The sequence below is a fragment of the Nycticebus coucang genome, chromosome 18, assembly GCF_027406575.1.
Source record: "Nycticebus coucang isolate mNycCou1 chromosome 18, mNycCou1.pri, whole genome shotgun sequence".
In the NCBI taxonomy this organism is placed as follows: Eukaryota; Metazoa; Chordata; class Mammalia; order Primates; family Lorisidae; genus Nycticebus; species Nycticebus coucang.
This window is the reverse complement of record NC_069797.1, coordinates 9,325,661-9,464,692: the sequence shown is the minus strand read 5'-3', so window position 1 is coordinate 9,464,692 and position 139,032 is coordinate 9,325,661. Positions and strand designations below refer to the sequence as shown.

The window sequence follows — 139,032 nt, the reverse complement described above, 5'->3', positions numbered from 1 at the left end:
TGAAATTTAATTTGTGATTATTTTACAATTGGTAAAACCATTTTTTATGTCATATTGAAAAAAATCTTAGCTGGGCGGTGCCTGTGGCTCAGTGAGTGGGACACCGGCCCCATATACAGAGGGTGGCAGGTTCCAACCTGGCCCTGGCTAAACTGCAACAGAAAATAGCCAGGTGTTGTGGCGGGTGCCTGTACTCTCAGCTCCTTGGGAGGCTGAGGCAAGAGAATCGCCTAAGCCCAAGAGCTGGAGGTTGCTGTGAGCTGTGATGCCACAGCACTCTACTAAGGGCGACAGAGTGAGACTCTGTCTCTAAAAGAAAAAAAATCTCTGCCTACCCCAAAGGTCATGAAGACTTTCTTCTAGAAATTTTAGTTTTAGCTTTCATATTATCCATCTCAAATCAATTTTGCATGTGGTGTGAGATAGAGATCAGGTTCAATTTTTCTCCCCATAGTGATGGCCAGTTGCTCAATCTCCATTTATTGAAAGATATTCCTCACTCTGTGCCAGTGCTCAGAGGTTAGGGCATCGGCCACATACACCAAGGTTGGTGGGTCTAAACCCGACTCAGGCCTGTAAATAAGGACAACTGCAACAAAAAGGTAGCCTGGCATTGTGGCAGGTGCCTGTAATTCAGCTACTTGGGAGGCTGGGGCAAGAGAATCACTGAAGTCCAAGTTTAGGGTGCTGTGAGCTGTGACACCATGGTACTTTACCAAGGGCAACATAGTGACATTCTGTCTCAAAAAGAAAGAAAGAAAGAAAGAAACATATTCCTTTCTCCCAGTAAGTTGCATTGTCACTTTTTTCAAAAATCAAGTGATCCATTACATGTGGGTCTAAGTCTCAACTTTCTATTCCTTTTTTTTTTGGAGACAGAGTTTCACTTTGTCACCCTTGGTAGAGTGCTGTGGCATCGTAGCTCATAGCAACCTCAAACTCTTGGGCTGAAGTGGTTCTCTTGCCTTAGCCTCCCAAGTAGCTGGGACTACAGGCGCCGGCCACAATACCCGGCTATTCTTAGAAACGAGGTCTCATTCTGGCTCAGGCTGGTCTAGAAACAGTGAATTCAGGCAATCCACCCATCTCAGCCTTGCAAGTGCTAGCATTACAGGCGTGAGCCACCACACCCAGCTCAACTTTCTATTTTGTTCTGTTGATTTACTTACCTATCCTTACACTAATACCACTTTGTTTTAACTACTTAGGTTAATTTCTCAATTTTGCAATCAGGCAGAGCGAGTTTTCCAACTTTGTTCTTCTTTGAGATTGTTTTGGCCCTTTTAAGTCATGTGGATTTCCATATCAAGTATAGAATCAGCTATTAATTTCTACAAAAAAAGTTTGCTGTAATAGCCCCTGTCAGCCATACTCCTATGATAACCTCTCACCTTCCTCCAATTTGGTAGCCTTAACCTCATTCCTTTACTGTTTAGTCTTAAATTATTACACCTCTAGGAGTTGGACTAATTAATATACTAATGTACTTTAGTTACTTCTTGGTTTTCCAGCTTCTTGATTGAGTAAAGGCAACTTCATTCCTAGAGTCAGAATGATTTATTTATTTATTTATTTATTTATTTTTTAGAGACAGAGTCTCTCTTTGTTGCTGTTGGTAGAGTGCTTTGGCACCACAGCTCACAGCAACCTCCAGATCTTGGGCTTAGGTGATTCTCTTGCCTCAGCACCCCAAGTAGCTGGGACTACAAGTGCCCGCCACAACATCCAGCTATATTTTTTGTTGCTGCAGTTTGGCCGGGGCTGGGTTCTAACCTGCCACTCTTGGTATATGGGGCCAGCGCCCTACTCACTGAGTCACAGGCGCCCCTTGAGTCAGAATGTTTCAGGCACATGCCTTTTTGATTGTCTTTGAGACTTTGGGGTTTTGCAATAAATATTCAATTGTTTTCACCATCTCACGCTAACTCAACAGTATAATGTCTTTAAAATAAAAGCCTAATTAATGTTTTCCATTTCTAAATTGAGCTAAGCCTTGCTTACTGAAGTGTTTTTACATAGATACACACTTCCATAACTACCACCCAGATCAAGTATACCATATACATTTCGGAATAGAGCCGTGGCGTCACAGCTCACAGCAACCTCCAACTCCTGGGCTTAGGCAATTCTCTTGCCTCAGCCTCCCAAGTAGCTGGGACTACAGGCACCCACCAACAACGCCCAGCTATTTTTTGTTGCGGTTTGGCTGGCGCCAAGTTGGAACCCGCTACCCTCGGTATATGGGGCTGGCACCCTACCCACTGAGCCACAGGCACCGCCCTAAAAGTGGTCATTTTTATACCTAGAGTAGTCCAATTCATAAAGACAGAAAGTAGGGCAGAAGACAGAAAGTGGCAGTTGCCTGTCGAGGTGGAGAATGAGCAATTGTTTAATGAGTATAGAATTTCTGTTTGGGAAGATGGAAAAAATTCTGGAGATGGATAGTTGTGATAGTTATACAAAAATGTTAATGTACTTAATGCCACTAAAATGTGCACTTAAAATGCTTAGAATGGTAAACTTTATGTATATTTTACCACAAATTAAAAAATGTATTCTAAGTAGGTATTTTTAGTTCTAGCTTAGGCCCCTAAAGCCTACCCCCAAAGCTCCCTGGTGACTCAGGATATGGAGAAATAGATCCAATATGTGATGTACTCATAGAAGGAGAACAGATGCAATGCTCAACTATAAAGGGAAAAAACAAAAAATCCTGGCAAATCTGTATAGGATTTTAAGCAAAGGGAATCTGAAAATGGTAGTGTGTTTGATTTACTTTTCTCTAAAGCACTGCTCTTTAAGTTCCCATTTTTGGAGACAGGACTGCTAGAAATGTAGAACATGAGAGTAGACTGGGTACCATGGCTCATGCCTGTAATCCCAGCACTCCGGGAGGCCGAGGCTGGTAGACTGCCCTGAGCTCATAGGTTCAAGAATAGCCTGAGCATGGGTGGCGCCTGTGGCTCAAAGGGGTACGGCACCAGCCCCATATGCCAGAGGTGGTGGGTTCAAACCCAGCCCTGTCCAGAAATTGCAAAAAAAAAAGAATAGCCTGAGCAATAGTAAGACCCTCTCTCAAAAAATAGCCAGGTGTTGTGGCAGGCGCCTGTAGTCCCAGCTACTTGGGAGGCTGAGGCAAGAGAATCGCCTAAGGCCAAGAGCTGGAGGTTGCTGTGAGCTGTGAAGCCATAGCACTCTACCGAGGGCGATAAACTGAGACTCTGTCATAATAAATAAAGAAAGAAAGAAAGAAAGAAAAAGAAAAAGAATATGAGAGTAAATAATGATACCCTTATCTGCAGATTTTCAGATTTGATTGTGATAAGGCTCCCTCCAGAGCTGCTGGAGTATGCAGAATCCTCAGCAACCACTAGGGGGGCAGGAACCCTGTGTCACCGGCAGCCAGGAGCCTGGACAAGAAGGTCATGAAATTAAGGGGCACCATTTGTACCCTTAAGCTTAAGAGGCTTGCAAGCTCCACCTGCAAGATACTCAGCTGCTTGCCAGCAGGAAATTAATTTCACAGAGGGTGGACTAGCAGAGGGTGGACTGTCCTTTTTTTTTTTTTTTGCTCATCAGTTTTCTTTTTCTTTTTTTTTTTGTAGAGACAGAGTCTCACTTTATGGCCCTCGGTAGAGTGCCGTGGCCTCACACAGCTCACAGCAACCTCCAACTCCTGGGCTTAAGCGATTCTCTTGTCTCAGCCTCCCGAGTAGCTGGGACTACAGGCGCCCGCCACAACGCCCGGCTATTGTTTGGTTGCAGTTTGGCCGGGGCCAGGTTTGAACCCGCCACCCTCGGTATATGGGGCTGGCACCTTACCAACTGAGCCACAGGCGCCGCCCATCAGTTTTCATTAGTGTTTCATTATGTGTATTATTTACTGTGTGGCCCAAGACAGCTCTTATTCTTCTGATGTGATCCAGAACAGAAAAAAAGGTTGGACACCCCTGGATAATCACTGTTAAGACTGTATACAAAGGAAATACCTGGCGAGGTGTAGTGGCTCACACCTGTAATCCCAGCACTCTGGGAGGCTGAGGCGGGGGGATTGCTTGAGCTCAGGAGTTTGAGAGCAGCCTGAGCAAGAGCAAGACTGCATCTCTACTAAAAGTAGAAAAATTTAACTAAGCATGGTGGCCCATGCCTATAGTCACAGCTATCCGGGAGGCTGTGTCAGGAAAATCACTTGAATCCAGGAGTTTTGAGGTTGCAGTGAGCTATGCTGATGCCACGGCATTCTAGCCTGGGCTTTACCAAGTGAAACTCTGTCTCAAAAAAAAAAAAAGAATCATTTTGGTTATACTAGGTCCTTTCCATTTACATATAGATTGTAGGATAAGCTTATCAATTTATATATGTATATAAAAAACTTGCCAGGATTTTGTAGGATTTTGACAGTGATTGCATTGAATCTGTAGATTAATTTGGGGAGAAGTACCATCTTAACAATATTGAGTATTTAAATTCATAAACATATCATGTCTCTCCACTTGGACATATTATGTATTTTTTACTCCTTATTCCAGCTCACTTGAAGACAAATAGATATGGTTTATTAGGTAGTCACAGAAGAAAAAAATCTTTTTTTTGGCAATTTTTTTGGCCAGGGCCAGGTTTGAACCAGCCACCTCCCGTATTTGGGGCCAATGCCCCTACTCTTTGAGCCACAGGCCACCCAAAAAAATATTTTCCTCTATCCATCTCAGGGCTTCCAGCTAGGGCCTGTAAATGAGATTAACCAAAGACAAATTAACAAGAGAAAAACAAGTACCTGCTTTGCACTAGTGCTTAGTAACAAAGATTCTTTGCTTGCCTAACTTGAGTCAGGTTTTCTGAATCTTCTGTTAGGCCCATCTGTGCACTTCCTTATAAAATTCAGTTTTAGCAAAAAACCCTGCTAAGTCAGTTTAGCAGAACCTACCACCCTTGATTCTGACCTGATTTCTATCCTCCACTGTCCCCCAGGTGGTGTCCAGTCACCCTGGCCTGTGTTCAGCAGCCAGGTAGGTTGTTTAGCCAGAATCTCCCTCAACCCACATATTTCCTCTTAATAATTTTCTACTCACTGAGCCCTCTGTGGGCCTCCCCCCATGCTGCTCCTTGGCTATAAATTCCCACTTGCCTGTGCAGTAATTGGAGTTGAGCCCACTCTCTCTTCCCCACTCTAAGACTCCACTGCAGTGGTCCTTACACCTATCACAGGCCGCTCGTGCAATGATCCCAAGTACGTGCCTCCGTCTTCCCTCCTGATTGGCTGGGAATCCCCAACGGTCACTCAGGCTCCTGAACCACTGCTCTGGAAAAATGTCCATTGAAGCTGTTAAGGACAGATTTTGATCCTCAAAATACAGTATACTCTGAAGCCGCGTTAGAGTCCCAGGCTTCTTTCGAAAGGTACTGGAGGGTCTGTCTGGAAGTCTTTTTCTCCTGGCTCCCTTTTCCCTGGTTTGCTGGGCTGGAAGTCCTGGTTCTCTGTGAGGCTTCTCTTTTCACTCTATTCTGTCAGTTCTCTTTATTGGCTCCTGCTTCTCCAGAGAGAACTTCTCTGTCATCTGTTTCTCAAACCCTTGCTGCTCATACACTGTGCCAGCTCCACCTTTCTCTTCCCACTCCAGCCCGTCGGTCATTTAGACTTTAGGTCCCTACTCCCCACTGGGGACTCTAGAGAGGTTCAAGGGTCCCTCAAAGGCAAGCACCTGATGCCAAAAAGAGGAAAACAAGGAACTACTTGGAAACTGGGCAAATGAAAAAACCTTAAAAATCTTTCTTCATGTTAGCGCCCATAGCACAGTGTGTAGGGTGCAGGCCACATACACTGAGGCTGGAGGGCTCGAACCCAGCCTGGGCCAGTTAAAACAACAATGACAACTGCAACAACAAAAAAATAGCCGGGCATTGTGGCAGGCACCTGTAGTCCCAGCTTCTTGAGAGTCTGAGGCAAGAGAATCACCTAAGCCCAAGAGCTGGAGGTTGCTGTGAGCTGTGACGCTACAGCACTCTACCCAGGGCAACAACTTGAGACTCTGTCTCCAAAAAAAAAAAAAGAAAATCTTTCTTCACAAATATTAGTATGGGGACGGCGCCTGTGGCTCAAAGGAGTAGGGTGCCCACCCCATATGCCGGAGGTGGCGGGTTCAAACCCAGCTCCGGCCAGAAACTGCAAAAACAAAACAAAACAAAACAGATATTGGTATAGGGCAGCACCCGTGGCTCAGTGAGTAGGGTGCTGGCCCCATATACCGAGGGTGGCGGGTTCGAACCTAGCCCTGACCAAACTGCAACAACAACAACAAAATATTGGTATAAAGCTTTGACTCTTTTTTTTTTCTTTGAGACAGAGCCTCAGCTGTCACCCTGGGTACAGTACCACGGTGTCATAGCTCACAGCAACCTCTGATTCCTGGGTTTAAGCAATTCTCTTGCCTCAGCCTCCCAAGTAGCTGGGACCACAGGAGCCCGCCACAACGCCCGGCTATTTTTTGGTTGTAGTTGTCATTGTTGTTTGGCAGGTCCGGCTGGATTCGAACCCTCGAGCTCTGGTGTATGTGGCTGGTGCCTTAGCCACTTGAGCTACAGGCGCCGAGCCATAAAGCTTTGACTCTTATTCAGTAGGTAAACTGAACTTGTCTCATTTTCATCAGAAACATGATATAGATGCAAATATAAAGTGGCAATAAAAAACCAGTGAGTTTGTATTACTGTTTCTCTGCCTCATGACTAAAATCAAAACAGTAACTGTGGATGACAAAGACTTAGGATGGCCATGGTTAAATATCTGTTGAGAGTTCATTATAACCAGCAATTGACAAGGAAATTTGATTATTTCTGTGGCATAAGACATTTTAATATAACCAAAATTATGACTGGTAATAGATTTCTAGGAATCTCATCTAATTTTTGGAATATTCATGCCAGTAACATACCCATAAATATAACTTAAAGAAGGTTAAGGCTGGGCGCAGTGGCTAACACCTGTAATCCTAGCACTCTGGGAGGCCAAGGCAGGTGGATTGACTGAGCTCACAGGTTCAAGACCAGCCTGAACAAGAGTATGACTCCATCTCTACTAAAAAATATAAAAATTGAGGGCTCAGTGTCCTTCGCACAGTGGTTATGGCACCAGCCACATACACTGAGGGTTGTGGATTCGAACCTGGCCCTGGCCAGCTAAAACAACTGCAACAAAAAAATGGCCGAGCGTTGTGTTGGGTGCCTGTAGTCCCAGCTACTTGGGAGGCTGAGGCAAGAGAATTGCTTAAGCCCAAGAGTTTGAGGTTGTTGTGAGCTGTGATGCAATAGCACTCTACAGAGGGCAACATAGTGAGACTCTGTGTCAAAAAAAGAAAGAAAGAAATAGAAAAACTGAGGCAAGAGGACAGCTTGAGCCCAAGAGTTGGAGGTTGCTGTGAGCTATGACACCATGGTGCTCTATGGAGGGAGACAGCTTGAGATTCTGTCTCAAAAAAAAAGAAAAAGGGAGGGTAATCAGTGGGACCACACCTACGTTGCATCTTACAAGGGTACTTGTGAAATTTACTAAATGTAGAATATAAATGTCTTAACACAATAACTAAGAAAATGCTGCAAAGGCAATGTTAACCAGTTTGATGAAAATATTTCAAATTGTGCATAAAACCAGCACATTGTATCCCATGATTGCATTAGTGTACACAGCTATGATTTAATAAAAAAAAAAGAAAGAAAGAAAGAAACCCCATGCCGGGCGGCACCTGTGGCTCAGTGAGCAGGGCGCCGGCCCCATATACTGAGGGTGGTGGGTTCAAACCCGGCACCGGCCAAACTGCAACAAAAAAATAGCTGGGCGTTGTGGCGGGCACCTGTCATATCAGCTACTTGGGAGGCTGAGGCAAGAGAATCGCCTATGCCCAGCAGTTGGACTCTGTCTCTACAAAAAAAAAAAAAAAAAAAAAAAAAAAGACCCAGAGGCCTGAGGGTCAATAAAAAAAAATAACAAAAAAAACCATCGTATCTTATTCCTTCTCCCACCTTCATCCCCAAGTGATGACTGATTTCCTTTCTATTTCAATGGTTTAGTTTTCATTTTCTAGAATTTGATATAGAATGAAATGATACAGTTTATACCCTTTCTTTGGTCTAGTTTCTTTCTCCCAGGATAATTATAATACTTTGAAATTCATCTGTGTTGTTACATGTATCAATATCAATAGCTCCTTTCATTTCATAGCTGAAGTTACATTCTACAGGCTATACTACAGTTCATATTCTTTCTTTTTTTTTTTTTTGAGACAGTTTCACTATGTCACCTTTGGTAGAGTGCCATAGCGTCACATCTCACAGCAACCTTAAGCGATTTTCTTGCCTCAGCCTCCCAACTAGCTGGAACTACAGGTGCCTGCCACAACACCTGGCTGTTTTATTGTTGTAGTTTCATTGTTACTCTAGCAGCTGGCCCAGGCCAGATTCTAACCTGCCAGGCCAACCTTGGTGTATGTAGCAGGCGCCCTAGCCCCTGAGCTACTGGCATCCAGCTTACAGTTCATTTTTTTATTCTATGGCCTTAGTAATTATGTAACTGACTGTACCTCTCTTTGTACTGGCTGGAGAAAAAAAACCCAAAAAAAACCTACTAATCCTCAAAACCCTCATCACATCTATGGCCCACATGTAGCAAAGGACGGGGTTCAAAACCAAATTTTGTACACTATTTGTACTTCTAACTTCCTCATCTATTTATCTTTCTTTTAATTTCATTTTGTTCTACACATTTAAGCCAGTCATCTTGTATCTTTTCTGGAACAAAGACCATGTACAAGTAAACAGTGTTGTTTTTATTTGATTTTATTAGTTCCTTCTTCCTACTTTCATTTTTGCTTGAGACAGAGTCTCCCTTTGTCACCCCCGATAGAGTACCATGGCGTCACAGCCCACAGAAACCTCAAACTCTTGGGCTTAAGCGACTCTCTTTCCTCAGCCTCCCAAGTAGCTGGGACTACAGGCGCCCACCACAATGCTCAGCTGTTTTTTTGTTTCAGTTGCCATGTCCGGGCCAGTTCAAACCTGCCAGCCTCAGTGCATGTGGCCAGCACCCTACCCACTGTGCTAGGGGCTCCGCCAGCCTGGCTATTTTTAGAGACCGGGTCTCGCTCTGGCTCAGGCTGGTCTCAAATCTGTGAGCTCAGGCAATCCACCTGCCTGGGCCTCCTAGACTGCTTGGATTATAGCAGTCTGACCCTCCCTCCTGCTTTCTTTAGGGATCTTATCTTTTCTTGACTTGATCTACTTATAGATGCTCATCACATCCTACTTGGACAAATGCCATGATCTCTTAAGTGCTTTAATCTACTCCTCCTTTTATTCACTGGCTATGATGTCACCAAGTTATTCTAAATTAGAAAACTGATAATGTCATCCCCATGCAAAACACAGGAAGAAGTCTAATGTCCTTCGTACAGCAAGGCAGGCCCTTCATTAGTCACTCATTCACCCAAGTATTTACTAAGTGCTGGTTGTGTACCAGGCACTGTGCTAGCTGCTGAGTGTGGAGATCCAGTGATAAATTAGATGGACATGGCCTATGCCCTCATGGGGCTTACATTCTAGTTGGAGAGAAGTAATTAAGCAATCAAAACTGTGGACTGGATAAACATGAAATTGGTATGAAAGAGATAACCAGGATGTTGTAACAGGAGCAGAGCTGGATTCGGAGAAGGTCTTGTAAGACCTATAATTTATTCTGCCTAAAACATGAAACAGAAATAGCCATGAAAAGAGTTCTAAGCAAAGGAAACAGCAAGTACAAAGGTGTGGAAATAGGAGAAAGCTTGGTCTTTCCTAAGAACTACAGATGACCAGCATAGCTAGAAGTCATAAGGCTGCTGGAGAGTTGAGCTCTATTGGTTCTTCAGCCTGCTTCCCAAACCACAGACCCACATCAGCCACCGTAAATTCCAGCCATGAACAGCCACCCAGTATTTCCTCAATACCCTTGCTGTCTCATTCTCCACCTGTTCCCTCCTGCCTGGACAATCCTAATTATCCTGTGATTGGGTTTCTAAACAATACCTTCTTTGAAACCTTCTGGTTCCCTTCCTGCCCTCCTCCAAGCTGCCACTGAAGTCTGTATGTTCCATTCCTTTTTAAATAGCTAACATTTATTGAGGGCTTTCTTTCTTTTTTTTTTTTTTTTAAGAGACAGAGTCTCACTTTGTTGCCTTCAGTAGAGTGCTGTAGCGTCACAGCTCACAGCAACCTCCAGCTCTTGGGCTTAGGCAATTCTCTTGCCTCAGCCTCCTGAGTAGCTGGGAATACAGGCGCTCACCACAACACCCGCTATTTTATTGTTGCAGTTTGACGGGGGCTGGGTTTAAACCTGCCACCCTCAGTATATGGGGCTGGCGCCCTACTCACTGAGCCACAGGCGCTGCCCTACTGAGAACTTTCTATGTCCAGGTACTGTTCTAAGAACTTTACCTGTATTAATCTGACCTTGAGACAAATTCATTTAATCCTCAAAAACTCTGTAAGTAGGCTCAGCACCTGTAGCTCACCAGCCACATACACCAGAGTTGGTGGGTTCGAATACAGTCCAGGCCTGTCAAATAACAATGACAACTACAACCAAAACATAGCCAGGTATTGTGGAGGGCACCTGTAGTCCCAGCTACTTGGGTGGCTGGACAAGAGAATTGCTTAAGCCCAAGAGTTACAGGTTGCTGTGAGCTGTGATGCCATGGCACTCTCCTGAGGGTGACAAAGACAGACTCTGTCTCAAAAAAAAAAAGACAAAAACAAAAACAAACTGTTAAGTGTTATTATATATATATATGTGTGTACACATTTTTTTTTTTTTTTTGAGATGGAGTCTTAAGTCTCAAGCTATCGCCCTGGGTAGAGTGCCATGGCATCAACAGCTCACAGCAACCTCAAACTCTTGGGCTTTAGCGATTTTCTTATCTCAGCCTCCCAAGTACTGGGACTACAGGTGCCTGCCACAACACCTGGCTATTTGTTGTTGTTGTTGCCATTGTTGTTCAGCAGGCCTGGATGGGTTTGAACCCACCAGCCCCGGTGTACGTGGCTGACACCCTACCCAATAAGCTATGGGTGCTGAGCCAGTATTATTACAATCTTTATCATGTAGACGAAGAAACTGAGACCCAGAGAAGTAATTCACACATAATTACACAAGGAGTAAATGGCAGAGCCAGAGTTTAAACCTAAACAATCTAGTTTACACTTGTACTTTACTAAACTCTTTTGCCTTTCAATATTGATAATAGTTAATATTTATTAAGCACTCACTATATGCCATGCTTTCTTGCTCTTGACATGAACTCATTGACTCTGCAATAATTCTTTGAGGTAGATACTTTTAGTCCTCACAATCACCTGCTTACTGGCACTAAGATCATGGCTCTTCTGGGTGGGGCCCATACCCTGTCTCAGTCATCAATCCTAATGTCTCCCACACCCAGAAGTTGCTCAAAGAATGCCTGCTAAATGAATGAATGACTGACATGGTATCTTTCTCTTGGCTCAGGATTCAAACTTCAAGAGTACACAGTACCTGGGAATAGTTAATAGGAGAGATTTTATGATAACAGGTTATAAACGTATTGTGGTAAACACACACCAATGAGAACAGATAATATAAAGGCTGATTTAATATGTCTAACATATTCACTACATTTCTTTCTTTTTTTTGAGACAGAGTCTGAATTTGTCACCCTTAGTTGAGTGCTAGGGCATCATAGCTCACAGAACCAGAGTGCTAGGATTACAGGTGTGAGTCACCGCGCCCAGCCTATTCACTACATTTCATATGTGCAATAAACAAATTCATCTATTTATCAGAGACTATATTATATATCAGATGATGTACTAACCAACTCCTATGATGACTAAATCAGGGCATATCAGCTCCTTTCAGGACTGCTCTCATAAGTCCAATCTCAGTCTAAATGCAACACAGTCAACAAAACTGACACATCAACTTCTGAACCACCTAAACCTTTTATCTAGGTATTCTTTCACTTGACAGAAAATATTAGACACATTATAGAATAGTTTAAAGTGCAATTTAAATCTCACAATTAGGCTGAGCACACTGTTAAATCACGATTTTGCAGAACCTTTGGTTTTGGACAGTTTATTTCTTCTTCTTCTTTTTTTTTTTTGCAGTTTCTGGCCAGGGTTGGATTTGAACCCACCATCTCTGGCATATGAGGCCGGTGCTCTACTCCTCTGAGCCACAGACACCACCCTTTCTTCTTTATTTTGGATTTGGGATAGGAGTATGGAGTATGCTGTAAATAAAAATACAAGCTAGTTATATGAAACCAGCACACTGTACCTCTTGATTGCACTAATGTACACAGCTGATTTAACAATAAAAAAAATAAATACAAAATACAAACTAGTGATTTGTCTTAGTAGTTTTAAGAAATTAAAGCAAACAAATTTAAGTTTTCTTGTATTGAAAATAACCTTTAATTGGGTGGCACCTGTGGCTCAGTGAGTAGAGTGCTGGCCCCATATACTGAGGGTGGTGGGTTCGAGCCTGGCCTTGGCCAAACTGCAACAAAAAATAGCCAGGTGTTGCAGCAGGTGCCTGTAGTCCCAGCTACTCGGGAGGCTGAGGCAAGAGAATCAATCACCTAAGCCAAGAGCTGGAGTGCTGTGACGCCATGGCACTCTAACAAGGGCGACAAAGTAAAAGTCTGTCTCTAAAAAAAAAAAGAAAGAAAGAAAATAAACTATGATTGTATGTTTTGTATTCCTAGAAGTAGGTTAACTGTGTTTTTAAATTGTTATAATTTCACACCTTTTTGAAATGTGCCCTACAAAATTTGTTTGGCTTAAACATCAAAGCTGTGACAATTTGTTCTTTGATGCGATTGTATCTCCAATTTCTAGTTCATGTAAGATTTCAATAAAACTCAAAAATCTATTCAAAAACTAAATAAACAAATCTCACAAAAAGTTCATGACCCGTTTATTTGTTTATTTATTTATTTATTTTGAGACAGAGTCTCACTTTGTCACCCTCGGTACAGTGCCGTGCCATCACAGCTCACAGCAACCTCAAACTCTTGGCCTTAAGTGATTTTCTTGCTCAGCCTCCCAAGCAGCTGGGACTAAAGGTGCCCACCAAAACATCCAGCTATTTTTAGAGACGAGGTCTTGCTCTGGGTCAGGCTGGTCTCAAACCTTTGAGCTCCGGCAATCCACCGGTCTCAGCCTCCCAAGTGCTGGGATTACAGGCAGGAGCCACGGTGCTGGGCTCATGATCCTTTTAAAAGCAAATTGGAAAGTAGTCAATGGTAATCAGAAAAAGACAGAAAACAATAAAATCATAGATTGGATAAGCATGAAATTCTTAGAAAAAAAGTAACCGGGGTGTTGCAATAACTTCTTGAGGCCTAAGGGAATGATGTAAAATCAATTTATTTATCCAAGCAAATAATAGCTATTACTGCTTAGTCAGTTCTAGATACCTAATACAACTTTCTAATAGCTTGGGACATTAGTTCAGCAAATCTCAGGCCCAAGTATCTCTCAACAGATGAATGGATAAAGATAATGTGGTAGGATGGCACCTGTCACTCAGTGGGTAAGGTGCCAGCCCCATATACCGAGGGTGGTGGGTTCAAACCCAGCCCCGGCCAAACTGCAACAACAACAACATAATGATAATAATTATAATAATGATAATGGTGGTGCCTGTGGCTCAGTGAGTAGGGCGCCGGCCCCATATACCGAGGGTGGCAGGTTCAAACCTGGCCCTGGCCAAACTGCAACAAAAAAATAGCCAGGTTTTGTGGCAGGGACCTGTAATCCCAGCTACTCAGGAGTCTGAGGCAAGAGGATCACCTAAGCCCAAGAGCTGGAGGTTGCTGTGAGCTGTGACTCCACAGGACTCTACTGAGGGTGACAAAGTGAGACTCTGTCTCTAAAAAAAAAAAGATAATGTGGTATATACATACAATGGAATAAGAGCCCCCAAAAGAAAGACATTCATTCTGTCACATGCTAAAGCATGGATGAACTTTGAGGACGTTATGCTAAATGAAATAAGCCAGTTGCAAACAGGACAAATACTATATGATTCTACTTAAAGTATTTAAAATAGTCAAACTCATAGAGATAGAACATAGAATAGAGGTTGCCAGGATCTTGGAAGCGGGGGCAAAGGAGAATCATTGTTCAATGTGTATCAAGTTTCATCTTTTTGTTTTTTGTTAGAGACAGAGTCTCACTTTATCGCCCTCAGTAGAGTGCCGTAGCGTCACAGCTCACAGCAACCTCCAGCTCTGGGTTTAGGCGATTCTCTTGCCTCAGCCTCCCAAGTAGCACACATCTGCCACAACGTCCGGCTATTTTTTTGTTGCAGTTTGGCTGGGGCCAGGTTCAAACTCACCACCCTTGGTACATGAGGCCTGCACCCTACTCACTGAGCCAATTGAACAAAAAGGAAAATCTCAGTTTATTCATTGAATAAACATCTATTGAGCACAGTGCCAAGCATTGTGCCAGATTACCAAATTCCTTATCTTAGAAAGTTCATTGTGCTATTCTGCAATGTTTACAAATTTCCTTTTACAATTTAGTGTTATTACTAGAAGTTCCATTTATAAACAAACCATTAAAAAATTCATCTTCATCAAGTACAACATACGCCTTCCTTCTAAAAACATTTTTCTGTGTTGAGGTTGCCAAATGACCTACTTTAGGAAAACATTTAACCAGGAGGTTGTATAACTAACTCAGTTCTGGCAACTGCTAGAAACTCCCAGTGAGGTCATCACGCCAGTCAAGAGACCTGCATTCTTCTCAATGTACTGATCAACACATATAACTCAGGAGGAGTTCCTGGTTAGGCTAACTAAAACGAGAATACGTATTTTGCTGGGAGGCTGAGGCAGGTGGATTGCCTGAGCTGGTAAGTTTGAGACCAGCCTGAGCAAGAGTGAGACACTATCTCCACTAAAAACAGAAAAATTGGCCAGGCATGATGGCACATGCTACTCAGGAGGCTGAGGCAAGAGAACTGCTTGAGCCCCAAGGGTTTGAGGTTGCTGTGACCCATGTCTCCACGGCACTTAAACCCAGGGCGACAGAGAAGAACACTGTCTCAAAAAAAAAAAAAGAAAAAAATTTGCCGGGCGCAGCGATTCACGTCTGTAATCCCAGCAACTGGGAGGCCAAGGTGGATGGATCGCCTGCGCTCAGAAGTCAAGACCAGCCTGAGCCAGGGAGAGACCTCGTTTCTAAAAACAGACAGGCGCCTGTAGTCCCAGCACTTGGGAGGCTGAGGCAAGAGAATGGTTCGCGCCCTACTTTGAGGTTGCTGTGAGCTGTGAAGCCACAGCACTCTACCCAGGGCGACAAAGACTCTGTCTCAAAAAAAAAAAGTCATACTTTGTAGACATTTTATAAACTACCTCAAAATCATTTGATTCACTTCTAAAATCATCTTAAAGAAGCTGTTTCTATCTGCTACACATTCAAGACAGTACACAATAGATCATAATTTTAGTTAATTTAACCTAAAGCTGTTTAGGTATTAAGTCATCCAATACACCTGCCTGCCTACCGACATAATTTATTTTTCAGACAGTTACTTTTCTTTTTTTTTAGAGACAGAGTCTCACTTTGTCGCCCTCGGTAGAGTGCTATGCTGTCACAGCTCACAGCAACCTCAATTCTTGGGCTCAAGCGATCCTTTTGCCTCAGCCTCCCCGTAGCTGGGACTACAGGTGTAGCCCGCCACAACGCCTGGCTAACCGACATAGTTTCTCAACGTTAAGTTCGGATATGTTGACATTTAATGACTAGTTTATCTAATTGTATTAATATGCACATTTCCAGGCTTCTGCCTTTGCTGCGGTGTTCAAGTCATTTTCATATTTATATAACCCCTGCCGACGACTCCCGAGGCCCAGTGATCCCGACACCCCCTCCTTACTTCCCTGGGGTTATATCCCCTGAGGGACGCCTGGCCAGGCCCGGCGTGCAGGAGACCAGTCGCGTGGCCAGCTGGTCCCCACCTTTCCTGTTGCTTATATTAACAAGGACGCCAACGTTAGTAGCGTTAGAAGCTTTCTTGCAGGTGAATTCCCCCTTTTCCAGGCGTATGTTCAGCTCCCTAATTCGCATTTTTTTTTCTACCAGCTTGGAGAAGCAGCAAAGAGGGAAAGGGATTTGCAGGTACTGTCGGAGGCGGAGGTAACCCCGGCCACCTGCCACCTCGAGGCGAGCCCAGGGCCGAGGGGCCTCCGCACCGGAGGAGGTACCATTTTGCAGCCCAGGTTGAGTATCCTCAGGCCGTTATGAGATTTGAGTAAGACAAAGCCACTACGGAGGCGTCATTAAAGCTCATAACCTTATGCTAAGAGCAAAAATAAAGCCCGGCCAGGGTGTGAAGGGCGCGCTCTTTTTAAACCCAGCGGAGGGGATTGTGCTTCAGAGTCGCTGCCGGGTGACGCGCCGCGCGGATCCTGAGCACTCCTAAACTTGGGCCGCACCGGCCTGCCAAAGAAACTCGCCGCGTGACCTCTTCTCTTCCCGGGCTATAGCCAGAAAACGCGGGACTTAAGGAACCCGAGCTTTGGAAGCGGGAGCAAAAGACCCCTCCTCCACCTTCAGCCGGAAATACTCCTCTTTTAGAAAAGCGCGCGTCTGTGGCGCATGCGCACTCAGTAACGTAGCAACGCCAGTGCTTAGCTACCCTAGCCTGAGCCTAGCAACAACGAGTCCGCTGCGTCCCGACCAATCATCACCAGCTTCGCCTTCACACGCTTCACCAATCAGCGCTCACGCTGCAAGGAAGTTTCCAGAGCTTTCGAGGACGGTCCCTTTAACTGGAATTCATCCGCCCGATAATTTTCCTAAAGGAGAAAAAAGAACGCTTACGGGAGAGGGAGGATAATTTTTAAGGATCCTTTCTTACAGCTGCGATAAATTTGGAGCGCAGCTGAAAACCCTAACTGGGTTGAGACGGTTGAGCGGAGAGAACTACTTTTAGTGGCGCACGGAGACGGCGGCTACGTAGCAGTAATAAGTCTGTAACAGACGTTGCATAAATTCCAGCTCCGCCGAACCGAAGCATTCAGTAACGACTGGATTTGTTGGTGGCTGTTTGTAGGCGTAAAGCGGTCGGACGTGATCGAACCTTTGTAGCGTCTTCGCGTTTGCTAACAGGTACTGGCCTGCGGCCTTCGAGACCTGGGGAGGCTGGTGAGGGGGCTTAAGTAAGGTGAAGCTGGCGGTTTCTTGGGTGCTGTGTGGGCCTCTGGGGGAGGGGAGGTGACGCGTCGCAGGGCGGCCTCCCGGAAGAGCGGGCCTGGTTTACCTGGGGGCGGCGGGCGCGCGCACCGCAGACGTCAACCGGCGCTTAACCGATGGTGATTCCATCGTGTTTACCTCAGAGAGGGGAGGTGGAAAAGAGGTAGTGTCTCAGCGCCTTTTATTTTGAATCCCAAGGTGGAGAATGTGTTTATTTTTTTAGGGGGAAGTACGTGTTTTGAGGGTTCGGCTTTTTTAGGTTATCTTTCTAGTTAGGGGAAATGAAGTGGGGGGGGATTTAAATATCGGGAACAGTTAGGGAAGAAAGGTCTAGATACTAGTTAAGAAAAGCATTTTTTGTTTTTTGAGAGTAGCGATGTTGCCCTTGATAGAGTGCCGTGGCGTCATAGCTCACAGCAGCCTCAAACTCTTGGGTTCAACGGATTTCTCCTGTCTCAGCCTCCTACCCAAGTAGCTAGGACTACAGGCGCCCGCCACAACGCCCGGCTATTTTTTCGGTTGTAGTTGTCATTGTATGGCAGGCCCGGGCCAGGTTGGAACCCGCCAACCTCGGCGTATGTGGCTGGGGCCGTAACCACTGTGGTACGAGCGGGGCTTGGCGCCCGGCTATTTTTTAAGGTGGGGCATCGCTCAGGCTGGTCTTGAACTCGTGAGCTCAATCCATCCGCTTCGGTCTCTCAGAGTGGTAGGGTAGCAGATGTGAGCCACCGCGCCCGGCCAAAAAGCATTTTTTCCCCCTTTAGAGAGTCTCAAGATGTGGTCCTCGGTTGAGTGTCCTAGCCTCACAGCTTACGGCGACCTCCAACTCTTGGGCTCAAGGGATTCCCTTGCCTCCGGCTCCCAAGTAGCTGGGTCTACAGGCCCCCGCCACAATGCCTGGCTATTTTTTGGTTGTAGTTGTCATTTTTGGCAGGCCCGGGGTGTATTCAAACCTGCCAGGTCCAGTGTATGTGGCTGGCGCCCTAGCTGCTGAGCTACAGGCATTGAGCCAGAAAGCATTTTTTTTTTCCCGTGACTGAAGTGAGTCTAGTAAATACAGAAGGAGGTTTGTGTGATGTCACTATGTTTTAAGGCGTTTTAGAAGAGAGTTAAGTCTTGAGTTTAATGAATTTATTAAAATTTTTTTCTTTCTTTGACACAGAGTCTCACTTGGTCACTATTGGTAGAGTGCTGTGGTGTCTTAGCTCACAGCAATCTCAAACTCCTGGGCTCAAGCAATCTTCTTGCCTCAGCCTCCCAAGTAGCTGGAACAGGCACCTAGCTATTTTTAGAGATGGGCTCAGGCTCAGGCTGGTCTCCAACCTGTGAGCTCAGGCACCTCAGCCTTCCAAGTGCTGGGATTACAAGCATAAGTCACTGTGGCCGGCGGAATTTAATAAGTGTTTAAAAAGTAAGATCTTGAAATGAGGTTCGGCGCCTTTAGCTCAGTGGCTAGGGTGCCCTAGCCAGCCACATACACCAGAGTTGGCGGGTTAGAATCCAGCCTGGGCCTGCAAAACAACAATGACAACTACAACCAAAAAATAGATGTTGTGGTGGGCACCTATAGTCCCAGTTACTTGGGAGGCTGAGGCAAGAGAATTGTTTAAGCCCAAGAGTGTTTATGCAGTTTTTGGCCGGGGCTGGGTTTGAACCCGCCACCTCCAGCTTATGGGGCTGGCACCCTACTCTGTTGAGCCACAGGCGCCGCCCCTGTTTTTTTTTTTTTTTTTGGTTTTCGAGACAAGCTTTTGCCGTGGCTACAGTGCCCCATGGCATCACAGCAACCTCAAACTCTTGGGCTTAAGCGATTCTCTTGCTTCAGCCTCCCAAGTAGCTGGGACTATAGGTGCCTGCCACAATGCCTGGCTATTTTTGTTGTTGTTGCAGTTGCTGGCGCCTTGCCAAGTGAGCTGTGGGCGTTGCCTAAGCCCAAGAGTTTGTGGTTGCTGTGAGCTATGATGCCATAGCACTCTACACAGGGCCACAAGGTGAGATTGTTTCAAAAAAAAAAAAAAAAAAAAAGAACTTGAGGTGATAATACAGTGATGTTTTATTTTTTAATTAGGTCAAAATGCAAATCTTTGTAAAGACCCTGACCGGCAAGACCATCACCCTGGAGGTGGAGCCCAGTGACACCATCGAGAATGTGAAGGCCAAGATCCAGGATAAAGAAGGGATCCCTCCCGACCAGCAGAGGCTCATCTTTGCAGGCAAGCAGCTAGAGGATGGTCGCACTCTTTCTGACTACAACATCCAGAAAGAGTCAACCCTCCACCTGGTCCTGCGCCTGAGGGGTGGTATGCAGATCTTTGTGAAGACCCTGACCGGCAAGACCATCACCCTGGAGGTGGAGCCCAGTGACACCATTGAGAATGTGAAGGCCAAGATCCAAGATAAAGAAGGGATCCCTCCTGACCAGCAGAGGCTCATCTTTGCAGGCAAGCAGCTTGAAGATGGTCGTACTCTTTCTGACTACAACATCCAGAAAGAGTCAACCCTCCACCTGGTCCTCCGTCTGAGAGGTGGCATGCAGATTTTCGTGAAGACCCTGACCGGCAAGACCATCACCTTGGAGGTGGAGCCCAGTGACACCATCGAGAATGTAAAGGCCAAGATCCAGGATAAAGAAGGGATCCCTCCTGACCAGCAGAGGCTCATCTTTGCAGGCAAGCAGCTTGAAGATGGTCGTACTCTTTCTGACTACAATATCCAGAAAGAGTCAACCCTCCACCTGGTCCTCCGTCTGAGGGGTGGCTGTTAATTCTTCAGTCTTACATTCACAGTGCCCAATGATGGCATTACTCTGCACTATAGCCATTTGCCCCAATTTAAGTTTGGAAATTACCAGTTTCAGTAATAGCTAAACCTGTTCAAAATGTTAATAAAGGTTTTGTTGCATGGTAACATTTGGTGTCTGTTATGAAATTCTGTAGTGATGTGGATAATTCTTAAAATGGTTAAAATCAAGTCAAGGGATTTAACTTTGAGATCAGTAATGTGGCCAAAATTAAATCATGTTAGGGCACACGGGTGTGCTGAGATGTGAGCTTTCTTTGCTCTAAGTCACAAGTTAGGACCCTGGTTTAATGGTGAACCCTCTTGGAAGTGAATTGAACTTTTTTTTTTTTTTTTTTTTTGAGATGAGTCTCACTATGTCAACCCTGGGTAGAGTGTGGTGGTGTTACAGCTTGCAGCAACCTCAAACTCTTGGGGGCCAAGGCAGAAGTGAATTATGAGGCTTTTTTTTTTTTTTTTTTACATGGAGGACACATGTACTTGATTAGACCTAAAGTAATGAATTTGTTAGACAATTTTAGTGGAGGCTGCTTGAATGGTGGTAAATGCATTCAATTCTTATAATTTCGTGACTATCTGGTGTGAATGTGCTTTACTGCTTCCTAGTGCATTGCGCCAAAGTATTTAACCTTAGGAGGTAAAAGAAACTATCTTGTTTCTTATGTTTAAATTGCTGAGCCAAGAAGCAGGTGGAACAGTGATCTCTTTGAAAGACTGGCTGAAAAACTACTTGAAAGTAATAAGGGTTAAAACAGTATTGATTGAAATTGCTTTTCTTTTTTTTTTGGAGACAGTCTTACTGTGTTGCCCTCACAGCTCACAGCAACCTCCAACTCTGGGACTTAAGTGATTCTCTTGACTCATCCTCACGAGTAGCTAGAACTTTAGTGAGTTTAGGTAGCAAATAAAAGTGGTTCCTCACGCAGCTGTTTAATGGCTGATGGTTTTATTTTACTGGGGAGAGACTGCAGTGACAAGATTTTTCTACTTCATACTTACTAAAAATACTTAATCTGACACAGGCAAGCAGTTCCTTACCTGCCATCCAATAAATATTGGACCATACATTAACAGTTTTTTTTTTGTTTTTTTGTGACAGTCTGAAGCTGTTGCCCTAGGTAGAGTGCTGTGACAACATCACAACTCACAGTAACCTCAAACTTGGGCTTAAGCAATTCTCTTTTTTTTTTTTTAGAGACAAGAGTCTCACCTTATCACCCTCGGTAGAGTTCTGTGACATCACAGCTCACAGCAACCTCCAACACCTGGGTTTAGGCAATTCTCTTGCCTCAGCCTCCCAAGTAGCTGGGACTACAGGTGCCTGCCACAACACCCGGCTATTTTTTTGTTGCAGTTTGGCTGGAGCTGGGTCTGTATACCACCACTCCGGTATATGGGGCCGGCGCCCTACTCACTGAGCCACAGCGCCACCCCAAGGGCTTAAGCAATTCTCTTGCCTCAGCCTCCCAAATAGCTGGGACTACTGGCGTCCAGTACAACGTCCCACTACTTTTCGGTTGTAGTTGTCACTGTTTGGCTGGCCCGGGCTGGATTTGAACCTGCCAGCTCTGGTGTATGTGTCCGGCACCCTAACCACTTGAGCTACAGGTGTCGAGCCAATGTTAACAGTTTTAATAGAGGAAACATTTGAGAGAGTAAGAAGGTATTATGGAAGCTCAAGGCCTTTTCCTCTACCACAATTTATAACATTTACAAATCCAGTAAACAAGATGGTTTTCGTCTGCAAGGAGTGTGGGAGCCCCCTCTGGTTTTCTCAAGTACTTTTAGTAAGGAAAAACTTACTGGTTTTAAGATTGGTACACAAATGAACTCTTGGTAAGGACCTAAAGTTTCTGGCAGGTAGTTACAGACTAGTTTGGTATGGAAGAATAACCCATGGGTATGTTAGGTACAGAAATTGGTCATAAAAATAGACTTTGATACTCCGAATGTTCCTAAGAGTGATTTGATGCATAAGACTTAGGAGAGTTTAGCTGCTTAAACAAATGCTGAGAAATCTTGTAGCATAAAATACTAACTGAAGTGCTTTAGGTTACATGGTAGGTTTACACTAGAGATAGCAGGAGTAAAATACAGCTAGAGGTGAAAACAATTCTTACTGTTTAAAAACAAAAGGGCAGGTGTGGTGGCTTACCTGCTAGGATGCCTGTAATCCTAGCACTCTGAGAGGCCAAGGCGGGTGGATTGCCTAAGCTCACAGGTTCAGAGACCAGTCTGAGCCAGAGCGAGACCCCCATCTCTTAAAAACAGCCAGGCGTTATGGAGGGCGCCTATAGTCCTACCTACTTGGGAGGCTGAGGCAAGAGAACACACTTGAGGGCAGTGCCTGTGGCTCAGTGAGTAGGGTGCCAGCCCCATATACCAAGGGTGGCAGGTTCAAACCTGGCTCTGGCCAAACTGCAATAAAATAGCCAGGCATTTGTGGCGGGTGCCTGTAGTCCCAGCTACTCTGGAGGATGAGAGAAGAGAATTGCCTAAGCCCAAGGGCTGGAGGTTGCTGTTAGCTGTGATGTCACAGCACTCTACCAAGGTACCAAGGGCGATAAAGTGGGACTCAGTCTCTTTGAAAAAAAAAAAAAAGGGTGGCGCCTGTGGCTCAGTGGGTAGGGTCCTAGCCAAACTGCAACAAAAAAATAGCCGGGTGTTGAAGCGGGTGCTTTTAGTCTTAAGCTACTCGGGAGGCTGAGGCAAGAGAATCACGTAAGCCCAAGAGCTGGAGGTTGCTGTGTGTGAGCTGTGATGCCAGGGCACTCTATCGAGGGCAATAAAGTGAGACCCTGTCTCTACAAAAAAAAAAAAAAAAAAATCACTTGAGCCCAAGAGTTGCTGTGATGCCAAGGTATTCCACCAAGGGTGACAAAGTGAGTATGTCTCAAGAAAAAAAAATGTATAATAAAAGAGAAGCTGGGTGGGTCTCAAGCCTGTAATCCTAGCACTCAGAGGCCAAGGCAGGTGGATTATTTGTGCTCACAGAGAATAGCTTGAGCCCAAGAGTTGGAGGTTGCTGTGAGCTATGATGCCAGAGTTCTCTACTGGGGGTGACAACGTGAGATTATCTTTAAAAAAAAAGAAAAATGACAGACATTTCTCCCTGTTCTTCAATCTGACCTGATGGGCTCACAGGTCTATAGTCCGGTGAATCCCTCAGAAAGGAAGTTCGAGTTATAGGCTGTCTAGTTCTATCTTGGAATTGCTTCTTCATAGGGATCCCATAAAGTGCTTATGGACCTTAGCGAATTAACTCTGCATACAAATCGGAATTTGAGCAAGGAAAAGGCTTTTAAAATACATGTTGTTGGGCGGCGCCTGTGGCTTAGTCGGTAAGGCGCCGGCCCCATATACCGAGGGTGGCAGGTTCAAACCCGGCCCCGGCTGAATTGCAACCCAAAAAATAGCCGGGCGTTGTGGCGGGCGCCTGTAGTCCCAGCTACTTGGGAGACTGAGGCAAGAGAATCACTTAAGCCCAGGAGTTGGAGGTTGCTGTGAGCTGTGTGATGCCACGGCATTCTACCCAGGGCCATAAGTGAGACTCTGTCTCTACAAAAAAAAAAAAATACATGTTGTTCTTCAACAAGCTATGCTATCAATTTTTGCAAGTGGGTTTGCCATTCTTGGCCTCAAACCTTGCTCTACACTGAATAGGTAGAGGCCAATTGTGGTGTATGGTCTGGGTTCACTTCTTTTGATTGCTGATGATGGGCCAGAATACCTTTCAGAAATGTGACTAAGAGGTGGAACTTGGCTTTGGGATGACCTAGAAAGAAAGGGGTAGGAGAGTTGATGGAGATAGTTCCTGTGTCTGAATCTAGAATAATTTTTTTTTTTGCAGTTTTGGCCGGGGCTGGGTTTGAACCCACCGCCTTCGGCATATGGGGCTGGTGCCCTACTCCTTTGAGCCACAGGTGCCACCCAAGAATCTAGAATAATTTTTAGTCCTATCATCTATTCAGCTTAATGTTCATTGTCCAGTTAGCTTGTCTAACTGCCAGGAACATAGGAACATAGTTTTTTTTTTGAGACAGTTTCTCTTTCTCATCCTCCGTAGAGTGCTGCATCATAGCAACCTCAAACTCTTGGGCTGAAGTGATTCTCTTGTCTCAGCCTCCCAAATAGACTACAGGTGCCAGCCACAACACCCAGCTATTTTTAGAGATGGGGGTGGGGGTGGTCTCATTCTTGCTCAGGCTGGGCTTGAACATGTGAGTTCAGGCAATCCACCCTCCTTGGCTTCCCAGAGTGCTAGGATTATAGGCGTGAGCCACTGCCCAGCCCTACCTGCAGAAATTTCTGATGTTGTTTCCAAACTGTGTCCTCCAAACATTACAATCACTGTAGAAAAGGATGTTTGGGTCACAAGGAGCTTGGGAAGCTTTCTGTTATCTCCCTCCTAAAGACTTATGTACAAAATCATGTTTAAGTCTCCAAGACTTAAGACTCTTGCAGTTTTTAGATGGGGCCGTGTTTGAACCTGTCACCTCCAGTATGTGGGGCCGGCGCCCTACTCCTTGAGCCACAGGGACCACCCCCCCCCCTTTTTATTTTTTGAGACAGAGTCTGTCACAGCTCACAGCAACCTCCAACTCCTGGGTTTAGGTGATTTTCTTGCCTCAGCTTCCCGAGTAGCTGGAACTACAGGCACCTACCACAACGCCCAGCTATTTTTTTGTTGCAGTTTGGCTGGGGCTGGGTTTGAACCCACCACCCTCGGTATATGGGGCCGGTGCCCTACTCACTGAGCCACAGGTGCTGCCCTTTTTTTTTTTTTTTTTTTTGAGACAGAGTCTCAAGCTGTCGCCCTGGGTAGAGTGCTATGGCATCACAGCTCACAGCAACCTCCAACTCCTGGGCTCAAGTGATTCTCCTGCCTCCGCCTCCCAAGTAGCTGGGACTACAGGCGCCTGCCACAATGCCCGGCTATTTTTTAGTTGCAGCCATCGTTGTTTGGTGGGTGTGGGCTGGATTCGAACCTGCCAGCTCAGGTGGATGTGGCTGGTGCCTTAGTGGCTTGAGCCACAGGTGCTGAGCCACCAGTGTATATTTTTATAGTTGGTGTTGTTTACTAGCTCCTTGAGCTGTACCCATACTTCCTGCCTGGAACTGGAGCTGGTATAGAAAGGCGCATGAAGCAAGCTCTGCCGCAGGGCAGTGTAGCGCCCACCAGCCTTGACCTGGACCCCACAGCAGGGACGGGTATGCACTAGTTGCTGCAAGTGGCTCTGCTGGACACAGCCCTACAAATCCTTGGACATGCCGCCTTCAGGAGTATAGGGAATACCCCGATTTCCAGAAATGTTTTGCTTACCCTGAGTCAGAGTGGAAAGGATGCTTCAGGACTTTCAGGGAGAAAAGGACCTTTAGGGCTTGTGTAAGAAAGAACTCACTCGTGAAGCCCCCATCATGCTGAGCAGCCTTTCTCAAGGACCTCACTCTCACTGCCAGTTAGCTGTGGGCCTCCGACCTGTTCTGACCCCCTCACTTCCGGAGAAGCAGCCCCCACAGGAGCTGTGTTTGTGAGGCTGGAGCCCGAGTATAACGTCCTGTCCTGTAGTAGCTGAAGTGGCCTGCTTTTTCTTTAACTGCCAATACTTTGATACAGACATTGCTATTGCCTTCCAGGCTGACCCACTCCTGTCTCTCTACACTAGGCTCTTCCTGGAAGCAGCCTGGCAGGGTTTACTCACACAATACGCTACACCCACTCCAGCCATGACCTTGAGAAGGGAGAAGGAACAGAGGCAGCCATGGAAGAGGCCAGGGCACTTAGAAAAATAGGGACCTGCAGAGACAAGGAAGGAGCGGCTAAAGGGGCCATAGTGGGTATGGGAACAGTCTGGAGAAGTGTGGACAGAGGAGTGTCTCACCCTCTTTAAGGCGGAGGCCACTGTGCTGCTAATGCCTGTGAGTCTCTTCTCCATCTGCAAAACCACAAAGCACTCAGGCTGGGGCTGCTCAAAAGCTGCCAGTAATGTTCTGATTTCCTCCAAGGGGCTGTTCTTCTGCAGCCTGACCTCATGCATCTAAAATAATTTACTTCTTTCACGTTCAGCTCTGTCCTCTCATATTTCAGTCTAGTGCAAGACAGTGTGGTCTTCAAACCGTGTCCCCTGGGCTCAGGTGAGTGGGAACTGAAACAGATCTTCTAATATGGAAATTTATAATGAAATAAGGGGCCCACACCTAAAGATATGCCACAAAGTAAGTATGACATTGGGCAGGCTCTCTTGGGTGACCCCAAACCATAGACTGTGAGGGGGAGACAGTAGAGATGCACTCCTTCTGTGAGTCATGCCTTGGGTAAGCCCAGAAGCAGGCAACTGTCGCCTCTTCCACTCTGGAAAGGTGCAGCCAAACAGCTCTGTACGGCCAGTGAGCTCCATCATCAGAGTCCAGGTCCAAAATACCTACTGAGTAAATGCATATGTTTTTGTAAGCCTTACCACCAAACCTCATATTTGCAGACATAGAATTGGTCTTTCTCACCCTGTCCAAAGTGTTCAAGTTACCCAGACAAATGTGCTTAGTCATGGAGGGAGACAGATAAATAAACAGACTTGTGTGACATGGCATGATAAATACAATGCCACGTCAGAGCCAAACAAGACACTGAATTAGCACAACTGCCGGCCTTTCCAGCAGAGAAAGGGGTGAAAAAACTCTTGGGATGATGGCGAAAGGTGTGCTGTTCTGACTGGGGAAGATACAATGGAGCAGTGGGGGTTCTGCGCCACTGCCTCAGAACAGACATTGCTGGCCTCCCCCACAGCTGCAATGACTCAGAGTCTCCTCTGGGCACACTCGCACTCAAATCAGGGCCACCAGACATCCTGTTTGTGGGATGCTGAGAAAAACAGATGGAGACTGACTGACTGCAGAAGTTGCCTACTTTCATCCTGCCCCTTTCATTCTAGGCTTTTTTTTTTTGTAGAGACAGAGTCTCACTTTATGGCATCCTGCCCCTTTCAAACACCCAGGCCTGGGGAGTGACATTTTTAGGGGAGAATCCTCCTAAGCAGAGAGGTGTGGAGAGCAGAGTGTGAAAACCTGCCTCGTGGGGTTGTTTCATGGAGGGAGGCGTGATTGCCTTTGTTTTTCCAGAGCCTATCTTTAGTGCTATCTGCCCTCTAATCCCTGAGTTTACTGAGATTTTTGGTTGCCTGACCAAACAGAAAATGACCACCAGGGAAATAAATTTTGAGCCCACAACTACAAGATATTTCAAGAACAACACTATTTCCAATGAAAAACTATTTTTTAATTTAATTATTTTTTTGAGAGAGTCTCACTTTGTCACCCTCAGTAGAGTGCTGTGATGTCACAGCTCACAGCAACCTCAAACTCTTGGGCTCAAGTGATTCTCTTGCTGCAGCCTCCTGAGTAGCTGGGACTACAGGTGCCCACCACAACACCCTGCTATTTTTAGAGATGGGGTCTCGGTCTTGCTCACTCAAACCCATGAGCTCAGGCAATCCACCCATCTCAGCCTCCCAGAGGGCTAGGATTAGAGGCATGAGCCACCATGCCTAGCCCTGTTTTTTGATTTTAATTATAATTTTTTTAAGGGTCAGGGTCTTTCTTACCCTGTTGCCCAGGCTGGAGTACGGTGGCATGATCAGAGCTCACTGCAGCTGCTAACGGCTGGGCTGAAGCGATCCTCCTACCTCAGCCTCCTAAGTTGCCATGCCTGGCTTCTAATGGAAATGTTTTTTAGAGACAAGAGTCTCCCTATTTTGCTCAGGCTGGTCTCGAAGAACTCCAGGCATCAAGTGATCCTCTCACCTGGCCTCTCAAAGTGCTGGGATGACAGCTGTGAGCCCCCATGCCTAGCCACAAAAGAAAACTATAAACTATATTATCTTCAGAACAAGAATTTAAAATTAGTCTAACCAACATGTGAAAAGATATAAGGAAGATATTAGAACTGTGAAAAGAACCTGAAAACGCTAAAAAGAACCAACAAGAAATGCTAAGTTGAAAATATAATCATTATACTAAAGAACACAAATGATTGAATAGACAGCAGAAGGGCTTTAGTTGAGGAGTGGATTAATGCACTGGAATTACAAAAACTTCCCAAAACGGAAGTAGAAAGAGCTAAGTGGGATGATATGTACCTACAGTCACAGCTTCTCAGGAGGCTGAGGCAGAAGGATCACTTGAGCCCCAAAGTTCGAGGCTACAAGAGAGCTGTTATTGTGCAGGGGTGACAGAGAGATTACCCATCGCTTTTACATAAATAATGTAAAAAGAAGAAATAACCCAAAGAAACAGGAAGTACAAAAGTTAAGAGACCTGAAAGAAGAAAGAAGTGAAAGGAGTCCTGGAGAGGGAGAGAAAAATGGAGAGGAGGAAATGTTTTAAAAATAATGGTTAGACTGGTCTGAGTGCAGCAGTGTTTACAATTAATTGCTCACAACCAATTAAAAGATTCCTTTGTTCCTTTTCCCACTGCATCACTTGACTAGCTTTAAAAAAATGGAGATAAATTTCTCAGAATTAGAAAAAAAGATGAAATGTGAACACAAAATTTGTACATAAATTATTCCTTATCAAATATGGGCTCTTGCTCACTGATTGCATGGCCTGTTTTCAAGATGGCTCCTCAGAAAGACAAGAAGCCTGGGAGGCCCACCTGGAAGTTTAATTGGTACTTTACTCATCCAGTAGAAGATAGAATTTCTTTTCTTTCTTTCTTTCTTTCTTTTTTTTTGAGACAGAGTCTCACTATGTCACCCTCATTAGAGTGCTGTGGCATCACAGCTCACAGCAACCTCTAACTCTTTTGGGCTCAAGTGATTCTCTTGCTTCAGCCTCCCAAGCAGCTGGGACCACAGGTGCCTGCCACAATGCCCGGCTATTTTTTTGTTGCAGTTGTCAGAGAAAAGACCACACGGCGGATTCAAAGTGTCCGAATGGAGTCTTTCATTTTAGCTGGCTGGCAGCTGTCTCCACAAGTCTCAGAGGGATCAGGGGAGAGCAGCCACAACCAGGTTTAATGCACAGATTTTATAAGTTGGATGACGCAGCAAGCAAGCGGCCAGACTCTACAACCAGAATGGCATGTACAGAAGCTGATTCCTGGCACTTGCGATTATTTGGTTAAGCAAAATAATAGCTAGATACAAAAACATTTTTAATATCAATGGGGTCAGCATGACCTTATCCTGCCTGTGTGTGTACCATGAAGTCAGTAAAGCCTTATCTTATGTGTTCCCAAGGCCTCATTCTTCCCTTCTTTGTTTCTTCTTGGGAAGGGGAAGATGGGGGGAGAACTCAGGAGCCTCATACAGGTATCAAGCCTCTTTTCCCACCTAAGCACCCCTTCAGTGGCATCAGCCTAGCTCACAGCAACCTCAAACTCCTGGGCTCAAATGAGCCTCCCTCCTGCCTCAGCTGGGACTACAGGTGCCTGCCACAACACCTGGCTATTTTTTTTCCCCATTTTTGGTATAGATAGGGCCTCATCCTTACTCAAGCTGGTCTCAAACTCCTGAGCTCAAGGGATCCTTCCACCTCACACCCAGCACACCCAGCTGAAAACAATGCCCTCTTAATTTTTTTTTGAAGATAGAATGTGTCAAAGAGGAGAGAGAAGGAAAAACTTATTGTTAGAAACACTGGGGAAATTTAAGAATACTAGAGACAAAGAAAACATTCTAAAAATTTCCAGAAAGAAAGAGACGATCACTAACAAAGGAACAAGAAGCTTATTGACACATTTTTCAGTATCGATACTGGATGCAAGAAGACAGCGGTGTGGTGTTTTGAAAATAATGGAAAAAAAAAAAAGACCTTAGAACTTAGACTTTTATATCCAGCCAGACTGTCATTTAAATGCAAAGTCATGATAAAAGTATTCCCAGGCACAAAAGCCTTCAGAAGGTTTGTGGCACAAAGATCCACATTAAAAACAGTTTATATTGGTTCTTAACCTTCCTTATGCTGTGACCCTTTAAGTTTCTCATGTTGTGGTGACCCCCAACCATAAAATTATTTTCCTTGCTATAATTTTCATAACTGTAATTTTGCCACTGTTATGAATTGTAATGTAAATATCTGATATGCAGGATGTATTTTCATGGGTCTAACAAAGTAGATAAATCAAAGAAGATAAAATTGAGGAGGTATTGCAAGAGAGCTATGAAAAAGTGATCTTACATCAAGGTAATCAGAACCTTATAATATTTATTGTTGTGTTAAAAATTGCTAAGACTAGGCCAGGCGCGGTGGCTAACGCCTGTAATTCCAGCACTCTGGGAGCCTGAGGCCAGTGGATTGCCTGGGCTCACAGGTTCAAGATCAGACTGAGCAAGAACGAGACACACTGCCCATCTCTAAAAATAGCTAGGCATTGTGGTGGGCACCTGTAGTCCAGCTACCTGGGAAGCTGAGACAAGAGAATCACTTGAGCCCAAGAGTTTGAGGTTTCTGTGAGCTGTGACGCCACGGCACTCTACCAAGGGTGAGAAAGTGAGGCTCTTGTATGAAAAAAAATTGCTAAGACTAAAGAAAATGAGGTGGAAAATTAAAGTCATAATTAACCTGGTTTCTACAAAAAATAGAAAATTAGCCAGGCGTGGTGGTGCACACCCATAGTCCTACCTACTTAGGAGGCTGAGGCAGGAGGATCACTTGAGCTGGGAATTTGAGGCTAGGCTGATGCCACTGCACTCCATCCTGAGTGAAAGAGTAAGATATTGTCTCAAAAAAAAGTCAGAATTAAAATGATTTTTATTTACATGGATTCAGAGATGGGTAGACATCAAGGTAGAGCCTTTGCACATCTGTAGATTAGAGATACAGAAATAGACTCAGAGCTCCCAGCTTACCACCACACAGCTATCCCTTGGTGGGAGGTCCTTTCTTTGCCAAGTCAGCTCTCTCGGTTTGAGGGAAATGATTTCCACTTCAGCCTTTAGAAAGGACCTTTCAACTGTTTCCTTTTCTGACCCTTTCCCTGCATTTCTTAGGCTGTCATGTGCTAGCCGGCTTGTTTAGAAGAGAGGCAGAGAGGTCCCTTCAGTTTTGGAGTGTATAGGGCCCTGAGAGCTACTGATCATCCAAAGGGTTGGGATGGTGAGAGAAGACACCTGAAAAGGGTGAGGGCTGGGAGAACAGATCTTCTCAAGGAGCCCACAAGGATATACCTGCAGGGTCCTCTCCATGGTAACTCTGCTCTTGGGAATTTGTAGACTTAACCTCCTGGAACTTGGAAATTTCCACTTCTGTGAAATTCTGTAATACAATGGGGGCTGGAACAGCATCTCCCGTTTGATTCAAACTGGCCAATGAAAAAGGTACCTATGAGTTGGAACTTTTTGACTGGAGATAAAAAGGGAAAGACCAAGCCAATCGGGGAGCGTAGTCATTTGGAATTTGTCTATGCTGTAAGCTCCTGGCCGGTGAATAAAGCCCTTCCTCTTATAAACATGGTGTTTGGGTGCTCTTTCTCTCTGCTGGACCTCATCTTCCTGCAACAATGGCACCCCTGTGGCAGGGCGGGGAGAAATGATTTGATTTCTGAACACAATCCCTCCCTTGGAAATACCCCTTTTCCTCTGCCCTTTTTTTTTTTGTTTGTTTGTTTTGAGACAGAGTCTCACGTTGCCACACTGGGTAGAGTGCTGTGGCATCATAGGTCACAGCAAGCTCCAACTCTTGGGCTCAAGTGATTCACTTGCCTCACTCTCCCAAGTAGCTGGGACTACAGATGCTGCCACAACACCCAGCTATTTTTATTTTTTTATTTTTATTTATTTATTTTTTGTATGAAAGGTTTTTATTGGCGAGGGAGGGATGCTGCAGAGCAGCACCAAGAAGGAGAGAAAAGGAGGCGGGGAAGAAAAGAGAGAGAGGGAAGGGAGAGGAGGAGAGAGGGGAGACCAAGAGAGACAGAAGAGAGAGGAGGGGAGAGAGAGAGAGCACACGTGCAAGAGAGAGCTGTATAGGTTTGGTTGGGGGAAGTCTTAGAATCCACCCAGCTATTTTTAGAGATGGACTCTCGCTCTAGCTCAGGCTAGTCTCCAACTCATGAGCTTGGACAATCTGCCCGCCTCCCAGAGTGCTGGGATTACAGGTGTGAGCCACCTCGCCCAGCCCCTTTTCCTTTTTCCTATTTGCACAGTGTTCAATTCAAAATAAAAATATAGAGATGAATCTCCATATTTAACATTTTACTTGAGAATCACAGAAGTGTAATTCAGGGCATCCACACAGACTGGGTGGTCTTTGGTATATCTGAAGAACAAAGAAAAGGTTGAGGGTTTTATTAGAAAGAGAAATGTTACCTTGTTTGAAAGAAAGCTCATTGGTAGTAGAGAAGCTTCTGGAAGCTGGCTACTCTGATAGTGAGTGACAGTAGTAAGTGAAACTAGTCAAAGTCACGACAGGTCATTTCAGCAGTTACTAGGTAAAATTGGTCTTAGGGTTACAGCAGGCTGTTTTAGCAGCTGGGCTTGTGGAAAATTCAATTCTTGGAGCAGATGCCATTTGCCCAGCCTTACTTTCTTTATTTTGTTTTATTTTTTTAATTTTTGAGACAGTCTCATTATATCGCTCTTGCTAGAGTGCTGTGGCATCACAGCTCACAGCAACCTGTAACTCTTGGGCTTAAGTGATTCTCTTGGCTCAGCCTCCCAAGTAGCTGGGATACAGGCACCTGCTACAATGCCCAGCTATTTTTTGTTGTAGTTGTCATTGTTGTTTGGCAGGCCTGGGCTGGGTTTGAATCAGCCCCAGGGCATGTGGCTGGCGCCCTAGCAGCTAGTTACAGGTGCCGAGCCTGTCCTGGCCTTTCAATTCTGATTTAACTGAGTGTTACAAGAAAGACCCAATTCATACCAGGGTGCAGCGGCTCACATCTGTAATTCTAGTACTCTGGGAGGCTGAGGCAGGGGGATCTCCTAAGCTCAGGAGCTCAATACCAGCCTGAACAAGAGTGAGGCCCCGTTGCTACTAAAAAATAGCCATGCATGTATTGTGGTGGGTACCTGTAGTCCCAGCTATTCAGGGGCTGAGGTAAGAGGATTGCTTGAGCCCAAGAGTTCAAGGTTGCTATGAGCTATGATGCCATAGCACTCTACTGAGGGTGAAAAAGTGAAACTCTGTCTCAAAGAAAAAAATCACGAAAGCCAAGCCTGGATGGACCCAACGTGCACCCAACAGCTACTATGGGGGACAGGGGAACCACACAACTTAAATGGACTGGTTTCATTTATATTTACAATCACAAAATGCAAAGGGATTCTGAACACTGCCCTGCAATTCCACTCCATTTCTCTAAGATGCGATATGCTATTTTTCTTTCTTCAATCTTCCCACACTGATTTGATGACCTTAACCTCACACTTCTTATTCTGGTTTGATGACCTTAACCTTGCACTTCTTTGAGAAAACAGAATTCATCAGATTTTCCTACCATTGGCCTGAAACCTGCCTCAATCTGGACCTGTCTTGTCTCCTTTTCTTCTGTTACGTGAACAGAGACTAATTAACTCCTCTACTTGGGCCATCTTCTCACCTTCTCAATGACGGTTTTTCTTGCAGGTATCAGGCACCCCCCCTTTAATGCATGACCAATTTCTCCCTGCCTCTTGGATCATTATGATCAGCATATAGATGAACTCTTTCCTGTAATCCTAGCACTCTGGGAGGCTGAGGCAGGTGAATTGCCTGCCTCACAGGTTCGAGACCAGCCTGAACAAGCATGAGACCCCGTCTCTAAAAAATAGCCAGTCCCGCTAGGCGCCTGTGGCTCAAGCACCTAAGGCGCCAGCCACATACACCTGAGCTGATGGGTTCGAATCCAGCCCAGACTCGCCAAACAACAATGACGGCTACAACCAAAAAAAATAGCTGGGTGCCGTGGTGGGCGCCTGTAGTCCTAGCTACTTGGGAGGCGGAGGCAGGAGAATCGCTTGAGCCCAGGAGTTGGAGGTTGCTGTGAGCTGTGATGCCACAGCACTCTACCCAGGGTGACAGCTTGAGGCTCTGTCTGAAAAAAAAAAAAAATAGCCAGTCCCAGCTACTCAGAGGCTGAGACAAGAGAATTGCTTGAGCCTAAGAGTTTGAGGTGAGTTACAACACCACAGCACTCTACTGAGGGCGACAGCGAGACTGTCTCAAAATAAATAAATAAATAAATAAATAAACGGACTCTTTCACGTGTCTTTGATTTTTTTTTTTTTTACGTGTCTTTGATTTTTAAAAGGCCCCTCCCCATCTTCCAGTTAGTTCCCATCTCCTTGCTTCCCTATATAAAGAGGCATCTCCAAACAATGCACTGCATACATTGTCTCAACTTTTTTTTTTTATTTACACTAATTTTTTTTTAATTTACATCCTTTTTAAGTGTACAGAGGTCAAAGGATTTTTGTTTTTATTCTTGGGATTTATTAAAGGTACAAAAAACCTGGTTAACACTGACTGCATTTGTTAGGTAAAGTCCCTCTTACAATTCTGTCCGGTCTCCAAGAGGTTTGTCACACCCGGTGACCCCCTAGCCCCCTCCGTCCTTCCCTCCACTTGCACCCCTTCCCCTACTCTGAGATCAAACAATTTTGACAGCCATCTACAAGCACGTGACCAGCACCACACTAGAGATACAGAGCATTTCCTTCATCCCACCATGTGCTCTGCTGCCCCTTTGCCCTCCCCTGGCCACCACCAGGGTTTCCTAACCATTCTTCTGATTTCTGCCCCTGCGCCTCTGCTGTTAAGAATGGAATCCTGTGCATCTGAGTGCCTGGCTTCTTTGCAGGTCTATTTCTTTCTTTTTTTTTGAGACAGAGTCTCATGATGTCCCCCTGGGTAGAGTGCTGCAGCATCACAGCTCACAGCAACCTCTAACTCTTGAGCTTAAGAGATTCTCTTGCCTTAGCCTCCCAAGTAGCTGGGACTACAGTGCCCACCACAATGCCCAACTATTTTTCTGTTGTGGTTGTCATTGTTGCTTAGCTGGCCTGGGCTGGGTTTGAACCTGCCAGCTTCGGTGTACATGGCTGGCACCATAACCACTGTGCTACAGGCGCTGAGGCTGGAGGTCTATTTCTTGTTTTTGCTGTAGCTCAGTCCTTGGTAGTGTCTAACCTCCTCCCAGACTCACAGATTTTTGTTTTTGTTATTTTTTTGTTTGAGGCAGAGTCTCACTCTGTTGCCCAGGTTAAAGTGCCTTGTTGGCGGCTTAGCTCACAGCAACCTCTAAGTCCTGAGTTCAAGCAATCCTCCTGCCTCAGCCTCTCAAGTAGCTGGGACTACAGGTGCCCATCCCAGGTGCTAGTTTTTTTTATTTTTAGTGTAGAGATGGAGTCTTGCTGTTGCTCAGTCTGGGCTCCATCTGACCAGGCCCAGACCCAAAGACTTCAAGGAAAATTTGTTGCCATTGCCAGGGGCTAGTGCCAGCCTGGAAAGGGGAGGATGGTCTGCATTCATGTTTTGAGTGGATGACACGTTGGCTAAAGAAGCAAACCCGGCCTTGGCCAAACTGCAACCAAAAAATAGCCGGGCGTTGTGGCGGGCGCCTGTAGTCCCAGCTGCTCGGGAGGCTGAGGCAAGAGAATCGCTTAAGCCCAAGAGTTGGAGGTTGCTGTGAGCCGGGTGATGTCATGGCACTCTACCGAGGGCAGTAAAGTGAGACTCTGTCTCTACAAAAAAAAAAAAAAAAAAAGAAGCAGGAGCTTGGAGTTCAGAGGAGACCTTAGGAACTCTGAGAAATGGCTCTCAAATTTAGACTTTATCCTGTAAGTAATGGAGAGAGATTTAGATTGTAGTATTAGACACGTCCCCCCCTCCAGACCTTTAGGGGACCTGGGGACCTGCCTCAATGGTAGAAAAGCCTGTCTCCCAAGAGAAAAGTTGTTGAACACATCCCTCCACAGCTGTAGACACACCTGGGGCCTAGGGAGCTAGAGAGAGAGTGGGGGAAGATTCCGCATCAGAGTTTTCTTTGTTTTCCTGCATATTCTCCTTTTGCCCCACTTATTTTTTTTCTGTTTACCTTCATGATAGAGGCTTTCCTCCAGTGCCTGGTACCAGCAAGCCACATGCATGTGGGGCTTGCCTGAGCATCCCCTAAATGTATTGTCTTGGTGCCCAAAGATTAGTAAACACATTTCCACCGAATGCCCCTTGGTCAGCAGAATCTCATCCTGGCTTGGCTGGTGTCTGTGCCTGGGTCCCCAGGGCACTATCATCTCAGCTCCTTGCTTTTTCCAGTGGTTGTCCTCTGTCTGGCACAGACACTGCCAGCAGCTCCTCCGCTTGGTCTCCTCTCTCAGTCTCTTTGTCTTTGTGGGTTTACACCCTTTTTATTCTTTTTTTTTTTTTTTTTTTTTGGAACAGAGTCTCAAGCTGTCACCCTTGGTAGAGTGCTATGGCATCACAGCTCACAGCAACCTCAAACTCTTGGGCTCAAGCGATTCTCTTGCCTCAGCCTCCCAAGTAGCTGGGACTACAGGTGCCAGAGCCTCCCCTTTTTATTCTTTTATCATCACTTTAAACGGACATAGGCAGGAAAACATTTTTAAACTGGAAGCCCAACCATACTGTGATATTTTATTTCTTTTTTAAAGACAAGCTAGAGACAAAATTAAAAACAGAAAAAGTTGGGCTGGGCACGGTGGCTCACGCCTGTGAGTCTGGGAGCCGAGGTTGGTGGATTGCTTGTGCTCACAGGTTTGAGACCAGCCTGAGCAAGATTGAGACCCTCTATATTCTTTTTTTTTTTTTTGGCCGGGGCTGGGTTTGAACCCGCCACTTCCAGCATATGGGACCGGTGCCCTACTCCTTGAGCCACAGGCGCCGCCAGATTGAGACCCTCTAAAAAATAGCCAGGCGTTGTGGCTGATGCTTGTAGTCCTAGCTACTCAGGAGACTGAGGCAAGAGAATCCCTTAAGCTCAAGAGTTAGAGGTTGCTATGAGCTGTGATGCTGCAGCACTCTACCTAGGGGGACATAGTGAGACTCTGTCTCAAAAAAAAGAAAAAAAAAAAAAAAAGAAATAGACCTGCAAAGAAGCCAGGCACACAGGTGCACAGGATTCCATTCTTAACAGCAGAGCCGCAGGGACAGAAATCAGAAGAATGGTTAGGAAACCCTGGTGGGGGCCAGGGGAGGGCAAAGGGGCAGCAGAGCACATGGTGGGATGAAGGAAATGCTCTGTATCTCTAGTGTGGTGCTGGTCATGTGCTTGTAGATGGCTGTCTAAATTGTTTGATCTCAGGGTTGGGGAAGGGGTGCAAGTGGAGGGAAGGACGGAGGGGGCTAGGGGGTCACCGGGTGTGACAAACCTCTTGGAGACCAGACAGAATTATAAGAGGGACTTTACCTAACAAATGCAGTCAGTGTTAACCAGGTTTTTTGTACCTTTAATAAATCCCAAGAATAAAAACAAAAATCCTTTGACCTCTGTACACTTAAAAAGGATGTAAATTAAAAAAAAATTAGAGTGTAAATTAAAAAAATTAAAAGGATGTCAATTCTGCCATAATAAACCTGACTTTTTAAAAAAGAGGAAGATGGGAAAGTCAAAGGAGAGAGTACTGTAGTCTAGTCTACAGGAATCAGCCTGACTGTGTTCCAATCCCACCGCCATCACTTGCCAACCGTGCGTCCTGCAGAGCCCCTTCTTGCCGGAAATGGAGATACCTCCCAGGATCGCCCAGGGTGCGGATCCCCTGAGCTCAGGAGTTCAAGACCAGCCTGAGCAAGAACAAGACCCTGTCTCTACTAAAAATAGAAAACCTAGCCGGGTGTGGCGGCTCACACCTGTGGTCCCAGCTACTCACAAGGCTGAGGCAAGAGTTTGAGGTTGCTGCGAGCAAGGACGTCGCCGCACTCTACTCACAGAGTGAGACTGTCTGAAAAAAAAAAAAAAAGAAAAAACTCCCTAAAGGGCCTAGCTCCGGAGGCTCAAGATCGCGCGGGCAGGTCCCAGGTTTGCCCCAGGGCCCCCCAACCCCTAAGGAGGTGCCACTGTGTCCCGCCGCCTGGTGGAGGGGAGGCCGAGTCCTCGGACCCTGACACCTTCACTGTTCTGTTCTATGACTCGGGAGGGCAGCGGGGCAGGGGAAGGGCGAGCGCAGCGCCCACGTCCCGTCTCCGCTCTGGGGACCGCTCGACCTGCCCTGGGCGGGACACCCGTCGCGTAGTAGGGCAAGGGAGCCTCGCCCGGTGGCGCAGAGGCCCTGGGGGTGTGCGGAGCTGGAATTGTGCAGAGGAGGAGGCAGAAGAGTTCGGGGAACCCCGGTAGGGGAGAAGGGGGCGCCGCCGCAGCGCGGTGGGCTGCGAGGCCGAGGCGCGGTGGGAGGATCCCCGAGTGGGCGCGGTGAGCGGCGAGACCAGGCGGGCTGGAGGAAGTTTCGGCTAGGCGCGGCCGCGAACCGGGGGCAGGAGGCTGCGGCGGCCACGCAGTGGGGGCACTCGCGTGGGGATGGGGTGCGGGCGCGGCTCAGTCCCTGAGGGAGGGAGTGGGGGTGCAGGGGCGCGGAGGTCGCCCCATCCCCAGCTGGGTCTCCGCGTCTCCTGGCTGCCTGGGTCTGACCCTGACGCATCCCTGGCCCGGACCCTCCTGCCAGGGCGCCGCGCTCTCTGCCTGTTGCCTCGGTCTGTAGGTCTCTCTGTTCTGACCGTCCGAAGACCCGGGTTTCCTTTCCCTGCCCCATTTTATTTTTGTCTGGATTTAGCTCCTTTCCCCCTTTGCTCTGTGCCCCCGATACGTCTTTTCTCCTGGGCTTTTCACTGGTAGAATCAGATGTCCATTTTGGGCAGGGACTCTGGGGAACGGGCCCATTTCTGGCCAGAGGTTCGGAAAATTTCCTACAGGGGTAGGGACTTGGGGCTGGTCTCCCGGATTTGGCCCGGGAGCTGGCTGGTCGTGGGAGAGGCCACACATCCGGACCGAGTGGGCTGTGAGTTCTGGGACTCCCTGGGGCCGTGTGCGGAGGGGCATCCCGCTTTCCTGAGAGCGGAAATTCTCCCAGGCCCGGCAGACTGTGCTCCGCTGGCTGGACTTTGGTCCCTGGCTTTAAAGAGGTCAGTGACCCTCGGGCGCTCTCTGAGAACCAGCTAGCATATTTTATCTCTTCTTGGCCTCAGTGTCCCTTGCTTCGGGAAGCCTGTGCAGCCTGCTAAGCTGGCTTTTTTCTCAGACACAAGCTCCTCTGGGAGGCTCCATCTGTTCAGTGGACGTGGCCCCAGCCCTGGCTCTGGCCCAAGTTTTGGGATGTCTACAAAGAAAAGCAAAGGCTGTAGGTCCAGGCCCTGGCTTCTCCACTTTCCCTCTTGCACCCTTCAAATATCTCATCTTTCCTTCCTCATAAGGTTAGAACATTTTCCACCCTCCAGACTCTAAAAGTCTCTCTCCCACCTCTATTTATTTATTTTGAGACATTGGAGTGCCCTAGTGTCACAGCTCACAGCAATCTCAGATTCCTAGGTTCAAGCCATCCTCTTGCCTCAGCCTCCTGTGTGGCTGGGACTACAGGAGCCCCCCACAATACCCAGCTAGTTTGCTGATTTATTTTTTTTTTTCTACTTTTAGTAGAGACGGGTTCTCACTCTTTCTCAGGCTGGTCTTGAACTCCTGAGCTCAGGTTATCCTCCCCCTCGACCTCCCAAAGTGCTAGATTATAGGCATGAGCCACCCTGCCCAGCAGTTCACCTCTTTTTAGAATTTGCATTAATTATGCACAGGTATCTCTTGCACGAGTTGGACTTTTCTTTTCTTTCTTTTTTTTTTTTTTTTTTTACAAGATATGCCATATTTGTTTTTTTAGTCAGTGGTAAATTTTTCAAATAGTACAAAGGATATACCTACAGTGAAAAGAAAATCGCCCTCTCATCCCTGATCCCTAGATTTTGTGATCTTTCTCTTATTTTTATTAAAAAACCATCTGAAAATAAATTCAAACAAAATAAATGAAATATTTATAAAAAGTTACAAGGTGAAATGAAGCAGAATAGGAAAGATGGGGCACCCAGGTTTCTTGAAGGAGACATTGATTACGTGGACATTGGACTGAGTGAAGCTTCTTGGGATTGAGGAAGTCTTGCTTCTCTGCTTGATTCATTTCCCACTAAACAGACAACTATTTTTCCCTGAACAGAAAAGACTTCTTTTTTTTTTTTTTTTTGAGATATGTTACCCTCATTAGAGTGCTGTATTGTCATAGCTCACAGCAACCTAAAACTCTTGGGCTTAAGAAATTCTCTTGCCTCAGCCTCCCAAGTAGCTGGGACTACAGATGCCTGCCACAACGCTGGCTATTTTTTTGTTGCAGTTGTCATTGTTGTTTAACAGGCCCCAGCTGGGTTCGAACCGACAAGCCTTGGTGTATGTGGCCGGTGCTCTAACCACTGAGCTATGGGCACCGAGCCAGGAAAGACTTTTTTTTTAGACAGAATCTCAAGCTGTCGCTCTGGGTAGAGTGCTGTGGTGTCACAGCTCACAGCAACCTCAAACTCTTAGGCTTAAGTGATTCTCTTGCCTCAGCCTCCCAAGTAGCTGGGACTACAGGCACCCATCACAATGCCCAGCTATTTTTTGGTTGTAGTTGCCATTGGTGTTTTAGCTGTCCCAGGCTGGGTTTGAACCCGCCAGCCTCCGTGTATGTGGCTGGCACTCTACCGACTGAGCTGTGGGCGCCACCCAGAAAAGACTTTTTTAAAAAAGATACAATTCACATGCAACTCACCAACTTAAAGTATGCAATTTGGTAGTCTGTAGTACCTTCACAGAGTTACACAGCCATTCTGACAATTGCATTTAGAGTATTTTATTTATTTATTTATAGACAGAGTCTCAAGTTGTCACCCTGGGTAGAATGCTGTGACATCATAGGTCACAGCAACCTCCAACTCGGGCTCAAGTGATCTTCTCGCCTCATTTTTTCTATTTTTAGTAGAGATGGGGTCTTTTTTTTTGCTCAGGCTGGTCTCGAACTTGTGAGCTTAAGCAATCCACCCCCCTCGGCCTCCCGGAGCGCTAGGATTACAGGTGTAAGCCACCGCACCTAGCTAGAATATTTTATCACCCCAAAAGGGAGTCGTCATTCCTCATTTCCTTCAAATCCCCCTGCCCATGGCAACCACTAATCTTACTTTCTGTATCCAGAGATTTCCCTATTTTAGATGTTTCATATAAATGGAATCATCAGATCGATTCTTGACCTTTTGGCTAAAATCAAGTGTAGTAATCCGTTCTTACCAGTTTAATATCTGATACGTACTTTATCATAACACTTAATGAAAATAAATAAATGGAATCAGGCAATATGTAATGTTCTGTGACTGGCTTTCTTTAGTCTAAATTTTCAGCTTTCTTTTCTATTGTAACATGTATCAATACTTCATTTCTTTTTTAGTGGCTGAATGATACAGGGTGCCATAAAGTTCGTGTAATTGCACAGGAACTTTATGGCTACCCTGTATTTTATTGCATGACTACATAGTATACACATTTTATACTATCCATATAATTTTATCTTTTTTTTTTTTTTTGTAGAGACAGAGTCTCACTGTACCACCCTCGGGTAGAGTACCATGACGGCACACGGCTCACAGCAACCTCTAACTCTTGGGCTTACGCAATTCTCTTGCCTCAGCCTCCCGAGCAGCTAGGACTACAGGCGCCCGCCACAACGCCCAGCTATTTTTTTTTGTTGTTGTTGCAGTTTGGCCAGCGCTGGCTTTGAACCCACCACACTCGGTATATGGGGCCGGCACCCTACTCACTGAGCCACAGGCGCCGCCCCATACTATTTTATCTTATCCATTTATCAGTCTACAGTCATTTGGGTTGTTTCCACCTGGTTATTATGAATGATGCTGCTGTAAACATTCATGTATAAGTGTTTATGTGGACATATGTTTCCATGTCTTTCATTTTTTATTTATATTCATTTATTTATTTGAGACTGTCTCAAGCTGTTGCCATGGCATCATAGCTCACAGCAACCTCCAACTCTTGGGCTCAAGTGATCCACTTGCCTCTTTTTTTCTATTTTTTTTTTTTAAAGGATTAGTGACTTTATTTCATGTGTTATAGTAGGTTTTTTTTTTTTTTTGTGGTTTTTGGCCGGGGCTGGGTTCGAACCGGCCACCTCCGGCATACGGGACCGGCACCCTACTCCTTGAGCCACAGGCGCCGTCCCTGTTTTTCTATTCTTAATAGAGATGGGGTCTTGCTTTTTGCTCAGGTGGTAGGTGGTCTCGAACTCGTGAACAATCCACCTGCCTTGGCCTCCCTGAATGGTAAGATTACAGGCGTGAGCCACTATGCTAGGCCCCGAGTCTTCTGAGTATATACCAAGGAATGGAATTGCTGGGTCATATAAGTAACTCCATGTTTAAACTTATGATGAATAGCCAAACTGTTTTCCAAAGTGCCTGTCCTGTTTTATAATTCCCCAGCAGTGTATGAGAGTTCCAGTTTCTCCATATCCTTACTAACCCCTGCTATTATCTGCCTTTTTGGTTATAGCCATCCTAGTGGTGTGAAGTGGAATCTCCTTGTGCTTATTTATTTATTTATTTATTTTTGAGGCAGAGTCTTACTGTGTCACCCTCGATAGAGTGCTGTGGTGTCATAGCTCACAGCAACCTCAAACTCTTGTGCTTAAGTGATTCTCTTGCCTCAGCCTCCCAAGTAGCTGGGACTACAGGCACCTGCCACAATTCCTGGCTATTTTTTTGTTGCAGTTGTCATTGTTGGTTAGCTGGCCCGGACCAGGCTTGAACCCCCTAGCCTCCATGCTGGCACCATAACCACTGTGTACGGGTGCTGAGCCCTCCTTGTGCTTTTGATTTACATTTCCCTGGTGGCTAATGATCCAAAGATTTCTGTAAGCTAAATTTGCAATTAGGGTTTTCTGCTCAGTTCTCCTTGTCACCTGATGTAGCGATGGCCCTGGAGGATTTGAGGGTGTCCAATTTTCACTTTTCCTCCAGCAGCACAGCATGCCCTTTGCCTTATGGTTAGCTACCCTGTCGTTCAAAGCCTTCTTGAGCACAAACATGTGTGGTAGGCACAGTGTTAGGTGCTGAAGAAACAGCAAAAAAGCAAGATCTAACCTCTTGGAGAACGTGGTGGATAAAGGTGTGGGTCTGGATTTGAGTCCTTGCTTTCTCACCTTCCTGCCATGTGGCCTGGACAAGGTACCTAAACTGGCATGCTCTCGGTTTCCTTGTCTATGAAGTAAGGTTGTTCTGAGAATTAAATGTAAACCACTCAACACAGTGCCTGGCACATAGTGAGTGCTCAATATTTATTATTGTTAAAGGTAAAGGCAGACAGTAAACATTATTACAATAACGGGTAATGGATTGTGGTGAGGGAAGTGCAAAGTGTTATAGGAACACATAGTGGGGACCCAGAGGAAGTGATGCTCAAATTGAGAGGTGATGCTTCCTCTCAATTATTGGCTAGAGCAAGGGCAGTGTGTGTTGTATGTGTGTGCATAGTGTCCCTGGCAGGTGCAGCAGGTATGTGTGGAGACTGAAACATGTTCAGCATGTCTAGTAGATGTATATGTGTTCCGCACTGTCTAGTAGAACTCTTTGTGTTGATAGAAAAGTTCTCTATCTGTGCTGTCCAATATGGTAGCTACTAGGCACATGTGACTTTTTTTGGGGGTGCAGAGTCTCACTATGTTACCCTCAATAGAGTGCCCTGGCGTCACAGCTCACAGCAACCTCTAAGTCTTGGGCTTAAGCGATTCTCTTGCCTCAGTGTCCCACATAGCTGGGACTACAGGCACCCACCACAACGCCTGGTTATTTTTTTTGTTGCAGTTGTCATTGTTGTTTGGCAGACCCGGGCTAGGTTCGAACACGCCAGCCCCCATGCATGTGGCTGGTGCCCTAGCAGCTGAGCTACAGGCGTCAAGCCAACACATGTGACTATTTAGAGTATTTGAAGTATGGCTAATGAGACAGTAGAAGTGAATGTTAAATGCAAACAGCCACGGTGGCCAGTGACTACCACACTGGACAGCAGAAGTCTAGAGTATAACATGCCCAACAGGGTTGCAAGGAGAGATGAAGACTGAGCCGGGAGAAGGTCATGGGACCGGGACCGCAGGCTAAGGGACAGAGTTTGCCTTTTATTTGAACTACTGTGAGAAGCCATAGAGATGGGGGTGGGGAAGACTTAAGTCAAGGAGTGAGGCAACCTGGTTTTCCTTTCCAGACCACTTCAGTTGCCCTAGGAGAATGAGTTATGAGGGTGGGGGTTATACACATAGGTTAGAGGGGGCTGCAGCTGCCACGGGGAGAGATGATTTTGGCTTAGACCAGGCAGAAAGACAAATTTGGAGTTAGAGGTGAGGGTAGGGTTGGGAATGGGGGAGAGGGAACCCTGGAGCTACTTGGATGGTGGCTGTGTCTCCCAACCTCAAAGTTGAGACCAGAGCAGAGAAGGGAGATGAGGTCTGATTCTCCTTATACTCCCTACTGACTGATGCTGGAAGCACCTCTAACTAGGAGAACTCAGGGACCCTGGGGTCAGGAGGCTGGGGGAAAGTCCCCTCAGACTGTGAGGTGGGGGGCATCTGCTGGGCTGAGCCTCTCCTCTCCGTGGGCCCGTCCACATCAGCTCTCGCCCCGTGACAGGTCAACCAGGACCCAGAAATGAGCCACCTGGTTGCTGAGACTCTGGCGAGCAGAGGGAGAGGAGGGGATAGATGTCAATGTAGTGGGACAAGACTCCCCCACCCACGCCGGCACCTCCCAGAGGCCCGGCCCGCTCCGAGTGCTGCCTCTGATTGCCCCACCCCCACCTGGGGCCTCGGTGGCCAGACCCGGGTGAAGTGGGGGTGGGGTGAGATTTCCAGGGGCGGGGCGTGTCTCCCCAGGGCAGGGTGTGGCCCGTGGTCCAGATGGTCAGTCTCTGGTGGCCAGCCTCTCCTGACCCGGGAGCATTAACCCCCCATGGGCCATGCCCGCCGGCAGGGTGGGCTGAGGGCGGCAGCACCAGGAGGTCACAACCCGGAGCTGGAGCCGGGTAGAAGGTTCCGGGGCTCCTCGGGCTGTCGGCGCCCGCCGCCCCTCCCGGCTTCACTTCCTCCCGCAGCGCAGAGACTAGCGGATCCCTGCATCCCGCAGCCGCCTGCGCCGCGCCCTGCCCCAGCCTGCCGGGTAAGTCGGTGGGAGACTCCGGGGCAATTCCGGGGCATGGGAGGGGCCGGACCCCCAAAGCCCGCAGGGGTGGCCCAGAGGGCTCTTCGCTTTTGCAGATTGTCGCCAGGTCTGTGTGGGGCTCTGCTCCCTCTATCTGCACCTCCACACCCCTTTCTGCCTTGCCAGGGTGGGTAGGGGGGTCCTAGGAGGTGGGGTAGGGGTTGGACAGACCTCTGGGGCTGCTGGAGCTTGGGACTGGCGGGCTGGGGCTGGCCAGGGAGGCAGAATGGATCAGAGGTTGGTTGGAGGCATAAGCCAAGTAAATGGTATTTGGAGGGAAAATACCCCCCCACCCCCACCTCTTACCGAATGTGGGAATAAAGGGTGGTGGGTCACAACTGCAAGTCCAGACCTTCAGGCAGGTCCCACCCTCCCCTGCTTCTGGGGAAAATACCCCACACTGGTTGCCGAGGCTGGGTGGCAGTGGGCCCAGGCCCTGCCTGTCTCCAGCGCCGCCACCTCCACTTTCCATGGCCCGCCTTGCTCTTCTCTGCTTCCTGACCCCTTCTCCCACCGTGCTGCGTCCCTACCCATAGCTTTTCCCCCCAGTGGAGGGCTCAGGGGCTCCCCGACCCTGACTGGGGCCCCACTTCTTGCCATGCTGCAGGCTGTGGTTTTAGTTTTCCTGTGAGGGTGAGATTGTGCTGTCAGCTGAGCTCCCTAGGGCATGCCTAGGGCCTGGGGTGGGTGGCAGGGACAGCTTGGACAGCTAGCTCCCCACTCTGGAGCCTCTAGAGACCCCGAGGCACAGAGCAGTGGCATTGGATACCCTCAGAGACAAGTCAGACTGAAAGACTCTGAGAACTGAAGGGGAACGTCATGGTGGTTGTAGACCTGGCTCTGCCAACAACTGGTGGCTCTGGGAAAGTCACTCCCCCTTTCTGAGGCTTGCCTTGTCAGGCTCAGATGCGGAGTTTGATGGACTAGTGGTTTTACCAGCACTGGAGAGCTGCTGTTCTGTGGGGAGAGGCTGAAAGACTGGCTTCATCCCAGCACCTACACCTTCAGTTGTTGTGAATATTGGCCTCTGGGCAAGATGTTGTGTAGATTAAGGGTTGTGTTGTTAATGCAAACGTTTGTTATCCTGGAACAGGGGTTATAACCCCTCAGATATCAAGAAGTCCCAGAGGAAATGTTGGGGACAGTCATGTTCTTCCTGTGGATGACATCAGAGAGATGCCATGTTGGGTTCCTGTTCCTCCCTGTTCCAGGACACGGGTCTGTCCCTCTGCCTCCTCAGTCTCTGCCCCCCCCCCCACCCAGCTCACTGCCCCTCCTGTGGGCCTGCGGTCCGACAGTGGATGATCTCCTTGCACGCAGCTTCTACACGTCCACTTCCTTTTGCAGCCCCAGACCTGCGGCTGAGAGGAAGAAGGGACCCTTGACATCCCCATCTCCACAGAGACTCCAGGCGGATCAAGCAGCCTCCTCCCTTCAGCATGACCTCACCCTCTGGCCCTCCAGCTTTCAGGCTGGAGACGTCAGATGGAAACCAAGAAGATGGTGCTGAGGTGGACAAAGGAAAGCCAGGCTTTGGGAGTGGGCCACCCCCCATGGAGTCACCATTCCAGGGCGAGGATCGGAACTTCTCACCTCAGATCAAAATGAACCTTAACTACCGAAAGCAAGCAGATGCCAGGTGAGGCAGAAGATGGGGCCAGGGTAGGGGGAGGCCCTCAGTTCTAGTAGAGCAACCTGGGTCCACCTCACCTGCCAGCCCAGCACCAGAGTCCCTTCCCCACAGCCTGCCACTCCTGTGCCGGACAGGCTGACCTCTGCTCTACTCTCTGGGGTTGCTCCTTTTGGAACCTTCCCCATTGGGCCTTATGCCCTTGGAGGTCATGTTCTTCTTTGTAGGGACACATTCTTCCAGCTCCAAGTACTCAATTGACCCTCAGACCTCATTTTTTCATGTCTTGACCCCTATTCCTGTCATGGTCGCTATTGGGGATGGTAGCAGGATCCACACCACATCCAGGGAGGGAGTCAAGGGTATCTGGAAATGTCCCTTGCACTTCTCAGTTCTCTCCCAAGGCTATATCTACCACTCAGGACAGGGGATGAGAACTCTGGGGACTGAGGGCAGTGGGCTTCTGCTTGGAGTCCCGTGCACTTTGGTTTCCTGTGGTCCTTCTTCCCGTTCTGACTATGTGAGCTCACCATCGCTGGGCGTCCTGCTCCCAGTCCTGCATCCCCCTACTGTGAGGCTGTTGGATCCTCATGGGCTAGGCAAGACTCCAGGGAAGCCCCTTTCTCCTTCCTCGTGCTTTGGGTACACCCACCAGCCTTGGCCTTGCAGGCTGGAGCCCGTTGCGTTCTGGGTGTGGGACGACTGTGGCAGCACCAGTGTGGGAGAGGATGCATGTGGAGTTTCTGGGGGGCAGTGCAGAATAGGCCCCTCAATGCACTTCCAGGCCTCGATCTGTGCCTTCATTAGGCTTCCCTATCCCATGACTATGATGTCACCCCGTAACAGGAAATGCTTTGTCCAAATGACCACTTCCCCAAGCTGGACTGCCACCCTCAGGGCTCACAAGTAAGCAGCAGAGCCTTCCCTCTTGGTCATGTTGTGGTCATGTGATGTGCTGGGTGGGTGATGTCATGTCTGCAGAGAGAAGTTGGCCTGCAAACTCCTAATGTTGCACGGAGGAGGCAGGGCTGGTGGTAATCAGCCTGGGATCGGGCTGTTGATCCCAATGGTCACCTTGTACACCAGAATCACCAACCCTGACTTGATTGTCCCTTTCTACAGGAGATTTTTTTTTTTTTTTTTGAAACAGAGTCTCATTATGTCGTATTCTGCTCCGTAGAGTGCCGTGGCATCACAGCTCACAGCAACCTCCAACTCTTGGCTTAAGTGATTCTCTTGCCTCAGCCTCCCAAGTACCTGGGACTACAAGTGCCTGCCACGACACCTGGCTATTTTGTTGTTGTAGTTGTTGTTGTTTTAGCAGGCCTGGACCAGTTTTGAACCCACCAGCCCCAGGCCAGCACTCTAACCACTGAGCATTGGGCGCATCTCTACAGGAGATGTTAACCCAAGGTCCTCAAACATCAAATAGCACCTCCCACCTTTGTTTGTCCCTTCCTAGCTGCTTGTCATGGTACCAAGAGTCCCAGAGGTGAGCTGGTCCCTGTGAATAGTGACACAGCCTAGGAAGGAGTGCTCCATGCCCTTCCCCCAGATTCTGATGAGCTACCAGACCACTTTTGGGGTCTTGGGAGAGATTCTTCAGAAGTGTGGCTTCTCAGTAAAGCTCGGGACAACCTCTAATATGTTTCGATGTTGGGCCCACATGATACTCTGACTGCCGTTGGGAAATCTCTTGCTGCCAAGCCTAGAATCTCTCTGGGGGTTCAGAGTCAGGATCTAGAGTTAGACAGTTCCCATGAAATCCCCAGTTCTGCAGTGTGACTTTGGGCAAGTTAGTGGAAAAAAGAGTGATTCCCGACCTATACAGCTGATGTGAGGATTAAGGTACAGACTCTTCTGAGGTCAATAGGCAGTTTCTGAAAGAAGGGAGCTTTTCTTCATTCTTTCTTCAACGCCAGTGGTGCATACAGCCACTATCATCGGCGGCGACCTTCCGCAGCCCTGTCCAGACCCATACCCAAACTCAAGAGCCACCATGAGTTGCATGTGCTGAAATAGGCCCTATGAGATAATGAGTTTGCTGAGAGGTGATGCATCATGGCATCTGGAAAACGATGAGCACTTGATACTGAAAAATCTGTGTGTTCCTGTGATGCCGGGATAAGGATGAAGCAGATTAGCTGATGGGCAGGCCCCTCCTCCTCCTCCTTTTGGGGCTCTGAGCACTCGGGGTCTCCTTGGTCTGCTGTGGGAGAGTACAGGCCCTCAGAAGGGCTTCAGTGGGGCTGCTGGATCTGAGGGGTGTACAGTGTTTCCTGGGCTCCCTGAAAGGGCTCCCTGGGATACAGGGCTTCCTCAGGGGACTGTGGCCCTTCTCTTCCATGATTCACAAACTGTATCCACCATAGCCAGCCAGACCCAAACCGCTTTGACCGTGACCGGCTCTTCAGCGTGGTCTCCAGGGGTGTTGCAGAGGATCTGGCTGGACTACCAGAATACCTGCGCCGGACCAGCAAGTTCCTCACTGACTCAGAGTACACAGGTAGACCCTGCCCTATGGGGCCCAGACCGTAGCATCCTGTGGGCTGGTAGTTGGGCTGGCTGGGTGGGCCTGTACCCTGCTTAGGACCTGAGGGCCAGCCCCTTGACCGCCTCTCACTTCCACTCCACTGGGCTCCCAGCTTCCTCTGCCACCCTCGACCCATGGCGAGGTGAAAGGATGCTCAAACACTGTTCTCTCATAACAGTGTTGTTGAGATACAATATATAATACATACACCGTACACTCCACATCTCAGAGCACTCTTCGCCCCAAATTTAAATATCTTTATTGTTTGGACTGATTAGAAAAATAACATATGCGCACTCTGCAAACAGTAGGAAATGTAGAAAGCATAAGGTAAAAGCAGTCATCCTTCTGGGCCCCTGTTAATAATTTGGGATGTATTTTTTACGAACTTTCTTTTTCTAATCTCAGGTTAATGTGGGGGCATAAACAACCAAATCATAATATTTGAATTTGTTAGGTGGAGTCCCTCTTATAGTTATGTCCTGCACCCAAAAGGTTTGCCATATACCCCTACAATTGTGCCCATTCAGTGGGAGGACCCCAAACACCATCTTTCCTTTTCTCCTCCCAACTTGAATTGAAATGAGTTTTTCTCCTATGTGGGTACAAATTAGATTGTCTGCTGGCTTCATGTGAGTATTGAGTACATTGGATATTTGCTTTTCCATTCTTGTGACACTTTAATGAGAAGAATGTGTTTCAGCTCCATCCAGGTTAATACAAAAGATGTGAAGTCACCATCTTTTTAATGGCTGAATAATATTCCATGCTGTGCACGTACCACAGGTTGTTAATCTATTACTGAGTTGATGGGCATTCAGGTTGTTTCTATGTCTTAGTGATTGTAAATTGAGCTTTGATAAATAATCTAGTGCATAAATGATTATTTTTCTTCTGAGTAGATATAGTAGCTTCAAAAAAAATGAAATATCTGGGCTGGGTGAGGTGGCTCAAGCCTGTAATCCTAATGCTCTGGGAGGCTGAGGTGGGTGGATTGCCTGAGCTCACAGGTTCGAGACCAGCCTGAGCCAGAGCAAGATCTCGCTTCTAAAAATAGATGGGGGCAGCACCTGTGGCTCAGTGGGAGGGTGCTTGCCCCATATACTGAGGGCAGCAGGTTCAAACCCGGCCCTGGCCAAACTGCAACAAAAAAATAGCCGGGCGTTGTGGCAGGCGCCTGTAATCCCAGCTACTCGGGAGGCTGAGTCAAGAGAATCACCTAAGCCCAGGAGTTGGAGGTTGCTGTGAGCTATGTGATGCCATGGCACTCTACCAAGGGCGACAGAGTGAGACTCTGTCTCTACAAAAATAAATAAATAAATAAATAAATAAATAAAATAGCCAGGTGTTGTGGTGGGTGCCTGTAGTCCCAGCTACTCAGGAGGCTGAGACAAGAGAATTGCTTGAGCCTGAGAGCTTGAGGTTGCTGTGAGCTATGATGCCACGGCACTCTACCAAGAGTGACAAGTGAGACTCTGTCTCAAAAAAAAAAAAAAAAAAGAAAAGATTAAATATCTAGGAATATACCTAACAAAAGAGGTGAAGGATCTCTACAAAAAATTATGAAACCCTAAGAAAAGAAATAACAGAAGACATTAACATGGGGCGGCGCCTGTGCCTCAGTGAGTAGGGTGCCTGCCCCATATACCCAGGGTGGCAGATTCGAACCTGGCCCCGGCCAACAAAAAATTAGCTGGGCATTGTGGCAGGCACCTGTAGTCCCAGCTGCTTGGGAGGCTGAGTCAAGAGAATCGCCTAAGCCCAGGAGTTGGAGGTTGCTGTGAGCTGTGTGATGCCACAGCACTCTACCGAGGGTGACAAAGTGAAACTCTGTCTCTAAAAAAAAAAAAACGGAAAAACAAAAACAAAACCAAACCAAACAAAAAAGAAATAGCAGAAGACATTAACAAAAGGAAGAGCATACTGTGCTCCTGGATGGGAAGAATCAATATTGTTAAAATGTCTATACTTTCCAAAGCAATCTATAGATTCAATGCAATCCCCGTTAAAATACCAATATCATTTCCCAACTTTGAAGATTTGGGAAAAATAGTTCTTCATTTTGTATGCAACCAGAAAAAACCCTGTTATAGTCAAGGCAATTCTTAATAAAAACAAGGCTAAAGGCATCACCCTACCAGACTTTAGGCCATATTACAAGTCTACAGTGATCAAAATAGCATGATTCGGGCACAAAAATAGAGACATAGACATTTGGAACCAAATAGAAAACAAGGAGATGAAACCAATGTCTTACAGCCATCTGATCTTTGACAAAGCAAACAAAAGCATATGCGGGGGGAAAGAATCCCTATTCAATAAAGGGTGCTGAGAGAACTGGATAACCACGTGTAAAAGGTTGAAACTTGACTCACACTTTTCACCACTTATAAAAATTGATACAAGATGGATAAAAGATTTAGATTTAAGGCATGAAATGATAAAAATCCTAGAAGAAAGTGTGGGAAAAATTCTTGAAGATGTCAGCCTAGGGAAAGATTTTATGAAGAAGACTTCTAGAGCATTGCAGCAACAACAAAAATTAACAAATGAGACTTAATTAAACTGAAAAGTTTCTGTACAACTAAGGACACAGCAATCAAAGCAAATAGACAACTTTCTGGATGGGAAAAGATATTTGCATATTATGTATTTGACAAAGGCTTGATAACTAGGATCTACAGAGAACTCAAATTAATTAAAAAAAAGAGCTAACAGTTTATCTCATCTGTCACCAGGTAAGAGAAATGAATAGAACCTTCTCTGAGGAAGACAGACAAATGGCTAGCAAACATGAAAAAATGCTCATTGTCACTAATCATCAGAGAAATGCAAATCAAAACCACCCGAGATATCACCTAACCCCAATGAGATTAGCCCACATCACAAAATCCAAAGTTGCAGATGTTGATGTGGACGTAGAGAGAGACTTTCTTAACACATTAGGAATATATTTACAGGCCAGGCGCAGTGGCTCATGCCTGTAATCCTAACACTCTGGGAGGCTGAGGCAGGTGGATTGCTTGGGCTTAGGAGTTCAAGACCAGCCTGAGCAAAAGCAAGAGTGAAACCTGGTCTCTAAAAAATACAAAAACTAGCCAGCCATCGGGGAGTCACTTGTAGTCCCAGCTACTTGGGAAGATGAGGCAAGAAAATTGCTTGTGCCCAAAAGATTGAGGTTGCTGTGAGCTATTATGACATCATGGCACTCTAGCCAGGGTGACAGAGTAAAACTCTGTCTCAAGAAAAAAAGAAAAAAAACAGAAGATATTTATGTTCATGAGATCTTGACACATAGTAATTTGCAGTGTGCTTTCCCCCATTTATGAATCTTGTACGCTTTTCATTAGTACATACTGTACTCAGTCACTGTAACAGCTGCAGAGGGAGGTTTCCATCATGTGGACTTACCTTAATTTAGTTAACCAGTTCCTCTTCAATGGCCATAAGGTTGTTTGTAGTTTTCGGCCTCTACTAGCTGTGTGCCAGGCCCTCTGTGTGCTAAGCATTTTGTTTATATTCCATTTAACCCTGGAATATTCTCTTTTTACAGTGAGGAACACTGAGGTTTAAGAGAGGCCAACTGACTTGCTGTCACTATTAAATAGGGGTGCCGCTTACAAATACAGTTTTAAATATTCTTGTATAGACACCATTGCATAAATGATGAATTGTGTCTTAGAAACATGGTTTCTAGGGCAGAATTGTGGTTATACCTGTTGATATTTTCTTAATTGTTGCCTGGAGCCTTAATATGTGGTTGTGCTCCCACCAGGAGTGAATATCCATCTTTTTTTATCCTCCCAGGAGTACTTTGGAGTCTAGGCTTGCTGTAGCCTCAATGCTCCAGGTCTGAGCACCACCGTGCCCCTTCCCCTCCACTTTCCCACAGAGGGCTCCACAGGGAAGACATGCCTGATGAAAGCTGTGCTGAATCTTCAGGATGGGGTCAACGCCTGCATCCTGCCACTGCTGCAGATCGACCGGGACTCAGGCAATCCACAGCCCTTGGTCAACACCCAGTGTACGGATGAGTACTATCAAGGCCACAGTGCCTTGCACATTGCCATAGAGAAGAGGAGCCTGCAGTGTGTGACGCTCCTAGTGGAGAATGGAGCTGATGTGCATGCTCGGGCCTGTGGCCAGTTCTTTCAGAAGGGCCAAGGGACTTGCTTCTATTTCGGTAAGTGAGGCTTTCTTGGGTAAATTGAGCCACGGGGGGTGGGTAAGGCCTCGTCCAAGGTCACATGGTTAGTGAGTGGCAGAGCTGGCACTTAACACCAGGTCTGTCTGACCCTGACACCCTACTTCTAACCACTGCACTTCCTGTAAAAGAAATTTGTTTTAAGAGATGTTTTATTATGGTATGGACATGGAGGCTCAGCATGCGCAGAGCCCTGACCCAGGGAGGAGAGCGGGCTGCTGGAGCTGGCCTGCGGCAACCAGGCAGAGTCAGAACAAAGGGGCAATGTGCCTAAAGAGAGCAAGAAGCAAGGCAGAAGGGGCCCTAGTTGGCTGGCCCCTGTTCCGATCCCTTAAATAGTAAAGAAGCTTGACCTGCTTGGAGGAGGCCTGACCTTCTGTCCAAGAAGCATGAGGAGGGCAGGTGGAAGCTGGAAGGCCTGAGGCCCAAGCTGCCTCATCGGCCCACAGGTGAACTGCCACTCTCTCTGGCTGCGTGCACCAAGCAGTGGGACGTGGTGAGCTACCTCCTGGAGAACCCACACCAGCCCGCCAGCCTGCAAGCCACTGACTCCCTGGGCAACACGGTCCTGCATGCTCTGGTGATGATCGCAGACAACTCTAAGGAGAACAGTGCTCTGGTGACCCACATGTACGACAGGCTCCTCCAAGCTGCGGCCCACCTCTGTCCTTCTGTGCAGCTTGAGGACATCCCCAACCTGCAGGGCCTTACGCCCCTGAAGCTGGCTGCCAAGGAGGGCAAAATTGAGGTAAGCAGCTATGTCTTCTCTCCCCTCTTCCTCCCCCTAGGGTGAGGAGGCAGTAGGTCTCACCCTAAGAGTTCTGCAGAAAGAGCCTTAGGTGGTGGTCTTGGTTACTCCATTTTTTTATGGGACACCCCTATTAGTGAGAAAAATCTCAGTATGCACCTTTAAAACATGTGTGTTGGGTGGTGCCTGTGGCTCAAGGAGTAGGGCACCGGCCCTATATCCTGGGGGTGGAGGGTTCAAACCCGGCCCTGGCCAAAACTGCAAAAAAAACCAAGTGTGTTAATATAATGTGTTATATTACATCACATTATGAAGCAAAGGGAACTTTTTTAAGCCGCTGGGGTTTCTTTATTAGGAGACGGTCTTTTTTTTTTTTTTTTAAATTGAGATAGCAAGTTACTATCATCTTTAGTAGAATGCTGTGGCGTCATAACTCACAGCAACCTCAAACTCTTGGGCTCAAGTGATCTTCTTACCTCAGCCTCCTGGCGCCTGCCACAATGACTGGCTATTTTTTAGAGATGGGGTCTAGCTCTTGTTCAGGCTGGTCTAGAACCTGTGAGCTCAGGTGATCCACCCACCTCGGCCTTCCAGAGTGGTAGGATTACAGGTGTGAGCCACTGGGGCTGGCCTTTCTTCCAAACTTTTGTATTTTCATTTTTGTTGCCTAAAACTTTGATTTAGCTGTGTTATTTTGGCAGAAAGAGTGAGCACTATGTGGCTCCATTTTTCTGAATGGCTTACTAGGTGTCTGATCCCTGAGGTCAGGTCTGGCTACAGCGACTTACAACCTGTGCCGTTACACAGTGCCATGCTTAGAAAGCTATGATAAAAATAAACATAGATAGAAGCTTTAATCCTTTTTTCTTGCCCTCCAAGTTTCCTGAGGTCTTCCTGGGGTGTGTGAACCTCACTTTGTTGTCTAGAGCAGGCGTCCTCAAACTGTGGCCCGCAGGCCACATGAAGTGGTGTGAATTGTATTTGTTCCCGTTTTGTTTTTTACTTCAAAATAAGGTATGTGCAGGGCGGCGCCTGTGGCTCAAGGAGTAGGGCACCGGTCCCATATGCCGGAGGTGGCGGGTTCAAACCCAACCCCGGCCAAAAACCACAAAAAAAAAAATAAATAAAAAAAATAAGGTATGTGCAGTGTGCATAGGAATTTATTCATAGTTTTTGTTTTTTTTTAAACTATAGTCCGGCCCTCCAACGGTCTGAGGGACAGTGAATTGACCCCCTGTTTAAAAAGTTCGAGGACGCCTGGTCTAGAGCCTCACCCTGCAGAGGAGGGGCTGATCGGCAGAGACACTCTCAATGATTGCTGAGGGGTGCCATGCGGAAGCCACCCTCCCCATCTGTACCTCTTTACCCCATTCCTTATTTGTGAAATCACATAATTTTTTAACCTGTTTGGGTTAGCCTTTCAAGGCTGTTGAGATCTCTGGACTCTGATCATAGAAGTACATGCACATGTATAGCTGGTGGCCTCCGACCCACAGGCTGGGGGTCTCTTTGCCACCTGAGCAGACCAGGAAAGAGGGCCATGGGGTGGAAGTGGGAAAGGAAGAGCCAGAGTGGCCAACAGGCTGGGGCGTATGTAGCTGGGTGGGTGTGAGAGTGTGCCCTGTGTCTGAGCACGTGACCCCCGTGGAGGGGGGTGAGTGCTGCAGCTCTGGCCCATAGTCACAAGCTGGGCGTTTCACAGTCTTGGCCCAGCATCAGTGTGGGGAGGGGCTGGCAAGCAATCTCAGGAGGCTGCCCTGCAGATTTTCAGGCACATCCTGCAGCGGGAGTTCTCAGGGCCGTGCCAGGCTCTTTCTCGAAAGTTCACCGAGTGGTGCTACGGGCCCGTCCGGGTGTCCCTGTACGACCTGGCCTCTGTGGACAGCTGGGAGGAGAATTCAGTGCTGGAGATCATCGCCTTTCACTGCAGGAGCCCGGTGAGCTCGCAGGGGTGTGTGTGAATGTGCTTGAAGGGCTTGGTAAGGTCCACAAATCGGAGCTACTGCTGGACCATACCTTATTCTGTGCCAGCGGGGCTGTGGCTGCATGTCCCACAGGTGTGGCCCTGCCCCTGGCTGCCAGGCCCATACTCAGTCGACACTGCAGGCCCTCCCAACACGGGGACCACCGGAAGGGACCCCTCAGCAACCACTGAGAGTGTCTCTGCCGATCAGCCCCTCCTCCGCAGGGTGAGGCTCTCCGTTACTGTGCAGCAGTGAGGGCTGTAGTGGGGTCATTAGAGAGTCCTGGGAGTGTGAGAGTCACTCCCCGTCCTTTCCCCTCCATTTCTCTGGGCCTTGCACTGACATGACATGGAGTGAATCTTCATCTGCACTTGCTGAATGTAGCATGGTTCTCCCCTTCCCACCCCAGCACCGGCACCGAATGGTGGTTTTGGAGCCCCTGAACAAGCTGCTGCAGGAGAAATGGGATCTGCTCATCCCCAGGTTCTTCTTCAACTTCCTGTGTTATCTGACCTACATGCTTGTCTTCACTGCTGTCGCCTACCACCAGCCTGCCCTGGAGAAGGCAAGGGCAGGGATGTGGGCACATCCTGGGGGAGGAAACAGCCACGGAGGAAGGGATGCCATTCCCCTTCTACAAAGGATAAAGCTGGGCTGAGGCTGCGGGAGTGATGCACCCACACTCTGAGGGAAGTCAGCGCCTTCCAGCTAGTGACAACAATATGAATACTCACTGAGTGCTCATGTATGTGAGAAAGGACCCTAAACACCCTAAATGAGCTGTTATCATCCTCAGTTGAGGGAAGGGAGGCACAGGGAGGCAAAGTAACTTATTCCAGGTCACACAGGCTGTGAGTGGTGGAGTCCGAGTTTGAACCCAGGCCCCGTAAGTGCACAAAGTGCCTCCCAGGAGACTGGAATCTGGGGGTCCCTCCCTGGAGCTTGCATTCCCTCTGCTGCTCTGAGTGGCCTCTCCACAGCTCAGCATGGGCCCTCAGATCTGGGAGAGTGAGCTGCTGGGTCTTACCTGAGTGTCTTCAGCAGGCCCTCCTCCCCGTGAAGGCCACAGCGGGAAACTCCGTGCTGCTGCTGGGCCACATCCTGATCCTGCTGGGGGGGATCTACCTCCTCCTGGGCCAGGTGAGGGCTCCCCCACTCTCTCCTCTGTGTCTGCCAGCTAACCCAGAGCAGACCTAGTCTTCTCCAGCAGACCTTAGGGCAAGTTAGCCGCAATCCCTTCATTGGCTGGGAAACTGGCTGCCATATCCAGTCCTCCCAGAGTAGCTGAGGGCCAGGGCTTCTGGCCTTGCCTTCTGAGCCCCGGGCACCTTCCATGCTGTGCTTTCTGGGATTGCTATGGGGCAGCAGACGGCTTTACTGATTCCTTGGCAGTTGAGGCTTTGCTCCCTCAGGTCCCTTGGCTGGCACTTTCCTCTCTTGGGGGTCACGAAAGGTCACAGGTAGGTGGGGCCCAGGTTCCTCCCGCAGTAGAGCTTCTTTAGGGGGAAATGCTGCAAGCCTGCAGGACACAGGCTGGGGACACAGACATTAGGGGCTTCTCAAAGTGGGCAGAACTTGGGCATGAAACCCAGGTTGGCTGGAGGACGGGGCTTCCTGGGAGGCGGGAGGTGGGAGGGAAAGGAGCTTGCCTCTTTGTATGCCATTTGTGACTTCTTCATTTTGATCCCTGGGGACCAGAAGGCCTCTGGCATTGTCTGTATGTCTGTGGGTAGGTAGGTGGCTGCTCTTTTTGGAAAGAGGGTCCAAAGCCGTGTCAGCTGTTGGAAGGATTCACAAGTCCTCCCAAAGCCAAAGCTGCTGCTTTAGCCCCCAAAGTGTTACTGGTCAGGCCTCCTCTATGGCCAGGCTAGCAAGCAGGGAGCATCTGGAGTGTGTGTGTGGCCCCAGGCCCCAAGGGGCAGCTGGGCAGCCTTTGTGAGAGTAAGTTTCTGTCTTTCTGTCTGTCTGCCCCCCCCCCTCCCGCCTGGTGTCTCTGTCCCTCTGTCCATCTGCCCCCTCCCCATGTCTCTGTCCCTCTTTCCGTCTGTCCTCCCTTTCCGCAGCTGTGGTACTTTTGGCGGCGCCGGCTGTTCATCTGGATCTCCTTCATGGATAGCTACTTTGAAATCCTCTTGTACGTGGGGTCTCACTCCTCCTCACTCCACAATCTCTAGGCCTGGGAGAGGCAGGTGTGGCAGAGGACCCCAGGCTGGCTTTAGAAGCAGAGTCAGGGAGTTCCAGCGAGTCAGGAGCTGCGTGCAGGCCAGTTCCTGGATTCCAGGCCGCCATGGCAGTGACGTTTACTGAGGCCTTGCTGCACACTGGGGGAGCCTGGACTCCCTTCACGTAGAGCCTCACTTAACCCCCGAAAGCACTCTCGGGTCCGGTGTGAGGATTATTATGCCCGTCTCATAGGAGAGGCAACTGAGGCCCAGAGAGGTTAAATACTTGCCCAGGACAGAGGTCAGGCCATTGATTAGGTCCAATCCCAGACAGATGCAAGACACCTCAAGCCACCTGACTGCGGGAGACGCAGTGGTGGTCAGTGTTGGGCAGTGGGGGCTGGGGGTATACTGCCAAGTGGCCTCAAAGCTGAGTCAGACTCTCCCCCCCTCCCCCCACAGCCTGCTCCAGGCCCTGCTCACAGTGCTATCCCAGGTGCTGTGTTTCCTGGCCATCGAGTGGTACCTGCCCCTGCTTGTGTCCTCTCTGGTGCTGGGCTGGCTGAACCTGCTTTACTACACCCGTGGCTTCCAACACACAGGCATCTACAGCGTCATGATCCAGAAGGTGAGAAAAGGGGGTGGCCCAGGGGGCTCCTTTTGGCCTCAGCAGGCAGGAGCTTCCTCTATAGCTGACCTGGGCAGAGGAGAGCATGCACGCATCTGCCTGTGTCACCGCCCACACACTTGCCATGTAAGTCTGGGTATGGGCATTTAGTCACCTGCTCCTAGTGCTCTGCACGTGCACGCACATGCACATGAGTGTGCAGGCATCCATGCGGGACACGTGCCTCTTTCTCCACTGGTGCAGAAAGGATGCACACAGCATGTGTGTCTGTGCCCTGGGAAGTGAGGGCAGATGTCTGAGTCTGCACTTGTGTGTGCATTCAGAAATGTTGAGGGAGTGTCCACTGTGGGCCAGGCCCTGCTCTGGGTCGTGGGAATACAACAGTGAACAAGACAGACAAACTCTCTCCCTCTTGAAGCTGATGTTCAATGGAAAAGAAAACAACTAGGAAGATATAGACTGCTCAGTTCTAGAAAGGAAATACACAGGACAGTGTGACGGAGAATATGTGGAGTGGGGAGTGCTTGAGATGGGATGGTCAAAGCAGGTCTCTCTGAAGAGGGAACATTTAAGTTGACACCTAAAAGAATGATTTGGGTGTCCAGAGTCAGGGAGGAAGCATTCTCAGCAAAGGGAACAGCACAGGCAAAGGCCATGGGCCAGAGCAAGCTTGTGGTGCCCAGGACAGAGCCAGGAGACTGGGGTGGCTGGAGTGGGACAGAGAGGGAGTGTGGAAGAGAGGAAGCTGGGAGGTAGGGAGGGGCAGGGGCTTTGTCCATGGGGAGAGATTTGGAGGCCCCCAGACGTTTTCTTTTAAATTGTGTGTATAGGGCGGTGCCTGTGGCTCAGTGAATAGGGCGCTGGCCCCATATACCGAAGGTGGCGAATTTGAACCCGGCCTCAGCCAAACTGCAACAAAAAAATAGCCGGGCGTTGTGGCGGGCACCTGTAGTCCCAGCTACTCAGGAGGCTGAGGCAAGAGAATTGCCTAAGCCCAAGAGCTGGAGGTTGCTGTGAGCTGTGATGCTACAGCACTCTACTGAGGGTGACAAAGTGAGACTCTGTCTCTAAAAAAATAGTAAAATAGAATAAAAAAATAAATTGTATGTACAATAGGCCAGGTGAGGTGGCTCATGTCTATAATTCTAGCCCTCTGGGAGGCCGAGACCTGCCTGAGCAAGAGCAAGACCCTGTCTTTACTAAAAACAGAAAAATTAAGTCTGGTGTGGTGGCAGGCACCTGTAGTCCCAGCTCCTTGGGAGGCTGGGGCAGGGGGATGCTTGTACCAGGAGTCAGAGGTTGCTGTGAGCTATGACACTATAGCATTCTACCAGGGCGACAGAGTGAGACTATGTCTCAAAAAAAGAAAAATTGTGGTAAAATAAAATTAACCATTTTAACTGTGTTAAAGTGTATGGTTCAGCAGTATTAAGTGCATTCACATTTTGTGTAACTGTTACCATCATCCATCTTCAGAACTTTTTCATCATTTCAAACTGAAACTTGATGCCCATTAAACACCTCGCCATTGTCTCCTGCCCCCAGCCTCCAGCAACCACTGTTTAACTTTAGCGTCTCACAACTCTAAGTATCTCATATAAGCAGAATCATATACTATTTGCCCTTCTGTGACTGGCTTATTTCACATGGCGAGGTTGATCCATGCTGTAGCACGTGTCAGAATTTCCTTCCTTTTTAAGGCTGAATGATATTCCACTGTATGATAAACCACATTTTGTGCCTCCATTTGTCTGTTGCTTCCACCTTTTGGCTATCGTGAATAACACTGCTATGAGTTCAGGTGTATAAATATTTGTTAGAGTTCTTGACTCCAATTCTTTTTGGTATATATATACCCAGAAGTGGGATTGTTGGATCACATGGGAATTCTATGTTTGTTTTTTTTTAGAGACAGGGGTGCAGTGGCTAGTCACAGGCACGATCATTGCACACTATATCCATGAACTCTTGGAGACAAGGAATCCTCCTGCCTCTGCCTCCTAAGTAGCTGGCATAATAGGTGCCTGCCACCACACCTGGCTAATTTTTCTATTTTTAGTAGAGATGGGGGACTTACTCTTGCTCAGGCTGGTCCCAGAGGGTTTAAAGCAGGGAAATTATATAATCTGAGATTTTTAAAAGACCCCTGTGTTTCGTGTGGCTCCATAGGGCTGGTTTATGCACGTGTGTGTGTGTGTGTGTATGGTGTACATGAAAATCATGCTTGGGCCAAGGCAGGGGTCTGGGGTCGTGCTGGGTGGTCTGGCTACCCACCCCGACTCCTGGGTGCATGTGGTATGTTCCAGGTCATCCTACGGGATCTGCTCCGCTTCCTTCTGGTCTACCTGGTCTTCCTTTTTGGCTTCGCTGTAGGTAAAGGCCTCCACCCCTGCCTGTCTCTGCGGGCCCTGTGTACCCTCAAGGCTGCTGGCTGGGCTCCCCAGGCTGAGGACCCCTCTCCGTCCATCTTGCAGCCCTAGTGAGCCTGAGCCGGGAGGCCCTGGGCCCCAGGCCCCCCGTAGGCCCCAATACCACGGAGGTGGCAGGGCAGCCTGGGGCGGGACAGGAGGATGAGGAGGGCGGTGAGGTCCCGTACCGGGGCATCCTGGACGCTTCCTTGGAGCTCTTCAAATTCACCATCGGCATGGGCGAGCTGGCCTTCCAGGAGCAGCTGCGCTTCCGCGGGGTGGTGCTGCTGCTGCTGCTGGCCTACGTGCTGCTCACCTACATCCTGCTGCTGAACATGCTCATTGCCCTCATGAGCGAGACCGTCAACAGGGTCACCAATGACAGCTGGAGCATCTGGAAGCTGCAGGTGAGAATCCCCTCCACCGCCAGGCACAGGGGTCAGAGAAGCTCACAGGTGTGAAGCGCTCAGGCTGGCACCCAGCACGCAGCAGGAGCTCAGTGCGCCCCCACCTGGCGGCATTATCACTGCTGTCATCAGGTTATTTCCTGAGTGCCCACTGCTGGTACAGCAGGGCACAGTTCTGGGTACTACACGCAGAGCAGGGACCGAGACAGAGTCCCTGCCTTCACAGTGTTCTCACTCTGTGTTCCCTGTATGTAAAATGGGGTCAGTTTGGTGGGGGAAGATGGCCACAATGTGAAGTTCTGGACTGGCCCTGCTGGGGCATTAGGGGGCAGAGTCACCTGGACCTGGGGCTTATATGATACCCACCTTCTCTCTAATGGGTGAGTCCAGGGCAGTTGGATTCTGCTGCTAATCCAGTGTTGGCCCTCAGGAAGCCCCTTATCCTCTCTGAGCCATGAAGTCCTCCCCTGCAAAGTGCACACATGTGGGGCAGAGAGGTGGTACCTTTGGTGTGGAGCCCTGGAGCCCGGGAGGATGTTAGAGCAGGCAGTTGTCAGGCACTTGTAACCTTCTCACTTCCCAAAAACCATGGGAGGAACATGTGGGGAGACAGTCTGCAAGTGGGGAAACTGAGACTCAGAGAGGGTAAGGGCCTGGAGTCAGATTTGAACTCACAGGCTCAGCTGACTTTGGGTTATACTGTAAAGTGCTGTGGCACATCATCTTGCTCCCTTGGCTCTGTGCACCTCTTCCTCCAGGCAGAGTCCCAGGCTGCTCTGTCTGATGCATCCTTTGTCCCCAGAAAGCCATCTCTGTCCTGGAGATGGAGAATGGCTATTGGTGGTGCAGGAGGAGGAAGCAGCGGGCAGGTGTGAGGCTGACGGTGGGCACCAGGCCAGATGGCAGCCCTGATGAGCGCTGGTGCTTCAGGTGAGTGAGGGGAGGGCAGGGCAGCCTGGGGCCCTTGCTAACCAGCAACCCCTGCTGTCAAGGCCAGCCTTACTGTCCTGAAAGCCAGGTCTGATGAGAAAGGCAGGGCTGAGGGGACTGTGCCCAGGCAGGTGGGGTCAAGGATCCTGGATCCTATAGGCTACAGCAGCCACTGTCTGTCTGGCCATCTGCCTGTCCCAGTGGCTTAAACTGAAGGTTCCTTACTGGTGATCCCTGACCCCTTGCCTGCCCTGAAATGTGGCACAGTGAGGAGGCCAAGAAGCCAGAGGCTTCTCTGTGAGCTAGCCCTGCCCTGGCTTCTCTCCTCCCCTACCCCATTTCTCCCAGCCTGATCTCCCAGCTACCACTGCGAGAACCAGCCCTTCTGTGCACAGTGGGGAAGGCTGGGGCACTGGGAAAGGAAATCTGGTGACAATTGCACAGCCTGAAACAGACACTTGTGAGGAAGCAGCCGAGCAGGGAGACAGGGAGTCTTAGGCCTGTGGAACGGCCCTGAAAGGGCCCCAGAACCCAAGAGCACAAAGGCACTCTGTGCTGAATTCCTCTTCTCTGGTTGCTCTGGGCAACCCTGGACTGCTGTGAACAGCTGGAAGGGATGGCTGCTCCTTCCTCCACCTGGAAACCTGGCCCTGGGCGCTGCAATCTTATAGCTGCAAAGATGGGGTTCCAGGTGGGGTGTGGCCCAGTGCCCTGCAGAGAAAGCCCACCTCCTTGCTGTCCCTGGGGCAAAGCAGGCTAGATCACTGTCTTCCCAGAACCTCAGGGCTACTCTTTCATCCTCAGGGTGGAGGAGGTGAACTGGGCTGCATGGGAGCAGACGCTGCCTACAGTGTGTGAGGAGCCATCAGGGGCAGGTGCACCTGGTGAGTAGCTGTGGTGGCTGGAGCCCCTGCCGTGTGTGGTGTGTGTGTGTGTGTGTGTGTGTGTCTGCTTGGCCACACAGCCTTGCAGTTTGGGGAAGGACCCAGGGGCTGCCCCCTAACATGGTGCTTCCTCCTGTCCTTTCCATCCTATGCCTTTGGTGGCTGGTTTTTAGGCAGTCACCGGGGAAATGCTCTGAGACTCTTAGTGCTCCCTGTAGCCCAGCCTTCGCCTCACTTGCACCCTGCACCTGTCCCAGTGGTTATTGCCAGTCTGTCCCAGCTAGGCTTGGGGTGACCTTGGGACCCCAGCAGCAAACATGTTAGGAAGGGCCCCTGCCGGGCCACAGCACAGGCAGCATCTCCCTGGGCCTCAGAGGTCCTGCCCTGTTGGAAGGCCAGCTTGCTGTCCTGGAGATGTCCCCCAGCCCTTCACATCCCTGGGGAAGCCATCCCTAGGCCCTCTCCACCTCTCAGCACCATTGTCCCCCTCCCCGCACCCTGTTCTAGTGTAGTGACAGCCCCTCCTAACCCCACTCTGCTGCCCCCATCAGGAGGATGCCTTTCTCCCACCCCCAGAGGTCTGTTCTGAGCATCAGCTCTCTGCGCAGCATACCCTTTCTTTCCAGAACCTTCAGTAGCTCCCACCTCATCTTCCATTGGCTCTCTTCCCCACTTTCTCCTCTCTCCTAATAAGTTTCATCTGCTTGGGCCTGTGTCCCCCACCCCCTACCAGCTTCCTGAGTCCCCTGTGACCCCTGATGTGGGGGTTCTTCTCTGACCTCCTCTGCCCCACAGCCTGCAGGGTTCCCAGGCTCCTGGGCCTGACTATGGCCCTCATGTATCCCTGGGTTTCGTTTCTCCCTTCTCTGTGTGTCTCTCTCCCTTCACTTCAACGCCAGGATTCTGAAAGTCCCTCTGTCCCTCATGTGGGCCAAGCATTCCACACCCCCATCCCACACCTCACTGCCTGCTGGCACCTCCACCCTGACATTCCCCAATGGGAATAGCCTTGGCCCCACCAGGTCACTGTGTAACCCCACCCCCTCCTCACCCTGGTGGGAGCCCCAAGACTGGCTCTCCCACCTGGAGCTGAGTGTGTGGACTTGTCTTTTCTGGAAGGGATGTGTGTGGACTTCCCTTCTCTGGCCACAAGTTCCTCTGTCCCACCCCTCACTTGTGCTTCCGCATCCAGCAGGGTGGCCCAGCCTGCGCCGCACCTTCAGACAAGTCCTTCTGCTCTAGGCTTACCCCACTCCAACCTGCTAAAGTGGATAAAAACTACACACAGCTCACGTGGCACAGTGCCTCCTACTGCCTGGAGGGCCACACTCCTGAGCGTGGAGGTCAGGGCCGACAGCCGTCACCCAGCCCGGTCCCCCACCTCTGTCTGCAGGGCAGCGGGGTCAGTCGGTCTGCAGTGCTTCTTGTTCTCTGCTTTCCTTGGCTCTTGTCTGTCGTGTGCCCCTCCTTCCCTCTGGGTGTCCAAACCCACCACCTCCCCTACGGGATGGGTCCTCTCTCTTCTGAGCTCCTTGAGCACCTAACTCACTTCCTTCCAGGTCTTCAGCATGTCTCAGGCATTCAGGTCTCTGACATACAAACCTGTCACCTCTGTGGACTTGAAACTCTCAGGACGGGGTGGGTGGCTCTTGACTGGCACCATGGGAGGGGTTCAGGAAATGCTCATGGAAGTAGGGGGAGCACAGGGAGTTGTGGGTCTCCAACATTATCAGTTATGCACAGGGCATGATGTACCCCTTCTATTTCTCTAGTGCCTGCCTCCTAGGGATACAATCAAGGGTCAAGCCACTGTGCTCCTTATTTATTTACAGGCATGACAAAAGGCCTCACCCTGGCTTCCCGACCTCAAGAGGCTGGTGCCTTGGAGGAGGACCATCTGCCCCTTCAGCTCCTCCAGTCCCACTGACTGCCTAGTCACAGCGGGAGTTGAGCAGGATGAACCAGGGGATTCCTCCAGCCACACCTGCTGGCTCTGGGGTCCCTGGGAATTTTGGTGACAAATATAAATTTCTTTTCCCAGCAAAGTCTTCTGGAAACATTATTTGAGCAAAGTCGCAGGGTCCCTTGGGCTGGTAGCCTTTGCATGTCTCTGTGTGTACACCTGTGTCTGGGGCTAGGCTGCTTCTGTCTTTGCCTGGGCACAGAGACCCTCGATCCTAGGACTGTCCTCTTCCTGGGTATAGGCAGCTGGTTGAAATGCTGTGCCCACTGTGGTGGTAGACCTGGGCAAATACAGCCACCAGAAACCCATTGCAAGATTCCAAAATGTCTCTCAAACCTAGGCTTCTTCAAGCTCTCTGGCTTAGTTCAGGCTCCGGACTATTTATTGCTTTCTCTCCCCATTGGGCTTCCTGCTCAATCCCACCCTCCAAGCCATTCTCTCAGGAGGGATCCTTTTTTTTTTTGAGACAGTCTCACTTTATTGCCCTCGGTAGAGGGCTGTGGCATCACAGCTTACCGCAACCTCCAATTCCTGGGCTTAGGCGATTCTCTTGCCTTAGCCTTCCGAGTAGCTAGGACTACAGGCACCTGCCATAACGCCCGGCTATTTTTGTTGCAATTTGGCGGGGGCCGGGATCGAACCCGCCACCCTCAGTATATGGGGCTGGTGCCCTACTCACTGAGCCACAGGTGCCGCCCAGGAGGGGTCCTCTTAAGACAAAGACAAACATGTCACCTCTATGCTCTGAAGACCTGAGAGGCTACCCACCCACTGAATGCACTAGCTGGTATCCCCAGGATATTGGTGCAAGCCCTCCACCGTTTGCCCAAGCATTTCTGGACATCTCTTCCACATATCCCTCTCCTCCCCCTTCTCCCCTTAACCTGTCACCAAATTCTTCATGAAGTTTGAGTAACCTCTTGTTTGACCACCACTTGTCTCTTCCTTGAAGCCTCCTCCCCCTAATTAAAATCTTATACTTCTTTCTGAGGCCAACTTAAAGAGTTTGACTGCTTTTCCAGTTTTCTGCAGTCAAAATGAATTGCTTTACTTTGGTATGACGTTTGTGTGCAAAACACATATGGGAGGATTTGTTACAGCTAACAAGGTTCATTGCCTGCTGCTCAAGAGGAAGCCAATATACTGAGATAGTGGGGGTCACAGCAAAGAGTTTATTATCTCAGGTGTTATGTGAAGAGATTAGAGAAATTTCTCAAATCTGTCTACCCAAGAATTTGGGAGAAAGGGATTTCAAAGATAGTTCAGCATGCAAAGAGCTAGGCAATTGGGTCTGCTGATTGGCTGGGGTTGGTGGAATCATAGAAGTGTAAAAATTGTCTTCTTGTGCTGAGTTAGTTCCTGGGAGCGGGGTGGGGAGACTGTCTGTAAGACCAGGTGAGTCAGTTCCTGGTCTGGGTGGGTCAGCTGGCCCACCAGAATGCAGGGCTTCTGAAAGACATCTCAAAAACTAGTCTTAAATGACACACTCCCTGGGTGTAGGACACAACTACAGCTCTAGACTTTAACCTTTTGTATGTAAACTATATAACCTAATGGTTTGTACCTTCATGCTAATCTGAAATAAAAAATTAAAGTATAAAAAAACCTAAAATTAGTTTCTTTGCACAGTGGCTCATGGTTGTAATCCTAGCACTTTGGGTGGATTGCTTGAACTCAGGAGTTCCAGACCAGCCTGAGCAAGAGCAATAGCCATCTCTACAAAAAATAGAAAAAAAAAATAGCCTGGTCTTGTGGTGGTTACCTGTAGTCCAGCTACTTGGGAGGCAGAGACAAGAGGATCACTGGAGCCCAACAGTTTGAGTTTGCTGTGAGATATGATGCCATGGCACTCTACCCAGGACACAGAGTGAGACTGTCTTAAAAAACGAAAAACATCCCTCCCTCCAAAAAAAAGTAAGGAGCAATGAAGCAAGCTAAGAATCTTTATGACCATCACCTATATGACTCCTGAGTAGTAGGCAATTATAAGTAGCAAACTAGGGAACATGGCTACTTACGTGTTTAATTATCAATCACTGTATGTTTGCAGAGTTCAGGCCCCTATTCCAGCTCCCACCTGGTGGCTCTTTATTGATATGAAGGGTAGTTTCAGACTGAATGTTTCTTAAGGAGACCTGAACGAGTTCATATACAGAAAGGAAAGCATAAGCAGACAGTTTTTTCCATCATAGGCGAGATAGAGCTATGGGTGGAGTCCCGTGGGAATCCGGAGGGGCTAGAGGGGTAGAGTTTGACTCCAGAGTGGGAGAAGATGGAAGTGGACCCAGACAAGAGGCCTGATGGGTCCTTAACGGTCATCCTAAAGAAAGTGATGAGGGTTGTCAGCGCGCAGGAGTTTGAGAGGCCCTGTGGACATTCTGAAAGCGTCGTAGGGAGAGACTAGCATTGCTTATTAGATTTGGAGCAGCTTCTATTTACGAATGCTTGCTTGTGCCAAGGCTCAGCAGTTTCAAATGTGTTACTTCCGCTGATCTTCAGATAAACCTCCTGGAGTGCAAGTATCTCCTTTTACCCCGAGAGCAATCCGAGGCTGACAAAGGATGAGTAATTTGATGAAAACCAACCAACCAGGCAGTGGCGGAGGCGGAACCCGAAACCCGCTTTCCGACCCGCGCTCTGGCCGCCGCACCGGCCCCTGCGCAGGCGCCCTGGAACGCTTCGAGGGCTGGTAGACCCAGAATTCCCGGGGCCGTGGAAGAGACCACAGGTCCAGTAGGAGGGGGAGCCCTTGAGTCTGCATTGTTAAATGGTCTGGAGTTCTCGCGAGGCTTTGCCTGCATTCCCCCCCCTGCTATGAAGAATGGAATATCCCGACTCTTTAAGTCGTTGGAGCCCCACACTCGTGCCCCTTTCACTGTACTTGAGAGGCCAGGGTGGGTTGTGGTTGCACCTGGGCTCGTAGCAGGTGGCGAGGGAGAAGAAAGAGCTAGAGCTTTCATCTTCGGAGGGGTGTTTCCGGGAAATTTAACTGGAGTGCGGGGGTAGGCTGGCGGCTGGTGGTCGGCGTCTCCCCGGCACCTGCGCTCACGTGGGCTTTGGGGCAGGCGCTGCGGCCTGGTGTTCCACCGTCTGGCGGGGCCGCGTGGGGCAGGACTCATGGTTTTCGTGTTTTTCCGGCAGGGCCACGATCCGTGAAGGCCGGGACCCGGTTACCGGGCCCTTCGTGGGAAGTGAGCAAGCTGGAGAACCGGGTGAGTAGGGGCTGCGTGCTGTATAGAGTACCTGGAGAGTGCTGCACGGGGTGGGACTGTAGTGGAACTAGAAGGGAGACTTGGGCGGCTGTCCTGATGATACTGGTAGTAGGAAGTGCCATCAGAAGCGATAACTGACGACGTTTATGCCTGTCTGACTACAGTTGCTGAAACCTCCGCAGTTTAATGGAACATTACTGCCGGAATCTGTCCTCAGTTTTTGGCCTTATTCCGTTTCAGATGCCATACTCCCTGCAGAGTGTTGAAGACAGCGTAATTATGAGGTAAGAGCTCAGTCTGGGCAGTGTTTAATATGTAACTAACGTTGAATGCATTGAAGTCAGCGTTTTTACAGTTGTTAGTTTTAACACGTGTGACCATTGCACGGTGTGAAGCAGCCATAGAACTGCGTCTAAACCAAAGTTACATGTGTATATGGAAACTATACTTCCTTAAAAAAAGTCTCCAGTGGTTATTTTTAGTGGTTCTAGATAATGGCCAGGTCTCTGGTTGTGGCAGTACTGGTGAATGGTGAGGCGTTTTGACTGCTCTGATGAAATCACTAATAGGAAGTGCCGTCAGAAGCGATAACTGACGATAACTATTCCTGTCTGACTGCAGTCAACAAGTCCTCACCAGTTGCTACTTCCAGGAATAAATTTGTCTGAACTGTGGCCTAATTGCTGTATTCATCCAGGTTGCAAATAAGGGAAGGATTACCAGCATGTTCGAATGCTGAGTACTGGAGCCAGGAGCATTGGCCTTCATGAGGTACGTTTTATTCTATGTTGAGATAGTGTTTTTATCCCATCCTTGAAACAGAAAAGTAGTCAAAACTTTGCATAAAAACAAATGCAGTAAGTGTAACCTGGTTTCTTGTATCCTCAATGAATCCCCAATAATAAAAATAATCTTCAGAGACTCTTGTTAGGATGGATTTAGATTTGTACGTTTGGAATGAGGCGCTCAGAAATATCTCCTGCTCAGCATCTGCAGTTTGTATTGTGTGTGGCTTCTCTTTTCCAGGTTTTGAAAACTGAGTGCTGCAGTGCATAGATTGAGCAGCCATAGCAGCTCAGGCAAAGCAGAAAAGGTAAGCCTTGATCTGACCCCCACAGTAGAATGAATAAACAGCTGATTTTGTTAATTGATTCGAAGAAAAGGATATCAAGTGATGAAATCACCCCAAATAGCTGGAATTACCGGCAGATTGTGTAGTGGTGAGCCTATGGTTTTCTGATGATACCTTTTCTTGTGCGAATGGCTGTTGGTTAGAGCAGGAAATAAAACTGAAATTTAGTTTCTTTGCAGGCTGCATCCCCAGAGGATAGATGTCAGTTTGTGAAGGACCAAGAGCTGCTATCAACTTGGATTCTGAAAACCTAACTGTTGAACATTTGGTGTAGAAGTATGCCTTGTGTATCAGGACATTCTCAACAAAGCTAAGAGATGTATTGGGCAACGGTTTTCTGTAACTGGCACATTTGGTATCATTCATTAAATTTTCTAGCATTGTCCCTTGCCAGCCTATCCAATAGGAGCTTATACAAATTGGTTGTTACGTTGGGAGTTAGTTCTTTAAAATGGAAATTGTTAGTTCCCCTTGAGTAATGTTTTCATTTAGTTACCATGAACTAATACCGTAATAAAGAATGGTCTTTGGTAATTGGTTGTTACAAATGTGTATTTGAAGAAAAAGTAAATTTGACTACTGCTGTCAGTTATTAGCAGTCCAGTTATAAGCACTCAAGCTTGTAAACTTCCTTACAGTCAAAACTCTTTGCTCTTAACAGTTTTAAACCTTAGAGGGCAACAATTCCAAAGCATTTAAGGCATGGACACAAAGGGTTCTAATCCCTGCTGCCTCTTGAGTACTGTCCCTTTGCATAGCTTTGTCCAATCTCCTTCACCATTTAAATTACTTTGTAGCCAAAACCCTTAACAGTATGCAAGGCCCCATCTTGCTGCCTGCCTGGCTTGAGGCCCATCAGGCAGTGCTTACTCATACTGTTTTCTGGTTCATGAATGACTGTTTCTCTGAAGAGACCTGGGACTAGGGGTTGTCTGTTTTTTCTAGGTGGGATTCTTTCAGCAGAAGTGATTGAGTAAGGGGATCAGGTAAGCTGAAAAATCTTTGCTCAATTAGGCTCTCCTGGGAGCTTCCAGGTGACTGATTTTGTTTGGGCCTGCTGAGAATGTGGATTCAACTTGGTGGGTTTTTAAGAGCCTTCTGTAGTAGGTTTTTAGAAATACTCTCAAAGAAAGGGTTGATGGCAAGTACCTTGGCCTTCACATGCCAGAGATACTGGATCCCACATGAAGGCCTGGCTGAATGGGCCTTCACGTGCATGCCTGTGCACAGGCACCTTGTGTGCCTTAGTCACTGCCACTTGGTGCTGATGTATTGAAGGATATAGTTGTGATAGGTAGCCCTCGGGGAAGGTGTGTAGAATCGTGGGGGAGGGGTGGGGACAGCACTCAGGGGAAGTAGAGGTTGAGACAAGTTCCATGGAGTCCAAGGCTCCATAAGGAAGGAGGTAGACCACTTCCTTTCAGTCCGTTAGCATACATGGAACTAGGCTTCTCCCCCTAGGTTTTTCAGCTAGGAGTTTTGGTAAAAATTGCATCCTCCTAGAGTGTGGTACCTTCAGCATTTGGCTGGAGTCACTCCCCTAGATAAAACAAGTGACCCAGAATGGGAACATCTGGGTTACTTTAGGGCCTCAGCTGTACTGGGGGAAAGCATTCTCATGAGCTCAACCTGCTGGCACTCAGCATACAATATGCCTGTTCCCATAAGCCTTCGGGGGGGGAGGCCAAGGGCTGACTTGGGAGGGGTGTCTGGAGCTTCGAGCCAGGGATGACTTCATAGGAGCCAAAACGCAGGTAGTGTGATTTATAGGGGGCAGATAGAGAGGAACAAGAAGTAAAAGGCCCCTTTCCCAGGTGCTGTGGCCTGCCTTTTGTGATAGGGTTGGCCAGGCCAATTTTGGCAATAGCCTGAGCCTCCTGACAGGAGCCCCTGGCCTGCCTTGACCATCTCTACCCCATGAGGGCTCCCTGGTAAGGCCCCTTCCATGTCATGTCTCTAATGCTGCTATAGTCTCCTTGACCTCATGGTGGTCTTTGGCCAAGGCCACAGGACCCCCTCCAGGGTCCTCCTGGTCCACTGTCCCTTCCCTGGCCTCTTCCCCACTGCCTGGGCCCTCGCCCAGCTCCAGGATAGTGGGTAGGTGTCCCTGCTTCGGGGACCGCTTGCGTAGGCTGAGCAGAAAGGGCTGGGGCAAAGAGAAGATGTCCACATTGTTGCCAAGGTCGATCCATGTGACATTGGGGAACTTGCTGGGGTCCTTAAGGGTGTCTGTGAGGTCCCGTAGCAGGGCCCGTGTCAGTCGGTTGCCGTTGAGTGCCAGTGTGGTGAGGCGGGGCAGGGTGCTGAGTGCTGGCAGCAGCTGCAGGACCATGTCGTCCGTGAGGCCTGTGAAGCCCAGCTCCACGCTGTCCACCTGTTCCCCACAGCGCTGCAGATAGCTGGTCACCCGTTCCAGGTCACGGGAGGTCAGTGGGATGCCTGACAGGTCCACCGTGTTGTCCGGAGGGCTCCCGGCCAGGACAGCCTTGAGGCTGAAGGGGAAAGAGGCAGGCAAAGTCAAGCACATGGTACAAGCCGCCTCAGAAGCAGCAGTGCTCTCTGCTTCTAGTGATCATTTTTATAAAACTTGCAGATCAGGGCGGCGCCTGTGGCTCAAAGGGATAGGGCGCCGGTCCCATATGCCAGAGGTGGTGGGTTCAAACCCAGCCCCGGCCAAAAAAAAACTTGCAGATAAAAATCAAGGGAGAATCCAGGGAGCTCCAGGCCCTTGGCACTACCCCACATCCTGGCTGGCCAGAACCCAAGTTCTGACTGCCCTTCCTGTATCCATAAGGGGTGTCTGTGTTTGCATCTTCACGTTTTTCCTTCCTATTCTGTGACCTTAAACTCTGCACCTGTTATTAACCTAAAAAATGGAGTTAGTGGGGTTGTTATGTGAAGTTAATATATGTAAAACAGAACAATGCCTTGTATAGGTAAGTGATGGACAAATAGTTGCTGCTGCTGCTATTTTTAATGGTTGAGCTCCCTGCTTCTACCACCCTTGGCTGGTAGCTGAGTTGCCCCAGGATTCGCACAAAGGATCTAGAGGCCCCATCTTTCCCACCATGTGGAGGGATCTGTAGGGTGAGCCCTGCAGGGGAGGGGACGGGGCATCCAGGCCTGGGGCTGAGTGTTCTCCGCCCATCCCTCTCCCTGCTAGCTGCCACCCTTGTCCTTTGTTCCCCTGCTTCTTGCCCTGGGTCAGAGCCCCAGGCTGCTCCAGCAGATGGTGTGTCCTTTCCACCAGCCCCTTCTGTTTGCTAGTGGTGCTGAGATGCTCATTCCCCACATTTCCAAGCGCCCTGGAAGGGGGTTCCCTCCTTGTTCAAACAGCACATGTTAACAGCAGCTCAAGAGTCAGCCTGGGCCTCCTGGCAAGGCAGGGTAGGTCCCTGTCCTTGGGATCTGAAGCAGTCCACAGTTTGCTCATTTTGCCTCTGACTGGGGTCCAGCCCCAGGGTGTTTGAAGGTAAAGCTTTCAAGGCATGACATTTAAGTCCTTGAACACTGCCTGGCATCTATTTAGCATGATTTAACTGTTGGCTGCTGGTATTGATGTTGTTAATAAAGCAGACCCAATACCCCAGGGAGACCGCCTGGTGACCAGCCCAGCCCCACCCATGCTAGTCAAACAGCAGCAGTGCTGTCTTCTGCCCCATTCATTTCTTTAACAAGTGTGTGTTAAGCTCCTACTGGGAGCCAGGCACTAGCATCACTGAACAGGGATGGACATCACAAGGGGCCCTGTCTGGATTGCTTTTAAGTGTGATGAGAAACCACCAGAGGGGAAGGAGACCTCATTTTCTTTTTTTTTTTTGGCCGGGGCTGGGTTTGAACCCGCCACTCCGGCATATGGGACTGGCGCCCTACCCGCTGAGCCACAGGCGCCGCCCAAGGAGACCTCATTTTCAATGGCTCCCAAAGGAAGAATGGCTTCACTGCCCATGTGTTGGGGGAGACAGAAGAGGCTCCTGATTACAGTTTCCACACCCCCGTCCTGCTCTATCCCCATATGTGGCCCTGCCCTCCCCCCAGGTGGAGCTCCTGCCGTGGCCAGCTCCATAAGAGCCTGCCAGGGGTCTCCTTCCCAGTGTTGCGGTAGCCAGAGTGGAAGGCGGTGCCAGAGCTTGCTCTTCTCCAAGAGGGAGCGGGACAGTTCTTCCTCCACCGCCTTTGGGACCGACAAGCGAAGCCAGCAATAGCATCAAGACCTTGCCAAAGAGTCTTCGAAGGCCAGGCACCCTGCCTGGGGTCATTTGCAAAAAAGGCAAGAGTGCTTCCTCCTCCAGGAAGCCTTCCAGGGTACCCTCTCTGTTTCTGATGGTACCTACCAGTTGTAGCTCACACGGTCTATGTCCTATGTGCCACCCTCCACCATCAATCTCAGGGACTATCAAACCCCCGAGAGTCCTTCCTGCTGTATGGACCAGAGACAGGGTTTTGATCTGGGCCCCCTGGGAACACCCAGAACTGGGGGTTCAGTTGGGAGTGCCCACTTTTAGCACACCAGATATTAGAAGCTGCTCACGCCTCCTTGCTTCCAGCCCCATTTAAGTGGGCCCATACTCCCCGGCTCCCACCCTACAGCCAGGGTGCCTCCTGCAGCTCCTCACGCCCACCTGGAATGCCCTCCTGGCTGTTCCTCTCACTGAGTCCTCCCTCTAAGTGTCCCTCTGGCTCTGCCCTTCTTCCAGCCCAGGGAGGGGCACCATGTGTCACACAGTCAGACTGGCATAGACGCACTGGGGATTGCAACTCACCAGGCCTGTGGCTTCCTCTTCACCAGCCCCCGGTGTCGCCTCCACTGGGAATGGGGGCTGAGGTGGTATGTCAGCTGGCGGCACAGCTTCTCCATGGCGCCTAGTGCATCGCCTTCCTGCAGAAGGGGGTAGGTCCTGAGTCGCTGGAGCAGCTGAGTAAATGCCCCTCAGACAGCAGTGGTTGCAACCAGTCTGTACAATGGTTTTAGGTTTTTTTCTTGTTGTTGCAGTTTTTGGCCAGACTGGGTTTGAACCCGCCACCTCTGGTATATGGGGCCAGCGCCCTACTCCTTGAGCCACAGGTGCTGCCCCAATGTTGTAGTTTTTGTGGATTAGTTGCTAGCACTAAGAAACGATTTATGTATCTAAGTCTTGATTTCAGGCAGTCCGACAACAGTTGGCAGGAGCTGAGTGCCCACTGACCCCTTGGCCAGGATCCACCCAGGATCTCCAAGGGCCATCCTGTTCATTTACTTGCTCAACAATTATTTGCTGAGCACTTACTAGGTGCCAGGCACTTATAGGAATCTGGGATATGGCCATGAATATCCTGGTTTTGTATTTCACGTGGTAAAGAGGAAAGTGTAATATTTTTACCTATTTCTCAAATGTGGGAAGATAAAAGAGTGAAGGGGGCAGGTCTTTCCCAGCCTAATCCATTCATCCATGTTACCCCTCTGGTCCATCATATTTGAGTTTGAGACTCTGGGCATTATGGGCTGAATTGTGTCCCCCACAAATTTATATGATGTCCTAACCCCTAATACCTCAGAATATGACTAATTGGAAACAAGGCCTTTAAAGAGGTGATCAAGGTAAAGTGAGGTCACAGGAGAGGCCTTGATCCAATATGACTGGTGTCCTTATAGGAAAAAATCAGGACAGACAAGTACAGAGGGAAAAATCACGTGAGGACACGGCTAGACGGTGGCCATCTACAAACCTAGGAGAGAACCTCAAAAGAAAGCAAACCTGCCAACGTTGGACTTCCGGCCTCCAGAAGTGTGAGACAATTAATGTCTGTTGTTTCAGCCACCCAGACTGTGGTATTTTGTTAGGGTGGCCCACCCAGACCAAGACACTGGGATAAAGGATGCAGCAGAAAGACCCTGGAGAGACTCCAACTCTGATGTCCCCAGGGAGGTCAGTCCAACAGGCCCTGCGCCAGAGCTGTGTGGGAGCAGGGGTGTGAATACCGTCTAGGGGGGTGGAGTGTGGGCCACGAGTGTACTTCTGCCAGACCATCCCATGCCATGGCCAAGGGTTAGCAAGAGCCAGGCAGAGACCCATGTGTGGCCAACAGCTCGGGTGAGGGGAGGGTCAACGCCCTGACCACACAGTGCGCACTCAGCAGGGTGCTTTGCTATGTGACTCCAGGATCCCTCTATTAATGGAGGAGCTGCGCAGAGTAGTGAAGAGCACACACCTGGGGCCAAACTGCATGGATTCCAGTTGGCTTTAGTCACAAAGTGTGGCCTTGGGCAAACACCTGACCTCTCTGTGTCTCTGATGGGCATCTGTGAGGGGATCTCACAAGAGTTTTTGTGAGGGTTTAAGTGAGTTATGACTTGTACTGTGCTTTGGTAGAGCCCAGCATGCAGCAAGCTCTCCAGGCTGGCTTGGTCAGCGAATACTGTGCTGCACCAGCACACTGAACTTGGGCAGGGGAAAGAAGGGAGATTACTCCGCTGAAACTTGAGCTGAGCTTTTAAGAGCAGGTGGGTTAGTGATTATTCTATGGAAACAGGAAACACAAGGCATCCCTGAGTGAAGAGGAAACAATCTGAGCAAGGGCTTGGGGGTCTTGGTTGAGACTTTGGGTAGAAGAGGGCTTCAGAGGAGAAGAGGGCAAAAAGGCAGGACAGGGGATGACCCACTCACGCAGGGCCATGATGAGTTGAGGGGCCTCTGGGACCCCCAGCTGGGGGTACCATTGGATTTATCAGGCAGGGGCTCCAGACAGGTCTGAGCTAAATGCATCCATCAGCAGCTGATGTGCACCCCTGGCCAGGGAATGAACCAAGGGGGATGTGGGGGCCACCAGACACATAGGAGTGAGAAAAGGAGAAAGAAGTAGAGCCTGGGCACCAAGGGGAAGGGTGGCCAGTGGGGTCAGATCCCCAAGGAGGCCACAGGGTCTCAGCCAGCACAGGCTCAGGGAGGGGCGGTTGTGGTGGGGGCCCAGGTGAGGGCTGACTTTGGAGGCCAAAGGGAGAATGGGAAGTGGCACCAGAGATGGCACACCTAGGGCCACAGTTCCCCACCTTGGAACTTTGCACACCAGGATCCTAAGACACTGATGCCCTGGCCACCTAAGTGATGGTGGGCAGCTCAGGTACAGGGATTTCTAAAAGTTCTTCAAGTGATTCCCTTGTGCAGCCACGGTGGAGAAGTGCTGCAGGCGGATTTGGGTGATCTGGCCAGCATCACTCCAGGAGCCCCCTACCCAAGGACAGAACGCTGCCAGCCTCCAAAGTTGAGAACTGAGCTCAGCTGACCCTCCTTCTAAAACCTCTTCCCAGAGTTTCCAAGATCCTGGTCAGGGGCCCTCCCTCTCCACCCTCTAGGCCAGGGCAGCTGAGCCTTGCAGGAAGGGAACAAAGAGGAAGAGGAAGCGTCAATGCCGCACTACAGCCACAGGGGGGCAGCCGCGCCAAGGCGCGGCTCGTGATGACTTAGCCGCTACCGTGGAGAATCGACCCCTCCCTGGCCAAACGGGGACAAAGACAGGCACACCTAACAGAGCTGACTTGAGACTAGGCGTGCGCCAGTGTTCTCACAGAAGTGAGAGTTCCCATCTGCTTGTCCAAACTGAATAAACAATAGCGTCCGGGACACAGTAAACATCTCTGTGCACTTGGGGCTCAGAACGTGACACCCCAAGTATGGCACCTTGGCATGCCGAGCACTGTGAGCAAAGGACATTGGAAGGACTTGGAACCAAGGTCCCTCTGTCCTTCTCCTGTCCTCTCGTGCCCCCCAGGATTCCTCTTTGCTTAGGAAGCTCATAGAAGCCAGAACCCCTCTCACCAAAGCCAGCCACAAAACTTAAAAAGGTCGCTCTCCCTCCCCCTGGAGTACTCTCCTTCCATGGGGGCTGCTCCATCCTGGGAACGAAGGGTAGCTGCACAGGCCAAGTGGAGTCTGAGCAGCCGCCCGCTGCTCCCCTCCCCATGTCTACACAGGCCCTTCCTCAGGTCACTTAGGGCTGATGGTGTCATCAGACCTGAGAATAAAAAGTTTTCCCTGGGTTTTGGATTTGGAGTCTTCTTTTCTCTCTCTCTCTCTGTCTCTCTCTTTTTTTTTTAGATACAGAATCTCACTCTGTTGCCCAGGCTGGAGTGCAGTGGTGGGATCCTAGCTTACTGCAGCTTTGAACTCCTGGGCTGGAGCCATCCTCTCACTTTAGCCTTCTAAGTAGCTGGGAGTACAGACAAATCACTATGCCTGGCTTTTTTTTTTTTTTTTTTCTTTTTTTGGTAGAGACAGAGTCTCACTTTTTCATCCTCAGTGGGGTGCCGTGTCACACAGCTCACAGCAACCTCCAACTTCCGGGCTTAGGCGATTCTCTTGCCTCAGCCTCCCGAGTAGCTGGGACTACAGGTGACCTTCACAAGGTCAGGCTATTTTTTTGTTGTTGCAGTTTGGCAGGGCCTGGGTTTGAACCCGCCACCCTTGGTATATGGGGCCGGCGCCCTAACCACTGAGCCACAGACGCCGCCCAATGCCTGGCTAATTTTTTTAAGAGACAGGGTCTTGTTGTGTTGCCTAGGCTGTTCTTGAACTTCAAGTGATTCTTTCACATCAGCCTCCCAAAGTGTCAGTATCATAGGTGTGAGGTACCATACCCAGCAGAGCTTCATTTCTGAAGGCTCCCACGTCACACAGAACTTTGATTAAATAAATCTGTTATGCATGTCTCTTGTTAAGTGTCAGCCGTGTCCCTTATAATGGGTGAAGAAGGGTGTCACAGCATTCTGCCCCTACAAACTCATTACAGTCCCGTACCTCACAAGAATCTCAGGGAGTAGGAGGTACTACTCACACTCCCACGTGGCATATGAAGGAACTGAGGCATACAGGAGTTAGCAGACTGGCACACAGTCTGTAAGAAGGAGTCGGGACCCACATCTCATCAGAGGCACGGAGGCTGCTGCTGTCTCCTAACCACCATCCCAGGTGTTCCCTGCGCTGAGAAAGCTTGTCTTGTCTTTGGCTTAGCTGAGCTCAAGGCGTTCTATCACCTACAACCAGAAAAGCCTTTAGCTCAACCACCTACTACTGACCCAGCTCCCTCCTGGGGGGAACAGGCCTGGCCCAGAGTGCAGGAGGAATAGGAGAAGGTGGGGCAGGGAGGAAAGGGAGTGTCCTTCCTGCAAGTTTGCAACACTGTATGGAGCAAGAGCTGCAACCCAGGCTGGAGCTCTGTGATACCAGCACTGCCTTGTCCTACGTGTCCAGGTGCCCTGTGCCCAGCACTGGCCAGGACTGCAGCCCTATGCTCTGGGAACTTTCTTCTCCTCTAAAGTGGTGCAGCTTAGCAGCCCTATTTATTTATTTATTTATTTATTTATTTATCTTTGAGACAGAGCCTCACTATTGCCCTGAGTAGAGTGTGGTGGCATCATAGCTCACAGTAACCTCAAACTCCTGGGCTCAAGTGATCCTCCTGCCTCAGTCTCCTGAGTAGCTGGGACTACCGGCATCTGCCACATCTGCTTGGCTAGTATTTTTCTATTTTTAGTAGAGACGGGGTCTCCCTCTTGCTCAGGCTGGTCTCAAACTCCTGAGCTCAGGGAATCTACCAACTTTGGCCCCCTGGAGTGCTGAGAATATAGCCATGAGCCACCGCACCTGGTCCTCCAGCAGCCCTCTTGTGTGACCAGACCCCCCTGCTGACTGGAACGACAGACCATCCCTTTCCCTGGAACCTGGACTTGATACTGAGCAAAACTCCTCCACGGCTAGAACCCTGACTAGTAAGCTGGGGGCACAGGCAGCCCTTCAGGGTGTAGAGTGGACAGGGAGGAAGGCCGGGTGGGCAGCCAGGAGGTGACACCACAGTACCGTTGGGGCTGATTCTCTTCGGGGCTTCAGCCAGTCTAAAGTCAGTGTGCTGTGGGTGGGGTGCAGTCAGGGAAACTTAGGACACTGCTGGGTCAAGTGTGGGGTGGGGCCTCTCCAGACCTGCCCAGTGACACTGCCAGGGCCTTGGGGAGGAATGAATGTGTTTGGGGGCTTCTCACGGACCCCCAGGGAAAGATGCTCCAGGTGACCTGCAGGCCTTCCCCAGCACCTGATACTGCTCCATCTCTGCACTGCCAGACAAGGTTGCCATCTGCCACCTTCACACCCCATGCACCCCAGAACTGCCCCGGGACCCCACCAAACACAGCCCTCCACTGCCTGCACTCAAAGGTGTCCCTTGTTAATTTCTAAATTATTTCCATCATCCACCTGTCCAATGCTGACTGCCCTGCTCACTTCACTGAGCACGAGGCACTGTTGCAGAGGTGGGGACCCTGTGCTGGTTTTCTCTGCTTACTCCTTCCCCATTGCCTGTTCCCTGCCCTTCCCTGTGCTCAAGAGGGCTGAGCTCTGGAGTTCCCTCCCTGCTTCAGCATGAGTCCTCACCCCCAGCATCCATCTCCTTCCACGCTGGATCAGGGATGGCCTGGGTGACACCAGAACCTACAGAATGGCAGCAGTGATGGTTTGTGACTTCTGAGATGAGGTCATAAATGTACTGCGGCTTCCCTCTTACCACCTGCTTTGGCACAAGTCAGCACAACAGCCATGATGCGAGGGGACTCAAGTGGTTCTACGGAGGGGCCCTTAGGACAAGGAAGGAGGCCTCCTGCCAACAACCCTATAATGTGCCATCTTGGAAGTGGACCTGCCACCCTCTGCCAAGCCTTCTGATACCTGCAGCCCTGACTGATGCCTCGAGAGACCCTAAGCTAGAACTACCAAGCTAAGCTGCCCTGAATGCCTGACCTACAGAGGCTGTAGGACACATGTCCTTTGCTTCTAGCCACTGAGTTTTGGGATAATTTGTTACATCATGACGAACACAGTGTGGCTCTGGACCCTGCATTCTCACCCTGCTCTGCCAGCAGGTCCCCCTGCTGCCCGCAGTGCAGCAACTTCCTGCTGCTTGGAGGCTTTGGTGTCTCAACGTTCTCTGCTGATTTCTTTTATCCTGCCCACAACCCTTTATTAACCCTTCTTAAAAATTCACAATGGAATGTGTCACTTGCTTTCTGCCTGGAGCAGGTTGCAATTGTGAAGGAAAGAGACATCACCATTGTGGTGGGGAAAGCAGAAAATAAATTAGCAATGTGGTTTCAGAGACCAGCAAGTAAAATGCAGAAATGAATGAGGAAATGAACAGGGCTCAGGTAGACCAGGAGGCCGACCCTAGGTAGGCTTGTTGAGGAAGGCCTCTTGTGAACTTTTAGGAAGGAAACTCAGAGGAAGGAGGGGGTGTCATGTAGTCAGGAGGGCAGCAAAGTCCCTAGGGCAGGAGACAGAGGCAGCTGTGTGGCTGCAGCAGAGCATGCAGGGCCATAATGGGAAAGATGAGACTGCCTTGCTTGTACAGAGACTGTGCTAAAAGATTTTCAGTGAGATGCATGTGATCCCACATACATGTTAGATGGCGTTCTCTGTACAATGCATACTACTAACAGCAGGCTGCACCTACCCTCAGCCTGGGGAATGCATAGCTTAGGGATCTCCCGCCCTTGCCTCATCCACAGCTAGGAGAGTTCTCCAGAAGAGCCATACCCCTGTCACACAGCCTCAGGCATTGGCAGGGACCCCCAGGCATCCAGCAGGGCTGGCCCCCACTAGCTAGCTTTGGAACTCCTGGGCAGGGACCAGACCATTACTCTCTAGGTCTCTGAGCCTGCAGGGCTCACAGCCCAGGGACCAGTCTTCCTGATAACTAGCCTGCTGGGTCTTTGCACACCACTCAGCACATGGCAGGTGCCCACCAAACGGTTAGCACCTTCTGGGCACTGTGTGCTCACATGTGCCAGGCACACACAAGAGCTTCTTGTGAACCATCTTATCTGATTCTCCAAACAGCTCGACAGGAGAGAGATTATTTTTATGTCCATTTTAGAGGTGAAGAGAACCAAGTCCAAGTAATTCAATGATTGGAGAAAGGTTACAATATGCCATGGGTCGAAATCATCTCCCCAGAATTCATATGTTGAAACCCTAATCCTCCAGGTGATGGTGTCAGGAGGTGGGCCTTTGGGGGGATTAGGTCATCAGGGTTGAGCCCTCATGATGGGATTAGTGCCCTTACAGGGGAGGCCAGGCCAAGGAGCTCCCTAACCTTTCTTTTATTTTTTGAGAGACAGAGTCTCACTTCGTTGCCCTCAGTAGAGTGCTGTGTTGTCACAGCTCACCGTAATCTCAAACACTTGGACTCAAGCAATTCTCTTGCTAAGGCTAACTTCTAAAGCTAACCTCTATGAGGTTGCTGTGAGCTGTGATGCGACAGCACTCTAATAAGGGCAACAAAGTGAGACTCTGTCTCAAAAAAAAAAAAAAAGCTGCTGGTGATTGAGGATGTTGATAGAAGGAAGAAAAAGGACAGAGAAGAGCTCAGTGTGGAGTTGCCTGGATTTCCCCTGACTTCCCTGGGCGGGGGGTGGGGTGGAGGGGTCCAGCTGCTCATCCCTGGGTAAGTCAGCCTGGCACCCCACAAGGCCCAGCCTAGGCCCCAGCTGGCAGGACAGGGGCAGAACCTCCCCTCCAGAAGGGGCTGAAGAGCAGTTTGGGTGCCCGGAGAGTCCTAGGGCTTTTCCTTCTGAAAAAGAAGGGGGATGCTGGGCAAGGTGGGTGGGATAGCCACCTTTTCTAGGCAGGAAATGAACATGACCCAGGGGGTGGGTCAACTTGGAGTTAAAGACAACTAACTGGGTGTAGTGGGGATTGAGGTAAACTAGGGAGCCCCATGCAGGCTGCTGTCTTCCTTGTATGGCTTCTTTGTGCACATAAGAAGTCTGCCTTTAGGAGGATACAGTTCTGCACCTTGGTCATGGTTTGGTGGGTGGAGAGAGGGTTGGGTTTTAATTATTCCCTGCTTCTCTCCAACCCCTACCTCTCTCTTTGTGCAGTGTATAACTGCATGTCTTTGTGCAGTGTACAACCTGAACAACTGTACATTGTGTACCTGGCCCTGAATAACAGAGATGGCTACTCAGCTGCAGCCCTGTAGGAATCAGGGCTTCATGTTGCCACAGCTTCTAGTTTTTTAAGGGCAGCTGAATAGAGGGATCAAGTGAAAAATCCTGTTTTTAAATGTTGGCAATGAATTCACCCTGTGGGCCAAACAAAACCCATCTGTGCTGATGGCACCAAGGGAGGGCACCTTGGGGCTGCTCTCTTGGCGCCTGCAGGAGGGGATTCTCTTGCTCAGAAAGGTGCCCACCTCATACCCCGGGAACTGGATTGCAGACCCCTACCGGCTTGGGGCAGTGGATGTAGCGTGCCAGGCTGATGATGAGGTCGTGAGTGATGGGGTCCACCAAGTTCCGGAAACTGGCATAGCGATACAGAACGTCATCCAGTGAGGTCGACTCCATGCCCAGGTCCTGCAAGAGCAGAGGGCGCCAGAGGTCAGGATGGCTGCTTCACTCACCTTGCCCAACACCCTGGGACAAGTGGGCACAGGCCAGTGGGTGCCCCTGCTGGTGGCTCAGCATCCCCCAGAAGCCTGAGGGGGCCTGGATGAGCCCTGCCTCTTTCTCTCTCTCTCTCTGAGCCAAGGAAAAGCAGGCTGGACATTCGCAGGCGCCACAGTCTATGCACCTCTCCGGTGACGTCACTGGCCCATTCCTCTCCATTTTCCCAGAGGATGAAGCCAAGGGTGGCCTGCCACAGCGTGAGTGGCTGCTTCCCCACTGGGGGCAAAATGTGGAACCAGCATGCATAGCAAAACTCCTCTGCCTTGTCACAGGATCGTTTATTGATAAAGAGCTGGGTTTTCAGCTTGGCACCTGTAGCACAGTGGTTACGGTGCCAGCCACATACACAGAGGCTGGCAGGTTTGAACAAGGCCCCAGGCCAGCTAAAACAACAATGACAACTGCAACAAAAAATAGCTGGGCATTGTGGCAGGCATCTGTAGTCCCAGCTACTTGGGAGGCTGAGGCAAGTGAATCGCTTAAGCCCAGGAATTTGAGGTTGCTATGAGCTGAGATGCCACAGCACTTTACTGAGGGCGACATAGTGAGACTCTTGTCTAAAAAAAAAAAGTTGTGCTTTCTTCCTGCTTCTGAAGTTATATTTACTTCTCCTTAGGCAGATGCAGCACAGTACCCCTCTGCCTTGGGAGCTTTTGAGTTGCAGGTCAGAGGAGGAGGTAGGTCCCAGCCCCAGTGGCCAGGAGGGAGGGGGGGAAATGTGTGGGTGACCATCTGAGTTGCTGCAGGGGCTTGCTTCTTGTTTTGTTGGGATATTCTGGTCTTTTCTAAACACCTTCCCCACGATTCTGAAACATCCCAAGAAGGTGGGACGTTCAACAAGATGGGATCTGTGCAGAACAAGTCCCCAGATACCGACTCCTCCAGCTGTCAGAATCTCAGGAAGGTGGGGATGGCCTAGGACCAGCCTGGGGCTGCCCTGCACAGATCCCCATCTGCTCTTATCCACCACGGGATGAGCTGGGCAGGAGGCAGGGGGAGGGCAGGGACTCGGCTCTGTGGCTTGGTGGCTGACATTTCTATAAGAAAATATAAAAAGGGTCTTTCCCACGTGGATCTGGAGGGGCCAGGGTGTCTCCTGGGGGCAGGCTCTCTGAGTCTCTGCACTGGTCAGGTCCAACCTGCACTGGTAGGGGCATTCTGCCTCCTGTCCCTTGTGACAGCTTCGTTGGTGCTGTGGTGAGGACAGGAGGGGCCGGTCTGGAGGGCTTTGTTTTCCACATGGCAGGAATGAACCTTGGAGGCAAACTGCCAGCCCCGCGCCAGGTTGTCTGGCTGCCAACATAATTACCAGGGACCTGGGTCTGGGGGCTCAGGGTCTGGCACAGCTGCAGTGGCAGGAAGCTTCTCAAGTGTTGGCCTAGAGCCTGGCCCCTTGTAAAACCAAGTGTCACACTAGCCTTAGACCTCTGGTCCTGCTCTGGCATCTTCAATCTCTCAGGCAGTGCTGTATCCTGAAGCAGATGACCTAATATCACTGAGCCTCAGTTTCCTCATCTGTCAGATGAGGACAGTGACTCCAGCGTCATGAGTAGATAAGAGAAACACCACCAAGTAACATATGTAAAGTATCTGGCAGGGAAGAGAGTCACCAAGAGTGGTTGCCCTGAGCCCACTTCACTTCCATTTCTTTATTTCTGCCCCCTTCACTGGGAAAGACCCCTCCCCTTATATAGTGGCTCTTAACTCCTTTTTGGATCAGAGACCAAATGTGCCAATGAGAATGTGTCAAGAGCCACGATCCTTTTTCCAAGAAAAACACAGGAGTGAGGGAAGGGTTCGGACCGTCCACACTGGTCGCATGGTCAGGAGGATGTGTGGGAGCCATGTGACCTGTGGAATTCTGGGACACAAACCATCACCCAGTAACATGCAGAATCTCAGGGCAGGAGGAGGCTGGGAAGGTGGGAAGGCCGAAAGTCAAAAGGGCTTGTGGTCTCGGGTCTCAGAGGCCTGCGTGGCCAAAAGAGCTGTGGCCTAGTGCCTGGCTCCCCAGCCGGACCTCGCTTACACCTTGAGGCTCCCCTTCCTGGGGCTAGAGAGGTAAGGAAGGAAGGAAGGAAGGCAGAAGACGACGGTGAAAACAGACACTGTCATTCCCATGACAGAGGCCAGAGGCTGCAGTTATTTTTCTTCTATGGGCTGTCTGCAAGCTAGGATCCTCCTCTGTGGCTGTCAACATCATGTCAGCCTCTTTCCCTCCCCTGCTTCCCCTGTGCATTCCCCCTGGCACCTAGTGGTCTTCCCCTTACAGCCATCCTTGCTCCTGGATGACCCTGGGAGAAAACGCTGGACACTGGGCCCGGCTGAAGCCCAGCTAACTGAAAGTCTGTGGCAAGGCCCCTCTCTCTGTGATCTCCTTCTCCCTCTGTGAAATGGCAGGTGAACCACACAGTAGTTTTTAAGTTGTATTCTAAGATTTTGGGGCTGACAGGTGGGGGCAGGGGTGGGCAGGAGAGGGGAGAGAGGGGCAGCAAGGCTGTGGGCTGTGGTGCTCAGAGGAGTGGCTCCTGGCTACAGACAGACACACAAAGGTAGTTCTGTTGTCAAAGAAAAGCCTGGACACCCTGCCTGGGTGACCTTTAGGGTTTCTCATGCTCCTGCCAGCCCCACTTCATCTTCCCAGCTTCCGCCACATTTCAAGGCCAGTCGAGGCTGACCTGTCTTGGAAGGACCAAGAAAACCCTAGATGCCAACCCAGAGGCTGTGGCAGGTCTGAGCAGATGCTGAATGTCCTTTCTCAGAGCCATGCTCCCACCATCCCCTCCTCTGGCCAGTCGCCCCAGGTGCCCGGCTTGCTGTGGCTGCCCTCTGTGTTTGTACCATCCTTCCTTGGGATGCGGGAGTGGGGAGAGGGGATCCCCCAGGCGGGCGCTCTGGGTCACTGTGAGTCATGGCCACCGCCCTCCCTGTGAATTCCAGCTGGGTGGGGCTCCCCAGTGTCCCAAGGCCAGGGCAGTGAAACCCAGACGGAACCTGGCCAAAGGCTGCTGCATGCTTTATTGCTTTATTTCTCTATCTCGAGCCTGCTTAGGTCCTCAGAAAGCTTGTGCTGTTTCAGGGCACTTCACAGTCCTGAGGACCTTGGCCATATCCAGGTGTCCTCTCCACATCCACTCCCAGTAAGCCAGTTTACTGGGGATGACTGTGTCCCCGCCCATGGGGGCAACTTACGGTACTGGGTGACAGAGAGGGAGCTCCCTGAACACTCAGGTGTCACAGAAGGCTGCAGCCTGGGCCATAGCCCCAGGAAGTGTTCCCTCTTTGCCCCTGTACATGGCCGCACAGACACTGCCCAACTCTGCCCGTCCGGCACTCCACTCTGCCCTGACTTCCAGGAAGAGATGGGGGGACAGGCATGTGAGACCCGCTGCCTGTGTGAGGAACCTGGGAGAATCAGATCCAGATGTGGCCCCTCCTGAGCACAGCCCTAGCCCAGCAGGGGCTGGTTTGCCGGCAGAGTTCCAAGCATTGAGGAAAAGCTCATCTTCCTCACTATGGGTTTGGGTTTCACCTCTAGGAACAGCCCCCAAATCCAGCTATTCAAGCTTCAGTCGTGTGGGACCCACTTCCTTGAGATGGTGCCTCCTGGAGAGGCTCATTGTAAGTGGGGCCAGAGATGAAAGGCCTGGGGTGGAGGGTACGGATTTCTAAAAAGCGAATAGAGATTCACATGGGCGGGGTTGGTTTAGAACATCATGTCTCAAAGTGTCTTCTGAAGACCTCGGGGAGGAGTCATTGAAGCCATTTTCGGCGCACAGCCACATTCTCTCCCCGCTGGCCCAGGGTGTGGATGACAGACCTACTTCAGCCAAAACAGCCTGTCACAAAGCGGGCATGTAGGCGCGGCACGTCCGAGAACCCGCTGTCTTCTAGGGTGTCACAAACATGGGAAACACGACCTTCCTCATTTTCTCCTTTGGAGAGTATAGTCATTTTGTAAAAATGTATTTCTTCCCCAGGTGAACTTACTAATTTTAAATGAATGAATAAAGATGTCCTTGTTTTAATTTCTCCCACAGTAAATAGCATTAGATATATGATACGACCCACGTAGAAAAAACGTCTTTGAGGGCCTCAGTAATTTTAAAGGTATTAAAGGGCTCCTGAAACCCAAAAAAGTTTGAGCCTTAGGGTGAGAATAATGTGGTGCCCTGGAGAAAGGGGCTGAGAGTGGGGTGCCAGGTTAGGAACTGGGGGCCCCCTGGGAAGGGTATAGCTTCCTCTGGACCTCTGCTCTGTCCCCCACACCCGACGCCTTACGAGGCTCTCCGTCAGCGCAGATACAGATTTGTGTGGTGGCACTGAGAGTCCAGAAGAGCCCCCGCCCACACTGGGATCTGGCAGAAGGAGACACATCCAACCCAAGGGAATGTGTGCACCAGCCCTGGGGAGCCAGAGCAGGGATACTGACTCAGTCCAGCATTTGAGAGGACAACTCAGGAAACAGACCCAGGATGGGGCTGGGGCTTCCCTGGGGAATTTTGGTGTTTGCCTGTGAGCCCCCCTTTTTAGTCTTCGTTGGTATAATGGGCATTTTAACTCCAGGTTACTACTCTCCTGACTCCATCAATGGTAACACCTGGCGTTTGGATTAGGGTTGCGGACTTATGTACAAAGTGTCGGCACTGAGGGTGCTGCTCACAGCCCCCCTCACTCCTTGAGGCTCCCTTCACTTTGTCCCTGCACAGCTGGGAAATGGCACCCAGTATGTTTCCCCCCAGAAGGAATTCGAGGAAGTTTCCTTTCTGAGCTTTGGCTTACCTGAAAATTCCCTCATGCTGATGTCACCCTTGAGGATAACCTGGCTCGGCAGAAACTCCCTGCAACATGCCATGGACGGCCTTGATGCCTGTGGCTTTCAGTCCTGCAGGGCTTCTGTTTCCTCTGATGCTTTTTCAAGAGCCTACTACTGGTGCTTGTGGGCTCTTTGCCTCTAACCACCTTATTGTGTCTCATGGAAAGCACCAGCACACTGTTCCCTTGAAAGACATCTCTCCAAGTCATCAAAGGACCACCCCATTCATGACACCCCCTTTGTCCCAAAATCCCTCCCCTCTATGTCTCCTGTTACACCTGTCCCTCACATTCTTTTTTTTTTTTTTTTTTTTTTGAGATAGAGCCTCAAGCTGTCACCCTGGGTAGAGTGCCATAGCATCACACCTCACAGCAACCTCCAACTCCTGGGCTCAAGCGATTCTCCTGCCCAGCCTCCCAAGTAGCTGGGACTGCAGGTGCCTGGCAGAACACCCAGCTGTTTTTTGGTTGTAGCTGTCATTGTTGTTTGTCAGGCCCGGGCTGGATTTGAACCTGCCAGCTCAGGTGTATGTGGCTGGCGCCTTAGCTGCTTGAGCCACAGGTGCTGAGCCATGTCCCTCACATTCTTCTCTCCCCCTGCAAACCCTCTTGGCACTCACCCCTGCTCTTCCTAACACAAATCAACTTGTTGGCTGATCCAAAAAGCCCCCCCACAAAAAAAATCCCAGAAAATAACAAGGGTTGGTGAGGATGTGGAACCTTAGTGCACTGCTGGTAGGAATTCAAAATGGTGCAGACACCATGGAAAATGGTACAGCAGTGGCTAAAAAAATTAAACACAGAATTATTATATAATCCAGCAATTCTACTTCTGGATATCTAAGCCAATAAACTGAAAGCAGGGACTCAAACAGACATTGTACCCCCATGTTTGTAATGGCATTATTCTCAATAGCCAAAAGGTGGAAGCAACAAACAGATGCACAGAACGTGGTCTATCCATACAGTGGAGTATCATTCAGCCTTAAAAAGGAAGGTGATTCTGACACGTGCTGCAACACAGAGGAACCCTGAGGGCTATGCTACGGGAAATGAGCCAGTACACACGGTACAACTCCACCCACGAGAGGCTCCGGGAGCAGTCAATTCATATAGATAGAAAGTAGAAATGGTGGGAGCAGACGGTGGGGATTATTATTTAATGGGTACAGAGTTTCAGTTTTGCAAGAGGAAAACAGTTCTGGAGGTTGGTAGTACAACAATGTGGATGTCCTCAATGCCATTGAACTGTACACTTAAAAATGTCTGAGACAGCAATTTTCTTTTTTTTATTTTGCAGTTTTTAGCCAGGGCCAGGTTTGAACCCACCACCTCCCGTATATGGAGCTCTACACCTTTGAGCCACAGGCACCGCCTTGAGACAGCAAATTTTATGTTATGTGTATTTTAGTAAAATTTTTTTGTTTTGTTTTGTTTTGAGACAGAATCTCACTATGTTGCCCTGGCTAGAGTGCTGTGGCATTACAGCTCACAGCAACCTCAAACTCTTGGGCTTAAGAGATTCTATTGCCCCAGCCTCCCAAGTAGCTGGGACTACAGGTGCCTACCACAATGCCCGGCTATTTTTTTTTTTTGTGTGTGTGTGTAGTTGTCATTGTTATTTGGCAGGCCCAGTTTGGATTCGAACCCACCTGCTCTGGTGTATGTGCCTGGCACCCTATCTGCCAAGCCTTTACTACAATTTTTTAAAAAAGGACCTGGGACCAGGCAGGCAAACATAGACACCTTCTTGAGATAGGAGGGAGCCGAGGAGTGTGTGGGTGCATCGGGCTGTTTTTTTCCACCCTCGCGTAATCTTTTACCACCAAGTGTCCAGTTGTGCATCTGTTTTCTCCGGATTTACCTTCAGTGTTGGGGGCTTTCCATCTGCAATTGCAGACCTTTGTTCAGCCTGGCTTTTCTTCAGGAAAACTAGTATCAACTCTGTTTTCTGTATTTATCTTTTTTTTAAGTCTTTGCGTGTGTATCACTTGTATTCATTTTTGAAGTCTTTGGACGTGTGTAACCCTCGGAGGGTCTGGAGTTCGCCTCCTCATCACCGATCTCACATTCACCAGCACCGTCTCCCCAGTCACTAGCATTTCATTTCCTTGCAATTTTCATTTTGCTCCTTAATCTCCCCTTTCATCTCATCCTATTGGTTTTCTTTTCCATCTCAGCTTGGCCTCTTTCAGTGGCCTTTCGTTCTTTTCCCACAAAGTTAATTTTTTTCTGGATCGTGCCAAAGCTCATTTTCAGAGGTTGGGATTCAGCTTCTAGAGTATTTATCCCGTGTCTAGGTTGTTTTCTCCCCTCTTTCTCTCTCCCTTGAAGAAGATGAGACCTAGTGAGAACCCCATCTATTGGCACATACGCCCCTGTCCTCACCGGTAGGAGCTGAACACACCTCTAAGCACTGGCTCGCTGAGGAGCCCAGCCACAGGCTGAGTCTTGGGTACTGCACTAATACCACTCTGACCTTGAGAAGGGACATCTTCTCCTGCCTCATGGCCTGGATCTCTGATGCACATAACAGCAGAGCCCGTGGAAATCTGCAGTGGAGTCTGTAGGCCGGGGGATATCCTGCCCGTGGCCAAGCCCACCAGCCACGCTTCTGAGACTGCCCTTCTGCCCTCCCTGCCTGGTGCTTTCCGGGAGTTCTATCTCTGAGTGATGCAGACAGAGGCAGAGGAGAGGGTGCAGGTAGGGGTGAGGGGAGGCAGCCCTGTTTCTATGCCCAAATCGTCACCTGTGCAGTCAGGGCCAGTTGGATGCTCAGATTGGTGAAGTCCTTGGCCTGAGGGAGAGAGCAGCTTCCTCCCTTTCTTTGGGAGGTCTCAGGTTCCTGAGGGGAAGCCTGGATCCTGTCATTCTTGGAGCAGTTCCCTGTGTCTGGCAGTGAGAGGAGGTGCCTGTCAGACTGTCCACCTGTCTTTGTTTACAGGGTTCCCCGTGTGCTGGTCTTTTTTTGTGCCTTCTTAGGTGTTTCAGGGGAAAGCTGGGGGAAGCCACAGAGCAGACTGCCAGGCAGCTCTATTTTAAACTCACCCCCCCACCTCCCTTTTAGACACATTTTAAACCCCATTCCCAGAAGGAAGGCCCCGTGGGAAATTAGCTGCATTTGTCTCTGTCCTCCAAGCATGACTCCACGGTTTCTGCAACAACGGAGCTGGGGACAGAGGCAGGCAGCAGGCTCTGAATATTAACCAGAAGAGGCCGACAGCTTCAGTATGGAGCCACCACAGCCCGAATGTGCAAAGCTGCTTAATGAGGTTGTAATCAAACACAGCCTGGCAGAAGGAAATTAGAGTCCAGAGGGCAGGCAGGGAGGGAACAGCTGTCCCCCTCCTGGCTCTGGAACATCCTCAGTTCCCAAGGGAGGGACCCACGGTGGTGGTGGTGGTGGGGGGGGAATACCAGGCCTGAGTTGGGGGCCTAGACTCCATCCCTTCCTTGTGACATTCTGGCTTGCCTTCCAGGGGACTCCCAGGGGAAGGAAGAAAAATGTCAGGTGCTGTTAGGAAAACACAGCACCAGGAAGCCTCCAGAGAGAGAAGCTGGGACACCTCAGAGTTAAGGAGCCAGGTGCAGATTAGACTCGCTTCTCCAGGAAGACAAAGGTCTTTTTGGAGGAAGCAGAGTCATCAAGTGCCGTGGGGAAGCATCTCTCTTTCTGCCTCCAAATCAGATGCACACACTGATCACAGCAAATAGATACAGGACGCAGAGGGCTGAATGGTGGCCTCCAAAAGACACGCGCACACCCCTGTCCCTGGAAACCTTGAATGCGACCTCATTTGGAAGAAGGGTGTTTGCAGATGTGACTAGTTAAGGATCTGGAGATGAGATCATTCTGGTTTATCTAAGTGGGGCCTAAATCCAAAGCAGGTTCCTTAGAGGACACACAGAAAAGATTGACCCAGGTAAGGTCAAGGCAGAGATGTGGCCACCACCAGCAGTGAAGTGGGGAAAGAACGACGTCTCCCCTGGAGCCCCTGGAAAGGGCGCAGTGCTGCCGGCACCCTGATTTTAGACTTCTGGACTCCAGAACTATGAGCGAATAAATTTCTGTTGTAGTCATTTGTTACAGCAGCCTCAAGAAACTGATACACAGGATGGGGACAGAGGTGGCATTTTCTGAACAGGGCACATCAGGAAAAAGGGAGAAAAGATCAAGGCAATAAAAAGTATTTTAAAACAAAAAAAAAAAATGAAAATGAGGGTGAAGGGAATGCTGACGTGTGCCACAGTGAGGATGAATCTTGAGGACATCATGCTAAGTGAAGTAAGCCGGTCCCCAAAGGACAAAGACTGTACCATCCCACTCATCTGGAGGACCCTACTCGTTCAACGTGGTCAAATCCATAAAGACAGAATGTGGAATGGTGGGTGGTTCCCAGAGGCTGAGGAGGGGTGAATGGGGAATAAGTGTTTAATGGGTGCAAAGTTTCAGTTTTGTATAACCACCACCACCTTCCATCTCTAGAACCCTTTCATCAAAGAGGGGAGGCAGCCCTGTTTCTGTGCCCTTTCATCAAAGGGTTCTAGAGATGGAAGGTGGTGGTGGTTATACAACAACATGAATGTGCTTAATGCCACTGATTTGCACACCTAACCACAGTGGTAAGTTCTATGTTACGTATATTTTACCATAATAAAAAACTGTGGTGAGTGCAGTCATTGGAAATATTTAAGTAGAGGAGAGAGACTCATCAGTGGGCCCTGCCACAGCAGGGATTCTGAACCATGAGGGAAACCAAGGATCTCGCTCTGACTCCCTGAGACTTGGGTCGCTGGTGCAGCCTAGGATTCCAGATCCTGTCATTCAAGAGCAGGCTGCTGAACAGCGGGTGGGGCCCTCATGGGAAGAACAAGGAGAGAACTCAAGTAATAAAACAGACCTAATAGAGCGATGGAGCCATGGTGATGGGGTGGGATGAAGGCTGGAGAAAGAGGAAACAAGTCACTTTTACCAGAAGACACGGGCTGGGACCCCTGGAGGGGCCACTTGGAGTGCAAAAGCAACCGTATCTGGAGTGGGATCATTTCCTCAGTCACAGTGACAAGGCATCTTTAGCCCACAAAGGGTTAGAATGAAACAAGGAGATGGTGTAGGAAATCAAGTTCAAACACACTTAGGCATCTATAAATTTGGTATTCCACACACCAGTGATGTTCAAGAGAATTAGACCCATCAGAGTGTCTAAGAGACTGGCCTTCCCATTCCAATTTGAAGTGGGTAATTGTGTAATTGATTTTAAGCTTATGATTTTAAGCAGAACACAGAAAGAGGATTTGGCCAAGTTTCTAACACTTTTGAAATGTTTCAGAGAACTTAATAGTCACCATATTTATAAGCTTAACTTACTCAATTTTAAGAAATGTTTAGGAACCTGGGAAAGTCCTGCTTGTTTTAGGATGGGTATTTATCAACTTAAGAAAACAGGATATCTCTAAATTTATAAAATCACCTCAAGATATTTAAAGAAATTTAATTTCTGAAGTTATAAACTCTGCAGAGTTGAACATGATCATTTAAATTGACCAGATTAGTGACCAGAATAATGAAACCGGTGCATTCAACTTAAAAGCTTAAGGAACCACTAGGTTTACATTTTTCCACATATATATATTTAAAATTTTGTGTGAGAGAGGGTCTTGCTCTGTCACCTAGGCTAGCGTGCAGAGGCATCACAGCTCATTGCAACCTCAAATTCCTGGGTTCAGGTGATCATCCTGCCTCAGCTTCCCAAGTAGCTGGGAATACATGTGTGCACCGTTATGCCTGGCTAATTTTTCTATTTTTTTGTAGAGATGGGGGTCTTACTCAAGCTGGTTTGAATGCCCAGGCCTCAAGTAATCCGCCTGCCCCAGCCTTCCAAAGCCCACTTCAATATATATAAAATGGGAAAATCAAGTACTTGTAAATTGTGTGTGTGTGTGTGTACCCTCAGAGCAGCAAGGATAGGACTAGGCAGATGACGGAAGCCTGCAGGGTCTGGGGTGGGGTGCAGGGGCACGTCTGGAGAAGGAGGACTATTAGGTTGAGAGTCAAAGGCACACACTTCTCAGGTTCGGAAGACACCAAAGCAAAGCAAATCAGTGAAATAAAAGCAACCACCACTCTCTCCCTCCCTCTACTCACCAGTGGCTGGGCACAATGGCTCACACGTGTAATCCCAGCACTCTGGGAGGCCAAGGAGGGTAGATTGCTTGAGCTCAGAAGTCTGAGACCAACCTGAGCAAGAGAGAGACCTCATCTCTATTAAAAATAGAAACATAAGATTGCCAGGTATGGTGGTGGGTGTGTGTAGTCCCAGCTACCTGGGAGGCAAGAGGATCACTCGAACCCAGGAGCTTGAAGTTGCTGTGGCTATGATCCCACAGCACCCTACCCAGGGCGAGAGAGTCAGATTCTCTCTCGAACAAACAACAAAAATAAAACCTACTCAAGAAGCACAGGAGCCCTACCTGGAGGTGAGGCCTCCTCCCCCTCCTACTGAAGCCAAGCTCCTGGGCCCCAGTCTTGGAGGCTGCCCCCACCTGCACAGGCCCATGAGCCTGGCACCCAGGGAGGTGCCTATTAGCACCCGGTGTCGCCACCAGGGTGGTGCTGGGGAGGGCTGCTCTGCAGGGGTCTAAGCCAGGAAACTGAGGTTTTGCTCAGCCTGGCTAAGGAGTGAGGGGCAAACAGTGGGGCTCCCTCCTGTCCCTCCAAGGCCATAGCCCCCGCAGGTTTCTGAAACCAGGCCCCCTGGCAGGCTGTCTCTCCTCAATAGTGACAAGTGTTGCTGCTGGGTCTGCCCTGCCCAGCGGGATTTAGCAGACTGGGCAGCTTTGCTCAGCAAGGGGCTTCAGGACTGCTGTGTTGTTTGTTTTAACTTGGAAGTCTTTAAAAAACAACCTCTGGGCTCGGCACCTATGGCTCAAGTGGCTAAGGCACCAGCCACATATACCTGAGCTGGCGGGTTCGAATCCAGCCAGGGCCTGCCAAACAACAATGACAGCTGCAACCAAAAAATAGCCAGGCGTTGTGGCGGGTGCCTGTAGTCCCAGCTACTTGGGAGGCGGTGGCAGGAGACTCGCTTGAGCCCAGGAGTTGGAGGTTGCTGTGAGCTGTGATGTCACGGCACTCTACCCAGGGTGACAGCTTGAGGCCCTGTCTCAAAAAAACCCCAAAAACCAAAAAACAAAAAAAAAAAACAACCTCTGCATGAAACAGACCTCTGGATACAGATGTCCTGGCTATGCTAAATGTAATTTAATTAAAATCGAAGAAACTGCAGTAGCAACAAATAAAACCCGAAGGATGCTTTCTCTTTAGAAAAATCTCAAGTGAGCCGGGAGGCCTGTTGAGCTGCACAGAGGGGTTGGTCCACCTCCCAGAAGTCACAGCTCCCTCCAGACATGGCTCAGGACCTAATCCCAGTCCTGGTAACTCGCCCCCTACACACCACAGCTTCTGCACCTACAAAGGAGAGGGCTGCACCGCTCCTTCCTGCAGGGACAGGGAGTGGGAGAGAGCAGCAGAAGTGCTGGGACCGAACAGGTTTGGAACACAATGAATTCAACAAATAACTACTTCCTTTCTCCTGTTAGACATTTCAGCTGCAGTGCATTGTAGATCTCCGAAAGGGTGGCGACATTTGCAGCATTTCTCAAACTTATTTCCCAAGCCCCTCCCCCAGCTTCTCCAGAGCATCTTGTGGGACTGGGATTCTGCAGAAAGTCTTGGGCCAGATGGTCCTGGAGGTCCAAAGGCTCCCACATTCCATGAATTCTCGGCAGTTTGTCATCCACCCCAGCACCCTCCTAATCTCTCTGCTTGGGAAATAATCTGAATCAGTTGTTTATACCTCTGGTGAATGCACTTAAGCCCACTTGTCCCTCTCTGCAATAAATTTCACCCCAATTTAAATGAAAGGTTTGGCCCATCATCAGAAGATTTGTAAGTAATGGCAAAGAGTCTGTGGAATGACTTCCTAGAGGTGCCTTCTGGCTCCCTAACATGCTGCTTTCCAAGTAGGGGACATGTCACGGGAGCAGCCCATTTCTTGGAGTGAGAAGTTGAGGGCTGTAGGGCTGTGTCATACAGAGAGCACAGAAGGGCCCCCAAGCCCCCAGATGTTTCTAACTGTCTCTCCTGGCCACCAGCCCTTGCAACTTAAGTGCAGCATATTAGTCAGGGTTCTCCAGAGAAAAACAGCCAATAAGAAACTTGTGTGTGTGGGCGGCGCCTGTGGCTCAGTGGGTAGGGCACCGGGCCCCATATACCAAGGCTGGCAGGTTCGAATCCGGCCCCAGCCAGCTAAAACAGCAATGACAACTGCAACAAAAAATAGCCAGGCGTTGTGGCGGGTACCTGTAGTCCCAGCCGCTTGGGAGGCTGAGGCAAGAGAATGGCTTAAGGCCAGGAGTTGGAGGTTGCTGTGAGCTATGATGCTACAGCACTCTACAAAGGGCCACAAAGTGAGACTCTGTCGAAAGAAAGAAAGAAAGAAAGAAGAAAGAAAGAAAGAAAGAAAGAAAGAAAGAAAGAAAGAAAGAAAGAAAGAAAGAAAGAAAGAAAGAAAGAAAGAAAGAAAGAAAGAAAGAAAGAAAGAAAATTGTGTGTGCATGGGGGGTAGGGAGCAGTAATTGATTTATTTTAAGAAATTGACTTACATGATTGTGGGGGCTGGCAAGTCTGAAATTTTGGGGGCAGGCTGGGAGACTGGGGACCCAAGGAAGAGATGACATTGCTGTCTGGAGTCCGAAGGCAGAATTCCCTCTTCCTTGGGGACCTCTCTTTTCCTAGGGTCTTCAACTGATTGGATGAGGCTCACCTACCCTATGGAAGGTAATCTGCTTTTCTTACTCCAAGTCTACTAATTCAAATGGTAATCACATGCACAACTTTCCTTCACAGCAACATCTAAACTATTGTTTGACCAAAATTCAGGCAGTAAAATTAACCACTAGAACAAGCTAAAGGGCTTTACTGCTTCAAATTTTGAGGTCAGAGGCAAGGCCAAGGTGAGACCTCCAAGAATCTGGACTTAGACCTCTTGCTGCCCTCCCTCTGGGTTAGTAGAGATGAGTCACGCTAGATGAGGAATTCAGCTGGAATCAGCTCCAGGCAGGAAGTGGGGAGGAGGGAGGTCCCCAGGATCCCTGGCCGGGGATGAGGCCCTTTCTGTGCCTCTGCCACCTCCCCATGCTTGGCTGCTCTCCCCAAGAACTTTCAAAGTGGAATCACCAAGGAGCTGTGTGTCACCCTCTGGGCAGTGGGGTGGGCAGGGGCTGCAGACACCCTTCCCAAGAGCTTCCTAGCAGGTTCTGTGGGAAGCATTAAGGAGCTGGCGGATCCCCAGCCAGGCGGAGCTATTCCTACCTCAGGGCCCTGCTCCTTAGGACCTGCTTCTCTCTGTGGGCAGAAGGAATAGGGGCCACATTGGCAGCAGCAAGGAGCCAGTGAGCCTTCCAGGCTGCTAAGGAGGAGCCTGGGGTGGTTGTGGGGGAGGGAGGGGAACTTGCTTGGTTTCTGGGAGGTCATGGAGAGATGCTGGGAGGGAGGGGCCTGGAGCAGAGGTGGGTGAGGTGGCTTAAAGCCACAGGGCCAGCAGAGGCTCTGAAGCTGCTCTGTCTCAGCTGAGTGCCCCAGCGTCCTGCATCCCTGCTCACAGGGTTTCCCTCAGTGGACTTCTTCCCTCAGGGTGTGGCCATGGAGAACACACCAGGAGGTTTGCAACAGGCCTCCTGCAGCCTCTCTACTTCCCTCCCAGTGCCCCCACGCTCTGTGTTCCCATCCCCTCAGAGAGCCCGCATACAACCCTGGCTCACAGAGCAGCCTCTCTCTGAGATGTACTGTTCCCAAACCATTCCCATTATTCCTGCCCTGCTGGACTGGCTGTTTCTGGAGAGAAGAGAATTCTTGGAAGTGGTAACTTGTTCTCTCTTGCATCTGAGTTTCCAAACTCCAAACCACCCCCCTCTGTGTTCTTGATGGTCTCTGGGCCGACATCTGTCTGGAAACCCCACAGATGAGGATCTTGCCTCAGACTGTTTTCACTCTGGAATCCCAACTCCAGGATGGAGAAAACATAAGCCAGCAGCTGACAATAATAAAAGTTCTGAAGACTGGCACGTCCTGGGAAAAACTAAACTGACTGGAATTACTGAGGTTGGAGAAGCAGAGGTTACTTATGGGCGTAGAGCACATCCAGACCTTATCTGCCCCAGAAGTGGTACAAGCAGGAATATACACAGCCTGGGAAGCTGGAGGGGAATTCCTGCACCCGGGGATTCTGGAGACCCTAAGCCATGGGTGTCCAACAAGGAAGAATGCCCTGATGCCCCTGAACATGACTCGAGAACCACCCAGGAAGTTTTTACTTCTATCTGATGTCCTTTGGGAGGTAGGAGCAATGAGCTCAAACTTTCTAGAATTGTGGTCCCTAACCCCTAGGCCATGGTGAACCTGGCGGCCTCACCTGAGCTCTGCCTCCCATCTTATCCTCCTCACACCACCCCTTCATCCATGGAAAAACTGTCTTCCATGAAACCAGTCCCTGGTGCCAAAAACGTTGGGGACCGCTATTCTAGAAGATGCTCAATTGCTTCAGCTTCCCAGTTCAGGAGAAAGCGGGCAAACATCTGACTGCTTCACTGTTCCTTGCCTCAGATGATCTGAGAAGGCTGTGCCCAAGGAGACACATGGGAAAGGGGCTAAGGCTCCTGACTAGCCCCAGCTGATAAAGGCTCTGAACTTTTGTGCATTCTTGCCAAGGTGGCTGAGTACAGCTGTGCAGGGCGAGGCGTCTAGGTGGGGCTGAACTCACCGAGCCTGAACTCTAGCTGCGCTGAGCCAGAGAGGTGCCTTCTTCTACTTCTCACAAAGGCACCGTATGGGCTAAAAGCTGCCCTAAACCTCACAGAAGGAAACTGAGGAGATGGATGTCCGTGGGTGACCTGGCCTCAGTGAACGTCTACTTCCCAGAGTTCTTGGATTTCCTGAGCTGCCAGTAGGAGAGGCATAACCAAGCTCTGATGTGCAGGCAGCAGGCTCATGAGGCTTGCCACTTATTGGAACACCTGCTCTTGAGGTCAAGTCCTGCTCTGCTTCCTCCAACGCTCAGTCAGCATTGTCTTAGCCGCCACTCTCGCAACATCTCACATTAAAAAATAAGCTGTTGAAAAGGAGTCACTTGGAGAATGTGCTCAAGGAACAAGACTTCCCACTCCTTCCCTCTGCCCCTTCCTGCCTTCTGCTCCTGCAACAGTGAAGGTCAGCAAAGGTCCTCTGTGTCCCATCCTGCCCTAAGGAGGAGACCTGAGCCACCTGTCCCAACCTGAGGAGACTCAGAAAACACAGAGTTATCCACTGAGACAGACCCAGGCCTCAGCTTCCAGGACTTCTCCAGCAACCACAGTGTGGGCTTGTGCCTCGGGAGTCAAGCACCTGCCTGTCTGCCCTTTGCAGGCCACTACTCCTCTCTGGGCTATTGTGCCTCTGTGGGACATCTTGGCTGTGACCTCCTCATTGAAGGAGTCCTGGGAACCCCTTTTCTTCTGTTTCCTCCAGGAAGGGGGAAGGGGCAGATTTGGCCCCTTGGACCTCTAAAGACAAACCCCAGTCCTGCCTGTCTCCTCTGGTGGCAATGACCCAGGACCAATGCCAGCAGTGAGCTAACAGGACCAATGCCAGCAGTGAGCTAACAGGGCCACATGTGCAAGGTGGCCTAACAGCACAGTGCTACGCCTCCTTCTGTGTGTACACACATCTCCCCTACTGAATCTGTTTCTCTGGAGAACCCTAATGCTACAGGAAGCACGTCCCCACAGGAAGGGCACTAGGAGCCCTAAGTAAGAGATCATGAACCCATCTTGGGAACACTTTGCCATCTGCTGAGCTTGTTGCAGGAAGCCCTTCCTCAAGAACCCAGAGCTTGAATCTTCAACACCTGGGTGTGGGCAGGTGCAGTGTGCAGGACTCATTGGCTTCCCCTGCTCTCCCCGGGGATGGCCAGTGCTGGCAGCTGTCTGTGTGTGGACGAGGAGGCCCAAGCTGTCAGCAGAGGAGGGAGACATGCCGCCCTCCCAAGCTCTGTGCCTGCCCTCATCCTGTGGTTCCGGTCTGACCATTTACCAGGAAGAAAAATTAGACAAACAGGTTCGGTTCCCTGCTGGGGTTTCTCTGGGAAACAGGAGCTGAAGCTATCCCTCTCAGGAGACCTGCAACCCCTGTCCTGCTCAGCCCTCCCCCACTGCCCACCACACAGCCCTGTCCCCGGCCTGCAGCCACAGAGGGCTCCCCAGCTGGCTCTCAGATGAGGACAGGCAGGTGCTAAGGGGGCCAGTGGGAGGGCTGCCAGGTGCAAGAAGTGTGCTGGGCCAGACAGGTCGAAGTCCAGGATGGGGGACTGAGCCCAGAGCTCCGGGAGGCAGTGACTGCATGGATAGAACTAATTGGGTGGGGGAGGGGAGGGGATTTGCAGGCTGCATGTGCCAGCTCCCTGCAGGTACACAGTGTCCTTGAGTGGGGAGGGCCTCTGGGGCTCCCTAGGGGTCCTCGGTGGGAGAAGGGTGTCCTGCACGCCTCCTTGGGCAGCCCACAGCTGTGACTGGTGGCTCGACAGGGGACAGGAGTGGGGAGGTGGCGGATGTGTGCCAGGAGTGGGCAGTACAGAGAGAGCCAGCACGCTTCCCATGGGGCCTAGTGTGCTCTGGGAGAACCCTGGGCTGAGGGCAGCTGGAAGGCCAAGCGGGCAGAGGGTCAGGCTCCAGCGTCAGGGCTGCCAGGAGGACAGGTAAGCAAAGGCCCGACGAGGAAGTTGGGGACAGACGTGGTTCCCTGCAGCTGCTGGGCCTACCAGCTGTGTCCACTCAGCTTGTGTGTGGGGGGGTTGCCGGCAGCCAGCGCGTGCTGTCCTCATTGTCCTCACGCACGTGTATGTTCCTGAAGCTGCTGCTTCAGGCTCTTGGCCCGGCCTTGAAGTCAATGCCAGGGCTGGAATCCAGCCAGGTATGGCCAGACCTTCGGTCACTTGCCAGCTCTCTATGGTATGGCAGCTTCTTGAAATGAGCACCTTGGCAGAGCCTGATTTCCCTACTTCTCCCAACTGGTGCCAGGCACCGTATAGGTGCCCAGGGACTCTGCAGAATGAAAGTACTAGAGCACAGCCAGGCACTAGGCAGGGTTCTCACCCTTGAGGACAAAGGCCCCCAAAGCTCTGCTGAGGCTGGCAGGTCCAGGTCTCTGTGGGCAGCAGCGAGGCCTGAAGTGAGGGCAGACTCCATCCAGACAAGGCGGGAGTTACCCCTCAGAGAAGGAAGACAGAGCGGGAAGGGCAGGAAGAGGCAGACATGAGGGGCCTGGGTGGCCCCATGGAGGATGGGGGAATGCAAGGAAACCAGGTGTTGACTCACACGGTCCTACAGGGCTTTCCCAGGCTGGAACTAGGCCCCAGCCTGGCTCTTACTCTGGGATGAAGGGCTCACGCCTCACAGGGCACTCGGGCCTCTGTCTGCACTGGGCCTTGCTCACACGTGAGTATGCAGGTCCTCTGGTCTGGCCTCTGCCCCCAGCGTTGTGTGATTTGTTTTTTCAAGCGGTCAGATGAAGGGTAGGTCAGCTAGGACTGTGGCCTGGAGACCAAGTGTGTGGGGGCTGCTGACAGGGAGGTACCCATATCCTCTCTGTGTCCGGGTTCTTGCACTGGCTGATGCCAGGAGGGGTCACTACATGGTCACTACATACAGAAATACCCGACCACATGTGGGAATGACTGGGGCAAAGGCACCTGGTGGAAACTGAGTGGTCATCTCAACTACCCCCCTTTATTCTAGAGAGGTGGAAACTGAGTCCAGAGAAGGAAAGGGGCCAGGTAAGTTAGGGTCTCTGCTGGGACCAGAACGGAGGGCTCCTGGTTCTCAGGAAGGTGGCCTCCCTTCTATGCCAGCCTGAGGGTTCTTGCCACCGAGGGAGGGGAAAGGGTGTTATTATGGTTTCTCTGTCACGTTGCTTGCTGCATCCCAGTGCCTAGAAACGTGCCTGGAGGGACAGGGACTCGATTATCAAATAAATGAATTAATGCATACTGATTTTCTTCTTTTCCTTATTGGTATTTTCTCATTTTTCTATGATTGTACACTGCTTTTATACTGTTAAAAAGCCCCACCCTTTTACTTTAAACAATATCCTGCCAACCTCAGAAAACTAAGCAGCAAAATAAACATGAGAAAATGCTTTATGGACTAGAAAGCCATGTGCACATGGGAGGGGTGTCTCTCAGGCCTGCCATTCCGCTTAAGGAGTGGCCCACACCAGCACAATTGTCGTGCCTGGCCACCACCAGCTCCGTCCAGTTCTCAGGGCCCCACTGCCCCAACTCCCAACTTCCAGAGGATGGGAGGGCTGCAGAAAGAAGCTGACCAAGATCTGGCTGGCTAACAGAAAGCATTTTATTTATTTATGACAGCGTCTCACTTTGTTGCCCTCAGTAGAGTGCTGTGTGGTGTCATAGCTCACAGCAACCTCCTACTCTTGGGCTCAAGCAATCCTCCTGCCTCAGCCTCCCAAGTAGCTGGGACTATAGGTGCCCGCCACCACACCCAGCTAATTTTAGAGACAGGGGTCTCCCTCTTGCTCAGGCTGGTCTTGAACTCCTGAGCTCAAGCAATTCACTTGCCGCCTCCTTCCAGAGTGCTAAGATTACAGGCGTGACCCACCACGCCCGGCCACAAGAAGCATTGTTTTGTGTTTTTTTTTGCAGTTTTTGGCCGGGGCTGAGTTTGAACCCGCCACCTCCAGCAAATGGGGCTGGCGCCCTACTCCTTTGAGCCACACACAACAAGCATCTTAAAAAGTCTGCTTCTCACCCAGGGAAGGGAGAGTCACAGAAAAGGGAAGAGACACAGAGAGAAACACAAAGAGAAGCTGCAGGAGGTAGGAGGCAGAGAGGTGCCAGGGCTTCCCGGGCTGAGGGGCAGCTGTAGACGGGCTCAGACCCATGCAAGGCCACCTCTGCACACGTATGTGCGAACACACACACACACACTCAGCACTCCCCACACTCAGCTGGACTCCTGCATCTATCCTGGTTTAGATAAAGTTAGAAACATCAAAATGCCACATCCCTTTGAGCAGCAGCCATTGGCAGAACTCCATATGGCTGCAGCAGCCAGGATTCTGAGCTAATAAAAGTTACAAAAAAAAAAAAAAGCTGGGAAATGCTCCCAAAGAGCCACATGGGCACAGCTCAGGGCAGGGTTGGGGGAGGACAGCAGCACTGGGAGGAGGGCCCCTCGCTGCCTGGCAGCCAAGGTCGCTGTTCTTCAGAACACCCAACCTTTCTAGCAGTGGTGAGCCCAGGGTGCAGCAAATCAATCTGTGGCTTCAGATGACAGAGGCCCTCTCCATTCCACCTCCAGTTTCCCTTAGTGGGAGAATGTCAGAGCTGAAGTTTTGTCCCCCTTGCTCCCCAAATTCAGGTGTTGATGTCCTAAGCCCCAGGGTGATGGCATCAGGAGGTAGGACCTTCTTTGGGAGATGATTAGATCAAGATGTGGAGTCCTCATCAATGGAATCATTGCCCCTATCAGAGAGGCCTTCCACCAAGACAGTGCCATCTATGAACCAGACAAGAATCTGCTAGTACCTTGATCTTGCATTTCCCAGGCTCCAGACTGTGAGAAATAAATTTCTGTTGCTTATAAGCTACCCAGTTTATGGTACTTTGTTAAAGCAGCTCAAACAGACTAAGGCAGCCGGCAAGAACACAGGAGGAACCACGGAATGGAGCACAGGCGCGCACCTGTGTGTGCGTGTGTGTGCGCGCGACTTTCTCATACACCTCAAGAGCAGCACTGCTCTTGGTGGGGAAGGGGAGCCAGATGGCTTGCCACCACAGTGTGAGAATCCCCACACTGGAGAGAGAATCTCCTGCAACGTGACTCCACCTCCTGGGTATTCATGGGGAATCTGGAGAAAGACCAGGTCGCCTGGGTAACCCTCTGCAAGGAGCCGCTCTCCTGCAGGAGGTGGGTGAGGATGCAGGGAGGGGCTGCTGGTAGCACAGTGTGGGGAGCAGGCATAGTACCAACCCCCGGGTTACTGGGGGATACCCCGGCCCACGCTCAGGGTGGAAACACCGGAGCAGTCTGAGCCAAACCCATCTGTCTCCCGAGAGAAAGCACCAAGGACACAGTGGGGAGAAGGTATCTGACCAGAAGGTTAAAGTCCATTCCATAAAGTACTGGACCTATTGCCTCTGTTTCCAGAAAGCACACATGGAAATGAAGTGACATTAGGAGAGTCGGGGGACACTCCTCCTACAGTGCATGGCAGAGTACTGCAGGGTTTCTGAGGACAGACAGCAAAGCAGTTTCTGGTAGTCACTGAGAAGGGAGCATTTGTTCTAGGAAAAAGGACCCCCACCTGTGCCTCACCAGACCCTGAAGTCAGGACAACTGGCCCAGTGACAGCCACTGCAGTCATGCCTGGCCACTACAGAGGCTGCTGTGTCCCTGGCCAGTGTCCCTGAAGCCTTGAAAACTAATGCAGCAGGCCCTGACATGGGAATCCTTCTGCATCTTTATCACTGAAAACGATGCCTGGATCCAGACCAGAGAGTGGCAGAGTTTAGAAAGGGAGGTTTCTCTTTGTGGAGGGAACGAACATGATTCAGCACAAGAGCATATTAGGAACGTGGGGGCCAGGCTCTCCCATCAGGCTCCACTCCCCTCCTGCCACCTCGGCAGAGGCCCCAGACTGCACCTGCCAGATGGCATCCTATGGTGCCACAGAGGCCGGGCACCTCGCCACTCCTCTCTCCAAGAATACCACCACTTGGCAGGCTGCCAGGAACAGCCAAGCCCCATGGACATCACTCCCAGCCACCCAACCACATGGAAAGCAAAGATGCTGCGTCTCATGACAGTACTAACAAGCCAGGCAAATCAGCCCACTGTGCAGCCGAAGCTGGGGACTCCGAGTGCTTGCTGAGGGCACACTGTGGTGACGGCGGCAGACGTACACACATCTTCACGGCACACAGACTCGCTCAGCTGTGTCACAGCCTGCAAGTTTTTAATGCTGTTACTATAGACAATAGTGGTGGTGGGGTCTCAGGAAGCACGTGATTGTCTGACAGACAAAATGGAAAAACTGTGTGGACTGAATGCCACCCGCGTGATGGGACCTGAAAGGCACATGGATCTCAGACGTGCCCAGGAAGGTAGTCTTGGAAGGGTAAGGAGCATTCAGTGGAAACAAGAAGATGCGGTTCAGGTGGAGGAAGGAGAGCCGGGTCTAGCGTGGGGGCTTCCCTGCTCTATGGTGGCCCTCCAGCCGGCTCACCTGAAGGACATTTTCTCAGGTGGGGGTGTGGGAGATGAAAGGTAACCTTCAGAGGTCATTTTTGTCATCTTTCTGCCTCCAGGTAGGAAAGATCAGCCCAGTTTCCAGATCTCCAGGGAGCCCCAAGTGCTTATCCATTATTCACCTCTTCTTGAGGGGCAAGTGACATAGGTCCCTGGTGGTTAGCTGATGTATCACCTGCTCCCAGGTACAAGCGTGGAGTCAGCCCTGCCACCTTAACAGCAGAGAGAACCAGGACTCCAGGCCTAAGTCACACCACAGGGGTAGGTCTACTGGGCAGGCAAATACTGGACAAATATTGGACCCCTCTGCCCGGAAGGGGCGCAACATGTAAGTGAGACCCCCCTCATGGGAACAGGAAGAGATGGGCCACCCCAACTGGGGAAATGGACCCCTTGTTCTGGTTTTCCATGAAGTGGGCCAACAACCCAGCCTAAAATATTGGGGACTTGGAAAAACTCCTGAAGAGATGCCACATCACTTTCCAGTAGCCTACACTTGCCCTCCCTCCAGGACAGAAGGTTGCTTCTTCTCTAGTGTTCCTTAAAGATGGTATACCTGAGTCTAAGAATTGGAGAAAGACTCTAGGAAAAGGGCAAGGCCTGGAACTGGGGACAACGTAAGGGGATAAGAATGGCCTTCCCCAGCCAAAACTGGCTTCTTGCATCTGCGTAAGACCTGCTTGGGTCTGCTTCTGAATATGCAGGGAGCTTTGGGTTCAGACTGAGCCCTGGCCAGTAGACAAAAAGGCAAAAACTCCTTGGGCTGGGCCAAGAAAGAATGCCATGATCCGGCCCCTAGTGTGGCCACACCCAAAGTAGGGCAGATTCTCCTATTTCTTATCATGGTTTCTGTGAGAACATGTCTTGACTGACAGCACCAAAACTATTGTATGCTGTTTGTAGCATTCCCTCTTTGTAAAATGAGGAAACACACTGCTGGGCCCAAGATCACAGCAGACTGAGGACTGGAAGGCGAGCCACCAACTTGATCCTTGGCCCTCCGGCTCTTCTCAGATTACAATGCTCCTAAAGGGAAGGGGATCACTATCTGCTCCTTTAAGGCAGCTGCCTGGCATCCTGCCTGCACTCTGCACTTCTGGCCACAGTTCAGGGTCATTGGCACTGAATGAAGAACCCCCACCCCCTGTAACCATACCATTCTAGCAAGTGAGAAAGTAGAGAGTCACCCCCTAAATCTCAGATGTGAAAGAGGGGCATTTAATAGAAGTAGATCAGCAGTCACAATCCTTCAGCCTACCACGAACTGCCACATGTGGCCCTGGTCTGTAGCAAGTCACAGCAGGGAGACAGGTGGCGTCACACTGGAGCAGAGATTCTGAACTTGGAGTCTGTAGATAGGTTTCAGGAGCTCTGTAAACCTTCTGAAATTCCTTGTTAGATTGTGTGTGTTGGTGCATTTGTCTGTGAAGAGCATGTGTAGCTCTTTTAGAGGCTCAAAAAGGTCAAGGACCCTAGGAAGTTAAGAACCACAGGAATTAAGGATTCTGAGTCCCCTCCAACCACCTGGACCCAGGCAGACACAAATCCAGCAGCCCAAACCTATGTTATCAAACATAGCAGAACAAGCTGTGGCAATGGGATGATGGCTACTGTCCTGGCTGCTACCCCTCTGGCCCTGTTCCTGGAGCACATTCCAGCAGGGCTGAGCAGCTGCACACTGCACAGGGGTCTCTGCCTACTGTGCTGCTGAAGAAGAGGCGCTCTGCCTTGTGTACCTGCATGTCTCTCACTGCCTGCTCATTTCCCTTCTGAACATCACCACCTCTGGACCAGAGGAGGAAACTGGAAAGGAAAACACAATCTGCAAGGAAGAGCCACTACAGTGGACAGCACAAATCCAGCTGGACATCCCTCCAAACTGCCTCAGAGTCCTAGAAAACCACCACCATTTGTCATGGGCATTTGGTCACCCCTGTGCTCTCCTTGAACACTGCCCAGGGCCCATGACCACTTACTTCCTGGAGGGGCCCTGCCCCTATCTGTACATTTCAGGCAACACAGGACCGCTCTCCAGTCCCCCAGCCCTCACAACACCAGCACACAGCTTTAGGGCAAGTTATTCTGTTGCTTCCACAGAAAAGGCAGACACCTGATAACCCCTTCCTGCCCCCATTAGCCCATCCAAGTCCTGCAACTGAGGAGGATTCCAGGCGATCAATAAGCCCCATGCTCATACATCTGAGGCAGTGCCCATCTCAAGGACTATGCAGGGGGCTGCAGGGCCTTATCTACTCTCCTGCAAGGAAGAGGGCAGCTCACTTTCCCCAGGATGTGGAAGCATACTCAGCCCCAGGGGGACTGGGGAGCCCAAAGTATCTGCCACTTCAGGTCCAGCCATCTGCTGCAGGCCTCCAACTGGCCCTGGAGAATCTAGCTTCAATTTGTTCTCTCACCCTCTGAGAAGGGCTGGTCAGTCACTGTACCTCCCAAAGCACCCAACCCAGGGCTGAGGGAACAGCACGTGACCACTAAAACCTTCCTACTGTCTGGTGTGCCTCATGTGCAAATAGGATACCATGGTCTGGAAAATCCATTTCTGTTTGAAAGCAAAAGAATTACTATAAAGGTTTCCAATTTTCAAAAGACAAAGAAATATACACCGCTGAAGTTAAGTAGTGCGTAATGTCATCTTTCCTTGATGATTCAATTCAGAGGAGGCATCTAGGGATCCAGCCACACTTCAGGCATCATTCTGGATACTGTTTGGAAAGCAGAGCAGGAGCTGAAGTGCGAAGTCCTCTCAGTCTCTGCTTCCCCTTCCCTGTGCATCACCCATGGGTGATGGGAAAACCTCAGGAAGGTAATCTGACATTCCACCTCTAATCGGGTCAGTCTAGCGAGAATATGGGGCCTGGACGGTCTACCTCCAAAACCAGGCCAAGACAACCTGTTTGGTAATACAGGAGGACAGCTTTGCACCCTCCTGGCTCTCTCACATACTACAAAATCCAGGGCACCCACCACGCCCTCCCCCAAAAGAAACCAAGAAAGGAGAACGAGCCAGAGAGGTGGGTAACAACATCAGCCCCCGGGCAGCCCCAGAGCAGAAGGAACTGGCCAGATCTGCAGAGCCTGATCCTTAACCAGTGGGGCAGGCACAGGCTAGCGGCCTCCTGTGTTCCTGCTGACCAGGTGATCAGTCACACAGGGAACCAGACCCAGCTGCCCTGTCTCCCTTGCTTCCCGCAGGGGCTCTTGGTTGGGGACCAGGCAAAGTTTGTGAGGGGAGGTGAAACAGTCTCCTCACCGAACTGCAATCCAGGATGCCTCCTAGGCGGGTGACCCCAAACCTAGGGATTGGGCTCTCCTTGGACCAAAGGTTACCCTTGGACTCCTCGGGAGGCCAGGTTTCAACGGATAACCCCACCTTCCTTGAGAACCCTTAGCTGGGAGTGACTGCCAGCGGGTAGAAAGGAAGTGCAGAGCCCTGGCCCAAACCGGGCACGCATCCTTGCATCCCCTCCCACCATCCTGGAGACCAGCCTCCTCCTAAGCCTGCTGAGGAGAGAAGCGGGGACGTTATTCCAACAGGTCCCCCCTCACCCAGCCTCACTCGGCCAGCCTTCCTCTGCCCTGCCCTGAGGCCCCAAATTGAGGGGGAGCGCTGAGGCACCTGCTGCCAGACCGGCTCCATCCCCCCCGGGAGAGGGCCCCGGGCGGTGGCCCTCTGCGCCCCGGCCTCCCCGGGAAGGGGCGGGGCGCTTCCAGGGCCGGCGCACGCCCGACACCCCTTCCCCGCGCTCACCTGGCGCAGGTGCTGCAGCAGCGTCCCCGCCTCCACCCGCCGGCCCTGGCGCACCATCCGCAGCAGCTCCTGGACCATGCCCACGCGCCGGTGGTAGGGGGGCAGCCCCGCGCCGGCGCCCGCTCGCCCCGCCTTGTCCCCGGCGCGCAGCAGCAGCGACGCCCAGAAGTCGGGCCGTTCGCGGCGGGGTCCGGGCGCCGCGCCGGGGCTGGCTCTCTCCGCCAGGCTGCCCTTGGTCTGCCGGGTGCCCATGCTGCCGCCGCCGCCCGCTGGGACTCTCGGCGCTGGGCCGCGTCCTCGGCCGGCTGCCCGCCCCTCGGCCGCCCGGGCGCGCCCGCCTCCCGAGCTGCAACTTTGGGGGAACTGTTGCGCGCGGGCGGCACGGGGGCGGGAGCGGGCGGCCGCGGGCGCTCCCCTCGCTATTCCCTCCCAGCTCCCGGGCGCGCGCCCCGGAGCTCGCCGCCGGCCCCGCCCCGGCCCGGCCCGCCCCGCCCCCGGCTCCCGCCCCGGCGCCCGGGCTCCGCGCCGCCGCGCACCTCCCGCCCTCCGCGCTCCCGCGCTTCCGCGCCTTCCCGCCCTCGACCGCCGGCTGGGGTCGCGGACGTCCTCTCGGTGTGTCCTCCCGGGCGCCGCGCCCCCTGCCGGCCACCGCGCCGCGCCTCCCCGGGCCGTGGCGCGGCGGCGGGGGTGGTGGGCAGGCCCCTGGGACCCTCTCTCTTGGTCCCTGCCGGGTTCCCAAGATGATTCCGCGACCGCCTGCCTAGTGAGACCGGAGGGAGGAGACTGGGGGCGCGATGGGGAAAGTTGGGTGCATAGGATGGGGGCGTCTCCCAGCCCTAGAGTCGGGATTCTCAAAGTGGGCCCCACGCAGCGCCGGCGCCCCAAACATCTGAGGCGCTGGGTGAAAATGCAGGCTCCTGGGCCTCGCCCCAGACCTATTGAATGAGAATCTCCCCGGTGGTGGGGCCTGGGACCTGTATTTTTTAGCCAGCAGTCAGGTGATCCGATGCACACTCCTGTGAGAACTGGTTTGCTTGCTTGCAGGCGCCAGTGGTGGTTGGTGCGTGAAGCGGGAAATTGTGTGTAGGCTTGTGTGTTGGGTGCCTGTCCTTTTATGGAGGGGGCCGCCTGCTTCCATAAGGCTGTCAAAGCGTTGGGACTGAAAAGATATGAATTCCCGTCTTTTCTTGTTCTCACACTCACACCCCTGGAGGAGGGGCCTTGGTAGTCCTGGCACAACAAAGCAAGTAGGCCCAGCTCCATACTCCTACAGGCCCAGCCTGTAAGGGACAGGACCCCTGAATATATCTGATGGTGCTTGGAAAGGCAACCAGGGCCCTGCCGGAGAGAAGGCTAAGGCACATGGGGACAGTCCTTGTCATAGACCACAGGCAACCAGGAAAGGCAACCAGGGCCCTGCCGGAGAGAAGGCTAAGGCACATGGGGACAGTCCTTGTCATAGACCACAGGCCACTTGGTCTCAGCATGGGGCTTGTGCAGGGGTGGCAGTTGTGCAGCTTGTCTCAGACCCAGGCCCTGGGTGCTACTTGAGGCTGTAAGGACATGTGGGCCAGGGGATCCCAAATCGCAGACAGCTGGGCTCTACCACTTGCTCAGCACTGAGTGTCACCCACGTCCCCAGCTGCTGAGTCTTGGTTCTTCCTCTGTCAGGTTGGGGAATGTCAAGAATTCGGAGAGTAAAATAGGTAGACGCTGTTAAGGAAAAAATAATTCGGTGACGTCTGTCAAAGCATAGTAAGGAGACTTCACTTGGGACCTCAGCTACAGGTGTAGGGACTCTGCAGCTGTGTGGAAAAGAGTTTGGACTCACTCCCCCTACCACATGAGCTGGTGGGGACTTACAGCCAAGGAGCAGGGCGAGGGTCAGTGGATGGAAAATCATAAGAGGAAACATCTAGGCAAGGAGGATTCTGGCTGAACCCACTTGACAGGATTCCCCCTGGAGACAGGCCACCCAGACACCAGCTGGGGCATAGTGGAGGATGAGGAACCCAAGCAGATATCCAGGGCGATCATCTGTCCAGGGAGAAGAGTTCAGGCTAAAATGAGTCAGCAGGGGTCTTTGCTAAGACTGGGTGTTACAAGGATGTCCACAGCTGGGCCTAGGAGAAGGTTCCGGAGGCCCACTAAACGTTGGTCAAGCTGAGAATCTGTGTCAATATATGAACTAGAAGTACAGGCATCCTTCAAGGAGAACTTTTCCCACTCCATGACCACAGGGTCTGCCCATACATGTCTTCTCTGTAATCCCTGAGTACCTTGAGGATAAGGCCTGGTGTCTACCCCATAGCCTTTCTCTTCCCGTTAGACACCCCACTCCCAAATGCCCCTCTCTGCCAGCACAGAACACTTAGCCTTCCTACAGCCTGGCTTTGCAGAGCTCAGACAGTACTTTCCAAACTTACCAGAACCCTCTGTGTGCAAAACACACCTGTTGGCATCTCCAGAGAACCTGGGATGGTAAAGACTTCTGTGTCTCTCATCTCTAGCTTACAGGACCACCAGGCAAGGTGGCTACCAAGGAAAAGTGCTGACCAGGCCCTTCCCTGGGGACATTGGTCTCCACCCAGCTAGCAGTTGGCCTGCTTGAGGCTGTGTGGTTGGGGCAAATGCCTTCTCAGTGGGAGAGGGCCCCCCAGTCCCTCACTTGGGTGGGGTCCGAATGGCAGCCCTCTCCTTAGAGACCTGATTCCATCCTCCTTTTCTTGCTCTTAATTCCTCCCCCACTTTTCTCTCTTTTCTGGCTTGTTCTCCTCAGCATATGATCTAGTCCAATCTCTACTCTATTTGGAAAGAAAAGTTTCATTTACACCCACCTGCCCTAGTCACCAGTGCCCCCACTCTCCCTTTCCTTTTCAGCTGAAGTTTTTAGAAATACCTTATATTCATTGCCTCTCCTCACTTCATTCACTCCTCATCTGCTTCCACTTGGCTTCTGGCTGCACCTCATCACTGAGATGCTTTTTGCCAGTGACCTAGTTGCTAAATTCAGTGGCCACTTTCAGTCTTCATCTTACTTGACTTTTAAGCAGTATCTGATTCTGTTGCTTACTCTGTTTTGATCGGAACTCTACTCCCTCAGCTTGTAGAAAACTACTTTCCTCTAGGTTTGTCCTTTTCTTTTAAATTTCAGATTGATATGAGTGTACAAATGCTTAGGTTATATTATTTTCTTCTTTTTTTGTTTTTTTGTAGAGACAGAGTCTCACTGTACCGCCCTCGGTAGAGTGCCATGGCATCACACGGCTCACGGCAACCTCTAACTCTTGGGCTTACGCGATTCTCTTGCCTCAGCCTCCCGAGCAGCTGGGACTACAGGCGCCTGCCACAAGGCCCAGCTATTTTTTTGTTGCAGTTTGACTGGGGCTGGGTTTGAACCCACCACCCTCGGCATATGGGGCCAGCGCCCTACTCACTGAGCCACAGGCGCCGCCTGGTTATATTATTTTCATTTCTAAGGTAAAGTTCAAGTTACAGTTGAGCCCTTCACCAAGGGGGCGTGCTGGACACCCTCACGTTGTGCACATTAGGTGAGATCCCACCAATTGCCCTCCCCCCTTTCCTCCTCCTTGCTAAACTATACTTGTGTTTTTCTTTCCTGTGGGCTTGGAGTTATTTATATATTGGTTTCCTATTAGTGCATTGGACACTTTCCTTCCCATTTTTGTGATACTTTGCTAAGAAGAATGAGTTTCAACTCCATCCAGATAAACATAAAAGATGTAAAATCTCCATCTTTTCTTATGGCTGAACCATACTCCATAGTATACACATACCATAGTCTGTTAATGTATTCATGGGTTAATGGGTACTTAACCACATCTTGGCAATTGTGAATTGAGCTGCTATAAACATTCTAGTGCAAAGGTCCTTGTGGGAAAATGATTTTTTTTTTCTCTTCTGGGTAGATACCTAGTAATAGGATTGCGGGATCAAATGGAAGGTCGACTTGCAGTTTTTGAGAATTCTCCTCTTTCCATAGAGGCTGTCTTAGTTTGCAGTCCCACCAGCCGTGCAAAAGTGTTCTCTTCTTTCCACATCCAGGTCTGCATCTGCAGATTTAGGACTTTGTGATGTGGGCTAACCTCTTTGGAGTTAGGAGATATCTTAGAGTGGTTTTGATTTGCATTTCTCTGATGAGTGCGGATAGTGAGTATTTTTTTCATGTGTTTGTTGGCTGTTCATCTGTCTTCTTCAGAGAAGTTTCTGTTCAAGTCTCTTGCCCATGCCCACTTACAAATGGGGTTGTTTGGTCTTTTCTTGTTGATTAATTTGAGTTCTCTGTAGATTCTAGTTATCAGCCCTTTGTCAGATTTATAACATGCAAATATCTTCTCCCATTCTGAAGGTTGTCTGTTTGCTTTAGTTGTGGAACCCTTCAATGTGCAGAAACTTTTTAGCTTGATCATGTCCCATTTATTTATTTTTGGTGTTGCTGCAATCACTAAAAGAGTCTTCATAAAATCTTTTCTCAGGCCAATTTTGTCAAGAGTTTTCCCCACACTTCCTTCTAGAATTTTTATTGTTTCATGTCTTAAATCTTTTATCCAGAGAGAGTCAATTTTTGTCCAATTTCAGTCTTCTTCATGTGGCTAACCAGAAGTTCTCAGGTTCTTTCCTGAGTTTCCCTGGGGAATCCTTTTCTTACCCCCATCCTTTATTTGCACACACTGATAACTCCAAGTTTCTCTTTCCAACTTATAAGCTAATAAATTAACCTTACTAAGCCAATAAATTAATCCACAAATTTACGAATGCTGGCAGAAGATGTGAGACTCCAGGCTCAGAAACATAAGACTTTATTACTCAGGGCACAGCAAGAAGCATGAGCATCAGCATATTTGCGTCAGTTCCCCTTGCCTCCAAGTCCCGCAGGGTAGAGTGGTGGGCCCAGATGGGTGCTCCACATGCAGCTGGCTTCATCACCACTGCGGAGCACTGAGCTGGGGGAATCGACTGCTTATATAAGCAGTTAGCAAGCTGCTCCTCATTCTAGTGGGAGTCAGTACCTCATTCATCAGTGAGGTGGCTCACTGCAAACACAGCACTGATTAGAGGCCCCAGTAAAAAGTGGTCAGGGTCTTATACTGTTGGCACCCACAGGAACCCTCTTCTGAGCACGGGGGCGTCATTGTCAACAAGTGAATGTACACTCCTCCAGGCCTTGCGGCCCATCTACCTACTTTTTTTTTCTTTTTGAGACAGAGTCTCACTTTGTTGCCCTTTGGTAGAGTGCCGTGGCGCGTCATAGCTCACAGCAACCTCCCACTCCTGGGTTAAGTGATTCTCCTGCCTCAGCCTCCCAAGTAGCTGGGACTATAGGCGTTTGCCACAACACCCCACTATTTTTTGTTGTGGTTGTCATTGCTGTTTAGCTGGCTTGGGCTGGGTGTATGTGGCCGGCGCTGTAACCTCTGGGCTATGGGTACCGCTCCATCTACCTACTTTTGCCTCTGGTTTCTGTTCATAACAGCAGGCTAGAAACCTGGACTCGTGGGTGCTCTCTGGTTAACCTGCGTCTTGTTAACCAAGTCTAGTTAACGATACTAGGATGGGAGCTCTGATTTGCTGCATGTTCCCTGTGTGCTCCGTCTTGGGCTGTGCCATTTGCACATATTATGCCATGTCATCCAACAGCTCTGAGGCAGGCTTTGTTATTGTCCTGATTTCCCAGGTGAAGAAATCGAATCTTAGAGAGGTTAAAGGACGGCCCAAGGTAACACAGATAGTAAAGGGCAGAGCTTAGATTCATGTTAGATCTGTCTGACTTTAAAGCCTGTGTTGCTGATACTACTTCATACCATTGGTTCTACTTTTAAAACATTTCCTGCACCTACAGCCACTGCCTTGGTTGAGGATCTGTCATCTCTCATCCCAAACTTCTTTCTTTTTTTTTTTTTTTTCCAACCTTCTTTCTACCTTATCTCCCCACCTCCAGTCTTTCTGCCCCTGATGCGTCTTTTACATAGCAGTTGGAGCTATCATTCCAAGAGAGGAGGCGATCCCACCCCCCTTCTTGAGTGATTTCTGTCACTTTCAGTACAAACTACTTAACACGCCATTGCTGTCTCCCAGGTGCTCTGTCTGCTCAGCCCTGCATGCCCGTCACCGTCCGGCTTACTCTGAGCCTTCGCACATGTGGCATTATCTTTCTAGGGCTTCCTTCACCTTCTTCATAGATACCCGCTCATAAGTTCTGACAATAACTTGTTCAGGTGTCACCTTCTCAGGAAGCCTTCCCCAAGCCCCTCTGCCCTCCTCAGTGTCGGGGACCACAGTTTGAGAGCTGTGGTGTGGGAAGGAGGCATGTGAGTGCTTTTCTCTCTTGAGATCGCATTAAGATTTCCAAAGAGACAGAACTGTTTATGGAGTTTAGGGCATCTCCAGATGTACTGACCCTGAGGGGAAGTTGGAAGCACACACACTCACATTTGCATGCAGCAGAGAGAACCCTGTTTCTTAGCTGACAAAGAATCTCTGCTTGACCACATTTTACTCAGGCTCCTGAACCTTCCCCTAGGCCCAGCTGTGTACTCCTTTATAAAACTGGGTCTTGGAAAGAGGCCTACTAGGTCAGCCTAGCCATGCCCGGCCCTGGACAGATGATCAGGTGCCTCAGCCTCCACCACCCCCAGCTGTCTGTGCACCCTGGCCTGTCTTTAGCAAGAATCCTGCTTAGTCAGTACAGCCTAGAATCCCCTGACTCCCAAGGTTTCCTCTTTAGTATTGATAATTTTCTACCCATTGACCCTTGCCCTGCTCCTTGGCTATAAATACCTACTTGCCTGGGCTGTAATTGGAGTTGAACCCAACCTCTGTCTCCTATCCTGTCACAGTGGTGCCTACACCTAGGGCGCTGGTCCTGAATAGTCTTCCCTGCAGCGCTTTACCAAGTATCTTAGTCTGTTTTGTGTAGCCATAAGGAATACCATAAGGTACAAATACCAAGGGTCATTTACAAAGAAAAAGAGGTTTATTTGGCTCATGATTCTGATGTCTGGAAAAGTTTAAGACTGGTCATCTGGGGAGGGCCTCAGGCTGCTTCCACTCCTGGAGGAGGGGAAAGGGAGCTGGAGTGCAGAGGTCATGTGGCAGGAGATAAGGCAGGGAGGGCGGGTGCCCAGTTGCTTTTGACAACCAGCTCTGGCCAGAACTATAGAGCAGGAATTCATTCACCTCCTCCCCAGGGGGAAGAGGGATCAATCTATTGATGAGGCATCTACCCCCATGACCCAAACACCTCCCATTAGGCTCCGCCTTCAACATAGGGGATCAAATTTCAACATGAGGTTTGGGGGACAAATATCTAAACCATAGCAGCATGCACTGTTGAATAATTTTTTCTTCGAAAAGTTCATTTTCTCCTTAAAAGAAGACTCCCCTTTCCAGGGTGCCCAGGTTAGCCTAATTCTCTCCTGGCAGCTTCTCCCAACCTGGTGCCTCCTTTTGGCAACCAGGTAAAATGCTGAAGTGACCATAGATGCCAGGGATGACTATAAACCCCTATATTTAAGTCTGAAAATTGGATGATGCAAGCAAAACACCTAAGTGACCTTCCAAACATCTGGCTCAGCTTTTAACCTAGAAGGCGAGATGCCTTGCTCAGGCCTTTGCCAGAGAGCATACTCTCAGGCAGTCAGAATGGCCTCCGAGGGCGAGAGGAGGGAAGGAGAACAAGTCCAGGTCTGCGTGAGGTCTCAGCTCTTGCCTTGCGAACAGAGCACCAGGAGGAACATTCCGGGACCCAGCCCCGAGCACCACTGAGAGCTGTGTGTGGGCTGACTTCACGCCTTTCCCTGCTACTCGGCTAATTATTTCTTTGTTGCTCCATGCATGGCTTGCTTTAATTTAGTTGTTAATTTTGTTATATAACAGGAGCCCGTGAACTCACCAGGCAAAACAAAACTAAGCCAAACCAGATCCTTGTCACTAAGTGCCACTGGGTCGCAGTGTGTCTTTCCACCCCACTGCCCTGCCTCCTCCCTCCACTTGAATAACCTGCACCCTGAATCCTATGTGCACTGTTCTCCCCCCCCTTTTTTTATTGTTAAATCATAGCTGTGTACATTAGTGCAATCGCCTGTACCCATTCTAAGATGCACCATAGATGTGGCCCCACCCATTACCCTCCCTCCACTAAAACCGCCCCCTCCCTTCCCCTTCCTTGGCCCTTTCCCCATAGTCTTGTGCTATAGTTGGGTTATAGTCTTCATGTGAAAGCTAAAATTTAGCTTCATAGTAGGGCTGATTACATTGGATACTTTTTCTTCCATTCCTGAGATACTTTGCTAAGAAGAATATGTTCCAGCTCTATCCATGTAAACATGAAAGAGGTAAAGTCTCCATCTTTCTTTAAGGCTGCATAGTATTCCATGGTATACATGTACCACAATTTGCTAGTCCATTCGTGGGTCGATGGGCACTTGGGCTTCTTCCATGACTTAGCAATTATGAATTGGGCTGCAATAAACATTCTGGTACAGATGTCTTTGTTATATTGTGACTTTTGGTCTTCTGGGTATAAACCTAGTAAAGGAATTATAGGATCGAATGGCAGGTCTATTTTTAGGTCTCTAAGTATTCTCCAAACATCCTTCCAGAAGGAATGTATTAGTGTGCATTCCCACCAGCAGTGTAGAAGTGTGCCCTTTTCTCCACATCCATGCCAACATCTCTGGTTTTGGGATTTTGTTATGTGGGCTACTCTTACTGGGGTTAGGTGATATCTCAGAGTAGTTTTGAATTGCATTTCTCTGATGATTAAGGATGATGAGCTTTTTTTCATGTGTTTGTAAATTTTGCATCTGTCTTCTTTAGAGTAGTTTCTCTTTAAGTCCCTTGCCCACCCTGAGATGGGGTCACGTGTTCTTTTCTTGCTAATAGATTTGAGTTCTCTGTGGATTCTGGTTATTAGACCTTTATTGGAGGTATAACCTGCAAATATTTTCTCCCATTCTGAGGGCTGTCTGCTTGCTTTACTCACTATGTTCTTGGCTGTGCAGAAGCTTTTTAGTTTGATCAGGTCCCAGTAATGTATTTTTGATACTGCTTCAATTGCCTGGGCAGTCCTCATAAAATATTCACCCAGGCCGATTCCTTCAAGAGTTTTCCCTGTACTTTCCTTCAAGTATTTTTATAGTTTCATGTCTTAAGTTTAAATCTTTTATCCAGTGAGAGTCTATCTTAGTTAATGATGAAAGGTGTGGGTCCAGTTTCAATCTTCTACAGGTTGCCAGCCAGTTCACCCAGCACCATTTGTTAAATAGGGAATCTTTTCCCCACTGAATGTTTTTAATTGGCTTGTCAAAGATCAAATAACGGTAAGTAGCTGGATCCATCTCTTGGTTCTCTATTCTGTTCCAGACATCTACTTCTCTGCTTTTGTGCCAGTGCCATGCTGTTTTGATCACTATGGATTTATAGTACAGTCTCAGGTCTGGTAGCGTGATTCCTCCTGCTTTGTTTTTATTGCTCAGTAATGTTTTGGCTATTCGAGGTTTTTTTCTGATTCCACATAAAACGAAGTATTATTTTTTCAAGATCTTTAAAGTATGACAATGGAGCTTTAATAGGAATTGCATTAAAATTATATATTGCTTTGGGCAGTATGGACATTTTAACAATGTTGATTCTTCCCAGCCATGAGCATAGTATGTTTTTCCATCTGTTAACAACTTCGGCTATTTCTTTTCTTAGAGTTTCATAGTTCTCTTTGTAGAGATCTTTCACGTCCTTTGTTAGGTATACTCCCAAATATTTCATCTTCTTTGCCACTACTGTGAAAGGAATAGAGTCCTTGACTGTTTGTTTGGCTTGGTTATTGTTGGTATATATAAAGGCTACAGATTTATGGGTGTTGATTTTGTAGCCTGAGACATTGCTATATTCCTCGATCACTTCTAAAAGTTTTGCAGTAGAATCCCTAGTGTTTTCCAGATATATGATCATATCATCTGCGAAGAGTGAAAGTTTGATCTCTTCTGACCCTACGTAGATACCCTTGATTGCCTTTTCTTCCCTAATTGCAATGACTGAAACTTCCATTACAGTGTTAAAGAGCAATGGAGACAATGGGCAACCTTGCCTGGTTCCTGATCTAAGTGGAAATGATTTCAATTTAACTCCATTCAATACGATATTGGCTGTGGGTTTGCTGTAGATGGCCTCTATTAGTTTTTTTTTTTTTTTCTTTTTTGACCTCTATTAGTTTAAGAAATGTCCCTTCTGGGCGGCGCCTGTGGCTCAGTGAGTAGGGTGCCGGCCCCATATGCTGAGGGTGGCGGGTTCAAACCCAGCCCTGGCCAAACTGCAACAACAACAAAAAAAATAGCCGGGCGTTGTGGCGGGTGCCTGTAGTCCCAGCTGCTTGGGAGGCTGAGGCAAGAGAATCACGTAAGCCCAAGAGCTGGAGGTTGCTGTGAGCCATGTGATGCCACAGCACTCTATCGAGGGCAGTAAAGTGAGACTCTGTCTCTACCAAAAAAAAAAAAAAAAGAAAAAAAAGAAATGTCCCTTCTATACCAATTTTCTTAAGTGCTCTGATCATGAAGAGATGCTGGATATTATAAAAAGCTTTTTCTGCATCAATTGAAAGAATCATATGGTCTTTATTTTTAAGTTTGTTTATGTGTTGAATTACATTTATAGATTTACGTATATTGAACCAGCCTTGAGACCCTGGGATAAATCCAACTTGGTCATGGTGTATAATTTTTTTGATGTGTTGTTGGATTCTGTTTGTTAGGATCTTATTGAGTATTTTAGCATCTATATTCATTAGTGATATTGGTCTATAATTCTCTTTTCTTGTTGGGTCTTTCCCTGGTTTGGGGATCAAGGTGATGTTTGCTTCATAGAATGTGCTGGGTAATATTCCTTCTTCTTCTATATTTTGGAAGAGGTTTAGTAGTATAGGTACTAGTTCTTCTTTAAAGTTTTGGTAGAATTCTGATGTAAAGCCATCTGGTCCTGGGCTTTTCTTTTTAGGGAGATTTTGTATAGTTGATGCTATTTCAGAACTTGATATAGGCCTGTTCAACATTTCCACTTCGTTCTGGCTAAGTCTTGGTAGGTGGTGTGCTTCTAGGTATTGGTCGATTTCTTTCAGATTTTCATATTTGTGAGAGTAGAGTTTCTTGTAGTATTCATTAAGGATTTTTTGAATTTCTGAGGGGTCTGTTGTTATTTCATCATTACCATTTCTGATTGATGAAATTAGAGATTTTACTCTTTTTTTTCCTGGTTAGGTTGGCCAAAAGTTTATCTATTTTATTGATCTTTTCAAAAAACCTACTTTTGGATTTATTGATCTATTGTATAATTCTTTTGTTTTCAATTTCATTTAATTCTGCTCTGATTTTGGTTATTTCTTTTCTTCTGCTGTGTTTGGGGTTGAAGTGTTCTTCTTTCTCCAGTTGCTTGAGATGTTCCATTAAGTTATTGACTTCCTCTCTTTCCATTTTCTTGAGGAAGGCTTGCAGTGCTATAAATTTCAAATTGCAAAGACAGCCTTTGCAGTATCCCAGAGGTTCTGGTAATTCGTGTCTTGATTGTTGTTTTGTTCCAAAAATATGGTGATTTCCTTCTTAATCTCATCTATAACCCATCTATCCTTCAGCATAAGGTTGTTTAGCTTCCATGTTTTTGTATGGGTATGCAGGTTCCTGTTGTTATTGAGTTCAACTTTTATTCCATGATGGTCTGAGAAGATGCAAGGAATAATTTCTATTTTTTTAAATTTGCTGAGGTTAGATTTGTTGCCTAGGATGTGGTCGATTTTGGAGTATGTTCTGTGGGCTGATGAGAAGAATGTGTATTCAGTTTTGTTGGGATGAAATGTTCTGTAGATGTCTGTTAAGTCCAGATGTTGAATCGTTGAGTTTAAATCTAAAATTCTTTGCTTAGCTTCTTTTTGGAGGATCTAGCTAGGACTGCTAAAGGGGTGTTAAAAATATCCAACTACTATGGAAGTGGAGGAAATCGAGTTGCTCATGTCTGTTAGAGTTTCTCTTATAAATTGAGGTGCATTGTGGTTGGGTGCATAAATATTAATAATTGAGATCTCATCATATTGAGTATTACCTTTAACAAATATGAAGTGTCCATCCTTATCCTTAATTATTTTGGTTGGTTTAAAGCCTGTTGCGTCTGCGAACAGGATTGCAACGCCTGCTTTTTTCTGCTTTCCATTTGCCTGGAATATAGATGTCCATCCCTTCACCTTGAGTCTATATCTGTCTTTTAATGTAAGACGCGATTCTTGGATGCAGCAGATATCTGGCTTGAGTTTTTGTATCCAGTCCACCAATCTATGCCTCTTTAGAGGACAATTTAAACCATTCACATTAATTGAGAGTATTGATAAGACTTTTGAGAGACCGGTGGACATTTTTAAGGTTTTTTTTTTTTTTTTTTTGGTTTTTGGCCCGGGCTAGGTTTGAACCCGCCACCTCCAGCATATGGGACTGGTGCCCTACTCTTTGAGCCACAGGCGCCGCCCCGGTGGACATTTTTAATCCTTTTGCGACTGTTGAAGTTGGAATTTGATCAAAAATTTTTTGGGTGGGTTTACTTTTGTGGTGGAGAATTATGCTGGTCTTTATGGAGGATAGGTCTAAGAATGTCCTGGAGAGCTGGTTTAGTTGTGGCAAATTTCTTCAACATGTGAATGTCGTTGAAGTATTTAATTTCTCCATCATAAATGAAGCTCAGTTTAGCTGGGTACAGGATCCTGGGTTGAAAGTTATTTTGTTTTAGGAGATTAAAAGTCAACGACCATCCTCTTCTAGCTTGAAAGATTTCAGCAGAGAGATCTGCAGTTATTCTGATATTCTTCCCCTTGTAGGTAATGGTTTTCTTTCATCTGGCTGCTTTCAGAATTTTCGCCTTCATATTAACTTTAGTGAAATTGATTATAATGTGTCTGGGGGATATCTTATTTGGGTTGAGTCGTGCTGGAGTTCTGAAACTGTCTGCTATCTGAATTTTGGAATCTCTTGGCATGTCTGGAAAGTTCTCTTTCATAATCTCATGGAGAAGAGACTCTGTGCCTTGTGAAGCCACTTCATCACTTTCGGGGATCCCTATAAGACGGATATTGGTTTTCTTCAAATTATCCGAGAGCTCTCTGAGAGAGTGGTCTGTTTTTGCTCTCCATTTCTCTTCTTCTTTGAGGGTTTGGGAGCATTTGAAAACTTTGTCTTCAATGTCAGAAATCCTTTCTTCTGCTTGGTCCATTCTGTTGCTGAGGGATTCTACTGTGTATCTCAGATCTTTGAGGGATGCAACTTCTTGTCTCTATGTGTCGAAATCTTTGGTCATTTGGTGTTTGAATCTGTTGAATTCTTGAGATAACTTTTGGAATTCTAATTCGATCTTATTTGCTATCCAGATCCTGAATTCAATTTCTGACATCTCAGCTATTTGTTTGTGCATGGGGTCTTGTGCTGTTTCTGCCCCATTGATCCTTTGGGGAGTTGATCTACTCTGATTATTCATATTGCCAGAGTTTTTCTGTTGATTTCGCCTCATGATGGTTTATCACCATTGCCTCTGGCTGTCCTCAGAGTTGGGGAGGTGTCTCTCCAAGATTAGACCCCAGCGGGATCACTCTATTGTTGCTGGATCTTTGTAGGGAGTGACCCTGTGTAGTTCCTCCAGGGCTGCTCTAGCTAGGGAGTTCTGGTTGTGGAAGCAGCTCCAGTTTGTGACACACCCAGATCCAGCAACAGGGCTGGGGGTGGTGCGCATGGTTCTGGGAGTGCCAGGCGCCCAGTGACTTTGGCACAGACAGTCCAAGGCTCCAGCAGTCTCTGGCCAGGAGAAGAGCTCTGCACAGAGGCAGGGAGGGCTCCAAAGGACACGCAGCTAACAGAGTCTCTGTCCAGATGAACGGGTTAGTGTGGACATAGGAGGCAGGATGCAGGGTTGTGTGGCTCCCGCAGTTCCTGGTCAGGGAATGCGGAGGCCCGGTGGGTAGGGGTCACCGGTTGGGGGTCGCTGCACAGCTCTTATGGAGGTCTGGGCGGCGCCAAGCCCAGGAGTTTGAGGTTGCTATGAGCTGTGACATCACGGCACTCTACGCAGGGCAAAAGCCCAAGGCTCCAGTGTGCCAAAACTGTCTCACTTGCCCCTAAGGATTAAGGCTGTAAGGCAGCTCAGTCCCGCCTTTAGGCTGCGCAGTTAGTAGGTTACTTTGACCCACCCAATCCTTGCTCTGAGACCCTGAGGGCAGAGCTTGCCAGGGCAGTTCTTTCAGAATGGCTTCCTGTGCCCAGCTCAGTGGCTCAGTCTGGGGTCCCAGACAATGCCCAAAGTTCTCCACACTCCTGCTCAAGCTCTCCCCAAGGCAGTTCAACTGAGTGCCAAGTCCAAGAACACCGAAACAGTTCACAGGTAAGGCCTTTCCGGTTTGCAGTCTCACTGCTGCTTGTACTTATGGTTGTCGGCATGATTAGGTCGATCGAACACACGCAACCACTCACCTGTTTTCCACTGTTTTTGTCCTCCTCTTGGGGTCCAGAAGTCCCTTGCTGGCTCCCTGTATCCTCAAAGGGATGATTATAGGCAGATCCCACCAGCCAGAGATGCCTGGAGTCTTGTGTCCCCAGACTCGCTGTTCCCAGTTGCAGGGAAGCTGTTACTCGGTCGCCATCTTTAATCCAATCTCTCATGTGCACTGTTCTTTGCTTTCGTCTTTATTATTATTATTATTATTATTATTATTATCACCCTTGGTAGAGTGCTATGGTGTCACAGCTCACAGCAACCTCAAACACTTGGGTTCAAGCCATTCTTTTGCCTCAGCCTCCCAAGTAGCTAGGACTACAGGCACCTGCCACAACACCCAGCTATTTTTAGAGACGAGGTCTCGCTCTGGCTCAGGCTGGTCTAGAACCTGTGAGCTCAGGCGATCTACCCACCTTGACCTCCCAGAGTGCTAGGATTTCAGGCATGAGTCACCTCACCTGGCCCCCAAATTTCTATTTTTACAGTTTCTTTTTTTTTTTTTTGGCTGGAGCAGGGCTTGAACCAGCCACCTTTGGTATATGGGGCTAGCACCCTACTCCTTGAGCCACAGGCACCACCCGAAATTTCTGTTTTTAATCATGCAAAATGTCAGGTATACAGAAAGCTAGAGACTAGTCACATGGACCTATTGTCCAGACTTTTAAATTTACAAATCATGCAAATCTTACTTTATCTTACAACTCCCTTTTCTTTGTTTCCACATTCTTTAGGCGGTTGTGCTACATATATACATATGGGTGTTCCTAAAGAGTTATCATCTATTTTTATTTCAGTTGTCCTTAACTTTATAAAAATATACATTGCGGGCAGCGCCCATAGCTCAGTGGGTAGGGTGCTGGCCACATACACCCAGGCTGTTGGGTTCGAACCCAGCCTGTGCCAGCTAAACAACAATGACAACTGCAACAAAAAATATCTGGGTGTTGTAGCGGGCGCTTGTAGTCCCAGCTACTTGGGAGGCTGAGGCAAGAGAATCGCTTAAGCCCAAGAGTTTGAGATTGCTGTGAGCTGTGACGTCACAGCACTCTATGGAGGATTACAAAGTGTGACTCTGTCTCAAAAAGTGAGGACAATGTAACCTAAAAATTCGAATCTCATATTAATTTGAAATTTAAAAAGCCTTGCTGAAAAAAACAATAAAAATTAGAGAAAAAATATTCTTCAGTTGTTTTCCATCATATATTTAGAATAATAAATGTCGTTTTGTCTATTCTGAGGTTTGATTTCCCTACCAGAAAATATAATATTTCATTAAACCAGTTATGTTTAAAAAAAAAGGTGTTGCTAGGAATATTTTTACATGTTCTTTTCCTATGCAAAAGCCCTGACATAGCCCTAGAAGTGGAATTGTTTAACTCTAGGATTAATGCTAAATTGTTTTCCAAACTTGCTGCCCCCAAATTAGTATCTCCATCCCCCAGCTTTGTGTGAGAGCTCCCTCCCTGTCCATATCTTCTGTTCCTCTCTAATGCTTGTTATTGTTAGTATTATTCATTTTTCCTAATTACTTAAACAACTAAAATGCAATCTTATTTAGGCTTTAGTTTGAAATTCCTCAATATCTTAGCCAACCCAGGCTGCTATAACAAAATACCATAGACCAGGTTTTTGCTTGCCTGGGACCTGCCAGCCTTCTTTCCTATTTCTCCCTTTAGAATGCGAAGGTCTGTCCTGTGCCTCTCCCACCGTTGTGTTTTGGGAGCACATAATTTGTCTGGGTCACTGGTTCACAGCTGTGGAAGAAAGTTGTCTCAGAAGGAACCATACCATGAGCCTTACTCGTACCTGGTTAGATGATATTTAGAAGGGACTTTGGCCTTTATACTTCAGAGTTGATGGTGGAACAAATTAAGACTCCCAGTGATGTTGGCATGGAATAAATGTATTTTGAATGTGGTAAGGAAATTAATTTGTCTGGGGGCAATGCTGTGGCTGGACTTGTGTCTCCTCCAACCCCCCGATTCATATGCTGAAGCCTTAATTCCCAGGGTGACAGTACTTGGAAGTGGGGCCTTCGGGCAGTAATTAGGTTTAGATGAGGTCATGGGGGGCTCTCATGATGGGATTAGTGTCCTTATAAGGAGAGACCAGAGAGAGCTTGCTGCCTTCACCCCACTAAAGAAAGGCCATGTGAGGACACAGCAAGAAGACAGCTGTCTTCAAGCCAGGAAGAGGGCCCTCACCAGAACCTGACCTGGTGCTCTTCAACTTCTAATCTTGGGACCAGTGAGAAAATAAACTTCTGTTGTTTAAGCCACCAGCCTATGGTATTTCGTCATGGCAGCCGAGCTGACTAAGATGACTGGTAATGATGAATACCTCTTCAGATCTGTACTGGCCCATTTATTTCCTCTTCTCTTAAATGTTCATGTCTTTTGTCTGTTTTTCTATTAGATTGAATTAGTGTCTTGTTGCTGCTATAACATATTACAAACGTGGTGGCTTAAAACAACACAGTTTTGTTATCTTACAGTTCTGGAGGTTGGAAGTCTGAAATGGGTTTTTTTTGGGTTAAAATCAATGTGTCGGCAGAGCTGTATTCATCCTGGAGGCCCTCGGGAGAATCCATGTCCTTGTCTGCTGCAGCTGTTAGAGGCTGACCACAGTCCTTGGCTCATGCCCCCTCCCGGCAATTGTATCACTATGACCTGTTTTTATTGTCACATCTCTCTCTGACCCTCTTGCCCCCCTCTTGTAAGGATCTTTGTGACTATGTTAGGGTCACCCAGATATTCTCGTGTAATTTCCCATCTTAGGATGTTTGATTTAGTTACAGCTGCAACGTCCGTTTTGCTAGGTAAGGCAACATAGTCAGTGGCTCTGGGGATTAGGACGTGAGTCGCCTGGGAGAGTGGGCGTGGTTCTGCCTACTACAGTTGTACTCTTGCCTTTTTTCATGAGCCAGTATAGGAAGATCCACATATCAGAAAATACCAAGTGTTGGTGAGTCTGTGAAGAAATTAGAATCCCTGTGCACTGCTGGAGGGAATGGAAAATGGTGTAGCAGCTACGAAAAGCGGTATATACCCAAAGGAATTGAATCTAGGTATATACTCCAAAGAACCGAAAGCAGGGACTCAAACACATTTGTAGGTTCCTGTTTTTGCAGCATTATTCACAGTAACCAAGGAGTTTTGCAACCACAGTGTCCACTGGTAGAAGAATGGACATGCAGAATGTGCTCTCTGCATATAATGGAATGTTTATTATTCAGCCCCCAAAAAGAAGGAAATTTTGACACATGCTCCCACATGGATGAACCTTAAGAACATTCATTCTGTTAAAGGAAATAAGCCAGTCACAAAAGGACAAATATTGGGGCAGGTGTGGTGGCTCATGCCTGTAACCTAGGACTTTGGGAGGCCAAGGCAGGAGGAATGCTTGAAGCCAGAAGTTTGACACCAGCCTGGGTGACAGAGTGAGACCCTATTACAAAACAACAACAACAACAAAATGGTTGAGACGGTAAGTTTTCTCCTATGTGTATTTTAACACAATTAAAAAAAGAGAGATCCACATGACAGCACCTGCATGTGCAGTAAAATTATTATTCACTTTAAACAATAAAATATAGATAGAGGATAAACTCATTGAACAAGCATTCTCCAGGTCCTGTGTCAAGACACTGTCCCTGTCCTCACGGCTCATGTGTCAGAACTCTGCAGCAGACAGCTAAGCCCTGTGTGCCGCACAGCGCTGCAGAGCGTTCTGGGTGACAAAGGCTTCCCCGTGTCAAGAAGGGCACCGGAGTGCACAGAGAATTGCCAGTTCTTCCTGGGAGGCCACACTGCAAATCGGGTAGCCTTTCTGCAAAGTATAACATGTGACCTGATTCCAGGAACCTGGAAAAGTAATTAAGCACTGAGGGCTGGGGAAGGAAAAATCTGAGCAACACTGGGGCATTCCTGGCTCTGCGTTTGGTTCTTTGGGGCCTGAGGCGATGGGGGAGGACTGGGCCAGCAGTAGATGGGACAGAGGAGGAGGTAAAGGCCAGACCACAGAGAGCCTCAGGGCCTGGCCAGGCTCTGGGACACTCCCTGCGGTCAGTGCGAAGCTGCTGACAGGTCCTGAGTGGCAGGTGACAGGATCACTTTGAGGTTAGAACCATCACTCAGCAACACCAGATTACTTGTCAGTAAAAAAGCCACAGTGTCTAGTGTTTTCAGGCTTGTCTGGAGAGAATGATGCACATGGGTTTGTGAAACACCATCAAACGGTTACTCATAATTGCTCATAATTAGGAGTGCTTAGGAATTTCCACACGGCTTCCACATGCACCTGCCACTCCAGCACCAAAGAAAATTTCTCTGATTCTTTTTCTTAGCAGTGTTTCAAATCGAGCCTTATTGATTATGACTTCATATTTCATCTCATCCAAGTAGCTTCCAAATAAAAGAAATTCTGTAACCATCTTTACTTAATGTTCAAGAGCCTTGCGTATTCTCAGTGAGTTAGGAAACTAATACTTCATGCTGGCAGCTACGCAGAAACCCAGAGTTCATTTTCTAAGACTACAATCCAAACCCTGAAGCTTATCCCAAATATCTCCATGGAGCATGAAGTAATCCCCATCAGCTGTAGCCAGAAACCGGCGTCCTGTGAAGTCAGAACAATGAATGCTGTTAGGTTTCTAGGAGATAAAGCAGACTATTGGTGTCCCAAAGCTTTGTTGCATGCTAGGCATGATGGTACATCCAGTTTTCACCAGGCTGCAAGGAATGCTCACCCCGTATTCAAGGACAGTCGATTTCCTGCAAATATCCCTCCTGTGAGTCTGTCCACTCTCCTGTCCACCATGTTCAAAGGAACAAGAACTTTCCAGGTGCTTATTGACACCATCTCAGTGTTAGGCAAAGGATCAAAATGTCTTGTTTGTCACAGAAGTTTCAGGAAATTTGCACAAGTAAATTAGAGTCTGTTCATTGTAGAAAAGCCATTGTGGGCCGGGCGCAGTGTAATCTTAGCACTCTGGGAGCCCGAGGTGGGTAAATTGCTTGAGCTCAAGGGTTTGAGACTAGCCTGTGCAAAAGACAAGACCCCCTCGCTACTAAAAGATAGAAAAACTGAGGCAAGAGGATCGCTTGAGCCCAAGAGCTTGAGGTTGCTGTGAGCTATGACGCCATAGTACTCTATTCAGGGTGACAGCTTGAGACTCTGTCTCAAAAAAAAAAAGAGAGAAAAAAGAAAAGCCAGTGTGGTTTTGACTTTTGCATGGAGGAAAATGAAAAAACAAAACTTAACAGATCATTTCTTTGCTCGCTGCTCCAGCTGTGATGAACATTCCCACAGCATTATTCTCTTTCTAGAGGATCTGAGGCTCGAGGTGGTATCACTTAGTTCTGTCTGAGACTTCTAATCAGCACCTCAGCTACTCTGTTAATTTTGTGAGCAAAAAACCCAGCAACTGGGCTGGGTCTGGTGGTTCCTGCCTGTAATCCTAGTACTCTGAGAGGCTGTGGCAGATGGATTGCTTGAGCTCAAGAGTTTGAGACCAGCCTGAGCAAGAGTGAGGCCCTGCTATACCAAAAATAGAAAAACTTGCTGGGCATGGTGGACGGGGCCTGGGAGGCTGAGGCAAGAGGATTGCTTTGTGAGCTGTGACACCATGGCACTCTACCCAGGGTGGCAAAGTGAGATTCTGTCTCAACACCCCCCCCCAACCAAAAAACAAACAAAATCATAGCAGCCTCACACACCATGAGCTTTCTAAGTGGCAGAAAGCAAGTATGAAGATGCCATTTCATTACATGTCATCTCTGGGGGACAGAAGATTCTGACCACTGCTCTTGTTGTCTAGAACAAATGGTTTTCAGTCAGCAGTACTTTTGTGCCCCCAATTTGACAGACATTTTTGATTGTCTTTGCTGGGGTGGGGGTGCTGCTGGCATCAGGTTGGTAGAGGGCAAGGATGTTGCTGGACAGCCTACAATGTGCAGGACAGCGTCCCCTCCCTCCAACAAGGAATTATCCAGTCTAAAATGCCAATGATGGGTTCGGCGCCCATAGCACAGTGGTTACAGCGCCAGCCGCATACCCTGAGGCTGGTGGGTTCGAGCCTGGCCCCGGGGTTGTCAAACAACAATGACAACTGCAACAAAAAATAACCAGGTGCTGTGGCAGGCGCCTTTAGTCCCAGATACCCGGGAGACTGAGGCAAGACAATCGCTAAAGCCCAAGAATTTGAGGTTGCTGTGAGCTGTGATGCCACAGCACTCTACCAAGGGTGACAAAGTGAGTCTCTGTCGAAAGAAAGAAAGAAAGAAAGAAAGAAAGAAAGAAAGAAAGAAAGAAAGAAAGAAAGAAAGAAAGAAAGAAAGAAAGAAAGAAAATGCCAATGGTGGGCGGCGCCTGTGGCTCAGTGAGCAGGGTGCCGGCCCCATATACCGAGGGTGGCGGGTTCAAACCCAGCCCTGGCCAAACTGCCACAAAAAAATAGCCGGGTGTTGTGGCGGGCGCCTGTAGTCCCAGCTACTCGGGAGGCTGAGGCAGGAGAATCGCCTAAGCCCAGGAGTTGGAGGTTGCTGTGAGCTGTGTGAGGCCATGGCACTCTACGGAGGGCAATAAAGTGAAACTCTGTCTCTACAAAAAAAAAAAAAAGAAAAAAAAGAAAATGCCAATGGTGTTAAGATAAAGAAACCCTGGTCTAGAGCTAGAATCTAAACACCTGCTTGCCTGCCATTTTGTTCTCTCAGAAAGTCAAATGTCTCTGTCCCACACGTCCTGTTTTCCTTTTGTGGTGACGGGAGTTACAGCAACATGCAAGACCAGACTGCACTTCCCAGCCTCCTTTGCAATTTAGCGTGACTGAGTAACTAGTTCTCACAAATGGGATGTGACCTACAGTGATGTGCGCCGCTCCTGGCCGGGGCTTCTGAGAATTCGCCTTCCCCCTCTGCTGGCCTGCTGTAGATGACAGGCTGTATGGTAGAGCCACAACTGGAGACCGAATCCCTGAATTGCCATGTGGAAGAGAGAGCTACCCATCAACCAAAAACACCGGCTGTGGGCTGTTATGTGAGTGAGAAATAAGCTTCTGTATCTGAATAAATGTGTACCTTTGGGTCTGTTTGTCATAGCAGCTTAGCTCATTCTAGCTAATAAACAGACAACCCACAAGACTTGGCGTGGTCTCAGTTACATCAGCATGATTAGGACACTTTGGTTCCTGTGATTGTTAATTTTATGTGTCAACTTGACTGGGCCATGGGATGCCAAGATATTTGATCAAACATTACTCTGGGTGTGTCTGTGAAGGTGTTTTGGGGTGAGAGAGATGTCTGAATCTATAGACAGAGTAAAGCTGATTGCCCTCCCTAGCGTGGGTGGGCCTCATCCCATCAGTTGAAGGCCTGGAGGGAGCAGAAAGGCTGAGCAGCAGGGAGCTCCTCCTGCCCCATTGTGTGAGCTAAGACATCAGCTTTGATCTGATGTCTAAGAGATATCAGCTCTCCTAGAGTCTCGAGCCTGCTGGCTTTTAGACGGGAACTCCCACCATTGGCTCTCCTGGGTCTTCCGCTTGCTGACTGCAGATCTTGAGATTTCTCAGGCTCCATAATGGCATGAGCCAGTGCCTTATAACAAATCTTTCTCTTTCCATCTTTGTATCCCTGTCTCTCTATCTTTACACACACACACACCCTATTGGTTCTTTTTCTCTGGAGAACCCTAATTCAGTTGCAATAGCAGAGCCTCACCGGAAACCAGCTTAGACAGACAAAGGGAAGCGACTCAGATAACTGAATCATAGGAAATGGTAAATCTGGCCCAGGGACAGCTGGAAGAACTCTCTTTCTATACCTTAAAAAAAAGGAAAAACTTGTAAAAGAAAACTTGGTTTTTTTTTTTTTTGAGACAATGTCTTAAGCTGTCACCCTGGGTAGAGTGCCGTGGCATTATAGCTCACAGCAACCTTCAACTCTTGGGCTCAAGCCATCCTTTTGCCACAGTTTTTCTATTTTTAATAGAGATGAGGTCTCACTGTTGCTCAGGCTGTTCTTGAACCTGTGAGCTCAAGCAATCCACCCATCTTGGCCTCCCAAAGGGCTAAGATTACAGGCGTGAGCCACCACGCCCAGACTTTCTTTCTTTTTTTTTTTGGAGATAGTCTTGCTATGTTTTCCAGGCTGGTCTTGAACTCCCAGCCTCAAGCAATCCTTCCACCTTGGCCTTTTAAAGTGCTGGGATTATAAGCATGAGCCACGGGACTCAGCCTCTGCACCTTTTATCTCTATTGTCCTGGGTGTGTCAGCTTCATTCTGCTTCTGTGGTTAAGCCTCTTCACATGAGATGGATGGGGGAAGCATCATTATCTCTGAGCTCATATGTAGGTCACTACAAAAGTTTTGAGACCAACTGTGTTATGGTCCATTATTTCACTTTCAAGAAAAGCAGCTGACAGCGTCCTTTCTGACCCTCCCATACAGGTTTCTACTTGCTTGGTTTATCAGTGCTGCTGGGAGGGCTTCGTTTGTTTCTGTCTGCATGGATTTTATGTTTCTTGATTTTTGTGTAACCCAAAACTTACGTAAGGACAAGTGTAACCTCACAGCTTCTGAAAGGGTTTACCTTGTCTCCAGTTTGAGAATCCTGGGAGGATTTTAGGCTGAGCACCCAGGGGTGGCTGGAGTAGGACATGTTACCGGGGAAGTGAGAACGTACAGAAACAGCAGCCTCGCACCGCAGGCCAGTACATTCACACGGGGTGGCCTTCGTGTCCCACCTCGCTGCTGGCCCAGCTTTGCCTGCAATCCTTGCTGTTTTGAGGTGTAGCCTCAGGGAGCAGAATACAGAGTTCTTTCCCTTATACCCTCTCCCCCACCATTCCTCCATCGGCAGAGGTGTTTGTCCAAATGGTGACCAGAAAACATTCTGACGATGTGATAGATCGTGACTTGTGACCCTCCGTGAGATCCGCTGGGTGACTGCCGCTTAGAGAGTTTCAGCAGCACAAACCGCAAGCAGCCCCTGTCCAGTTTCTATCAGCCGGTCCTGGTTTATTCGTTCACAGCACTTACTGCACTCTGTAATTCCTCCGTTTGTTTGTTGGTCTCTTGTCCACCTCTCTGGCTAGAAGGTAAGCTGCCTGAGGGCCAGGTCCTGTCTTGGTTCCTGCAGTGTCTGTCACCCAGCACTGTGCCCTGGTGATGTGGCAGGGAACTCGCCTTTCTCCAAAGCTTGGGATGTTGCTGAGGTTTTTCACTTTTTCTTGGCATCTGGTGACTTAAAGATTTCCAGGCACCTCTTCGAACATGCTCTTGCTTGCAGAAGTTCCTTGAAGTCTCTGAGACCTGAGTGGTAGTTTTCTCCTGACATCTAGTGCAATTTCCCTGTTTCTTTCATGCCTTGTTAGTCATTTGGTGACAATTTGGAAGATGGGAATTCCAGGTGCAAACAGAGAAGTTGAGACTGGAGAAGCATAACCTGACGCGGCAGTCAGTTTGGAGATGGTGCTCGTAAATGCGCCTTCTGGGGCGTTTCGTTTATTCCACAAGTCTTTATTTATTGACAGTTTCACTCTCTCTTTTTATTCTTTCTCTGTTTTTTTTTTTTTTAGACACAATCCCACTTGTCACCCTGGATAGAGTGCTGTGGTGTCACAGCTCACAGCAACCTCAAACTCTTAGGCTCAACTGATCCTCTTGCCTCAGCCTCCCAAGTAGGTGGGACTACAGGCGCCCGTCACAACTCTCGGCTATTTTTTTAGAGACGAGGTCTAGCTCTTGTTCAGGCTTGTCTCAAACTCCTGAGCTCAACCATCCACCCACCTCAGCATCCCAAAGTACTAGAATTACAGGTGTGAGCCACCACACCCTGCTTCTATTCACTCTCTTGAACCCCAAGTTTCAAATCTTCATGTTGACTGCCCTTTCCTGTCGGGGACTTTCTCCACCGAGGTTTCCACACTCAAGGGTGGAGGACCCTGCTTCTTCCTCTTCGGTGGTACCTCTTGCTCTTCCTCAAAGTTCCCCCTCCCTTCTGCAGCTCGTTATGTGACACAGTGCCCTGAGGTCCTGCCCTTGTCCATCTTCTCATCCCACGTGACCTCCATTGCTCCCTGGGGGTCAGTCCCCTCCTGTATGTGCTGTCCCGACACATTCCTGGGCCTCAGCAGAACGCATCTCACAATCAACGGGTACAGAATGCAGGCAGTTTTCTCCCCACATCAAGGCTCCGATATTTTATGACCTCAGCATTTTTCTGCCCCTCACCCAACTTGTAACTGAGTCCTACACCCTCAGCATCCCTCTGTGACCCTCCCTCCCCTACTGGCCTCTGGTTTTGCAGTTCTCCACGCACTGCTGGGAACGATCTCCCCATTGACTACACTGTCACACCTCCCTGACGTCAACCCTTCAGTGCCTTCATACTTTGAATTCAGGATTTCATCCCAAATCCTTGTCAGGGGGGCCCTTTCTGGCGGGGTCTCTGCCCGCCTCCCCAGCCCTACTCCATCCCTTGGATCCCGTACTCCAGGTCTGTGGAGCTATTTGCAGGCACGTGGTGCACCAGGCTGCCTCACGTTGCTTCCTCTTCACAGGTGCCTCTGTGCTACTTTCCTGGAGCTGTCAAGACAAAATCCCACAGCCCTGGTGGCTTACACAGCGGAAATTTATTTTCTCACAATTCTGGAGGTTGCAAGTCCAAGATCCAGGTGTCGTAAGGGTTGGTTTCATCTGAAGCTTCTCTCCTTGGCTTGCAGACGGCACCTTCTCCCTGTGTCCTCATATTTCTGTCCCTTTTTTGTGTGTCTGTGTCCCTTTCTGCGTCTCTGTGTCCCTCTCTGAGTCTCTGTGTCCCTCTCTGCGTCTCTGTGATCCTTTCTGCGTCTCTGTATCCCTCTCTGCGTCTCTGTGACCCTCTCCGCATCTCTGTGTCCTTCTCCGCATGTCTGTGTCCCTCTCCGCATGTCTGTGTCCCTCTTTGTATGTCTGTGTCCCTCTCTGTGTCTCTGTGTCCCTCTCCGCATGTCTGTGTCCCTCTCCGCGTGTCTGTGTCCCTCTTTGTATGTCTGTGTCCCTCTCTGTGTCTCTGTGTCCCTCTCCGCATGTCTGTGTCCCTCTCCGTGTGTCTGTGTCCCTCTTTGTATGTCTGTGTCCCTCTCTGTGTCTCTGTGTCCCTCTCCGAATGTCTGTGTCCCTCTCCGTGTGTCTGTGTCCCTCTTTGTATGTCTGTGTCCCTCTCTGTGTCTCTGTGTCCCTCTCCGCATGTCTGTGTCCCTCTCCGCGTGTCTGTGTCCCTCTCTGTGTGTCTGTGTCCCTCTCCGTGTGTCTGTGTCCCTCTCTGTGTCCTTGTCTTCACTTCTTATGAGGACAGTAGTAGTGCTAATCCTGAAGGGCCTAATCCTGAAGAACTCATTTTAACTTAATCACCTCTTTAAAAGCCTGTCTCCAAATGCAGTCCTGTTCTGATGTACTAGGGATTCAACATATGATTTTGGCAGAACATAACTCAGCCTATCACACCCAGCCCATCACACTCCATCCACTGGTTCAAAATATATGTCATTCTCAGATGTGAAATACATTCACCCATCCCAACAGCCCTGAAGGTTTAATTCATTCCAGCATCAACTCTAAGTTCAAAGTCTCATCCAAATATCATCTAAATGAAGCATGGACTGATTCTAAATACGATTTTTCCTGAAGCAAAACTTGTCTCAAGCTATGCAAACCTGTGAAGCTAAGACAAGTTATCTGCTTCCAAAGCACAGTGGTAGGACAGGCACAGGACAGATGGTCCCATCCCAAAAGTGAGAAATAGGAAAGGAGCTGGGCGGTGCCTGTGGCCCAGTGGGTAGGGCACTGGCGTCATATAGCAAGGGTGGCCGGTTCAAACCCGGCCTCAGCCAAACTGCAACAAAAGAATAGCTGGGCATTGTAGCAGGCACCTGTAGTCCCAGCTACTCGGGAGGCTGAGGCAAGGGAATTGCCTAAGCCCAAGAGCTGGAGGTTGCTGTGAGCTGTAATGCCACAGCACTCTACCGAGGGCGATAAAGTGAGACTCTGTCTCTACAAAAAAAAAAAAAAAAAAAGGAAAGGAGAGCGGACTAATGTATTAAGGCACTTTAGTGTTTGAATTTTGGGGGTTGAATCAACCTATGACAACCTCTTCCTAGTGAACCTGGAAAATGCCTTTTCCTATTCCATATTCAATCACAGGGATGCCTGTGTGAGACCCTCTTCCTCCCTTGTGTCTGCCTGCACCCAACCCTTATCTGCCTCTAACACCTCATTTCATCTGTTTGAGTATGTGACTGTCTTCCCTGCCAGACTGTGCCTCTCACAGACGTGCGGCCTTTCAGTGGTTCCACCAGTGCCCACTGCACATGCACAGCTCCACGGAAGGGGGGTTTGTGGTTTTGTGCTCTCAGAGCCTAAGGCAATGCCTGGTATGTTGTAGATATTCCAAAAATAGGTATTGACCCTGTGAGTGAACACAAACATTTACACACCAAAGGCATATCCTACCCACACCTTCCAGACTCTGGTTTTCTAGGAGTCTCTGACTGTGTGGAGGTTTCCTTCAAGGAGAGCCCAAGGGGACATCAATACTCCGCCTTCCCCTCAATGGCCAGATCCCAGCTGAGCAACCGTCAGATGTCTCCGGGGCTCCCGGATGACTCACGGAGAGCTTTCTTTGGGAGGAGTGGGAGGAGATGACGGCTGATGAAAATAACCACCGGCACTTGAAGCAGCATCAAGCCTCCGTCAGTGCGGGGAACATGGGGGGCGCATCGGAAGGTTTCTTTCAAGCAGGGAAAGGCAGCCTTCTTCCTTCCAGCTCCTGTGGCTCATTTACGTATTTAGAGAGTTAGACAAATGTAGAGTAAATGAAATAAAATAGCCATTGCTCCCAAGCTGTCGGCTACTCATGCTACGTGGGAACGTTCTTCACAAACTGTGAGGGAGACGCATGTGGGGACACTCAGGGAACATCAGTAAGGGATCATTCATTCATTCTCTTACAAAGGCTCTGCTCTGCCTTATCTCATTGACAACCAGACATAGGGCAATTCTGCAGAAGAAAAAGGCTCAGACAGAGTCACTGAATTGCTTGAGAGAATCATTACAATGTGATTCTCAAAGTTCATGATCCCGGGATCGGCAGCATCTGCAGCACCTGAGACCGTGTAAGATGTGCAAACACTGGCCCCCGTGAGGTCTGCTGGGTCAGAAGCCCTGGTGGGGCCTGGGAGTCTAGTCTGCCTTATAAGATGTGAGAGGGCTCAAATGCATGCCCTATTTTGACAACCCCTGGCTTAGAGTCACACAGTAGCAAGTTAAAGACCCTGGCTGAGAACCCTAGGGTGTCCTTCAGTACTATCCTTCATTGAATACTTGCATGTTAAGAGATGATAATATGTTGCAGAACAACCTTGAATATGAATTCACATTTTAATTTTGCTCCTGCTGCAGTCCAGCTCCACGTCATCTCCAACTTCTTTCCATTCTATTCTCCCGCCCACTCACTCTACTCGGGCCACCCTGGCCTTCTCTGTTTCTTAGACACAGCATGCTTTTTCCCCCAAGGCCCCAGTTCCTTTGCACATACTGTTTCCTCTGTTCAGAATGCCAGCTAGCTTGATTTTTTTCACTTTTTTTTTTTTTATTGTTGTTGCTTTATGAGACAGTCTTGCTGTGTCACCTAGGCTATAATGCAGTGGCGTTATCATAGCTCACTGCAGCATCAAATTAATGGGTTCAAGTGATCCTCCTGCCTCAGCCTCCTGAGTAGCTGGGACTATAGGCACCATGATACCTGACTAATTTTTCTATTTTTTGTACAGATGGGGTTTCACTCTTGCTCAGGCTGGTCTTGAACTCTGGACTCAAGAGATTCTCCCGCCTCAGCCTCCCAGAGTGCTAAGATTATAGTCATGAGCCATCACATTGGGTCTTGATTCTTCTCACTTTAAGTCTCAAGGCAAGCATCATTTCTTTACAGAGAACTTTTTAGGACAAGATAATAGTGCTAACAGATCCTCTGTTTATTTCCACTATAGCATTTGACACTTTCTGAAGTTACCTTACTTGTTTGTTTATTAGAAAGTAACCCCTAGCTTGACGCCTATAGCATAGTGGTTATGGGGCCAGCCTCATGCACCGAAGCTGGCGGGTTCGAACGCAGCCCAGCCCAGGACAGCTAAACAACAACAGTGCAGACACACAATGTCCATACTCAGCAAACATTGGTTGAAAAAATAAACCATGTCTTTTGTTACAACAAGGGGCCTGTTTTGTCTCTGTGGTGAACATATCTTGCTCTTGCTTTGTAAATCTGGCTTTCTCTTCATTAATAAACTTTGTTTTATTTTGTTTAAAAAAAGACAAAAAAAAAAAAAAAAGAAAAAGAAAAAAGACACCACATGTTAGAGGCAACTTAAAAGGAAGAAAAGGTAATTCTTCTATACCCAGTCTAGGCTCTCCTTTGGGGAGTGGACTTTGACTATCAGGGGTACCTGATGGGAGCTGCAGTTGCCACAGGCAGGAGGGAAGGGAAGTTGGCTTTAGATGGGAAGAGTGTGGCTTCCTTGTGCCTGGAAGGACACAGCGCGCTCTCTCTCTCTCTTTCCGTCTCAGTCTCTCTGTCTTTTTTTACTGTGTTGAAAAACACATACAATAGAACCTCCACAGCTTACCACCTCCCTACACTGACCACCTCATGTTGACTTAACTTTCATAGGCTGGACACACATCATGCGCAAATATCAGTGCACTAGGCCTAGTTCCTAATGTCGATCACCTCTGTATGTCCACCAGGTTGTTACAGTCTGATGCACCTTACAAAAGTTCTACTGAGGTGTAAAATCTACCCTCTTAACAAAATTTTAAGTGCATAATTCAGCATTTTTTTTTTTTTTTTTTTGGAGACAGACTCTCACTATGTTGCCCTCAGTAGAGTAATGTGGCGTCACAGCTCACAGCAACCTCAAACTCTTGGGCACAAGTGATTCTCCTGCCTCAGCCTCCCAAGCAGGTGGGACCACAGGAGCCCACCAAAATGCCT

At 49.1% G+C, this 139,032-nt stretch overlaps 3 protein-coding genes, 1 long non-coding RNA gene, 3 other non-coding genes and 1 pseudogene across 13 annotated transcripts; 7 read left to right on the top strand and 1 right to left on the bottom strand.

The window, feature by feature from the left end:
• Positions 1–17,031: 17,031 nt before the first annotated feature.
• On the top strand, positions 17,032–20,178 carry UBB (ubiquitin B). The gene is made up of 2 exons (XM_053568639.1): positions 17,032–17,187; positions 19,340–20,178. Exon 2 carries the CDS (start codon positions 19,346–19,348, stop codon positions 20,033–20,035), a length of 690 nt encoding a protein of 229 aa, XP_053424614.1. The 5' UTR covers positions 17,032–17,187; positions 19,340–19,345; the 3' UTR covers positions 20,036–20,178.
• Positions 20,179–38,278: 18,100 nt separating this feature from the next.
• On the top strand, positions 38,279–65,790 carry TRPV2 (transient receptor potential cation channel subfamily V member 2). 6 transcript variants are annotated; one of them, XM_053568592.1, is made up of 15 exons: positions 38,279–38,331; positions 46,726–46,900; positions 49,264–49,397; positions 53,317–53,607; positions 54,078–54,376; positions 56,140–56,313; positions 56,750–56,905; positions 57,382–57,480; positions 58,404–58,474; positions 58,965–59,130; positions 61,437–61,503; positions 61,605–61,945; positions 62,748–62,875; positions 63,680–63,759; positions 65,592–65,790. In XM_053568592.1, exons 2-15 carry the CDS (start codon positions 46,815–46,817, stop codon positions 65,684–65,686), a joined length of 2,187 nt encoding a protein of 728 aa, XP_053424567.1. In that variant the 5' UTR covers positions 38,279–38,331; positions 46,726–46,814; the 3' UTR covers positions 65,687–65,790. The 6 variants fall into 6 exon arrangements, with proteins under 6 accessions (XP_053424567.1, XP_053424566.1, XP_053424564.1 ...); XM_053568591.1 differs by lacking the exon at positions 38,279–38,331 and adding an exon at positions 44,449–45,219; XM_053568589.1 differs by lacking the exon at positions 38,279–38,331 and adding an exon at positions 44,449–45,219 and having other exon boundaries at positions 46,609–46,900; positions 57,385–57,480.
• LOC128571528 (uncharacterized) lies at positions 41,241–41,361 on the top strand (annotated as a pseudogene).
• Positions 65,791–68,622: 2,832 nt separating the features above from the next.
• On the top strand, positions 68,623–70,604 carry LOC128569940 (uncharacterized). The gene is made up of 5 exons (XR_008375486.1): positions 68,623–68,934; positions 69,175–69,218; positions 69,556–69,705; positions 69,961–70,027; positions 70,246–70,604. It is a non-coding gene; the product is annotated as an uncharacterized LOC128569940 (long non-coding RNA).
• LOC128571432 (small nucleolar RNA SNORD49) lies at positions 69,024–69,094 on the top strand. Its single transcript, XR_008375847.1, has one exon. It is a non-coding gene; the product is annotated as a small nucleolar RNA SNORD49 (small nucleolar RNA).
• LOC128571431 (small nucleolar RNA SNORD49) lies at positions 69,481–69,551 on the top strand. Its single transcript, XR_008375846.1, has one exon. It is a non-coding gene; the product is annotated as a small nucleolar RNA SNORD49 (small nucleolar RNA).
• LOC128571465 (small nucleolar RNA SNORD65) lies at positions 70,104–70,176 on the top strand. Its single transcript, XR_008375872.1, has one exon. It is a non-coding gene; the product is annotated as a small nucleolar RNA SNORD65 (small nucleolar RNA).
• Positions 70,605–70,775: 171 nt separating the features above from the next.
• Positions 70,776–109,892, bottom strand: LRRC75A (leucine rich repeat containing 75A). 2 transcript variants are annotated; one of them, XM_053568628.1, is made up of 4 exons: positions 109,477–109,892; positions 83,286–83,441; positions 74,830–74,945; positions 70,776–72,558 (listed from the first exon to the last, which is right to left on the bottom strand). In XM_053568628.1, exons 1-4 carry the CDS (start codon positions 109,726–109,728, stop codon positions 72,015–72,017), a joined length of 1,068 nt encoding a protein of 355 aa, XP_053424603.1. In that variant the 5' UTR covers positions 109,729–109,892; the 3' UTR covers positions 70,776–72,014. The 2 variants fall into 2 exon arrangements, with proteins under 2 accessions (XP_053424603.1, XP_053424604.1); XM_053568629.1 differs by having other exon boundaries at positions 83,313–83,441.
• Between the last annotated feature and the right edge of the window lie 29,140 nt (positions 109,893–139,032).

Coding starts and splice junctions, on each gene's coding strand:
- UBB (XM_053568639.1), top strand. CDS start 19,346: ATGCAAATCTTTGTAAAGACCCTGACCGGCAAGACCATCACCCTGGAG.
- TRPV2 (XM_053568588.1), top strand. CDS start 46,701: ATGACCTCACCCTCTGGCCCTCCAGCTTTCAGGCTGGAGACGTCAGAT. Junction 53,608..54,077: donor AGGGACTTGCTTCTATTTCG/GTAAGTGAGGCT, acceptor ATCGGCCCACAG/GTGAACTGCCACTCTCTCTG. Junction 61,946..62,747: donor GGAGCATCTGGAAGCTGCAG/GTGAGAATCCCC, acceptor CTTTGTCCCCAG/AAAGCCATCTCTGTCCTGGA.
- LRRC75A (XM_053568628.1), bottom strand. CDS start 109,728: ATGGGCACCCGGCAGACCAAGGGCAGCCTGGCGGAGAGAGCCAGCCCC. Junction 83,442..109,476: donor TGCTGCAGCACCTGCGCCAG/GTGAGCGCGGGG, acceptor CTGCTCTTGCAG/GACCTGGGCATGGAGTCGAC. Junction 72,559..74,829: donor AAGAGGAAGCCACAGGCCTG/GTGAGTTGCAAT, acceptor TTTCCCCTTCAG/CCTCAAGGCTGTCCTGGCCG.